Source organism: Rutilus rutilus (genome assembly GCF_951802725.1).
Source record: "Rutilus rutilus genome assembly, chromosome: 24".
Taxonomy (NCBI): Eukaryota; Metazoa; Chordata; class Actinopteri; order Cypriniformes; family Leuciscidae; genus Rutilus; species Rutilus rutilus.
In genome coordinates this window covers 27,440,102-27,584,280 of record NC_140228.1, presented here as the reverse complement: position 1 = coordinate 27,584,280, position 144,179 = coordinate 27,440,102, and the positions used below count along the sequence as shown (strand labels likewise).

At 39.1% G+C, this 144,179-nt stretch overlaps 4 protein-coding genes and 1 long non-coding RNA gene across 5 annotated transcripts in view; 2 read left to right on the top strand and 3 right to left on the bottom strand.

Moving 5' to 3' along the window:
- cUnh18orf63 (chromosome Un C18orf63 homolog) overlaps positions 1–22,511 on the top strand; it is a 34,802-nt gene extending 12,291 nt beyond the window's left edge. Inside the window, exons 7-15 of the mRNA XM_084398776.1 lie at positions 2,991–3,067; positions 5,472–5,578; positions 5,829–5,925; positions 8,496–8,581; positions 12,344–12,527; positions 18,419–18,988; positions 19,126–19,221; positions 20,870–20,953; positions 22,133–22,511. Coding sequence (XP_084254902.1) covers positions 2,991–3,067; positions 5,472–5,578; positions 5,829–5,925; positions 8,496–8,581; positions 12,344–12,527; positions 18,419–18,988; positions 19,126–19,221; positions 20,870–20,953; positions 22,133–22,255 — 1,424 coding nt within the window. The 3' untranslated portion in view covers positions 22,256–22,511. The remainder of the gene's footprint in view (positions 1–2,990; positions 3,068–5,471; positions 5,579–5,828; positions 5,926–8,495; positions 8,582–12,343; positions 12,528–18,418; positions 18,989–19,125; positions 19,222–20,869; positions 20,954–22,132) is intronic.
- Positions 22,512–22,823: 312 nt separating this feature from the next.
- On the top strand, positions 22,824–28,523 carry LOC311284298. Its single transcript, XR_014626184.1, has 3 exons — positions 22,824–25,803; positions 26,736–26,907; positions 27,103–28,523. It is a non-coding gene; the product is annotated as an uncharacterized lncRNA (long non-coding RNA).
- A 28,036-nt stretch (positions 28,524–56,559) lies between these two features.
- On the bottom strand, positions 56,560–75,893 carry dipk1c (divergent protein kinase domain 1C). Its single transcript, XM_084399352.1, has 4 exons — positions 75,301–75,893; positions 63,723–64,457; positions 60,415–60,579; positions 56,560–58,505 (listed from the first exon to the last, which is right to left on the bottom strand). Exons 1-4 carry the CDS (start codon positions 75,496–75,498, stop codon positions 58,260–58,262), a joined length of 1,344 nt encoding a protein of 447 aa, XP_084255478.1. The 5' UTR covers positions 75,499–75,893; the 3' UTR covers positions 56,560–58,259.
- A 5,019-nt stretch (positions 75,894–80,912) lies between these two features.
- Positions 80,913–103,821, bottom strand: LOC311283959 (uncharacterized protein). The gene is made up of 13 exons (XM_084398774.1): positions 103,624–103,821; positions 102,957–103,156; positions 100,165–100,302; positions 99,879–99,993; positions 97,628–97,826; positions 95,160–95,301; positions 91,242–91,397; positions 91,094–91,149; positions 85,943–86,118; positions 85,323–85,723; positions 81,946–82,042; positions 81,684–81,864; positions 80,913–81,598 (listed from the first exon to the last, which is right to left on the bottom strand). Exons 1-13 carry the CDS (start codon positions 103,744–103,746, stop codon positions 81,444–81,446), a joined length of 2,139 nt encoding a protein of 712 aa, XP_084254900.1. The 5' UTR covers positions 103,747–103,821; the 3' UTR covers positions 80,913–81,443.
- Positions 103,822–107,373: 3,552 nt separating this feature from the next.
- On the bottom strand, positions 107,374–121,375 carry LOC311284372 (uncharacterized protein; the record flags this gene model as incomplete). Its single annotated transcript, XM_084399368.1, has 14 exons — positions 107,374–107,858; positions 107,947–108,136; positions 108,225–108,321; positions 108,551–108,951; positions 109,042–109,223; positions 109,342–109,397; positions 109,670–109,813; positions 110,737–110,878; positions 112,870–113,062; positions 113,212–113,350; positions 113,813–113,953; positions 114,061–114,251; positions 114,786–114,880; positions 121,300–121,375. 14 exons carry the CDS (start codon positions 121,373–121,375, stop codon positions 107,713–107,715), a joined length of 2,193 nt encoding a protein of 730 aa, XP_084255494.1. The 3' UTR covers positions 107,374–107,712.
- Between the last annotated feature and the right edge of the window lie 22,804 nt (positions 121,376–144,179).

Here is a 144,179-nt window from a genome sequence, read left to right as displayed (position 1 = left end):
TGCCATTTGTGTTCACATTGTTAGACCGTGATTTCTCTTGATTGCTGGCAGGGAGTGACTGATATGATGGAGTACTTAGAACAACACATACATGTATTCCTGTTAGTGAAAACAACTTTTTGTGTTGTTTTGTTGACCCAGAGTCCAATAATGTGACTATTTACCAGAAAGGACTTAATCGCAGTAGGATGTTTACATGACACACAAGCAAACCTCTTACAATTTTTATTATTCTGATTATTCTCTAAGAATTGTGGTTATTTTTACCGCCATTATTCACATACCCCAATGCACAGCATACATGATGACCTCACACACTGTAGGCCTGTTACTGGTAGGGGTGTAAATCGAACAGTTCATCACGATACGATACGATATCGATTCTCTCCGCCAGCGATACGATATTTCCCGATACTTCAAAAAATTCCACGATACGATTCGATTCGATTCGATTCAGGGCTATATCGATCGATTAATCGATATTTAGATATTATGTTCACACAACCAGTTACGTTTTTATTAACTCACAAATGCAATCAAAAAATATAACATGAACGTTTAATTAAACTCTTTGAAAATTGCACACCCTCTACCAGGGGCGTAGTTTGTGGGGGGGTGGGGGGGAGATAACCCCCCCAATATTTAAATCTATGCATTACAACCCCCCCCCAATATTTATAACATGATCACAATATCAGGAGGCATACCCAAACTTCAACCCCCCCAATGTTCAAACCAAATCTACGCCCTTGCCCTCTACCAATTGGGACATTTATAACAGAAGTGGTCATTTGCAAGTACTCCGTTCTTGTTCATTTTCATAAATCATGTTTTTTATTATTATTGTGCATTCCAAGTAATATCAATCAAACTGCAGCTGGGTTGTTTTGATTATTATTAATAATAATAATAATAATAAAATACAGGTAAATTACAAAATTAAAGTTAATTGAAAGTATGCTTTAATATGTTAAAAGTTTTTTTTTTTTTTTTTTAGCAGAGCAGATACATTCACATTTCATCTTTCTGAGTCAAACAAAACCAAGTAATTGCTATGATAAATAATACAACACTTGGTTTATCTTTGTAACGTTAATCTCCTCAGCTGACATAGACGCCTGACAAACTTTGTTGTTGTGATTAACGTACACGCAATACAATGAGCTTTTCCCTCAACACTGTAACGTGCTGCTTTAGTAAGGTTCCGTGAAAATGTTTCAGCTTTTATTTTCCTTTTACGCCCTGAAGAAGATATCTCGAGTTCATTGAAATTATCCATCCTCGATTACTTTTAGTCAGCTTTGACGAAACTCCTCTTAGCCAGCGCGTCTTTTTAAAGTGACATCTGACCTGAATACTGCGCGCTGAGTCGCTAAAACGGATTTACCGTGTTGTGTTCACCAACAAGGGTGCGAGTGCTTGTCTGTTTCTGCTGTAAAACATGAACTCGCGATGCCTTGACAGCGGACAATACCGGCTTTTGTGAAAAAGAAACTTGTTTAGGGTTTAGTCAGTCTTGTCAGGCGTCTTTTTCAGATGAGGAGATTAACGTTACAAACCGGCAGGCGGTTGGTGAGTAAACGAAAATGTGCGCTTTGGCGGAAGGATGTTACGTGAGAATGTGGAGAGTGTCAAAATAAAGGTGTATATCGATATTTTAAGTGTGGAATCGATGCATCGTATCGTTAGACGTTATATCGATGTATCGATCCATATCGATGTATCGTTACACCCCTAGTTACTGGCCACTGTTTTAATCGACTTACTCAAATGCAAAACACATTAATATGGACATATAGGATGTTTTCGCCTCGCTTAAATGTCTTAATTTTCGACCATCAATATACTGCATTATATTCATGTCGTGCATCGATGTCAACATGAACACCCCAAAAATGGGATGTCGTCTTTTCTGCTATATGTTCACGAATCTGTGCATGACAACCATACGTGAACGTTACAAGCACATGCGCACTTTAGTCAGAGTGGAATAGATGAGTGTTTACATGCCTGATTATTATCACTCTGATTATGGTTACTATATTTGATCGAAGTATTGTGTTCACATGAGGTAAAGTTTAATCGCAATATTTCCTACATCTCAGAATTACATTTTGTGGGTGTATGTAAACGTAGTCACTAGCCGCGTTTCCATTACCCTTCAAATTGCACAAATTGAAATTGCGAATTGAAAATACGCCCAATGGAAACATGTACATTTCGCAAAAGCTCCCATTTATCGCAAAAAAGTTTTTCCGCTCGCATGAGGAGGTTTTTCAGGCAATTCGTAAAATAAATATTTCGCAAAACGGCAATGGAAACAGTTTTTGCGCATTTCCAGGTCACCTGACGTAGATGACGCGGTGTGTTTGGACAGAATACGAGACAGAGTTCTTTATTAAATTCATAAAAGACAAAAGAATTACAGGAATAATGGATTCTAAACCTCAAAGAAATGCCACAATCAAGACCTCGACGCAGATATGAGTGAGAAACACCCAGAAACATCAGCCGCTCCAAGTATAAGGGTCTTTCCTTACCATTAATGCTTGGATAACACACATACGTCTCCTTCGATTAATAGTAATGGCTAGTGCAGTGGCTGTGATTTGTGATTTCTGGAATGATTATCTCAACAGGAAAAAATTAGTCGAGAGTTTTAGTTGCATAACATCGGTTAATGGAAACGCCGTCATTTCGCAATCGTTTTTTGTCGACATTTAGAAAAAAATCTCAAAAGTTTTGTGCAAATCTGTAATAGCCAACTGTTGGCCTACTTCTGAATAATGTAGGCTACACCTTTCACTTTATCCCAGAATCATTAGCACTGTCTGAGTCATGTTTTAAGCTAGCTTTTATCCTGTTACACCCTACCCTAAATCCTAGATGCCTTTTACAGTTCACTCACTAACTGATGATGACACAGACACGTGTTTTCCCACTCTTGCTGACTCATGCTCATGTCTGCACTCTTGTATATTCATTCACAGTGCTTGAGCTGAGTATCACCGAGACCCAGCTGTGTGTCAGTGTGGAAGCCAACACGGTCAGACTGGCCCCAGCTGTGGTGAGAAGTCAAACCTCCCAGCCTGCGTTCACAATCCCCAGTCTGGCCTCGTATAACCTATGAACCGAGTTACTGCCATTGTCAAGCGCTATACCTTTGCCTCAGTTCATGTCTATGCCTTAGTCACTTATCTATCTTTCGTCATCCTGATTGTGCTGAGTAGACAGGAGAAGGAAAAGCTTTTCTCTTCATTGTTTGTTACTGTTGATTTGGATTAGTATATATATACACACTACTGGTCAAAAGTTTTAGATCGGTAATTTTTTTTATGTTTTTAAAAGAAGTCTCTTCTGCTCACCAAGGCTGCATTTATTTGATAAAAAAAACAACAAAAAAAACCCAGTAATATTATGACAATTTAAAATTACTGTTTTCTATTTTAATATATTTTAAAATGTAATTTATTCCTGTGATCAAAGCTGAATGTTCAACATCATTACTCCAGTCTTCAGTGTCACATGATCCTTCAGAAATCATTCTAATATGATGATTTTATGCTCAAAAAACATTCATTATTATTTTCAATGTTGAAAACAGTCGTGTACAATTTTTTTTCAAAATTCTTTGATGAATAGAAAGTTCAAAAGAACAGCATTTATTTAAAATAGAATATTTTCTAACATTATAAATGTCTTTACTGTAACTTTTGATCAGTATAACTCATCCTTGATGAATAAAAGTATTGATTTATTTTATTTCTTTCCCCCAAAAATGAAATTTAAATTCTTACTGACCCCAAACTTCTGAACGGTCGTGTTTAATGTTACAAAAGCTTTCCATTTCAGATAAATGCTGTTCTTTTGAACTTTCTATTCATCATAACATCATGAAATAAAAATGTAAAAAACTGTTTTCAATATTGATAATCACAGCATCAAATCATCATATTAGAATGATTTCTGAAGGATCATGTGACACTGAAGACTGGAGTAATGATGCTGAAAATTCAGCTTTGATCACAGGAATAAATTACACTTTACTATATATTCACATAGAAAGCAGCTGTTTTAAATTGTAATAATATTTCACAATATTACTGTTTTTGTTTGTATTTTTAATCAAATAAATGCAGCCTTGGTGAGCAGAGGAGACTTCTTTTAAAAACATTAAAAATAAATACCAGTAGTGTGTATATATATATAAACCAATTTGAGGAGTCATTATAATCCGAATTGATTTGGGATTTATACACAAATGTATTTCAGTACGTTTATGACAACTATAAGATTATATAAGTATTAATTTAAATGTAATATTATTTCATACATTTGCATATAAATGAGGTGTATAAATATATAATATAGAAATTAATCATATCTATCTGTCTGTAATTTTTTATATATATATATATATATTTACACACACACACACACACACACATAGGCATACAATCAATTTTAAGGATTTTTTTTTTTATAATTTATGATTTATACAATACACTAAAGTTAGTTCAAAATATAATTTAAATTAGTTAAGATCATTTGCACAGTAAATAAAATATAAATAAAACATCTACCCCCGGTTTCACAGACAAGGCTTAAGCTAGTCTTGAGCTAAAATGCATGTTTGAGCTGTTTAACTGAAAGCAACATATCTAAAAATATGTCACCGCCATTGTTTTGTCTCAAGATGCACATCAGTGATGTGTTTCTCTAAGGCACGTTTATAAAAGATACTTCAATGTCCTAAATGAACTAAGGCCTAATCCTGGCTCAATCTAAACCCTGTCTGTGAAACCAGGCCTTAGTATAATTCATATATGTCAAGCTTTTATGAAGATGTTTTATTCAAACGGATAATAACTTCAATAATGCACTATATATGTAACAAGTATATTCATAACAAATAAATAAATTTTTAAATATATGATAATACATATCTGCATAGACAACTATGATACACAGAGCATATATTTGCATACAATCCATGATTACGAAATCAGTTATTAAGAAATAGCAGTTTTATTTTGCAATAGAGTTTCAAAGCAGCTTTACAGTGATAACAGGAAAATAATGCAACAAAGTTTGTTTCGACTGTATATCAGATCTAGAAGAAAATAGTGTCAAAGTCCACTGATGGTTCATTTTTGTTGTAAAAAAAGTTATTAATTGAGTTCATTTATCTATACAGCCGCTCTGGAGAATGTCACCGTTCAACTCAGTTCATATAATGGTGTCAATACAGGCATATTAATAATATTGTTGAATATATTAAGTGTCCCCAACTAAGCAAGCCAAAAGCAACAGAGGCAAGGAACCATCAGTTGACAGAATGGAGAAAAAAAAAAAGACAAACATGAGACCGGTTATTCATAGCAAACCATAGAATAGCCAAAGCTTTTATTGATTGCAATATTGTTTTTGTGTGAGGTATTAATTATTAATTTTTTTCTGTCTTCTGCCAGATAAATGATTTTGACATTCCTGCTCCTGTGGTGAAAAGCTTCCTCCATACTGATAATGCTGTGCTGCATACGTTCATGCCAAACAACTGGTGCCACGTTCTGCCGAGGTGTGTGTTCGTGTGCGTGTTCTGTTAGACTGCTTTAAAACACGTTATACTTTTACAACAGTTACTTTCTAGAGCTGTACTGTTGCTCCACGGGCCTTCATGCAGGGAACAAATCATAATCTCTTTTGATGGCAGTGTTCGGTTTATAAATCAATGAATCAATACTTCTCCTGCATTGTTCTCTCTCTCTCTCTCTCTCTCTCTCTCTCTCTCTCTCTCTGTCTGTGTGTGTGTGTGTGTGTGAGAGCAGTCTGAAGAAAGGCCAAATCATTAGCATCAGTCGCAGGATTCCTCAGGAAAGCCCATTTCAATCGTACACGGAGCTACAAAAGCACTGGAACAACATGGTAAACCGTGGTGTTGAGACTTTGTTCCACAGTTTAATATTTTATGAGCAGTGGTAATTGTAATTGCTCTGGTGGTTAACCACCAAATGCATCATAATGCAATAATAAATTCAAAATAGTGTTACTGTGTTATTAAATTAGAGCAAACGATTTACAGATCATTGGTGTCTCAGTGTCTGACACAGTTTGTAAATGAACCGTCATCCTGTTGCTAGACTGCTAAGACTGGAAGTGTTGCATTGTCATGCCACAGTGTGTGTGTGTGCGTGTGTGTGTGAGTGTGTGTGTGCGTGTGTTTGTGTGTGTGTGTGTGTGTGCGTGTGTGTGTGTGTGTGTGTGTGTGTGTACTTGTACAACTATCTTTGTGAGGACCAGTTTGAGTTTTAGACCACTGGAGTGAGGACAAAGAGAGTAAAGTGAGGACATTTTGGCCGGTCCTCACTTTCTGAGAGCCCTTTAAAGGCCTGTTTGAGGGTCAAGACTTGGTTTTAGGGATAAGGTTATGATTAGGTTAAGGGTCGGTTTAGGGTCAGGGGTCGGGTTAGGCACTTACAGGCCTGATAGCGCTTCGGCGTACAGATGTAACGTTATTTGCGGAAAAAAATAAAAATCTGGTTCCCGTGATCTGACAATTCCCAAGATCTGAGAGGCGCTTTCACTAAACCACAGCCAATCGGTAATAGGGTAGGGGCTGGTCTTGGGTTTTGGCCAATCAGATTGATTCAGCAGTTACTCCACGTGCGAATTTGTTTCGTGTTTCCCATACACTACGAATGTGTTTCCCCACACTGCCAGCGCGAAACGTAGCCAAGCCAGGGGAAGACACCAAACTTGTCGATAAGGCATAAAGAATAAATGGTGCTGGTCTTGTATAGAGGAGGTGGGTAGAGACGAAAAGGTGATGAAAAACTCTACAAAGCGGAGCGCTAGAGCAGGGGTCTCCAACACGTCGCTAAGCGAGCTCCAGTAGCTCTAGGCCTGATTTGAGGTAGCTCGCCAACAGGCCGTTATATCGCATCTTTTGCGCGCTCAAGTTCGTTCAAATGTAGGCGCGCGGTAAGCGCGCTCGTTTTTTTCCAGGCGTTTTTCGGTTGTGGAAATCCATTAGCCACTAAAACTTTTTTGTCATTGTGAAGAGCGCAGTGCATGGTTGCATATCAATGACAGACGCCACGGGAAAATCGGACCTAATTTTACTATTAATAATAAAAGATAAGCTAAAGTGCATTGTAAATGTCAGTAATTTATCTCTTTTTGACTATGAACTTGTACATGTAACATGTTGCAAGACACTTTTAAAATCTGGCTATCATTTTTAATGGTATTATTTTAATGTTTATGTAAACAAAAAGTGCATATTGATGCTAATTTTATTTGTTATTTGCTGGTTTCCGACATAAAACTTGGCGAATTGATTTCATTGTGTAGTATTAGTACTTTTTGAACAGTATTCTGTGATAACCGTAATCATTTTTGTCACTTTCTATAAAAAAATGTATATCTGATTCTGTTCTTTTGTCTGACACGTTGTTGGATGTGGATGTGATTACTTTAAATGTAAATTAAATTAATGCTTTTTCAATTACTGAATTCATTGAAATAAAATTAATTCTTTGATTGAAATTTTTTTTTGGCAATGCGTCGTGTAGGTCTTAAATTTCAATCTTTATGGTCTTAAAATGTCTTAAAAAGGTCTTAAATTTGACTTACTGAAACCTGCTTCTGTAATATAGGCTTGTATTGGGTTTGTTCATCTCATGTCTGAATGATGTCCATTTATATCCTCAAAAGTCACCAGAATCTATCATTTAAGGGGGGACTATTTATCAAAATGTTCTCCTAGGGGAGCACACCCCTGGATCCCGCTTGACAATTATGTTGATCAGGGCATATATCTTAGCTTAGGGGCCCGCTTACCTCCCAGGGAAAAAAGTTCAGGCTCAGGATTTTTTTCTACTATCACCCCTGCACTTAGTTGTGATGAGTAAGGTTAGGGTGGCTAGAGATTGCATTGTGTCAATGGATGTCCTCATAAAGATAGATGTACAAGAAAGTGTGTGTGTGCGTGTGTGTGTGCGTGTGTGTGTGTGTGTGTGTGCGTGTGTGTGCGTGTGTGTGCGTGTGTGTGCGTGTGTGTGCGTGTGTGTGTGTGTGTGTGTGTGTGTGTGTGTGTGTGTGTGTGTGTGTGTGTGTTGAGCACTCTGATCCACTTCTGTTTGGATTAGAGGTCACAGTGTAACCTTTGATCACAAACAGTCTCGTAAGGCTTGGCTTTATCAAACAGCATTTGTACTGTATGCATGTGCAATTATGCACGATTGCTCATTTATATCGTGTATACACACCATCTGTTCAAAACCAGATCACATCCAAATATTTAGCTTGAAGCGCTCGCTTGCTTACAAATATACTCCTCTAACACAGAGTTTTAAGTGCAGATTTTATTGTTTGTCTATTACTTAATGTCACTAAACTGTACTAATGTTCCTGTCTTTGTGTAACTCTCTCTCTCCGACGTTGCTATTCACTTCTTTTTCTCTTTCTCTTTAACTGTGTCTCTCCTGGTTCAGTATGGATATCAGCTGCCCTCAGTGAGTGAAGAGGAGGTCATCTACTGCAGTGTGTACTTTAAACTAATCGGTGACAAGCCGTTCACGTATCCTTTAGTAAAGGCAGGTGCTCTGGTTTATGGTCCGTTTCCTGCTAATAAGGTATTAATTTCATCCATGTTTAGTGTAAAATGGCATAAACTTGCCCCAAAAACACCAATTTATAGTCATTTTATGCTTGTGCTCTGTTTACAGCATCACAAATTAATTAAAGGCATTGTTGCTAGAAACAAAGTGTTTTTCAGACACACACTGGTGGTCAAAAGTAATGTAATGTTTTTGAAAGAAGTCTCTTCTGCTCACCAAGTCTGCATGCATTTGATACAGTAAAAAACAGTAATATTGTGAAATATTATTACATTTATAATAACTGTTTTCTATTTGAATATATTGTAAAATCTAATTTATTCATGTGATCAAAGCTGAATTTTCAGCATCATTACTCCAGTCTTCAGTGTCACATGATCCGTGATCAGAAATCATTCCAAACCTTTGAGATGCCAGTGTAAATTGTACTGCTGGATTACAAATTGAATGTGAAAAGTAGTACAGAGGTCTGGCTTAGACTTAGACTGACATTCATGCAGCATGATAATGACACCTAGTGGACATGAGCCTGGCAGGTAGTCATGGTGAATTGGGTTGAACTCTTGAGAATTTAGCAGATTTGTTCAGACTGTTTTTTTTTTGTTCAGACTGCAGGACCTGCTTAATCACTCAACACTGAACACGGCCAACATGTGAAACAGTTTGCATCATGCAGCATTGCAAACATTAGGATGATACATTGTTGTCACGTGACCTCATTACATTGCATGTTTAATTTTGTGAGTGGCGTACAGTTATCTAATGGTTGCATGGTTATTTTGCATATTTAATCCTATTTTGTGTAAAAACTGATGCCAAAATCAAATGATGAATCAAGAAAGGGATGATCAAAACAGAAATGATTCCGACGAGTTGCTTCATAAATGGAAAGTCAAGTGTTTGATCTCTTATACCTCACCGAGGCTGCATTTACTTAAACCAAAATGCAGGCGATTAAAACGGTAATATTGTGAAATTTAAATATTACATTTAAAATAACAGTTTTCTGTTCATTATGAGCCTTCAGAAATAATTCTAATATGCTGATTTGCTGCTCAAAAAACAAACATTATTATCAATGTTGAAAACTAGGGATGCACCGATGTGAAAATTGTGGCCGATACCGATAACCGATATTAATATTGCTGTTATGGCCGATACCGATATTTACCGATGTCGATATCTCTGTATAGAAAACTAATTTTAATGATTATCAAATAAAGAGCTATTTTCCAAAACACATTTTTTTTACTTTAGAAATGACTGATATTGGGCACCTTTACCTGTGTGCAAAATATGTCACACATACACACATTGCATTGCATATAATGTGTGCTGGTCAACTTGTCTAAAATTAAGAAACCCTTAGAAAACAGTAAAAAAAACAAAAAAAACAGGAACATGTGTACAATTAAGATAGGCTACTTCATTTATTATTCCAATATCCAAATATTATTCTAAAAAATACCACAGGGAAAAGGGCTTCTTGTGACTGTCTTTGCGTTTGAACATTGCACATTTTAAACAGGACACGCAGCTGAATAAATGTTAGCCAATACAGACATATTTATAGAAAACAGTTGACAATGAATAGACAGGAGTCCAATAATAGCATAACGAATCACTTATTCTAAAAATAATAACAAGTAGGCTATAAGACGAATCCGACATATGGGCTGTGTTAACAGTAAAACGTCCGTCATTTAATGAATTTTAAAAACACGGATGGATAATACAAAATGCTTTCTGACATTTTGACAGAAAAAAACAAACAAGCAAGAACAAAATTTAAACTTAGCCCGTTTTCATTTTACAATTATCTTCTCTCTCTATGTGCGCGCGTCCGTGTTTGTGAGAGAGAGCTCGCGCAGCACCGGTAGCCTACTTTTTTAATCCATAAGTAACGAACGCGATAGTTTTCATACAAACTAAATATGTAACATAATTAGGTAGGCTACTTTAGTTATTATTAACACAATAACACATGAAAAATAGTGCTTTCTGCTTAGCCCGTTTTCATTTTACAATTATCTTCTCTCTCTATGTGCGCGCGTCCGTGTTTGTGAGAGAGAGCTCGCGCAGCACCGGTAGCCTACTTTTTTAATCCATAAGTAACGAACGCGATAGTTTTCATACAAACTAAATATGTAACATAATTAGGTAGGCTACTTTAGTTATTATTAACACAATAACACATGAAGGCTACGTTTCTCAACACTGAGAATGAATAAATAAACGCCTGTTTCTCCACTCGCGCTTATCAGAATCCACAAATCACACGCGCTGTCACTTTTGAGAAAAATCAAATTCGAATGGGTATCATATATCAAGCAATATATTCAAATATCTACGAGTCAAAAAACGATCAGTCAAAAATGTGTCATGAGGAGGAAAAAAACATAAGTCGCACTGGACTGCATTAACAATGTTACGGACGTGAGCGCTCTCGGCACTTAAAAACTGCTTTAAAACTTTCACAGAGACCTCAAGCAGAAAGCACAAAGCCTGTCTTTAAATTTAATTTCGTTTTGTATTAATTGTATCTTAATTTTGATCAATGTTTCATCAACGAATTGCATTGGATTTAATAAATAAAAAGTATATATACTAGAAAATATTTAATCAGGACAGAGGCGACGGCGCGTGAACCTGGAGCGCGTCTCATAAATGAACCGAAACCTAATTGTATCTTAATTTTGATCAATGTTTCATCAACGAATTGAATTGGATTTAATAAATAAAAAGTAAATATACTAGAAAATATTTAATCAGGACAGAGGCGACGGCGCGTGAACCTGGAGCGCGTCTCATAAATGAACCGAAACCTACCTGCCTCACAGACCTGAGACATATATAGAAAGCTTGAAACTTCTATTTTTAAACAGAACAATTCAAAATGAAAGAAAACAGACTGTTCTCTGCTTATGTCATCTGTATGAAATGTGTATTTCTCTCACATCAACCTCTTCAGCTTCACACATTAAATATCGGCCTGTTCACATCGGCCATATTTTGACATCGGAACGATACCGATGTGTAAAAAAATGACCATATCGGCCGATATTATATCGGCGGCCGATATATCGTGCACCACTATTGAAAACAGTTTTGCTGCTGCTTCATATTTTTGTGAAAATCGTGATACTTTTCACTTTTTCAGGATTCTTGAAAGGAAATGAACAAAACAACAGCGTTTATTAGATGTTTTTGTAACAATTTAAATATCTTAACTGTCATTTTACATTAATTTAATGCATTTTGCTGAATAAAAGTATTTATTTCATTAAAAAAAAAAATCTTAATGACCCCTAACCTTTAAAACGGTTGTGCACATAAAGAAAATCTTCATTCTGTACACAGTACACATACTCTAAACTGAAGAAATGGTAAGAGTAGCAGCCTTCATCTGTGTTTCATCCCAGTATCTGCAACGAGTCCACTCATTCCTGAACACGTATCTCAATATGAATATTACATAAGCCTCATTTTCACACTTGTGCTAGTTCTGTGCACATATGGAATCAGGTCTGTGTAACATCACACATTGCAGGGACAAATTAAAGACTAGGCACACGCATGCATTTTTTATACAGTGCCACGTTTGCATAGCAGCTTTACAATCTAATTTATAACTGCTTTGTTCTTTTGGAAAGCTGTGATTAATTTTTTTCTTCTTCTCTATCTTGGCAGTCAGAGATATGTATCCTTGACGTCCTGCTCAGATATCCGCTGTGCTGTATCCGCACTCAGCCAGTACAGTGCTTTCCCAGAGTGGACCTGCAGGGGGTGCTGGGAAGCTTCACATCAGATCTGGAGGCTGTACTGGAGAGTGTGTGTGGTTTCTCAGCTTGGATCACCTGCAAGCCTTGCTACTACAGCAATGAACTGAAGAGACCAGTCACGCAGGTATTACACACACACACACACGTGTCCATAAACACAAACATGCCATTACTCAGGGACTTCTGCTTACTCCTGCTGAGAAATATAAAGTAACAATCAATTGGATTTGACATCAAGTTCTGCACTCAGCTGGTTAGTATTATATCTGACATTGTCTAATTTGTTATGGCAATGCTCATCTGTAACACAGATGCAGCTCGACGTGTTCCTCTATGCCGTTGAGATGCATGTGTTATCCAGATATTATATTTGTGTATTCTTTATATAAGTGTATACTTTGACAAAGATTGTTTTAGTAACTCAGTAGCCTATGTATTTTTAATAATGTTTAAATGGTGTAATATTTGTAATATCCGCCCACACGCTGTTCTGATTGGCTGACTCCGCCCACACGCTGTTCTGATTGACTGACTCCGCCCACACACTGTTCTGATTGGCTGACTCCGCCCACACGCTGTTCTGATTGGCTATGGGTTTTAATAGATTTCGATGCATCTCGCAGTCGCGTCTAGTGTGGACAGACGAATTATTTGTCGCTGGAATCTTATCTTATCGCGTCTGGTTAGGACACGGTGTTATACTGACAGTAGAAATCCCATTTTAAACAGGGTTTGTAGACATTAAATACTTTTAGGAAGCTGCCATGTCTTGTGGTGTGGCATGCCGTTCTCCATCGAAAAATAAAATAAAATGATACAGCATTTTGCAAATTATCTTAATTAATATGCATGCAGCTTTTATGTCATGATGTTAATTGGAAAAATCTGTTAAAAAGTGATGAAATAGGGTGAATAATAAAAGGATTTGTATTTAAAATGAGCTTCAATAAATTACTTCGAGGCAACATAAAATTATTATATATATATTTTTTTTAAATAATATGATAAACCCTTTAATGTCATCAGATCATTAAAACCTGAATTTCCCCACTTTTGGAGTTCATTTAAAAATGAATGTAAAGCTAAAATTATTTTATACAGGATTTTGCACATTTTCCTAATTCTTATGCATGCAGCGTTTATGTTCTGATTTTAATTAATGTGTCACGCCGCAACCTAGAATCTAGTAAAAAGTTGATTAAATATGGTGAATAAATTAAAAGAAATATTGGCCAGTTACAGACCGATGATAAGCATGTTTCCTTTTACACCGATCTTACATCAATTTCAATCTGAAATGTTGTTGTCGACTGAAGTCCTTGAACACGTTTTACATCAACCGCCAATATAAGAGATCAAATGAGACAGCATCTCAAAACACTTCACTGCACATGCAATGCTTATAAATGATCGCAGCGTTCAACAAGACCAGAATCATCCACTCCAGTTACAAACAACAAAAATGTTGTCAAAGACGTGGCCTGGAGGGTGATGCACATATCTGTCAGTAACTCAGGTGTCTGGCTTGTGTCATTTCCTGATCACATTCTTCAGTTTCCGGGCTTTAGTCTCATTAACTATGAAACAAAAGTATAGTGTCAGCTATAGCTAAAATGTAATTGCATAGATTATTGTATAGAACATTTTCTATTTTGTTTTTCTGTTTCCCTAAGGTATTGGAAGCTTGTTTCCACCACAGAGTGAAAAATAAAAAAGGTAATTGCGACTTTTTAATCTCACAATTCTGACTTTTTTTCTCACAATTGCGAGTTTACATCTCACAATTCTGACTTTTTATCTCAGAATTACGTGATATAAAGTCGTAATTGCAGGTTATAAAGGCAGAACTGCGTGATATAAAGTCGCAATTGTGTGTTAAGTCAAAATTGCGTGATTTAAAGTCGCAATTGTGTGTTATAAAGTCAGAATTATGAGATATAAACTCGCAATTGCGAGAAATATACTTGAAATTCAGACTTTTTTTCTCAGAATTGCATGTTTATATCTCGCAATTCTTACTTTATAATATGCAATTGGGAGATATAAAGTCAGAATTGCATGATATAAAGTCGCAATTGCGTGTTATAAAGTCAGAATTGAGAGATATAAACTATTCTGAGAAAAAAAAAAAGTCTTTTAATGTCTCTGTCTTTTTTCCCCCTTAGAATTGGACTTTATATCTCGCAATTATGTGTTATAAACAGAATTCTGACTTTATAACACGCAATTGCGACTTTATTTCACGCAATTCTGACTTTATATCTCGCAATTCTGACTTTATAACACGCAATTGCGACTTTATTTCACGCAATTCTGACTTTATTTCCCGCAACTCTGACTTTACATCACACAATTCTGAGAAATAAAGTCAGAATTGTGAGATGTAAACTCGCAATTGTGAGATGAAAAGTCGCAATTATCTTTTAAAATGTTTTATTCTGTGGCGGAAACAAGCTTCCATAGGTATTATTATAAAAATTTAATTTCATAAACACTGTAAACACTCAAGATTAAAGACCCCTTGTTTAGTGGATGAATTATTAAATCTTACATTTTCTCAAAATATAATAGCTTGCCTAAACTCACAGTGACAGTGGAGCGAATTACCTCACACACATATGAGAAGTGTTTATATGGACAAATTGGTTGTGGTGAGGTCTGCCTACTAAAACAATCTCTCAGTTTGTAGGATAATTGACGCTTGTCATTTAATTCAAAGAATACAAGTAAGAGTTTCCAGTAAGAACAATATCTGATACTAACATTAGATCATTTCTTCCATGTAGTTGTTGTTGGCGCATGGAGGAGAGTCTAACAGTCAGCCAGATGGGCTAAGGTTTAATTTATACTGGCCAGAGCTGAGGGCTGATGTTATTAAACTTTGACAAATGCTGTAAAACGTGATTTGAAACGCTATGTGTGCCGTTCCCTGTGTTGGTACAGATGGAAATATGGCACAGAGGAAGCTTTCATTAATCTCATCGACTATGATGATTGATAATGGCAACATTAGGGAGCAATGATTAACTGACTGTTTAATTCATGTTGGATGCAGAAAAGCATACTAGCTCATTATCAACATACTTGTTCAACACAAACAATCATTTGACTAAGAGGAACCTTACAGATTTCGTTATCGAGAAAGTATTTTTCCTTGTCTGAGAGATCTGGAGGTAGAGTGAGTCTGCCATGATGCGTCATTCAAGTGTTGCAATCCATGTTGGAGCAATACCATATTTTATCATTTTTTATCAAAAATTAAATATGGAAAATTATTGAAATATTAATGGAATAGTTGTAGTGGAATGTTTATTTTAGGCAAAAAAAAAATAAATAATGATTTAAAAAATGATATGATAAAGCATTTAATGTCATCAGATCATTAAAAATTGCATTTACACAGACACTTTTAGAGTTTATAGAGTTTAGAGATGATATAGAGATTATATCAGTTAAAATAAATGTATTATTTTATAGTTAAATGTATATGTATAAGTTATATTAGATATTATAAAGTTAATGTTTTGGCTTAAGATACCACGGCTGCAGTGTCCCCCCAATAGACAATGGGTCTCATTCACTTATAATTGCGTGGATTATTCGTATTTATATGCACAGAGGAATTTCTCATGAAAAAAACTGGTACACATGGTTAGAGAATGAGACCCAATGTCTCTTGATAATCAAAAAGAGCTTTTGAACTCGAGTTTTACATATTGGCCTTTTTGAAAAAATTATTATTCTGATCATACTCGCAAAACGTAATTCATAAAAGAATAGTAGATTGGTAGATTTAACTTTAAGGGTAAATAATCCTTTAAAAGTTTATTTTTTAGACATTTGTGGTTTCTAATAGCATCAACCATAGACCTTAGTCAGTGGAGCGCCATGTATATAATTTTTGACAGGAATGAAAACGAGGCTGTGAGGAATAGAATACAGTGTGTTCAATAGATCGCACTGTTGTTTAACAACATAGAGATTTTTCAGCTGCCGAAATGTTTTTCAGTCGACAAAAACTCGGTGAAAACTCCCCGCCTGTGGTGAAAATCAAGCTTTTAATGTTGTTTACATGTGGTGTTTTTAATGTGCTTTAAAGGATCAGTTCACTTTCAAAAAATGTTTTGCTGATAATTTACTCACCCCGATGTCATCCAAGATATCCATGTCTTTCCTTCTTCAGTCGAAAAGAAATTAAGGTTTTTGAGGAAAACATTACAGGATTTTTGTACACAGAGTGGACTTAAATGGCAACCAACTATACCAATGTTCAAAGAAGGTTCAAATGTCCGTCTCAATGCAGCTTCAAAGTCTCTACTGTACACGATCCCAATCGAGAAATATGGGTCTTATCTCGTGAAACGATCGGTCATTTTCAAAAAAAAAAGATATATATATATATATATATATTTTTTTAACCACAAATGCTCGTCGTGTACCATCTCTGAGATGTGCCACGCATTGCATCATCACGTTGGAATGGTCACACGTCACGTCATCTATCAAGTTATTTGTCTGTGTACTCCGGTTCAAAAAGGTAGGGAAGGGAGAAAAATGTCATCTCATTTTCTCCTCCAACTTCAAAATCGTCTGACATCTTTGTTTTAATTTATTATTATTATTATTATTATTTTCGTGACCTTTCCAACGTGATGACGTAATACGTGGCACATCTCAGAGACGGTACAAGACGGGCATTTGTGGTTAAAAAGTATATATTTTATATATATATATATATATATATATATATATATATATATATATATATATATATAAATTTTTTTTTTGTTTGTTTGTTTGTTTTTTTCAAATGGCAGATCGTTTCTCTAGATAAGACCCTTATTTCTCGACTGGGATCGTGTAGAGACTTTGAAGCTGCATTGAGACAGACATTTGAACCTTCTTTGAACATTGGTATAGTTGGTTGCCATTTAAGTCCACTCTGTGTACAAAAATCCTGGAATGTTTTCCTCAAAAACCTTAATTTCTTTTCGACTGAAGAAGGAAAGACATGGATATCTTGGATGACATCGGGGTGAGTAAATTATCAGCAACATTTTTTTTGAAAGTGAACTAATCCTTTAAGACAAACCATGTGCAAATTCATTAGTCGACACCATTGCTGAGTATTTTCTCCTTAAAACTGCAGTGAACCAAAGACAGTCTCAAACACACGGTTTGAAATCACTGGTGTTTCTGACGTCACAAACTACCTTGTAACCAATCACGTTCATGCCGGCTGTCTTTAATTTTTTTCATTAACTATGACCGCCCTGAAGCAGTGAAGTCTCAAGAGAAGCCAGGTTATCTCGGTATATTTTTCTGTTGATATGAAAAATCGGGTAGATTTCGCAATATAGCGGGTGTATGATGTATATTACGATGTTATGATGACCTATATCATTTCTCCACTGACGTTCTGAGTTGTTAAAAGCATTTCTAAGGATACTGAGGCCGCGGTCAGACTCTGAGATGGTGAACGGGAACATAGTTTGAACACTATTAGCTGTTTGATAACATAGTCAAGTAAAAGGCTAATCATATTAATTACCGTTATGTGTCCGACGTTGTAAAGAAAACACCATTGTGCAGCGTTTACCTCAGTAAGTCGACCGAGTGAATCTCTGAGCTGGTGTGAGTGAGTGGAGACGGGGCTAATTAGCATATTTATATTTCCGCGTATACTAATTGAAGCAAGGGGATAGAATTGCATTCAAGCTATTTTAAGGCATGAATAAATTTTTTTCACAGGAAAAAAAATTTTCATATGTAATTTTGGTGATCAAAGATGAGTTTTAAGGGATACAATTATTGACTAAAGGTGGACTTTAAGAGTTGTGAGTTGTGAAAATGACATGATCTAGGAGCTTTATACTCTATCCGTCACGACCTCGTTTTCATATCTATTAAATTCAATATGGCGTCTAACCTGCTCTTCAATGTGCACATTTACACTGGAACTTTTCTCTGCAAGTATTTTCCCATTCACAGACTTTTCTTTCCTTACATTTCTAGTCCTCTGAGGCCCTGCCTATAAACGTGACAACAGAAAGCAGCAGCAGGGCTGTGCTGAACCAGCTTCCCAGCAGATGCCCACGGGACACCGCGAGAAACCACAATAGTCAGTGTGACTCAACTGGAAAACACACTGAAAAGAAAGAGAGACCCAGATCGCTTGACCAAAAAGACTGGACTTCCTCCAACTTGGCAACTCTGTCCTCTTCCTCTTCCACAATTATTCATTTTACTCACATCCAGTCACAGTCTACACTTCCAAGACCAAGGCTTGTACCAATCTTCAAAAACAAACCATACACCCACCGCATGAACGTGACTGAGATCCTTGTGAAAGAACAGAAGCTAAAAACATTCATCAAGCCTCTGTCATCGACTGGCCTGTCATCGTCTTTCACACCACCAGCTCGTTCTAACCAGTTCTACAGGCCTCCAGCCCCTGGGCGGATGTCTTTACCATTTTTTAAGAGTAAGGAAAAAACCAACAGCGGGGTCGATAGGATTCTCCCACCCCTGCCTTTAGTACAGACACAGACCCAAACCTTGCCTGAGATCCCCAGCAATAGAGGGGTAAGTAAGCAATGCAACCAGACAGCAGTTTGTTTTGTGCTGTAAATCAGAATAATACCTGTTCGATTCCTAAGCAGTTTGACTAAAAGAGAACCTATAATGCTTTTTTACATTGTCAACGTTGCTGTACGTTTAAGGAAAAAACCAACAGCGGAGTCGATAGGATTCTCCCACCCCTGCCTTTAGTACAGACACAGACCCAAACCTTGCCTGAGATCCCCAGCAATAGAGGGGTAAGTAACAGCAGTTTGTTCTGCACTGTTTGTGCTGTAAATCAGGATCAGAATGCTCTAGAAAGAGTAGAGCGTTGGCCCTTGCAACGCCATGGTCATGGGTTCGATTCCCAGGGAAAGCAAGAACTGATAAGAATGTAAATGTGTACCCTGAAATGCAATGTAAGTCGCTTTGGATAAAAGCATCTGCCAAATGCATAAAAATGTTTTTACATTGTCAATGTTGCTGTTTGAGCTTGAAAAAGCTCTGCAAAGTATCAAAGTCCCTCCAGCAGGAGTTAGTCTCTAAATCAGTGTCACTGTTTCTGAACTCCATGAAACACCTTCATTGTAGTCTTGAGTTTTGCATACGCAGAATAAAGGGGCGGGGCCTGGTTGAGTTAGTTAGTAGTGTGTTGAAACGGGCAGTTATGGTAAGGGGCGGGACATTTCCCAAACACACTCTCGAAGAGCTTGACCAATCACAACACACTGCTCCAGCCGACCAATCAGAGCACAGTGTTCTTTTCAGAAGGAGGGGCTTCATAGAGACAAGAACTATGGGGTGCGTTTCCCGAAAGCATCGTTAGCCAACTATGGTCGCAAGTTCGGTTTTTATCAGCATTTCAACGAGTCAATGTTTCCCGAAACCATCGTTCTAACAAACATTCGCAAACAGCATCGCAAAGTTGTGTGTTTGGAACGACAGCTCTCGACCTGTGGTTAGAAGCAGTTTCTTGTTTGCATGACATGTGGACTCAATACATCCTTATCTTGAGTAAAATAAGCAAGCTGACATTCAGTACAATCTGTATTTTTTATGTAGAATACATACAAATTTACATTTACATCTTTTAGTTTGTCAAGAGATTTAAAGCGTCGTTTTTGAAGAGTGTTCATGTGCGAACGTGCTCTAGTACGGAAGAACGAGCCTATGACTGAATCTGGAAATAAAGCAAAAATAACAGATAAATGAGAAATATTCCTCAGATTCCATGTACGTAATTTATAGCAAAACATCTAGCGTTAATTCGATCTCAAACAGATTCATTACAAGTAGTTATTACTCCACTACGTGCGTGACATCATTAACCAGCGTGGTTGAACGACCAATGTTCGACAATACGGTTTCGGGAAACAGTCGTGACTAGCTAGTTGATTTCTTCAATGATGCTTCGTACTATGGTAGTGAAGCAGCGAGTTACGTCACTGTACGGAGAACACACCCCAGAGTGTTACTGACAGACTGGAAAGAAATGTGCTGCAACAATGGAGAATATGAGGAAAATAATGTGTTTTTTGAACATTTCAAGCATGAAAAACTAATCTAATAGAGCCCAAAAACAAAATCAAGACTGTAAAAAGACATAATAATGGCCTCTTTAAAACAATTCCTTAGTAAATCCACGGTAAGTTTTGCACTGGCAAACACCACTCACATTTTCCTACTTAGAAAATGTACAAATTTAGTGTCTAAGTTGCTGTATTTCTCATTAGATATCTTACACATCTTACACAGTCCATTGAGGGCAAAGATTTAGCAAGACTAGGCAAATTAACTGGTGTAGTTTTCCCAAAAATAATTGATGAACCTACATGAATGATTAAATATGGGTTGTAAAGAAAGACGTGCAGTGCTTCTAATGGATCCTGTCTCACCATCTTTCAGGGAGACACGTTTCAGTCAAAACCGAAGAAGCCCAAACACAGTGTGCAGGATGTGTGTGTGGAAGTGTATGCGACGAACAATCAGGTACTTTGGCATATTACTGTACTTATAATATCTTCTTCGGTTTATTTTTAAATTGCACATATATAATGTTTAGTAAAGAAATATTAATCAAAATAACATCTCATTATCTTCAAACCTCAATCAATAAGCCGTTTAGTTTCAGTGTTGGTGTAGTTACTGTTTCATCTGAGCAAGGCAGAATAGTTTGCTAAATAACAGCAGAGTGACTGCTCATTGGCACCTGTAATATATATAAATGAGATCCATTACAAACCTGGCTTGTGTTCATGGTCTTGATTGAATGTCACTCTGAGAGAGGAGGAGCTCGTATATTTTCTTTATGATGGAGGCTACTAACAGGTGCAAGCCATATAAACCCATGCAGATCTTTCATCTGTATTATATGTATTGTTGCCATTTCTGACTGCCCTTGGACAGTATGAACAAAAATAAGTGTACAGCGCTTGGCAGAGGTTTGCATCAAGATGCACTTTGTTCAAAAGTTTGGAATAAATTATCACATTTAATCAGAGAATGCATTTCGTGTTAGAAAACATTATACAAAAGATTTATATTTCAATTAATGCTGTTCTTTTGAACTCTATTCATCAATGAATCCTGAAAAATGTATCAGGGTTTACACAAAAATGTAAGCAGCACAACTGTTTTTAACATTATTAATAATCAGAAATGTTTCTTGAGCAGCAAATCATCATATTAGAATGAATTCTGAAGGAGTAATGATGCTTAAAATTCCTCTTTGATCACAGGAATAAATTGCAGTTTACAATATACCATATACTAAAATAGAAAATTGATCACGATATTACCTTTTTTTACTCTATCGACTGTATTTTACAGTGTAGCCTTGATAAGCATAAGAAACATCTTTTTCAGAAATATAGATTCACACAAGATTTACTTGCCCAAAACTTTTGACTGTACATTCCCAAATAATCATTCATCAATTTAAATATTTAATGCTACCATAAAATGAAAGCACTTATTGCTCAGTTTAGCATATTTGTACCATATTTAAATCCATGTTTTAGAAGATAATTGCAGACGGGAAACAATTCTGCAGATTCTGTCTAGTTATTTATTGCAGTTTTAACATATAAATCAGTTCTAGAGCTGTATATGAAAGTTAAAGTGAATAAGCTGTAACCCAGTAACTTATTTATATTTTTCTGTTTTCAGCTCTCAAAGGTCAAAGTAGTGACTCTGCAGGCATGGTTGAAGAGTCGAGGGATCAGTGTGAGCGCAAGGGATAAGAAACATTTGCTAGTGTCAAAGGTTATGCAATGTCTGAGTGAAACTTAGGTGTGTTGGATTGGGTTACTCACCTAAAAAACACACACTATAGAGACCTTGCATAATGAGTTTTTGTTCCATTGATAAACTCTGTTGACATTGACAGTTCAATACGATTGCCATGATTTACTACATGTTCATAACACGTTTGACTACTGCCTTTTTTTTTCACGTAAGACTTTGTAAGCTAAAATCTGTTGTTTAATTGGATCTAGAGTTTAGAGAGAGAGAGAGAGATGCAGATAAAGAAAAAAATATGCAAGTCTTTCTTTGTAATAGTGGTCCTTTTTTGTTAGCATGATGGTCATGTGTCAACAATCAAACTTACCATTACGTTTAGTGCAATTATTTATTCTAACTCTGTGCTCTGACTTTAATCAGACCCAGAGGTCTTTGTCTCAGATATTTCTTCTAAAAGTCTTTACAAGTAAAATTGGACACAAATGAGATGATTATTGACATAGGCATCAGTATGAGTTCAGAGCTATATAATTCATGAAGAAAACAGCTCAGAGGAATTTAATGCTAGAATTAATCTTGAAATCTCTTCTTTTGATTGCAAACTTCATATTTCATTGGGAGTTTTCTATAATCTCATCTCATATGAGGCATATGTGAGATACTAGTTTTCTCAGTGATCTTGCCAAACTCCTAACAAACAGATTTTCAGTTGGCAATCATGAATGCCGTAACTGCATAAAACAGTGATGCAAGGTGACTTTCCTCAATAATGACCCCAAAGAAGAGTCAGAGTAGAGTCAGGGGCTCTTGACTGAGATGGAAGTCAGGCTTATAGCCACTTTGATGGCTAATGATAGGGTCCTGATTGCGCTGCTTTCTGTATCTTAAAAGAGCAAGATCACTCTTGTCTTTTCTGCTCTTTATACTAACAGTATAAAGCTTAACGACCCATACACATCTGACTTGAAAAGCTTTGCGGTAAGTAGGAGGTCAATGCAGGAGCGAGTATGCACTTCTGCAAGGCAAACATTGTTAAGCTTAAAAAAAAAGAGCCGTGCATTCTGCACATCAAAGATTTGAATGTGAAACAGACTTGCTATCAGTGCACTTTGACTACAGTATTCATTACTGTAATGGCTTCTAATATCAGCATGTTTAATTGACGTATGACTTGTTTATGGTAGACATCAGGGGTTAGTTGATTTATTGACTCTTAGTTAAAGTTCTCAACCTCATGTCACAGACAAAGATAAATGTTCCCTGAAAATGGTTCCCACGCTTTGCAGAATCAGGCTTTTTTTTTTGTCTGCATCAGCACATGCAACAAGTGATAGATGATATATATCACAATCTGTGATAGCAAGTAAATTAGTCTGACATATTTAATTTCAGAGACTTCAATACATATATTCATATGTAGTCCCTCTTCTGATATTTTTTGTTCATTTACTTACATCAATGCACACTTGAACACACTTTTGTTCAGGTGCCAGTCGCCACAAGGCACAGTCAAAATTCCTGTCTCCTGCGTGCTGGTTCATGCTCTCATCTCAAAGTATAGGCCTCAGGACTCTTCTGCTCTGATTTAGACTGTTTACTGAGTTTTGACCTCCCAGACTGTACTTACAACCAAGTTAATATACAGAGTCAAGGTGTCTGCTGCTATAATTTATAACCTTTCACAATTGGAGCATTGAAGTATCGTATTAAATGCTGAATTGATTAAAGCAACGATGGGTTGTTTACAGCATATATAGATCTAGATAACCCATATTACTTTCACAGAAGCTGGCCAGGACATTTTAGCCATAATTTTTATTTATTTTTGAGGTTGTATCAGTTAGTTCTGTACACTTTCAGAAAAAAATAGTATGAAGCTGACACTGGGAAAGTAGCTTTTCAAAAGGTTCTAATATGTACCATTTAGGTATTTAAAATCACCCTTTAAAGACCCCCTGAAATCAAAATGTAAGTTTTTTAGCTTTTAATATGAATATGTTACGATTAATGTTATGAATTAGCTGGTGTGTTCCAAACCAATGACAAAATTCGCATTTAGGAGATAAAAGCATTCAAAACTTACAGTCCCTCACTTCTGCTAAAATGGGTCACAGATTTTTATGACGTCACCGCAGACTTCAGCTTCTCATCACATCTGTCCAATCAAATGCTCTCTAGAATGTAAAGAGTCCCGCCCCCTATGCTATAAACACCACCTGGCCAAAGCGACCATCGTTGACACCTCACAGAGCAATATGGGTTTTTGCCGGGGGTCGATAATTGTCCCGACCACTTTTTGAAACAACTCGCGGCACGGATGTACATAATGCAAATAAATAAAATATCTCCAGTTAACTAGCAGGGCATTCATTTTGTTCGTTAGTCAAATAAGAGTCATTCTAGCACTGAAATGTGTCGTTTTTTTAAATCAAGCTGCTGAGCTTATTGCCGCTGCTATCAGTGGCGCTGATTCAGTGTTCTCTTGTGGCTCGCGCAGACTTCACTCGGAAGCGCGCTTCAATCCATCGCCGTTGCGTAGACTCTATTTGTTCCGGTGAAATCACAAAACAAAATGCACACAAACGTGTCCCTGCTCGATATACAACCACTGATAAACATTTTTCTCATTAGATTTTAGCGCGGTTCTTCGTTGCTAGGAAACTTTGTTTTGTTTACCCTGGTAAAGCGCGTGCCGGCGTGGCGTTTGTTTGTGTCATGACTTTTGAGTTTCGCTTGGCTAAGTAGAAGGGCGTGGCCTGCTGTATTCAATAATGAGGTATTAGGCGTGTATATAATTGGTTATTGCACCGCGGTCTTCGTGTGAAGACCGAAGAGTGTAAAGACCAACGACTCTACCTGTGCGACTACACCGAGCAAGGACACCGACAAGGCACTTGATTATTATTTTCTTGTTATTTATTTAATTTTCTTGTTTCCTTTCTCTTCTACACAACTTTTCATCTGATCTTTCTGTTTGTGAGCTCTCTTACACTGTGTTTTCAAATCCCTACTATTACTAACATGCGTAAATCCAATGGAATTGGAGCAGTCCAATGTTCCAATGGAACATGTCAGAGGCAGTCCAATCCTAACAACCTGCATACCTTTCCGGTCTCTTTTAGTACTTTATTCTCTTTTCCTATTGGTCTCTGGAATTGCCAGTCCGCTGTAAACAAAGCTGATTGGCCCTGACTGAGACCTGGATCAGACCATAGGACACTACCATACCTGCTGCCCTCTCCACTAACTTCACTTTCTCACACACCCCTCGCCTGACCGGAAGGGGTGGAGGTACTGGTCTGCTCATCTCAAACGATTGGAAATTTGATTCTTTACCACCTCTGTGGGACAACAGCTCATTTAAATCACATTTAATTACCATCACTAGTCCTAATAAAATCCATTTTGTAGTTGTATATCGTCCCCCAGTTTCTTTTAGGAGCTTGATATGCTACTCTCATCCTTCCCTGAGGATGGTACTCCTCTCATAGTTCTTGGAGACTTCAACATCCACCTAGAAAAACCTCAGGCTGCTGATACTCTACTTGCCTCATTCGACCTCAAACGAGTATCTACTGCGGCTACTCACAAATCAGGTAACCATTTGGACCTTATTTACACGTGCCACTGCTCCACTGACCATACACTGGTCACTCCACTGCACACCTCAGATCACTTCCTCCTCACTCTCACCCTCTCGCCTATCCTCTTTGGTCTCATCCACACTTCCTCCACCTGATCAGCTCTCAACACTAGATACTAACAGTGCAACTGATACTCTTTTCTCCACTTTAACCTCCTGCTTGGACAACTTCTGCCCCTTTTCCTCCAGGCCAGCCCGTGCCACACCCTCTGCCCTCTGGTTATTTGATGTTCTCCGTGAACATCGCTCTAAACTCAGGGGTGCAGAGAGAAAGTGGCATAAATTGATAATTCATACTGACTTTGGTCTTTATCAATCCCTCCTCTCTTCCTTCTATGCTAATATCTCTATTGCTAAAATGACTTACTATCACAACAAAATTAACAATTCTTCTGACTCTTGCATGCTTCCCTTCTCAACCCTCCTCCTCCTTCATCAACCCTAACAGCTGACAATTTTGACACATTCTTCATAATTAAAACAACCACCATAACCGGCCAATTTACCAATCCACAAACTGACACACACATTTTACCAGCTAACACACACATTCTACCCTCCTTCTCTCTACTTTCAGAGGCAGAAGTCTCCAAACTCCTCCTTTCCAATCGCCCTACCACCTGTCCGCTTGATCCTATTCCCACTAATCTACTTCAAGCCATTTCTTCCTCAGTTGTACCCGCACTCACGCACATCATAAACACCTCTCTTCACACTGGTACCTTTCCCACAGCATTTAAGCAGGCTCGGGTAACCCCACTGCTTAAGAAACCCACTCTAAATCCAGCACATCTGGAAAATTACAGACCAGTATCCCTTCTTCCATTCATCACGAAAACACTTGAACAAGTTGTTTTCAACCAGATCTCTTCCTTTCTTACACAGAACAACCTCTTGGAGAACAATCAGTCTGGTTTCAAAAGCACTCAACTGAGACTGAGACAGCTGGATCTGTCTGCTGCCTTTGACACAGTTAACCACCAGATCCTCCTGTCTATCCTAAAGATGAAGGGCATCTCGGGAACCACACTCCAATAGTTCAAGTCTTACTTCTCAGGTAGGTCCTTTAGGATGTCTTGGAAGGGGTGAGGTGTCTAAGACCCAACATCTAGCTAACTGGAGTGCCTCAGGGCTCAGTGCTTGGACCACTTCTCTTCTCCATCTACATGACATAACTAGGATCTGTGATTCAGAACATGGCTTTTCCTATCACTGCTACGCTGATGACACATATCTCTACCTCTCATTCCAGCCTGACGATCCGACGGTAGCTGCTCGTATCTCAGCTTGCCTGACAGACATTTCTGGCTGGATAAAGGACCACCAAGGCTGGATGAAGGACCACCAACTAAACCTTGCGAAGACAGAGCTACTTGTGGTCCCGGCCAACCCAACACTTCATCACAACTTCACCATTCAGCTAGGCTTGTCATCCATAACTCCATCAAGGTCAGCCAGGAACCTTGGAGTTGTAATTGATGATCAATTGATCTTCACAGACCACATTGCTAGAACTTGCCCGGTCATGTAGATTTGCCTTGCACAACATTAGGAGGATCAGGCCCTTCCTATCAGAGCATGCTACACAACTCCTTGTCCAAGCGCTTGTTCTATCCAGACTGGACTACTGTAATGCTCTCCTGGCTGGTCTTCCAGCTTGCACTGTCAAACCTGTGCAACTGATCCAGAATGCTGCAGCAAGAGTGGTCTTTAACGAGCCAAATAATTTTATTTGTGGAGGTCTTGAACAGTCTTAAATTTGATTTTAAAAACTCTGCAGATTCACTGATTATATAGCGTTTCTCCATCACTTGGTGGTGAATAACTGCTGCTATAATCACTAGAAAAGTCATATTTTTAAATAAGATTCTGTTTACCACCTGCATTAGTTGATAGGGATAGATACTAACAGTTAGAAAACTAACTGAAATTTAATGGATTATGTAACAAAAATCCTGACCTTGTCTGTTGGTCTTCGACGTGGGCATTCACGAGACTCTGTCAGCACCGCAATACACACCGTCTCGCCCAGAAAAAGCACACTAGTTGTGAGAAATGACAAATTACATGCGCCTAAATCCCCGAAAATAATCTGTGTACATTCTTCACTGAGTTAAATATCTCCGGACCTGAACTCTCTTTGTCTGATGTCAGTCAGAATGACAGTTGTGAACAGATGTGAACGCAATAACTTCATTACGACGAACAAAAAGGATATATTCACCTCAGAGAAGAAGGTATATGGATTGTATTTCATGTCACATTTTTGTTAATCTTGATTTCTTACAACTTGTGTGCTTTTTCTGGGCAAGACGGAGTGAACTGCGGTGCTGATAGTATCACAAATGCACACCTCGCGTAGCCATGTACAGAAGACCAATGGCCAAGGTCAGCATTTGCGTTAAATAATACATACAGTTTCTGTTTTCTTTTCACCAAACTCTATCATAAACCCCTAGAACACTTGGAATATATGGAGTGTGTTGCACAAGATCATTGGATGAGCGCGAATGGGACACTTTTTAAATTTTTTATTCTTGTTTTGTGGTTCAAAAAAGAACAATAGCAGGGTGAGTAAATGATGACTTAATTGTAATATTAGTGTGAACTGCCCCTTTAATGCCGCAAGCAAAACATGCTGACTTGTTGATAAACCACAATTATAATACAGTCACCAAATAGGTAAATCATAATTATTTATCTATATGTGAATGGCACAACATTATTAGCAGCACTTAAAGTACCTGGTTTAACTGGATTGAGGGTGGTTAACAAACAAGACAAAGTTTTTTTCTATTGAAATATTGTGCTAAAAAAACTCAAGCTGTTTAAGGAAATCATCCAGTGGTTATTTATACATATAAAATGTGCTGAAAACCCCACCTGTGCTGCTGACGTAGTTGACAAATGAATGTGGATACATTTTTATAAACAAGTTGAAATCAAGTCAAAACAAATTGTATAATACCACAAGTATGCCAGCCAATACACTAGAGGCGTGTTATGCTGTCACTCCATTGCTTAGGAACAATGCCTCCCAGCTGCTATTATGCTGATGGCAATTGCTTATTAAGCATCTAATATAATTGAGAGATTATTTGATCAAATAATATAGTATGAGTAGTTGAGCTTGTATTGAAGTTAATTATAATACATTATTTAATGTAGTTTTAGTAATGTCAATGCACAGTCCCACTTTTATATTAGGTGTCTTGTACTCGGATCAAAAAGAAAAATGTTGGATACAATGTACTTATTGTGCAAAACACTTGTGCTGCTATTAAGGTGGAGGTTAGGACAGGTTTAGTGGTATGGGTAGGTTTACGTGTGGGTTAAGGAGTAAGGGAAGGGTCAACACTTTAATTACAGCTGTAAATACATATGGGTATTTTTTAAATATGCTAATGTGTATTTACACAATACTTGCAGTGTATCAAATGATTAATTTAAATGTTAGTACACAGTAGTGAAAGACACTTAAAGTCCCCCTGTAGTCAATAATTTAATCTCTTAAAACTCTTCTTTGATCACCAAAAGGACATATTTAAATGTTTTTTCCTTGAAAAACAATTATTCATACCTTAAAATAGCTTGAATGTAACTCTTCACCCTTGCCTCATTTAGTATACGCGGTTCTATGTAGAGGGCTGCATTGGGATTGAGTCCCGCGGGACCCAACGCAAATCTCACGGGAGCGGGCGGTTTGAACTTTGCTGCGGACGGGAATGGGCGGCTAAAAAAAACACTGCGGGATCGGGAGGTAGCCTAGCGACATGATGGAGATGTCAATAATGGCGCTTTTCCACTACACAGTACCAGCTCGCCTCGGCTCGACTCGACTCGCCTTTGTTTGGTTTTCCACTGTGTAAAAGTTGTAACTGTATCTGCTTCCAGGTACTTTTTTTCGTACCACCTCCGGCGAGGTTCTGAGCGAGCTGAGGCGATACTAAAATGTGACGTGAAAACACGGCAGACTGCTGATTGGTCAGAGAGAATCATCACGCATCATTGCACGCGCCAGACGGAGTATCCTGAATAAAAAACAGCAAAAACAAAAACAAAACCATCCAAAAACAGCATACACTCGATTTCCTTCATTGTCCTGTGTGTATGTGTCCAGAATACATGCCGGCCAGGGAAACGAAACAAACAACCCCATGAATCTCTTTAATAATAGCAATACAAATACGTGTTTTTTCCTGCGGGACGGGAGAATACACAAAATCAATGCATCTCTATTATTGTGCGGGAATAAATTCTCAGAGTTTTGCGGGTGCGGGCGGGAGTGGACATACAGTGAGGAAAATAAGTATTTGAACACCCTGCTATTTTGCAAGTTCTCCCACTTGGAAATCATGGAGGGGTCTGAAACTGTCATCGTAGGTGCATGTCCACTGTGAGAGACATAATCTAAAAAAAAAAATCCAGAAATCACAATGTATGATTTTTTAACTATTTATTTGTATGATACAGCTGCAAATAAGTATTTGAACACCTGTCTATCAGCTAGAATTCTGACCCTCAAAGACCTGTTAGTCTGCCTTTAAAATGTCCACCTCCACTCCATTTATTATCCTAAATTAGATGCACCTGTTTGAGGTCGTTAGCTGCATAAAGACACCTGTCCACCCCATACAATCAGTAAGAATCCAACTACTAACATGGCCAAGACCAAAGAGCTGTCCAAAGACACTAGAGACAAAATTGTACACCTCCACAAGGCTGGAAAGGGCTACGGGGAAATTGCCAAGCAGCTTGGTGAAAAAAGGTCCACTGTTGGAGCAATCATTAGAAAATGGAAGAAGCTAAACATGACTGTCAATCTCCCTCGGACTGGGGCTCCAAGCAAGATCTCACCTTGTGGGGTCTCAATGATCCTAAGAAAGGTGAGAAATCAGCCCAGAACTACACGGGAGGAGCTGGTCAATGACCTGAAAAGAGCTGGGACCACCGTTTCCAAGGTTACTGTTGGTAATACACTAAGACGTCATGGTTTGAAATCATGCATGGCACGGAAGGTTCCCCTGCTTAAACCAGCACATGTCAAGGCCCGTCTTAAGTTTGCCAATGACCATTTGGATGATCCAGAGGAGTCATGGGAGAAAGTCATGTGGTCAGATGAGACCAAAATAGAACTTTTTGGTCATAATTCCACTAAACGTGTTTGGAGGAAGAAGAATGATGAGTACCATCCCAAGAACACCATCCCTACTGTGAAGCATGGGGGTGGTAGCATCATGCTTTGGGGGTGTTTTTCTGCACATGGGACAGGGCGACTGCACTGTATTAAGGAGAGGATGACCGGGGCCATGTATTGCGAGATTTTGGGGAACAACCTCCTTCCTTCAGTTAGAGCATTGAAGATGGGTCGAGGCTGGGTCTTCCAACATGACAATGACCCGAAGCACACAGCCAGGATAACCAAGGAGTGGCTCTGTAAGAAGCATATCAAGGTTCTGGCGTGGCCTAGCCAGTCTCCAGACCTAAACCCAATAGAGAGTCTTTGGAGGGAGCTCAAACTCCGTGTTTCTCAGCGACAGCCCAGAAACCTGACTGATCTAGAGAAGATCTGTGTGGAGGAGTGGGCCAAAATCCCTCCTGCAGTGTGTGCAAACCGGGTGAAAAACTACAGGAAACGTTTGACCTCTGTAATTGCAAACAAAGGCTACTGTACCAAATACTAACATTGATTTTCTCAGGTGTTCAAATACTTATTTGCAGCTGTATCATACAAATAAATAGTTTAAAAATCATACATTGTGATTTCTGGATTTTTTTTTTTTAGATTATGTCTCTCACAGTGGACATGCACCTACGATGACAATTTCAGACCCCTCCATGATTTCTAAATGGGAGAACTTGCAAAATAGCAGGGTGTTCAAATACTTATTTTCCTCACTGTACATATTGCGGGAGCGGGCGGTAGTGTAACACATACGTTGCGGGAGCGGGCGGTAATGGTCAGAAATTCGGCGGGAGCGGGATGAAGAAAACAGTCCCGCGCAGGGCTCTAGTTCTATGAATATGCAAATGAGCCCCGCCTCCACTCACTCACAGCAGCTCAGAGATCCGCACGTTGATCTGATTGGTTACAAAGTAGTTTGTGACGTCAGAAACACCAGCAATTTCAAACCATGTTTTTGAGACTGTCTTTGGTTCACTGCAGTTTTAAAGAGAAAATACTCAGCAATGGTGTCGACTTATTAATTTACACATGGTTTGTCTTAAAGCGTATTAAAAACACCACATAGACATATAAACAACATTAAAAACTTGATTTTCACCACAGGGGGAATTTAATATAATGTATGCTAGTATGCTAATATTTGTTATAACGATACATATTTTAATACTGTTTAATAATATTTAGTGCACTGTTATGTTTAAATGTAAAAGTTGGAGCCGTATTAAGGGTCGTGGGGTTAGACATACCACAAAGGTGAGAAACGCTGTGAAATCTCTTACAGCTGAACACCCACAAAGTCGGGATAATATTCAGCTTGGTCACGCTGAAGTTCTCTCCCACATCCTCAACACATGGCTATATTTTGCTGCCAAGCAGAGAACGATCTCCGTGCTTAATGTGCCCTAATGTATGAAATGCCAGAAGGGAGTCAGAGCTGAGCAGGTGGCAGCTGGTCGTCTTCACCCAGCTCGAACACATCTACTCTTAACCCTTCACAACTCCTGTGTAACACGATGCACAGCAGTGTTGTGCTTCAGTGAATATGCTTGTAAAATAATAACATGGCTTGAAAAGGAGGTTTATTAAAATGTTGGTCACATAGGTGTACAGCCTCTGGCACATTCCCATCTAAATAGTTTAACATGGTGCTCTGTGAATTTGAAATAATATGTACGTGTATGACACACAGAGTTTAAACACTTAGAATACCAGGAAATGTCAGAGAATTTGATCATTATAACAATATAACTTTAAACTTAACAAGAAAATGATTCTAAAAATATGCATATTTATTTAAATATAAAAAGTTATCCAAGTGCAAAACATTATTTAGTATGTTATTTTTGTGATGATTATCACAAAAACAATGTAACAAGAAAATTATACAAAAAATGTTAGATGTAACAATTTAAAGATTTTATTTTAAATGTATTAATTTAAAAAATATATATATCCAAGTGCATAATGTACGTTTTTTTCTTGTTTTAATTGCTAAAAATTTCCGGACAATTTACTCGTCCCCACGTCATCCATGATGTTCACGTCTTTCTTTCTTCAGTCGAAAAGAAATTAGTGTTTTTTGAGAAACACATTACAGGATTATAGTGGACTTCAGTGGGGTACAACAAGTCTGAAGGTTTTCAAACCTGTGCTTTTAAACCACAAATGCTCATCTTGCATGAAATTTTAATTCTGAACTAATCCTTTAAAATCTTGATCCATTATTAATGTACACCTGGAAAAGTCATGAAACGCTGTACACAAAAAGCTTGCGCATACATCAGTACACACCACACAGCATGAGTGGACTGAGGAGTTAGAGATCTTCAAGTAGCACCGAAGCATAAAAACTACAGGCCTACATGAAGGAATCGAGTGTATTGAAAAAGGTCCACGAAGCTCATTTCAAAACTGGCCATCTGGCATCGCGTTTGCGTACAAAACTGAAAACGCCTTTGCTTGCAAGAGAAATATGAAGCTTAAAGGCTCAGGAAGGCTTAGTTGCATTGTTTGAGTTTAGCTGCTGTGTTTCCACATTGTATTAGGAAGATATTGACCAGAAGAAATTTGTTGTTATGTTTTAAGTTGCATCCTGGTCAAACTAAGCATGTTACAATCTGTACCAAGTTTAATGGCTTTCACTGTTTGGTTTGTAAATCTGTCTCACAGATGGAAAAACTAGAGTAAATGCAATGCATGTTAGCTCGGTAATTCCTGGATTAATGGCTTTCATTTTTGTTCTGATTTCAAGGATTAATGTTCGTGAAAGTCAGTCATAAGCTAATTACAGAGTTTGTGGTTTGAGGGTTCTTGCGTTTTCCCTCGAGGCATCTGCAGACTATCCCGGTGTCTGGTTTCCATCTGCACACAAGAATGCTGACAGCCCTAGCCTGAATTTTTGGAGGTTTTGGAGAAAAGAAAAAAAAAGAAAAATCAGTGGAAGAAACTCTCATGCTTTCCATTATGTTCACTTTGCTCCTTCATATGAAATATCACAATGTCACTCTTTCAGTTTGACTCTCTCAGAGGAACTGGTTTATAGAGGTCAGTGTGTAAAAACGGTCCATTGTGTTTCTGAACTCGCTGAACTGTGCCACCGATGTAAGAATGGGTTCTGTTGAAGCAGACTGCCTCAAGAAAAAGAAATGTTTTCCGCAGGATTTCATGCCCATTAGTTTACAGCCACTGAGATTTATGGGTGTGTGTTAACATTTTACTCCAGGATGTGCGAGACAAATTGAAAGAAATACTCTCAAATGTGTCAATTTTCAGATGTCAAAGTATTTATTTCTGTCCGAGTTTAATATGCAGTGACGATTTTAAGCCATTTGTAGGTTGACTTCCTGAAGAGTGTAAAAACTTCAACCTATCGACTTCAGGTGTAACCAGTGGTGTTAGTTTGGGGCAGGACTACCTGTTTTGGCCGAGCAATGATTATTTGTCAGTTGTAGTCCAACACGTGTGATGCAGAATGAAGTGTAAAGTATTTTAAAAGATAGAAAACTACCCATTTAACAAAGACCACACCGAACCATGAACAGAAAGAACTAAGGGCTTAAATACAGATGCAGAGATGATTAACAGAATGAGAAACAGGTGCGCAAAATCAATTAGAAACTATGACCACTAGAAATGAGGAAACGGGAACAGGGAGCACAGGAAAACCGTGAAAACATAATCATGACATTATTATTAATAATAAAATTCAGTTGCATTAAAGACACATGAACAATGAACTGTAACCAAAGGAATTATTGGTTTTATTTATTTTTACATTTTCCTGGAGAAAAGTGATTGCATGGTCATGCCAAAGTTTCCCCATGAATCTAAAGTGTTTTGGTAGTGTTTTTTTTTTTTTTTTTACGGTGTCAGGTGCGGTCAAGTCACTCTCGTTGGAGCAAGATGGCGGTTAGTTCACCCAAAAATGAAATGAAATTACTCACCCTCATGTCGTTCCAAACCCGTAAGACCTTCGTTCATCTTGAACACACATTAAGATATTTTTGATGAAATCCGAGAGCTTTCTGAACCAGCCATAGGCAGCAACGTTATTACCACTTTCAAGGCTCAGAAAGGTAGTAACGACATCGTCAGAAGAGTCCATGTGACTACGGTGGTTCAACCTTAATGTTATGAAGCGGCGAGAATACTTTTTGTATTTTATTGAAGAATTTCTTCTCTTCTGTGTGAGTCTCCTATGCTGATCACGTAGTAAACAGTGAAATTGTTGAATAAAGTTGTTACTACCTTTCTGGGCCTTGAAAGTTGCAATGACGTGGCTGCCTATGGCTGGTTAGGAAACCTCTCGGATTTCATCAAAAATATCTTCATTTGTGTTTCCCGAAGATGAACGAAGTTCTAACGGGTTTGGAACGTCATGAGGTTGAGAAATTAATGACAGAAATTTCATTTTTGGGCGAACTAACCCTTTAACTACACTTAAACTACACCAAAATACAGGGACGTTTTTTTACTTCTACTTATAGACCTTATGCGCCAGAGAAACGAGGGCGCCGCCATCTTTAGAATATTGTCTTTGAACTTCCGTTTTTGCAGTCGCTCTGTATATTTCTATGGCATTGCTGTCCAGGAGTAATTAGCTTTTGAAGTGGATTTACTTAATGTAAAGTTAACAAAAGTTATCATGAGGATCGTAATGTTTAAAGCAGATGTCTTAACAAATGTCAGTAGACCGTGAAGATTTTAAAACGAGCCGTTCGTTCATAAATACGCAAGATCGCTGTGAAAATACAGACCGGAAGTCAAAAGACACCGAGCGCAGCGCTGAAAAGGGGCGGGGCTACATAAGGTCTATAGAAAACGAAGAACAAAGAATGTGCATCGCGTGTTTTGCTTTGTATGTTTTTAATTAATGTATGAAGCAACTGTAAACTTTATCGTTAAATACTATATTGTTATATTTCAATGCTATTATATTCTGTGCTGGCAATTAGCTTATTTTGTTGTAAATAAAAAAGCCTGACAATGTCACTGTTAAATACCTAAAGGTATTGTGGTATTCTGCCATGTTTCTCACCGACACACACTCAACTCATAAAGATCGGGCGTAAAGAAAATCCAGAGCTTTCCACTGTTATTTACGACTTTGTGATGGTGTTCATCTCATAATGTTTTTTTTTTTCACCCTTCTTTTTTCCTGGCAATAACACACTTCTCCTCTACGAGCCAAATAGCATATAGCAAAACAGCAAATGTATTCACACTTGTGCTCAGTTCTCTTCTACTTGATCTTAGAGATCACCTTAAACTGTAGGACTATTCAAAAGTCAAGTCACCTTTATTTAGATAGCACATTATTCATACCATCTTTACAGGGATAAAGCAGAAAAATAATTATTTAATTATGCAAACAGAATTAAATACTGCTGTAAAGTATTTTAATTCAGTTCCATTCAGTTACTGTAAAGATCATCAAAAATGAGTTCAATTCATCTACTCTGTAAGCCCATACAGGTTGATTTAACTTAAAAAATGTTTATAAAACGGAGAGTTCCAGTACTTGATTCTGATTGGTTGAGCCGCGTTCGAAACCGTTGTAAATTACTTAACAAACACACACACCTGTGACCGCATTACATTAGTGTTACTGCGCAACTGCCGTTTCTGCATGTGTTGCTTAGCAACCGCTTTGGAACTACATTGCTTGGCGGAGGAATAAATGTGTTATAACGTTATATTTTTTGTTGCTAGTGTTTATTTTATGAATAAAATAAATATAAAATGAATATTTTTATGGAGTAACCATTTAACTCCGCGTCGTGCCTAACAACGCCCCTTAGCTGTTCTAAATCCACTGTAAAACTTGTTGCCCTAAAAAAGTTGAAAAAACAATACATTTTAAGTTGAATGTACTTAAAATTTCAACAGCGTTTAATTAAAAACGTTTAGTTCATTGAACTAAGAGTTTTTAATGCAGCGCTATTGAAATCTTAGTTTCCATACATTTTTTAAGTTCAATCAACCTGTATGAGGACAGTGAAAGCAGCTGTATTGCTGAATATTAAGTGTCCCCAACTAAAGCAAGCCAAAAGGCGATAGTGGCAAGAAACCCAAACTCCATCAGTGACAGAAATGGAGAAAAGAAACCTTGTGAGAAACCTGGCTCAGTCAGGGGACCAGTCCTCGTCTCGCCAAACGAACCAACAAAGAATAAATAGCCTTCGGTCCATCATAACACACAGTTTCTCAATACAGATTTCTCCTTGAGACGCATTTACTGCCTTCACACTTCACATCCAGACATAAAACACACTGGGGAGGAGAGTGTGAAACGTATAATCTGTGTCATGGGGTGTGTGGATACTAGACATCTCTTGATGCAAACCAGACACTGAAGAGACTGTTTCTAGTGAAGTATGTTTGTATGACGGGTATAGTCACTTGGTTTGTTGTAGAATATCAGCTGTGTATACCCGAACATGCGGCTTCTGGGTTTCTTCTTCTATATGCATGAGACAATTTTGCAGCATATATATCATTATTTACATAAATGAAAAAAATTCTGTTAACATCACTTTATAATATGTGACCCTGGATCACAAAACCAGTCGCACGGCAATATATACATTGCAATAGCCAACCCATTGTATGGGTCAAAATTATCGATTTTTCTTTTATGGCAAAAATCATTAGGATATTAAGTAAAGATCATGTTCCATGAAGATATTTAGTAAATTTCCTACTGCAAATATATAAAACTTGTATTTCTGTGAGTGAATGCAGCACAATCGCCAACATAAATGGACAACCTTAAAGTCGATTTTCTCAATGTTTCGATATTTTTGCACCCTCAGATATCTTAATAAACCATACAGCAATGGAAAACTTTATTTATTCAGCTTTCATGTGATGTATAAATCTGAATTTCAAAAAATAGACCCATGTGACTGGTTTTGTGGTCCAGGGTCACATATTCATTTGTAGAGTCAAGCCTATACAGTCCATCCCCGCTCAGTCTTTAATGTTGCAAGTCTGCATTCAGGTTCACTAGATTTACTACTTTTTCACTACAGATGTCCGTCCAGAATCAAAATGAACTGAAAAGATCCTCACTGCTCTTTTCTCATTGTTTTTCTAGCCAGGCGTAGAGCTTTTCTCATAGGAAATCTGCCATCTCTTCACCAGCCAAGAAAACATTGCCCACCATCATTGTTTATTTATGTCTTTTCTGTGTGTTTGTTGTTTTGTTCTTGCTGGACGTGCCTGTCATATTTTTGTTTCCGAGCTACATCTCACCCGCTTGTGGTTTCGGAAGTGAAAGATTATATTTATGTATCTTTGTGTAGAGCAAAATGAATCTCTTTCCTCCAAGAAAATAAATTATATACTCCTACTCCGTTTGACCTGAACGCTCCCTGTGTAGAGCTCTTACAAAATGAGGAGAATTTGAAATCACAGCCGCTGGACGAGGGTCATAAGCACTGAGATGATTTCTATGCTTGTCCTTCAGACCTTCAGTACAAAGAGAAAAAAGTATTCATCCATATTTAACACACAGACAAGAGGAAACTGGCAGCTCTTTTATATTTTCTAAAGGGATTGTTCCCTCCAAACTGAAAATTAATTCATGTTCTACAGAAGAAAGAAAATCATAGGGTACAACGGGGCTAATGGCACACATTAAGAAAAATTAGCTTTTCATTTCTCCCATAGTGTATGATTGCAGAAAAAAAAAAATATATATATATATATATATATATATATATATATATATTGTGTGAAAATAAATAATAAAAGTGGTTTATTTTGTTTAAAAATCTTATAAATGTATGAGGTGGCAATGCGGCAATTATTTATACTAATACTTCAGGTAAAATATGTTTTGAATTATGTCTAAGTTAATGCTTGATCAAAACAATCCCTTTAGCAAAGTTTGTACTATAATCTATTTATTTTGATAATACAATTTATTTTCGTTCAATAAATATACTGTCTATTTAAAAAAAAAAAGAAACAATTTAAAAAAGTAAAGATCCCACGATGATTTAAAATATATTTACTGTAGTAACAATAAACATTTTATTAGATGATATGATTATTATCATATTTTTTAAATATGATGGTTTCATTATAAATATAGTGATTATCTCTTAAACGTACAGTATGTAATTTTTTTCGCCGCTAGGGGTCGCTAACCTCTTACAATAACAAAGGCGTAGTTTGAAGACGCAACATTTGCTAAGAATTATGGATCTTGTCGTCAACGTCAAGCCGACCGATCTAATAATGTTTATGGATGACTGAATACATCGATGCTTTTATCATGACTGTGATTTGAAGCAGGTCGGGATTGCTAAGAGACAGCTATCCGCTCCACACACGACGCGAGTCCCGCGGATATAAAAGGATTATGGACATTTCATTCTACCGAACTAACGTTACACGCAAGTGCAGAATTACAACTCACAGGTCAGTTTATTAGACAAATTAAACTTGTGAGGTAACGCAGCGCTGTTTCACTTGCTCTAACATTACACTATCACACTAAACTGCATTTGAATGTGTTGAAATGAATGTGTTAGTTTGTCTGTATGAGACTAGCAGTAAGCTAGATCAACATTAGAATAACATACAGATCATATTCTAACATTTTATCATTGTTGAACTATATAACATTGATTAGTTTTATGTAAATGTGCTCACCTGTTTAATAAAGTACATGTAGGAGCGGTCGAAGTCTCGGACGCGGAGCTCTCGGCATCTCGAAAACACCGCGCTGATATTGATTCTCGTTTTAGTTCTCCTTTTTTATCCAAAGTCTGCTTGCCATGGTCCATAATGTTTGAACGAAACAACAACAGCGTGCAAATAGACATTGGGAACTACACAGTGGTCCACGTCTGTCGCCTTGGTTACTATCAGAGGGCTCTGGTTCATAGCTCTGGTTGCTATGGCAGTACGAGCGGAAACCAGGGACAACGCGGGGCGACAAAACGGAAATAAAGAAACGGGACGTGTCTTCGAATTAAATTACAAATTTCTCCTGGTTTGAAAGTTGTTGGAAACAGTCGGGATAATGTAAGTACACAACAAAAAAAAAAAAATAACATAGATATAGTGATTTTTGCTATTTTTAAAGCAAAAAAGTTACATATTGTGCCTTTAAGATGGACATCAAGCTTAATATGATATTTACCAACTGAATCTAACCATGTCATGTCAACAAATGGAAAAGTCAGCTGTTTATGTTAATTATTGTACCTTTTGCCCCAAATACCATACTTTTACATATTCAATATTTCTACATATTGAAAAACTGTTGCTTTAATTATGCTGAACAAAACCAAAACCATCATTAAGACGACCTTTGTTTCAAAATATATTCAATAATTTTTGTGATTCTCGTTTGCTACTTAAAAACAAAAACAAAAAAAAACAAAAAACATATATATATAAATTAGATCAAATTAGCACAGAATCAACTTTGCACTGCTTTAGCCCCATTGTACCCAATAGGTGTGAAACCACATGAGGGTTTTGAAGCCTGACAGGCTGTTGTATTTTGTTAAATATTTCCTCATATGAGTTTAAAACTATATGAGGATGAGTAAATTATGACATTTTCAGCTCCGTGGGAAATATTCTTTTAATTACCATTATTTTTGCTGCAACAACCATCGCCACAAGCATTTTAGAAACAGTCCAAATACAGTCATTACTTTGATCAAAACACAAAGCATGCTTTGTTCTGGTGTGACCTAGAATACAGAGACATTTAATTACATAAAAATCCTTGTAATCCACTGGCTGAATCTGAAAGAAACGTCTGTGCCAGTTGAGAGTTCAAAGATTAGTTGAGATATGTTCAAAGGGAAAGGCTTGAGTCCTGGATATATGGAGATATGGAGATAGAGAGCAGGTGGAGGCAGGTATGACAGGTGAAATAATCCCTCATCTGAGCAATTTAGGGCAAGGCTCGACCTGCACCTGATTTTACAAGAGCTTGGATTCAAAGGTTTGGATTCAAGCTCCCGAATGAGATCAGAGCTCATTCCAAAATATAAACACTAACACAACCATTATTCTGTAACACAAACATTACCTTTAGATTGGTGGGTTGATGGATAGATAGATAGGGTTAGTGATATGGAACTGTAATGCGGTTAAGACCTGCCTGGAACTACTTTAGCCGCGCGTTTACTGGAAAATAAATGCACACCTTAGAATGTTCATCAACCAATTAGAATCAGCCCCGTAGTATAAAGGCCCTTTCACACTGGACGCGATTTTGACGCACGAATAATTCGCGCGATGGTTTCATTTTTTGATCAGCTGTTTGTGTAATGAGTGCTTCCACACCGAACGCAAATGTGCTGCGGCGACAAAACGACTTTTATTTTATTTTTCGCTTCGATGTCGATGTCGATTTTTTTTTTTTTTTTTTTGCTTTTGCGGCGACAGAAAAGGCTTCAGCCAATCACAAACTACAAGGACAACGATTTGAAAGACAATGTGTGGCGTAGCATTGCCAACTGACTCGGTTATCACAACTGTGAGTGTGTTGTGTGATAGTTTACACGGAAACGATCTGAAGAGAAAACGCAAAAGTGATCACTTTTTATTCTGCGTTTAGACGAGCGTTATGGGGGGGAAATCTGCGTGCATATGGTGACGCAAAAGTGTGTGAAATTCAATGTAGTATGCACTCCAGGCGGCTAGGTGGCAATGTGAAGCACTGATCGGTGCCTTCACTGTCTAGCAGACTTTTGCGTTTTTACCGTTTAGACGGAAACGCGACGGTGGAGCGTTTTTAAGATTTCCACTCTGGAGGGTGGTTTCACTTTTTTGCGTTTTTAAGCCCCAAAAACGCTGTTGCCGTCTAAACGAAAGGCACATCTGCTAAAATATTTTTATGTTTTCACCCGCGAGCGTTCTCGTGTAAACAGGGCCTTAGTTGTTGTGTATTCCTGTGCTGTGTAGGCTAGCAGGCTAAAGTACATTTGGGAGATAAAGCTAACACTATTATCGTCAAAGATCCGTGTTTACATTGAACATCGTAACAAAACGTAGTGAGACGCTGATGTGAACGGTTTTGACGCGAACTATTCGCTTTTTCATTTCGCTTTTCCGTTACGCGTCCGTTAAGGGCCTTAAGGAAGGCTTATACTACCGCTTCGCGTCGGGGTCCTGATCAGCCTGTCAGGGTTGTATTCGCTATAACAACCGCCTCGCTCTACATTATCCCGCTTATTACATGGCTACCTACCAAATAAATCAATAATTTGACACAAAATCCTGCGTCCATAGCAACGCTCTGTTTTTCATGGCAACGGTGTGTTATCCTTAGCAGCGGCTGTTATCAAGAAATAATATCAACCAAGCCATGTAATAAGCAGAACATAATCTGTTGGTCTGGCCGATAATATAGTTATCGTTATAGTTATAATTTTTTAGTGTGAACGGGCCTTAACTAAAGTTTTAATAACTGTTCTAATTCTATGAGAATAGGACATTTCAAACCACAACTGTGATGATAGCGACACACTCAGAGGAACAACATCGTTCGGTTTCAGAATGATTTTTTCCCGGCAGCCAATCAGAATCCACCTGACTTAACCCCTTCCCCATCACCCCCAATTTTGGCAAGTGCTGCATACATGAAATGCCCAAAATAAAAAGGTTACTGCTCATAAGTAATTCTGAATAGAAACATAACACACATACATTTAGAAAGCCAACACTTGAGAGTTTATAGTTCAAGACTCAAAATTAACCAGACTGTTATTAATATTGAGATAAGCTCAAACATATTTTGAACTAAAATAATCTGGGATCACCAGTGATCCCTGACAGGTAAGGGTAAACAGCCCAAGCATTTAAAGCAAAATATGACAAAGCTGCAGCACACACTTAGAATAACCAGAACGTCATCGTGCTTTGGTGTAGATGCTAATATAATTATGATTAAAGTTATCGTTCTTTGTGTGAACAGGCCTTAAAATAAGACAAAACAAACACTAAAATAAGCACAAGTACGGTGACCGGGAGGGGACATGTTCGGTTCACTTAGTTTTGTCGTGGACACAACATATAAACTCGTGGGAACGTGATAATATGTTGAGATATTAACGTCATATTAAGTCGTGGGAATGTGATAATAAATCGTGGCCACGAGATCATTTTGTTGAGGTAACGACATTATTATGTCGTGGCCTCGAGATCATATGTTATACTTTTCATACAATATATTTTTCACGTGGCCACGACTTCACATTTTGAGAGAACGACATCTATTTCTCGTGGCCACGAGTTATGTTGAGGGAACCACACCGGTCAATACTGTAACCATACAGCAGTCGGAGATGGAGATGACTGATTAAATAACATTTTACTTTGAATTAGGAATGTCATATGAAGATATAGTGCGGTCTCTGGCATTAAGACATTACGTAAGTGAAAGACACCTGAAGCGAATGGGCTTTTTCATTGGAAATTTGCTGGCTTGAATGAAATACTCGGGTCACGAATAAAGTCCCGTTTAAGGCAATAAACAAAAACAAATTATGAGAAACTTAAATTAACAAATAAAGTAAATTTATGACCGGGGTAAAAGGCCGTATCGCGTGTGAAGATTCGTTTCCCACATGTTATAAAACTGGTAGCCACGAGAAACGGATGTCGTTCCCTCAACATACGATCTCGTGCCCTCGAGATATTATCACGTTCCCACGAGTCAATATCGGCATATTTACACCGTACCCACGACGTTCCCACGAGTTAATATCACGTTCCCACGAGTTTATATGTTGTGGCCACGACAAAACTAAGTGAACCGAACATGTCCCCTCCAGGTCACCGTACAAAAGACAAATAAAAATCAAGATATTACTTACTTTAATTAAACTCAACTGTTTGTTTCTGTTGAAGTATCAGGATTCACACAGTCTTGGGCTGTGTTCAGGCTGCCAGCAAAAAAAAATCTAATCACATTTTTTTGCACATCCAGATTTTATCCAGATGGCGTTTTGAAAGTCTGGAGAGCAGAAGAACATATGAAATTTAATTATTATTTTATTTCATTTTTTCAACTGATTTAAACCACATTTGGAGGTGGTTTGAAATGCGATTGCAATCAGATTTCTGCAGATGCGTCTCAGTCTAGACACTCTGGCTGCTCAAATCATATTTCAAATGGTCTTTTGCGTCACTCTCAATGCAACACACATCATTAACGTCAAAACTATTGACGGAAATGGTGTAAGTATTTATACAGTGTTCAAACGGCATGTCCAAAGATTTCGGCTGTGACTACAGCACAGAACATCACAGTATATTCCCGTTTCCTCCGCACCACGACTCGACAGGGTGTTTATTTGGAGAGCGAGATGATGCACCTCCATTTAGTTTTGAAAGCCTCGTCACTTACGTGGGTACGCCTATCGTTACCAAAGCAACCCATGCAGATAGATTGGTTATGTGGACACAAAAAACGTATTTGATCGCTTGCAGTTAATAGAGCAGACAGTCTGAAAAAATCCGATTTGCCTGCAGTCTGAACAGCCTTGGAAAAGCTGGATGTATGATGACTTATTTTATTAAAAGTGTGATTTCTAGACCTGGGAAAAGTAATGTAAAAAAAAAAAAAAAAGGTTTTGAAAACTAAACCAGGGCTAGGGGGCTTTCGAATATTGTTATTGACAATGGGGGTCTTGGTGTGAATTTTTTTTTGAGAACCACTGATCTTGATCATACGGATATTCCATGAACAAAGAAAATGTACTCTACATACTGCAGAGAAAGGTAGTATGCTATTCTGAATTAAATCTCAAGTCAACTTTTCTTGATTCCTTCATTTTTTTATTCATCATTCTGACCTTAAATTAGACAAGTAGGTTTCTTAAAAACATTGCAAAGCTCAAATGTAGTGATCTGGAGAGATGCTTTTATCTAAACCCGGGCATTAGTCAGTCTTCACTGTCTTGCCTACAGCGAGTTCAGAATGTGGTTGTTAGGCTTTGTCTCGACAAACACCAGGGTTACGTTTCTGAACTCGCTGACTTCCAACATACCTCAGATGAGGCAAGCAAATAGATAATATCTATTGAGTTTGACATACGGTAACTATTTGCACTGCAGAGCAAATGAAGAGCTCAGACATTTAAAGAGGACACCAACAAAGTCCAGTGTGGGTCGAATCAATAACGACGCTCTGGAAAGAATTGCAGTCTTGTACCACTGCAGGTGCTCTCAAAATGCAGACGCTATTAGAAATCAACAGAGGAAAGCTCTGGAAATCAAGAATGGATGCATTCATTGGTAAAGACGCTCAAGCTCACAAACACGGAGCAAACAGGGAATGTACTGGAAAACCTACTGAAGTGGAACACAAGAAATGTCACCCAACATAAAGAAGAGTCTGAAAGACTAAAAGCATTGTGCTGTTGCCAGTCCCTTTTGTCCACTGACATTCTAGGTCATTCTTTTACTGTGGTTCAATTGCGCTTTTGTCAAATCAAACAAGGATGAGTCAATGCTCAACAAAACATATCAAGTCCATGAGTGAAATCATTTTAGTCTTGAAGCTTCCCCCCGATCGGGCCAGTGCTGCATCTCGAAAGTTTATCATTTGCTCGTGTTTTTAAGTCTTTTAATTTTAATGTTCAAGCACAAGAAGACGTGAAAGAGAACTCAATTCAATAGTGTGAGAAGTTGTGTGTGCGCACACCCGAAGCACGCGCTCAGAAAGCCGCTTCTCAAACCGCGTGTGAATGCTGAATTGAGCTCTCTTTCGCATGTTCTTGCGCTTGAACAGACATATTCACACAAAATTACGTCAAAAATCGCCGGTAGTGTGGACTGTAGTGTGGGCTGTAGTGTGGACTGTAGTGTGGGCTGTAGTGTGGACTGTAGTGTGGACTGTAGTGTGGACTGTAGTGTGGGCTGTAGTGTGGACTGTAGTGTGGGCTGTAGTGTGGGCTGTAGTGTGGACTGTAGTGTGGACTGTGATAGTGTGGACTGTGATCTGAATGGAACCCATTTAGGCTACCCATGAGCATTAATACATAGAGGCAGGAAGAAGTCCTTTAAACCAGCCTTTATTAATTTTTAAGAGATGGGGTTTGGGGCTGGGTCCGTGGGACTGTTTCTGGGGGACGAATATGAGGCAAGAACTGGAGACAATGGTAAGGAGAATGCAGAAGACAAAAGGTAAGTAAAATAAAAATCCCCAGAAACAGTCCACGGACCCAGCCCCAAACCCAATCTCTGCAATAATAATTAATAAAGGCTTGTTTCTAAAGTACTTCTTCCTGCCTCTATGTATTAATGCTCATGGGTAACCTAAATGGGTTCCATTCAGACCTTAATATTAAGTATTTTACTGTTATTTGTCAACAAGATTCAACAAGACATTTTCACCTGGCTATACCCAATGTTTAGACCTGTTGTGGTATTTATGCAAATTAGCACATCTGTAATTAGATTATGCACCGTTTGTCCATGTTAACAAACAATTTAAAAAAACTTATAATACATTTTTTGTTTGTCTTGATATAAGTAATCAACTCAGTAATTTTCATGGTGATATCTAAAGGTTAAATTTCTTACCCTATTCACGTGAGAAAAAGAATGAATAGGCGTATGCATAGGATATATTTGGGTCTTTTTCAGAACTTTCCCCTAATGGGATTATTCGGGGCTTTTTTTTTCCTTACTCAGGACATATTGAGGATACAAAATCAGTTGAGTTTGATTCTGTTGCAATTTGTTCACGGTTGACCCCCATTTTGGCTTAAAACGCCTGGACTAATATGAGACCGTACAGCTCAAAAGGTTAATCATGCGGCGCCCAAGTGCATTTGACCGGCATAAAATCGGCATATGTCAGACTGACCGGCCAGTCGCCGGTCATGGTCGATCACGTGAAAATCGGCCAATTCCGGTCACCAGCCAATCAATCGGTGCATCTCTAAAAGGAATATAAATAATAATAGAAGTTGGTAAATAAACAAGTATATACATATGTAAAAAGTATAAATATAGACTATAAAATATGAAGAAGAATTATAAAGGACTGTGGATATGCAGCCTACAAGATTTACAGTACTAGTAAATAAATAGAAGCAGAACTGCAGCAAACTATATTGCACACTGAATATTAAAACATAGAATATTGCACAGAATGTGAAGTATTGCACTACAGGGTCCAGTTTAATAACAAAGGGTCCATGTGTCAGACACTTTACTATCTTGAGGCCAAAAGATAATATCTTGAGGCCACGAGTTACTATCTTGAGGCCACAAGATACTATCTTGAGGCCACGAGTTACTATCTTGAGGCCACGAGATACTATCTTGAAGCCACTAGTTACTATCTTGAGGCCACGAGTTACAATCTTGAGGCCACGAGATACTATCTTGAGGCCACTAGTTACTATCTTGAGGCCACGAGATACTATCTTGAGGCCACTAGTTACTATCTTGAGGCCACTATTTACTATCTTGAGGCCACGAGTTACTATCTTGAGGCCCCGAGATACTATCTTGAGGCCACGAGATACTATCTTGAGGCCACTAGTTACTATCTTGAGGCCACGAGATACTATCTTGAGGCCACGAGTTACTATCTTGAGGCCACGAGATACTATCTTGAGGCCACTAGTTACTATCTTGAGGCCACGAGTTACAATCTTGAGGCCACGAGATACTATCTTGAGGCCACTAGTTACTATCTTGAGGCCACGAGTTACTATCTTGAGGCCACTAGTTACTATCTTGAGGCCACGAGTTACAATCTTGAGGCCCCGAGTTACTATCTTGAGGCCACGAGATACTATCTTGAGGCCACGAGATACTATCTTGAGGCCACGAGTTACTATCTTGAGGCCACAAGATACTATCTTGAGGCCACGAGTTACTATCTTGAGGCCACGAGTTACTATCTTGAGGCCACTAGTTACTATCTTGAGGCCACTAGTTACTATCTGGAGGCCCCGAGTTACTATCTTGAGGCCACGAGATACTATCTTGAGGCCACGAGTTACTATCTTGAGGCCACGAGTTACAATCTTGAGGCCACGAGTTACTATCTTGAGGCCACGAGATACTATCTTGAGGCCACGAGTTACTATCTTGAGGCCACGAGTTACAATCTTGAGGCCACTAGTTACTATCTTGAGGCCACGAGTTACTATCTTGAGGCCACGAGTTACTATCTTGAGGCCACGAGATAATATCTTGAGGCCACGAGTTACTATCTTGAGGCCACGAGTTACTATCTTGAGGCCACGAGATAATATCTTGAGGCCACGAGTTACTATCTTGAGGCCACGAGTTACAATCTTGAGGCCACGAGTTACTATCTTGAGGCCACGAGTTACTATCTTGAGGCCACGAGTTACTATCTTGAGGCCACGAGTTACTATCTTGAGGCCACGAGTTACTATCTTGAGGCCACGAAATAATATCTTGAGGCCACGAGTTACTATCTTGAGGCCACGAGTTACTATCTTGAGGCCACGAGTTACTATCTTGAGGCCACGAGTTACTATCTTGAGGCCACGAGATAGTATCTTGAGGCCACGAGTTACTATCTTGAGGCCATTAATGTAGACGTAGCCTTAATCAAACAACAAAGTACAAATAAATCACTCACTGCTCTTAACTGAAATACTTTTGTAACTTTAATAAGGATGAATCTATATTTAATTCTCTACAGAGAAGAATGTGCACTGTGCAGTGCTATTTTACATTTGATTATTCATTTTCTCTACCTGAAAACAGTGTTTATTTTATTTGTATGTTTGTTCTATTGTATTTGTGCTATTGCTCGTAATTTGATTATTTGGTCCTATTTTATTACTGACAGGTTACTTGTCTTTTACAATATTTGAAATTTATGAGTAACGCTAGTAGTTTTTGGTGTCACAACCTTATTTATAAAGTTTATGGGTCAAAAACAACAAAGAAAATAACTAGGCCTATTTTGAAAGATTTGCCAGGGCGATTAAAAATTGTAACCACTGGCCAGAAAAAAATCCCAAATAATGCAAAATAATTTTTTGTTTTGTTTGTTTCCTATAAGGTAATTAGACGAAAATAAGATGGAAATTACTTGAAACTGAAATAAGTATGTAATGCCATGTGACATTTAATGTGTATTGTTGCATTATGAGTACTGTTTCACTTACTGTTTTTTAGTATGTGAAGTATTTAATTACATATATATATTAAATTATCTTAATTTACCCATAATTCTCCCCAAGAGGACAAACAAAGTCTTTGCATGGAATACATTTCAGATAAAAATGGTTGCAAAAATACAAAACTCTATATTTTCATGCCAGCATTGGATGAACCCCAAAAAAGTTTTTTTGTTGGAGTTAGTTTATCTTGGCCTGAAGCAATATAAACCATTATGAGCTTAAAGAGAGCAGGTTTCCGATCACCTCGGGCATTCTCAGGATCAGCTCACACAAAAGCCTCACTAGACTCAGGTGTTGCTTCAGGGCTCAGTCTTTCTTCGCATAGTTTGGCCGATACAAGCTATGCACTGTCGTTCTTCAACATATCTGAATATTTTCCTCTGTTGCTTCAGGCAACTGTCAGATTGATTCGGCTGATTCTCTCCAGGCCAGAGACTCGATACATGTTGCAGGTCAAATAGCAGTAGTGAACGGAAACAGACGCAGTTCTTTCTTTCCTTCATTTAATGTCTTTTCCACAGCCTTTTTCCATTACCTAATATTCTTTTCACTTTCAGAGCTGAAGAGAAGCAACTCCCAGTAAGAGCTTTGATTCTGACCGTGGAGTAATAATGTGTTTCCTTTAGTATATCGTTTTTTTAACTACATCTTTAAAAGGATAGTTCACCTAAAAAATGAGAATTCTGTCATCATTTACTCACCCTCGTGTCGTTCCAAACCTGTGAGAATTTCAATATGTTCATAATTCAATATGGATTAGTTTTATGATCTCTTTATGAACTTTTTGAAGCACCAAAGTGGTAGTTGCGTAGCTGTCAATGGAGGGAGAGAAAGCGCTCAGATTCATCAAAAAGATCTTCATTTGTGAAAAGATGACCGAAAGTCTCACGGGTTTGGAACGACATGAGGGTGAGTAATTAATGACAGAAAGTTTCATTTTTGGGCAAACTAACACTGTGTAATCTTTTTAGTTGATTCTTAGCAAAAAACACTTAGTTCTTTCAAAAATATATGTGCTCATTAATGTATATTTACTTCTTTCAAGTAATAAAGTATTCTCGTAAGTTTATAATCTGCCATTGAAAGTACATACGGGTGAGGGGTTCGAATGCCGGTCGCCATGTTGCCCCTCCATCTTGAAACTACATTAGCCAAAGAGGGACATACCTGTAAATTCAAGCTTCGCCTTTCGCGCTTTACACTCAGTGACACCGTGACGAATGCGAAGGGGAGATTACTCGCGACTGCCGGCAGATTTGAAAGATTGCTGATGGAGGATCACGCCTATTCTCGAGGACACGTAGCAGAGTCGCCAAGGAAGCGAAAGAGAGAATTAAAACGTCAACGCGACAGGCAAATCAGCAAGACCAAAGTCAATACTGGAGTAACTTTTCCCAGATGGAAAGAGCTCATGAGGAGCAAAGATTTTAAAACGGACGCCGAAGTCGCCTGCTTTCTTCTCGACAGATAATTCAGCCTATTTGTGTAAATTCGAAGTTTTATAGTTGCTTGTCTTCCCATAGCATGGTTGTGCATAACGCCAGAACGACCTCTAGTATAACTTGCGTTACTTTTCCTCACGTCAATGGTGAAAAAGTATTGTTTACCTTGTAACATAAATCTGTGCTGCGACGGATCACAGGTGATAGTTTTAAAGGCGCAATTGGACGAAGTCGAACTGGAAGCCATGTTAATCTTGGAATAATACGGCCACCGTAGGAGTTAAAACGCCCTCGAAATTGAAAGGAACAGAAACTAATATTCACTGGGTAGTCATATACAATTTCACCGCTAGATGGGAGAAAATATCACACAGTGTAGCTTTAAAGCCGCGATGTAACGGAAGTAGCAACAGGTCTGAATAAAGATTGCAGATGCTTTGATGGGAATCCTTCAGGTCTGAATGTCACCAGAGCAACATTTTGGTGGTGCAGAATAAAAGATGCTACTGTGACATTTCCCACACAGTGATTCCTGCAGTTCCTTGGCTTGATAATGGCTTCAAGATATACTTAGTGAGGCTTTTGTTTTCCATGTCAGTCCTGGTAAATTGCATTGACCTTTGCGATAAACGCCCTACTAACAACGCCATTTGCTTTGTACAAGAGAATCTCTGTAATTTGATGAACATCCCACAAAAAACAGCTGCAGTGTATTTTTCTTGGCGTTTTCCCAGGCAGCGCTTGTAGAGCTAATGCTAATTTATCACCAGCCCCACCGGAGAAGACTGATGTAAGCTGTATTCACGATCTGCTCCAGAGTTTTCCCTTCGCATCACATTATTCTGCCGTGGCCTAATGTTGCTATAATAACTGGGCTGTTGACTGATAAGTGGTCCACATTGAATAACCAGATTTTAAGATGAAAGGAAAAGGTAAAGACATGTCATCCAATAAAAACAACACCTCAGTTTCCAAATTATTTTCATGAGGTCGAAAGATTTTATAATTAACAACTTGGGAGTAGTCTGTGGATGGCAGGTTAGCTGGTAAAGATTATAGGGCTCTAATTGGTTCATTTAATCTTGCAGAGGCTTGCAGATCATTCCAGGTTTACAGCGCCTTAACATCTTCCAAAGCTTCGTTATTTGATTCATGTTATTTGATATTTAGTCAAAGTCAATAGACTTCATCAAATACGCTTTTCCACTTTTTAGTGCCCTATGCAATGACTACCACACATTTGTTATACTATATATTCACCATTACTACTATAGATTTTAGAATTTCCTGAGTCAAGCACATTTATGTGACACAAACTCAACAACAAACTCATTAAAGAATGTTTCCATTATATCATTTATGAAAATATAATATACATTTTGTGGGACCATTAAGTAGAAAATGAGATAAGCAAGCAAACATAAATGTGCTTTATATATATATTACATATTATTCTGGCCACTGGCAAACATTAAAATCAGTAAACGTGAAAAATAAAAAATAAAATCTGTGGTACTTTGCTTTACCAAATCTCACTTTTTTCATCTATTTTTATGGTCAAACTTTTATACATAGTTTTCATTAATATTCAAAACCAATGTTAATTCCACAGACATTATTATTAGTATTATTAAGCATTGATATTGACTTTTGATTTGCAACTTAGTCGTTCAATTGTAATTTAGACACTAATGTTTATTAGCTAATCGTTACCCAAATTTAACCAAAGAAAGGACAATACTTTTGATCAAATGTTCTGGAGTGTTTAAAGTTCCCATGCACCTGGTTTAGTGTGAATTCCATTCATGTTGCGTCATTCGTTCACAGATGTTGTAACACAATCTCAGCAATTATTCAAACTTTTGACCCTTTAGTCCTGAAGGCGGTACAGTTACTCTCAGCACGTCATGAGGCCCGTGTGTCTGTTTGCTCAATGGCTCAGAGATGCTTGTCTACAAACAGCTAATTCCTTCCAGACCTCCATGTCTAAAAGGATCCTGATATTTGCTTTGCATAAATTAAAGGATATCTGTGTCTCGGTGTAATTCAGGGAGTACTGTTATTATACATTGGTACTCTTAACATGAAATATGCATCGTTCTACATTCCCTTTGACCTCTGCATCTGGGGTTTGATGACACGTAATGACTCTTGGTAGACCAAAAACCAAGAAAATATGGGACCAATTTTGCAAATGCACATAAGAGTGCTATTCAGACCACTTTGATTTTTCGGTTCAGGATAATTTTTGTGGAAAAATGCTGGGATATCAGATCTATTATTTTATCATGAAAGCAAGTTGAAGGAGCATGTTGCGTCGCAGAAAATGTTTATTTTTTCGCCCAGTCTCTCGGTGAAGCTTTTCTTCATTTTAAGAAGAGCCAAAAATAAGCCGGACAGAATGGACAAAATATAAACCGTTATAATTAAGCCCTGAAAGAAAAGACCTATTGCATAACAAGGGGGAACATTGCGCACAGAAGGTGATTTTAAGACTTACTCGTGCATTATTCAATCCCATTACAAAGCCGGGAAGAGCCAGGATATTACTTAAAGGTCCCGTTCTTCGTGATCCCATGTTTCAAACTTTAGTTAGTATGTAATGTTGTTGTTAGAGTATAAATAATATCTGTAAAATTATAAAGCTCAAAGTTCAATGCCAAGCGAGATATTTTATTTAACAGAAGTCGCCTACATCGAACGGCCCGTTTGGACTACATCCCTCTACTTCCTGCTTTAATGACGTCACTAGATCAGTTTTTTGACTAACCTCCGCCCACAGGAATACACAAAAAAAGGGGGCGTGGTCTTGTTGCGCTCCCACGGAGAAGAGGAAGAGTTGCGTTTGTAGAGTGTGTTTGTCGCCATGTCGTCGAGACGCTGTTATTTTTAATCCCGGAGTCCAATCACCTTTGTTTGGCCTTCCCTGAGCGCATGCATCTCCACGTTATGGTAAGAGGCGTGACCTTTCAGGGCAACGTGCGCTAAGCTGCTGTCGAATCACAACACAGGAACCGCTGGCACAATCAGAACTCGTTACGTATTTCTGAAGGAGGGACTTCACAGAACAAGGAAGTAATCAGCCCGTTCTTAGGACAGTGAAAACAGCGGTATACAGATAAGTAAATTGTGTTTTTTTCCACGCGAAACATGAACACATGTTATATTGCACACTGTAAACACAATCAAAGCTTCAAAAACACACGAAAAACGGGACCTTTAATATAACTCTGATTGTGTTCGGCTGAAAGAAGGAAGTCATGTACAGCTAGGATGGCTTGAGTGTGAGTAAATTATGGGGTAACTTGAATTTTTGGGTGAACTATTACTTTAAATAAGTGATCATGATTCTGCACTCACAAACTGGCTTTTGCACTTCAGAAAACACATCAGTCATTGGACATTGTTGTAAAGAGTTTATTAATTATACACATTATAATGCGTTCTGGAGCTTCGAGTATGTCTTCAACATTTCTCAAAGCTTGAAGACAGAATTCTTCAGCACAAGCTGATATAAACCACAGTGAAATGTGGCCAGTTGCAAAGCTTTGACTAATAAAACCTGCAGTTTGTTCCAGCCTTCTAAACACTGGAGCAGCGCTGTAAACAGTAGATAACTATGTGCACTGGGCTTCATTATTTCACAGCTAGAGTGCAATAATGAAAAATCCCATGAAAAATGCAGGATTGGCTGCCATTCCCAGGTCAAGGTAAACAACTACATGGACCTTAACAAAACCGCTCTTGATTAGGTTTCAATGATTTTTCTGCTCTGTTTTGGTTTGACACACTTTTAGAAGAAAATGTTCTATATAGAACCTTTAACCCCTTAACTGTCACGGTCCCGGTACCAGGACGCCTAAGTTTACTGCACTATATTACTGTTAAATCCTAATCTAATCATGACAAACTATGTATCATTGGAAAGGTCTAAGACTTCTAAATAGATATTTTGCCACTGTTTTTTGTTAAAAATTATGTAGGAACAAAAATAGATTAATTTAAGACAAGAGTGCACCTCAAAAAATCTACATGATAACAGGAGTTCTGGCCTTTTTTTGTCACGAAAAGTCGACACACACACTTTTAATAATTAAAACTTTGGTTTTCAATTATTTAGGGATAGTTCACCCAAAAATGAAAATTTTGTCATCATTTATTCACCCTCAAGTTGTTTCAAACCTGTTTGAGTTTCTTTCTTCTGCTGAACACAAAATAAATATTTTGAAGAATATCGGGATTCGGGAACCAAACAGTTGATGGACCCCATTGACTTCCATAGAATCTTTTTTCCATACTATGGAAGTCAGTGATGACAGACTTTTCATTTTTGGGTGAACCATCCCTTTAAGGGTTCTGTGGACGCTATACAGAACATTTTAGGGGTTCACATAATGGGATCATTTTAGGGATTTAGTTTTAATTCATTTAGTTTTAATTCATTTTTTATTTGAATTCAATGTTATGATTTAAACAGATCAACATATTTTATCACTAGAATAAATTTAAATAACCTGTTAAACATGAAAGTATTATACAATAAGTTAAAGGGTTAGTTCACCCAAAAATGACAATTCTGTCAGTAATTACTCTCCCTCATGTTGTTCCAACCCCGTAAGACCTTCGTTCATCTTCAGAACACAAATTAAGATATTTTTTGATTAAATCTGAGAGCTGGATCACTCCTCCATAGGCTTCTAAGACACTATAACTTGCTGGCCCAGAAAATGTATTAAAGACATCATTAATAGCGACGAGAATACTTTTTGTGCGCAAAACAAAACAAAAATAACGACTTTATTCCACTATTCATTTCCTTCTCTCTGGGCCTCGAGTCTTTTCACGTAGTATAACTGCGCAGCGCATCTGTGTTGTACGTCACACGTAGGCTCACTATTGGCCTACGCTAGTCATGTGTGTGATGCGTGTGACGTACAACACAGAAGCGCTGCGCAAAAACACTACGTTAACTCACTCGAGGCCCAGAGAGAAGGAAATGAATAGTGGAATAAAGTCGTTATTTTTGTGGTTTTTTGCGCACAAAAAGTATTCTCGTCGCTTTATAAACTTAAGATTGAGCCACTGTAGTCACTTGGACTATTATTAACGATGTCTTTAATACATTTGCTGGGCCAGCAAGTTATAATGTCTTAGAAGCCTATGGAGGAGTGATCCAGCTCTCAGATTTCATCAAAAATATCTTAATTTGTGTTTCGAAGATGAACGAAGGTCTTACTGGGTTGGAACAACATGAGGGAGAGAAATTCTGTCAGTAATTATCCTTTTTGGGTGAACTAACCCTTTAAGGAATTTCCCTTATATAGAACATTTTTGATATAAAAGCGTCCTTTAAAATTTAGTCAAGTACACTATTCTGTATTGGACCCCATTGAACTGTATGCGCTTTAGCAAGCACAGTATTCTGCCATCCTAACAGTTGAAATCATTGCTGTCTGTAAGTTACTTCTGAGCAAATCAAAAACAGACCCTGTCGTTGTCTTGGAGACGCATAATTTGATGACCGCTGCAAGCCAAGCTGGAAAACGTTTGCGGTCCAACCAAGACAGAGCAACATAAATCAGCGAGGTTCACCAGCAGGTGATTTTTTCCTTTAAGTCTTTCTCCCCCAACTCTGCGACGTCTCATCCTCCCCTTGTGTTTAGTCTTTCTTACCCCCCCCCCCCCCCCCCTCTCCTGGAGGCAGACTGAAACCTGATGCCCTGTGAAGACCACAACGATGAAGGTGGATCCAAACAAATCCACCGAGTGTTCCTCTTCCGTCAACAGGAACCAAATGTTGTTTTGATCTTTGTTCTTTCCATTAGATTATCTGCAAAGTGTTGATACAATGCAAATATAATGCGGCATGACGGCGTGCAGCTGTGGTTTAGTGTGGGTAAGAAAACAAACAAAGCGGAAGGATTGTGCCTGAGCCATGGTTTATTTAAAATGCCTATACAAAATCACAGGTAGACAATTTCTCTTCAGGAAATAAAATGGATGCATTAGCTGAGATGATCCAGAGTTTCTAGGCAAAAACCTTCCACTGTTAATAGTGTAGAGATGTAAACGCAACTTGAACGTGTTGACAAATCTTGCGAAATTCCCGATCATGTGACTGCATCTTTATTCTTACGTAACGGTGACCCAGCTAACAGGGAATGTTCTCAAAACTTTGGCTAACGTTCTGGCAAGGTTCTTTCAATGTTATGAATAAACGTTCTTCCTCTAATATTAGTAGAATGTTTGTTTAAAGTTATCTGGTCTTTAATTATGTTATCAAAACGTTAGCGCAAAAACATCAATACATCGTGTTAAGGGTTGCACAGACAAGTCGACTTTAATGCTCTGCCATGACACTTTGAGCTTGACGTCGACTGGTCGCTGATCATGGCCTGTAGAGGGCGCAACAGGATAAGAAATCATTGAAGGACACTTTTATGCTCCGTTTCCATCAGGTAAAATGTCATATAAATGCGGTCCAAAAGATATGTTTGATTATACCATCTTGATTGAGTGAATGCAAATTTTGAACAGCTTATTATACACGTAAGTTAATCGCCGTTCTGAACTAATGCGTTGCTGCATTGTAACACACACACATACAGACAGTAGCGCACACAGAAACATTCAGTAGCACAGAAATGTATCGTCAACACTGCTGATTTATCTATAAAAAAGCTTAAAACTGAGAAGTTCTAGCATATATTTCTTAGTAACTAAAACCAACAGCTTCACTATTAGTAGAGAGAGACGCTGAGACACAGAGAACATTCAGAAACAACATTTTCATTACATTACATTTACAAAATGTTCTTAGAACATACGTTTGTTAGCTGGGAAGAGGCAAAGCTTCACCCTTAAAGGGATAGTTCACCTAAAAAATACAATCTTTCATCCCAAACCTATACCTATATGCATTTCTTTCTTCTATTTAACAAAAAAAGTTTTTCTATGCAATGAAACTCAATGAAAACATGTTTTGGATGCATGTTGAAACATTTCTCAAAATATCTGTTGTGTGTCACAGAAGGTTTGGAAAGACATGAGAGTGAGAAAATGATGACAAAACTTTCATTTTTGAGTGAACTACTGTGTCCCTTTTTACAGACATTTTGGGTAAACAGACATGAATCTGGCTGTTGGAAAACAGCTGAACAAAGTAATCTCGACTGGCCAGATCTCACTGCACCGACAGACGCCGACCAACGGCAACAAACACGTCATCGGGTTTTGTCAGATCAGTGTGTTACGCCGTTGGTCTGTGCTTGTGTTCACCAAGTAAACATGTTCGACGTTTGTAGGGTCATGGAATGTCTGAGAAGTGACAACGCTATCTCACGACCAATACGAGTGAGTCAAAGGTGACTAATTCGTACGACCTCATTCGTACCAATTCGTTCGATTTGTCTAAACCCCAGTGATGGGCAGGCTTAGGGGCGTATTCAGGTCATTCGTACCAATTAGCCACCTCGTAAAATACGTACGAATTGCCGTGACATCGGGTTGGAAGTGACGTGTTGTAATCTGGTGATTGTGGTTGTTGGTCTTGTGATAGTCATCTGAGATGTTCTCCAGAATTGCACATGACTGAATTTGCTCTTTCGAGAGTTTATTATTAGAAATTAAGTGCCGTATGGACGCGTCCCATCTTGCGTTCCTGGCCTTCCCCCTGGTTTCCCGAGTCCTCCTGAACGAGCTCCACGAGTAGAGCCCGAAGCTGCTGTCTCACGGCCCGCCTGCCCTCGCCGATCTCTGCGCACTCCTGAACGGCTCTCTGCAGCGCCACCTGCAGGGGGAGACCCGCTTTAGCGCCCAGCAGCGTGGGAGAAAACCACGGCCTGAAGATCTTCTCACAGATCACCTGTGGAGAGACAGAAACAGAAGCATGACCTGCTATGGATGAGGAGAGCAGCCATTAGCGCCATCCTGGTCTCGTTTCATCATCTCCGGAGCAATCATCAGCCATATTCGCTATGCGTGCGATTTGAAAGGGACCGGAGAGCAAAATGCGATGGTCTCCTTGACCCAACAGCCTGAACGTTACAAAGCCCTCATTGTTCTGAATGGCAGGCCATACAATGGGAAGGTAGAGGTCACCAAGGGTTGCGTTAAGTGATCGGGAACGGAGAGATGGGCTCTGTCTCAGCTACCTGTGGCCAGCTCGTCTGTTAGCTTGTTCTCCTTAAGGGGAGTTGGCACTGACAGCAGGTGTTGACTACCAACCAACCCAAATGAACAGATGAAAGACGTTGCGTGACTGTGGCAAAGTCTCTTATGGAGAATTTAAACCTGCGATGGCGGCGGCATTCGGAAAAATGGCTACACCTGATTCCACTCTATTTATTGTCATCTGCCTGTCATAATATCATCACAAATATCAACCCAAGTATTTTTGTGACTTCCTTTGCTGTTGTAGGTTTTGTTCCCATGCCTTTTTGGTGAAATTGCAAAAAAAGAAAAGGAACAAGGAATCGTGTAAACGGGTTATCTCCCTGATCATAGACCAATGTCCTAAAAGACTCGAAAACAAAATCACTGAATTTTAGATGATCAATTTCCGATCTGAGTCACATATAATCTGTTAAAATATATATATATATATATATATATATATATATATATATTACATTATATTCTGTTTTGTTTTGTTATTTTTGCAATGTAATTTCAGTGTAAATAGTTGTGTTGGAAATAATGCACTTTTTATGTCGATTTAACGGAAACACTTCACAATAAGGTCTCATTAGTTAATGCATAAACTAACAATGAGCAATACATCTTTTACATGATTTACTAATCTTTGTTAATGATAATTAATAAAAAATGCAGTTGTTCATTGTTAGTTCATGTCAGCTCAGGTCCTTTAAATAATATTAACAGATACAACTTTTGATTTGAATAATATAGTAGTAAATGTAGAAATTAACATTAGTGTTTTTCATTGTTAGTTCATGTTAACTAATGTAGTTAACTAATGTTCACAAATGAAACCTTATTGTATTGTGCTCCCAATTTAACTAATGTTTCTAATAATTGGGGCCAGATTTACAGTGTCCTTGAATTTTATAATACCAAAAAAAAAAGAAATCTAAATGTTTAATTTTAAACTTAATTAATTTTTAATGCTTTTTTAAGCAGAAATGACTCTATGGTGAACATGGGTGTTTTACACATACGGGTCAGTTTAGTTGCATTTGAAACAATGTAAAAGTACTACTTTTAAAAAGTCATGCGAACAACCTCACAAAAAGCGATGAGAGATCGGAATTGTTGGCTTGCAGTGTTTATGGAGCCTTCTTTTTTTTTTAATGCAGATTTGATATCTGATTTTTTAAACGTGTGTGTAGTTTATCTGTAAACCTGCTTGCGTTTAGCCGTAGCTTGCAACTGATGTTACTCGCTTATAATCAAAGGTGCTTCCTTAGTCCGGCCAGCGCTGTTAAACCCCATTGTGTTTTGGAGCCGTAATGATGGCGCTATCTGATTCTCTTCAGCGTTATCATGAACTATTAACATTCCCAGCATTTTTCTTGGCAATGTTTACAGCTGAAGAATGCTTGTCTCCTCCGGGCCATTTTAGTTGTATTCCTGTGTGACAATTTTCAACAACAAAGTTGTTTTCTTTTCTCTTTCAGAACAAGTCAGCATCCTATCGCATATATAATTGCTAACCACATAACTGGAAAAGATTATTGAGTGTTGAAATAAAGTATAATTGATGCAAATTCTTAAATAATTGCAGTACACAATAGAATAGAAACCTCACCCACCTGAAGATTACTGTTTTGGCGTTTTGGCCCACATCTGTTTTTAGTTCTGTCACACTTGGAAATGCAGTCAAAGAAGTTGCAGTCGTTGTCACTGGTGCAGTTCTGCTCAAGTATGTCTCTCATTTTGGGCTCGAAAAAAGCCATGTCCACATCTATTGCCACCACCTGACCAGCAAAAAACAACAATAATAAATAGTATAGTATTTATATTTACAGTGGGGCCCACAATTTTAAAACCACAATAATCTGGTATTTAAAATCTAATTTAAACCTAAAAATCATATTCTGCACTATTTCTAGGACACTAATTTTGACATTTCTCTGACAAATTTGCGACATTAATCATCCAAACCCCTTTGTGCATTGTGTCAGATGGTCTTGCTTACATTGGAATTATCAAATATTAAAACTAATAATAATTCTTTATTATATAAAAATAATCAAGATTACGATTTAAACTGAACTTTAAATAGAAATTGTATTGAAATCATTTGCAATAAAAAAAAAGCTAAATAGAAGCTTTTTCAATAGTGGTCTCAGACTATTAAAATTATTTATACAGTATACAGTATTTTACAGTACGTGCACTTACAGTGTACTTATCTAAGAAAGTAGAGGGTAATAAAAGGTAACTACATGGGTTAAGGTTAGATTTAGGGGTAGTTCAGGGTAAGTACCTAGTTATTACCCAGTTATTGCAATTACTATAATAAGTACATGATGTACATGTGGAACAAGAATGTGAAATAAAGCTACCAGATTTTTATAGATAGATAGACTGACAGATACTGTAAATATATATATATATATATATATAAATAACCTCTGTGGTCAGCTCTTAGACTACTAGGATTCGGCAAGCTTTGACAAAGCTGTTTTTCTGTTGCCGCTTGCTGAACCCTGTTTTATCAGAATATTAATGAGAATTTGTGCATGAAATTAACATAGTCGTCTACATAAACAGAAAAGGACAGTAATTGATATGTCCAAAAAAAAATTCACTGGCAATGCAAATAGAATCTTAAACACATACTGACTTTTGTAATGCTGTGTGTTAGAAAAGTGGCATATCGCTGATCTGACTTTGATTGATGGCTGTCATATCTGCATGATGTCATCAGCTGCTGTTTACAGTACGGCAGAAAATCCCATTAAACCCTCAGAACGAGCAGCATTCATCTCAACCTCATCGGCTACGCTGGAACACAAATAATGTGTGCGTAATGCCCAGCATTTGCTATATAGTTCTACAGACGCTAATGATTTTTCATCTGTTTTTGAATCATTTCATCATGAGATCTGAATTAATATTTTAGTTCACAGTATTATCTTGCTTGTATTCTAACTGATATGCGAAAATAGATAGCTTGTGTTTGAGTAACTCATTGTTGATGTAATATTTGGGCTCAAACTATAATTATTAATATTTATAATCACAATTAGCTTAAATACTTGGAATATCTGGACCATAAAAGGCCTCAGGCAGTGCAAGTTTATAAGGAAATCTTTAAGAAATTTAATCAAGCAGTTAAACTCTATCCTTCCAGTAGTTTACATCACAGTTTTGCCAATGAGACAAGGATTATGTGCTCATGAATTTGATCTAATTATAATAACTCTTGCCTATAATATGCAGAATAATCTAATAACAGTAATCTAATTACTAGAAATATAATCTAATCTAATACAAAAAGGAAACATTGTAAAATATTTACTCTTCGTATAAATATTTTATTCAGATTTGAGTCCAAGTCCTGCCTTGGATGATTCAGTCGACCACTATCACATTTTTTTTTTTTTTTTTTCTGTTTAATCAGCTCATACTTCTCTAATTAAATTAAATTATTTGGAGGATCACTTGTAATGTTGGTTACCAGAAATGTGTCAATGCCACTTTATATTAAGTGTCTTTAACTACAATGTTCTAACCTTTAAATTAATAATTTGATACAATGCACTTACTGTGTACATACAGGTTTTTATACTTATACTTAAACAAACCTGCATGTAATTACAGCTGTAATTAATGTCTCTAAATACATCTATAATTACACTGTTAACCCACCCTTAAATCTACCCATACCACTAAAGCCCGGGACGCACCGAGCCTCCGATCTAGCGGTGACGAAAGCTGACGGTCTCGGACAAGCATGTCCGTTCTGCAGCTGCGAGTGAGTAAATCTGAGATATCTGAATCTGAGTGAGATATCTGTCTATATCTGTCTATATCAGCAGATATTAATAGTCTATATTTGTCATTCAAAAAGGGAAACCTAAACTAGGACTGCAGATATACAAACCATAAACAAGCTTGCTTACCATTCTGAATATCACTCACGCTGATCACTTTCTTCATATCAGTCGGCTCATGTTATGAAAATATTCAAGCACTGAATGCTCATGCAAAGACGGCGTACAATTATTACAGTCTTCTGTCTGTGCCGTCTTGACCTCTTTGCTCGCTTTCATCACTTTCGTGCACGGACTCATTCGCTGAGCTGAACAGCCAATCGGAGTTCTCGCTCTCACCGATAGCGATTCAACCGTATCCCGTAATTACCCGTATCCCACCTCGATGGCAGCGCAAGTGTTTAGCAATTCAACATCAACGCAATAAGTACCTGATGATTTTTAATGCAAGTACACAGTTGCTAAAGACACCTAAAGTGTGACCAATGTGTCCATCCACACTAAAACCCCAAATGTTGTGCGACATGCCCCAATAAGTGTCAATCAGTACATAGCCTACAGTCAAAACAAAATTTATTCAGACACCTTCAACATTTCTCACATTAATCACAGTTTATTCGGTTTAGTTTAGAAAATGGTAATAAAATATCAATATTATCAAATCAGTTGATATTTCCTTCTGTTAGACTGTCTCAAAAATGAATCAGATTGAATATCTGTCAGCTGTTAACTTTAACTACACAATTATATATTAGCAATTTAGCTCAACCAATTACAAAGCTTAATTTTGTTCAGTCTGTGGTGTAAAAAGTTTGCATTAGCAATTAAAGAAAAAACACTTCAGCAACACATGGTCAGGTCAAAGTGTGTGAATCATTTTTTATCCCAAATCTTGGTCTGGTCACTATATGAAGAATTTTTGGGTATAATATGTCACAGTTTACTTTATTTTGCTCTCCTCACTTACATAAATGAACTATAGAGTCCTACACCCAATAGTAAAAAAAATATCACATTTATATCTGGTGTCTGAATAATTTTTGGTTACTGTGAAATTTTGTGATTTCACTGATATGCTTCTGGCTTTATACGAATGAGCCTATTAAGTGTTCACTCACCGTCAGGTCCTTCCTGATGGCAAAGTTCTCCGGTTTGATATCACAAAGGTGTAAGCGGTGTGAAAAGTCATTCTCGAAATGCTCCACCATCTCCAGAAAGCTCAGAGCCACTCGGGGAACCATATCTCCGGCGGTGAACATCTTGTCCTGTGCGCTCCCGGGGCTTGGCGAGGGACTCAGTGACAGCTCCTCCAGAGAGAATATGTGTTGGTCCCATGCGTGTCCAGCGGCCAAGAACTCCACGGCATAGAAGTGTCCACAGGAGCCCAGGATCTTGGCCACGTGGTGGGTCAAATCCTGCAGGACCCTGAGGAAGATGTACTCCTCCTGCTGAAGGAGAGCCCAGAGCGAGGCCAGCTCAGCTCGCGAGTACGTGCGCTCGCTCTCCTTCAGCTTCTGGCCCCACAATCGAGGCAACGTCAAGTTAGTTCCCGTCTCCAGGCCGAGTGAGTTCTTGATCTCCAGGGTGGCGTAGAAGACGACATCCAGAGGCGAGAGCTCCTCCTCGCCGCCCGTTCCTCCTGCCCCGTCCTGGTACTCCAGCAGAGCTAAAGCCTCGTAGGAGGAGAAGTTCTCCAGCTTGGACTTGAGAACGACGGGCACCCCGCGCCAGCTGGCAGCCATGACCTTCTTGCCATTCTCGTAATAGAGGCAACGTTTGTATTCCACCCGACCGGCCACGCAGAGGTCATCACAGAGGTCACCGCTCAGAACGCCCTGCTGATACTCGTCACACTGAAACACACACACAGAACAGCACATCAGCTGCGTTACATTACAAGCTAAACGTGCACCATATTTCATTGCGTTTTCCTTTTTAAACAGCATTTTCAAAAGACCAAGCCATAAATTCAGGTTTGATCACAGGAATAAATGATAATGACAAGTTCGATTAAACCAAAATATGAGGGAAGAATAAAAACACTAAACTGAAGATATCTGACAAAATTATTTGGCAAAAAAGGCAAACTACAGCTACATGTTATATATTGCTATGCAAAAATAAAATGCATAGAAAAACAAAAAGCTAAAAAAAATAAAATTTGAAAAAAAAATTTGAGTACAACAATCAATTATTAATATTTTGTTGGTTCTCTCTTGATTTTGAATGTGTTGGTAATTTCTTTGAATGACAGCGTGGCCAAAATTATGTCAGAACAGTTTGTTTCAATGCATTGGTTCCTAACACATAAAAAAAAAATATATAATTAATAATATTGTAATAAAGGGTGAATATTTCAATGTTCCTTGGCTGGACATTTTGGCCACTACTATATCATTCTTCTAGCATGTCCTAGCATCCTACACAGTTTCATATAGTCTCATTCTTATGATGCGTCTCATCAAACTAATTTCCTTTGCGTTAAAGCAGTTTTTAATCAATGCAATCTTAATTACTTCTTATATCACACCTTTTGAATATGTGCCTGCCTATGTTGAGATACTGTACCAATGCCACTTGTCAGCATATTTTACTGCCATGCCTGAAATTCACATATTTAATCTTGCAAAACAGTCAAATAATAATTTTTATGCATGGTTTTAAAACAGATCTGCTTTTGCTCTTGCATTTTCCCTCTTTGACCCTCTCGTGAAAAATGAGCTAATTACTGGTTGTTGCTGCAGTTTGCACATATATATGTCGGTTCAGGGGCTTCGGGGCTTCGGATGATTTGTGTTCCACCGAGATTACACTGCAAATCGTCCTCTGTCACCTTCCAAAGTAAACAGCTGTTATCCGCTCACAGTCCGCCGCTAGTCCGGCTCCTATCGGCAGTGGCTTTAGCGATATGTTTTCCTTATCATTATCCATCAGAATGGTTTGTGGGATGCTCTCCCTTGCTTGTCTCCTTATATAAAATATGTCCTCTGTGTTCCAGAAAAGTCTGCAAGAGCATTTTACTCATTTGTCATAAAACTGAAGTTCACACATTTGTGTAGCTAAACCTGCTTGGCTAAAATTGGCAATGATAACACTACATTTTTACATTCTCTGAAGACAATCATTAGAGTAATGGAGATATGGTCAGAAAGTCTGAATTTTTGGCTCGAGACTGACATTTTATGAGTGTTTTATTGGAAATCGATCAAAGCATAGAAATGTAATAGCATTGTCTACGAGAGATGAGAAGCAGGCTTTAATGGGGGGGGGGGGGGGGGGGTGTCAAGATGACCTATCGTGGTGATTTCTGTGGTCGTGTCTCCTCAACGGTGGTCCTACGTCGCACAGTGAGAGAGGTTCAAAGACGGCTGTCGTCACGGTCTTCAGACCAATAGCCTGCGGTCATTTAGCTTGATCATCTCACAGGCCCTGTCCCAAATGACGCACTTCATGTGGACTTTCGGTCTCATGGACTTAAATTGCGCGTGCTCGCCGAGTCTACGAGTCCGTAGGCCGTCCCATTCAGCATTTTAACGCGCTGAAGTGTGCTCAGCAGCGCCCCCTTTGTACCCTTGAAGCGGTCTTCCGCGAACCCCGCATAGATGCAGGCTCCACACTTTAACTACCCAGGAATCCTTGCGAAAGGCCAATCAGACAACAGATGGGAGGAGATTTCGCTCGTGGACAATTGTTGACATGGCTGAGAAGAAAATATTAAGTTTTTTATGACATTTTACCAGTTATCACCTACAGCTTATACAAACATTATGGTCACCGACCAGTGGTTGATGTCTCAAACATAATAATAGTGCGTTGAATAACACAATCACATTTTGATTCATTAAATAAATAGAACCGAATGTCAGGGCTTTACTGAGTCATATGTAAACATAGTATGTATATTGAAACTTGTAAATTCATCTGAAACTCATGCACATTTTCATTATGTGTTAAAATTGTAATCTTAGTTCAAATGGAACATTATGTATTATTATGTACAACTGTATAAATCATTTAAATAAGCATGATGTATATCTAATGCCCAGGTGGCATGCTTAATATCAAAATATAGAACTGTAAAATCAGGCTGTGTAGTGGACATGGAGATGAGACGTCGGAGCGCAAACATGTGATTTCTCCTGTCCAACAACAACCAGACCGTTATTTCCAGCTTGACGATCGAGTCTGTCCCAAAAACACCTCTCAATGCGCCCTCGTGGACTCGCGCCAAGGGCCCTAAAGGTCTGCACTACATGACGTCACCAAAGTGTGGACTCTGTGGAAGTCCACAAGTCCGGAGTGTGCCATTTGGGACAGGGCCACAGTGTGTTTGCTACGACCTATGTCCACTGACTAGCCAATAAAAATGCAACATGAAATGGTGTACTGATCAATATGGAAGCTTGTTTCCACCACAAAATAAAACATTTTAAAAGATAATTGCGACTTTTCATCTCACAATTGCGAGTTTACATCTCGCAATTCTGACTTTATTTCTCAGAATTGCGAGATATAAAGTCAGAATTGCGTGAAATAAAGTCAGAATTGCATGTTATAAAGTCAGAATTGCGAGATATAAAGTCAGAATTGCGAGATATAAAGTCAGAATTGCGTGTTATAAAGTCAGAATTCTGACTTTTTTTCTCGCAATTGCGACTTTATATCACGCAATTCTGACTTTATAATACGCAATTGCAAGTTTATATTTCGCAATTCTGACATCTTTTCTCAGAATTGTGAGATATAAACTCACAATTGTGAGATATAAAGTCCAATTCTAAGGGAAAAGGAAACCAATTCCGAGGTTTTTTTTTACCTCGGAATAGTTTATATCTTACAATTCTGACTTTATAACACGCAATTGCGACTTTATATCGTGCAATTCTGACTTTATATCTCGCAATTGCGACTTTATTTCTCAGAATTGCGACTTTATATCTCGCAATTGCGACTTTATTTCCCAGAATTGCGACTTTATAACACGCAATTCTGACTTTATATCTCGCAATTGCGACTTTATTTCCCAGAATTGCGACTTTATAACACGCAATTCTGACTTTATATCTCGCAATTGCGACTTTATTTCCCAGAATTGCGACTTTATAACACGCAATTCTGACTTTATATCTCGCAATTGCGACTTTATTTCTCAGAATTGCGACTTTATTTCTCACAATTCTGACTTCATATCTCGCAATTGTGAGGAAAAAAGTCACAATTCTGACTTGATGTATCGCAATTGCAACTTTATTTCTCACAATTACGACTTTATTTCCCAGATAATAATAATAATTATTTATTTATTATTCATTGGCGGAAACAAGCTTCCATAGATCAACGTGACATGGCGCTAAAACTTAAAACTACTCACCTCAAGCTCCATTTTGCAGAATTGACATGCCATGACAGCGTCCATATTCTCCTCTTTTGCTTCCTCCTCTTTTCTATTCATCTTGCTCTATTTGTTCACCACTAGTCTATGATTCAATATGTGTCATCATTATACAGAACAATTACCTGAATTACTCCCAGTTGGTCACTTTGACAAGACACTTGAATAACGCACTGGGAATCTCAGATGTTTGTTATCAGCTCGACTAAGAATAAACATAAAGAGCTTCAACCCTGCAGACCCTCTCATGGGCCTCTCGTGGTGTTTATGTGGGCCAAAGATTCCTGTTGTGGTCTGTGGTCACTACCGGGCGTTTGGTCGAGGCTGATCTTTTATTCAGCACAGCCAAATTCTCCACATATGTTTTGATTCCCAGACTTTGCTTCAGATGGGACAACAGCTCCCGTTTGCATGTAAACGTTTCTACCGTGAGGCCTATACACGAGCGACTGCCCCAAATCCAATGTATGTTTGTGTGTTTAGTATAGAAAGTGAACTCACTTGGAGATTTGAAGAATGAAAGTGTGTAGGCAGGAAAAACTTTTGCTGATCTGCGGTTAGACTCTGAGAAAGTGACTCATATGTTGTAAATCATGGCTGTGTTTGTAATCTAGCGGTTGGGATGACAGAAACACACATTTCTTTCTTTCAGCACCGCCAAGAACGAAGATGAAGCCCTGGATTTGACAGCATGTTGATCTGGCACATTATCTCTTGACGCTTCTGATGCGAATAGATTAACTACAGGCACACACTCTAAATAGTATAACGTATTTGAATTTGTTGTTGTCATCATGGAAAAATCTACAACCAGGCAGGGTTATTATCGATACTAAAACTAATCCTACTATAAACAGTTCAGTTCATTGAAATAAAGCTGGAATAAAATAAAATATACACGTTAGATGAAAAGTCTAAGATAAAAATGAAATATGTTGCATTGGCAATAAACTGAAATAAGTTCAAGATGAAATTATTAACTGTAAATAAATAAAAACTAAAATGATCTGATACTAAAACGTAAATAAAAAATCAATTAAGCCTAAATAGCAATACATTTAATAAAAAAAAAAAAACGAACAATGACAAAAGCTCATAAAAAGTGACTAAAACTTGAAAATTAAAAATATAAAAATAATAGCTTTACAACCATAATGATACTAAAATAAAAACTAAAATAACACTATTTTTTTGGCATCTGAACATTATGGCACTTTTAGTCAGGACTCAACGTTCTCAGCGAAAATGTGCATTTATTTTGATCCAGTCAGGCTGTGGCTATATAGTTTGCATCAAGCATCACTAAAACTATTGCTTGTACTTAGAGTTGGTGATTTGAACAAACCTCTATGCTTGATCATTAAACATTAAACACCCATCCTGCACAGTTTGTGCTAGAGACTCGGCTTGTTGGGGAGAGGTGTGCTGTTACTAAGCAATTGCACTTATATTTTTGGCCTGGGGAAACAACAGAAAACACACACACACACACACACACACACACACACACACACACACACACACACACACACACACACACACACACACACACACACACACACACACACACACACACACACACACACTAAAGGAGGGGTCGTACTGAGAGATATCTAGGGAGTAGAAAACTCCAGTGTTGAGTGACGACATGAAATAATATGGAAACAATATTTTCTTTATGCTTCTGAGCATGTAAGGTAATGATTAAACATTAGACTCCAGAGAATAGCCATCTATTTCTGTTGCCCACAGGCTGTATTGCCATCTGGCCTGAGTGCTGGCCAGTCCCGGCATGCCAAGAATGTCTGCATAGGCTGCTCTGGGTCACTCCATCATTTTTACTTTACAAGAAATTCACTAAAACTCTAATTCAAAACAGGAAAAGGGCCTAATGTGCTCCAATATACTCTTGTATGCCAATATACACACATACTAGAGCTGCACCATTAAAGGCAGGGTAGGTAGAAATGGTCTAAAAATTTTATTTTTCAAATTTGTTTAAACTTTATGTACATATCAATACATAATTAAAATGTAAGTACTCTGAAAAAGAAAGTATCAAAATCGAGTGTCTGTAGACCTCTCACGACTGTTTTAAAGACATCTCATTATTTCCATTCACTCCACCCCCTCATTTCTGTGCTTCTTCCAAAGCCACGCCCCCAAAACACATGAACGCGCGACTCCGACCGCTGAGCTAGAGGACGCATTATTTACCTGAGACAAGCGGAGGGGAAGGGGCATTTTTTTGCCTGGTTTGCCTTCACTAACTGCATATGCCGGTACTGTAAATTTAGATTGCTCTTTCTCTGCCATTGTTTTGGTATTCCTAGGTTCAGTGCCTTCTTCTTCTTCTTCTTCGATAGATTTTATTGGCAGCTTGCAAACATAGTGCATTACCGCCATCTACTGGACGGAGGTGTGATCAGGTTCCGTGCCTCTCGCACTCCTCAAATCAAACGGTCGCGCGCAAGTGGGCAGGTGCTGTGTGGCAAAAGGGTGGTTGCCATGGTTGCGAGAGAGTGACAGTCGCCTAAGCCAATCCTTTGATTCGTCCCGAATCGAAATAATGAGCTGTGTTTAATACAGATTAAACGGTCTAGAGTCACTTGATTTTTATACTCTGTTTTTCAGAGTTCTTACATTTTAATTATGTATTGATATATATAGAAAGTTTTAACAAATTTGGATCTTTAATTTTTAATAAATCCTACCTACCCTGCCTTTAATCGTTAAAAGACAGCGATCTTGATTCAAACACCCATGATCTTATTTCTAAATGTCAATTTAAACCTTTGCCATGTCCATTCCCAGTGAACATTCAGATCTGCGTTGACGCTGCCGCTGAGCCAGAGAGAGCAGTTTACTGTATACTGTAGGTATGAAACAGGCTTCACAAACATTATCGCAGAAGTACTGGGATAAAAGTTTGTAGTTCGGATATAAACACAGATGTGCACAGTAGCGATCGAAATACAGAAAATCACCTTTAGAAAGTAACTTGGCGCTTCAAATAACGATTGTATCAGTTTCATCCTTACACCAGTAGGTGGCGACAAGTGACTGTTAAAAAGTGTATTTGTCTTTTAATCATTTATAATAGAGATTCGTTTAAAAACACTGATTCATCCAGTAATGAACATTTTTTTATGAGTTAGTCATTGAATCATTCATTCAACCTGATTTAAAAAAAATCATTCAAATGAATTAAAAGTTTTGTAAAACAGACTGCAGTCATTAACATTTTGTCAGAACCTCCAGTAAATTACATGTTATCTAGTTTAGCTGTCTAATCAAAATTGAGTGAAATCATTTTAAATGATTCCCAATTTATCCCGAATTGTGCATCTCTAACACATACAGTGGCCCCAAAGAGCCCCATATTTCAAAACATATGAATGCTATTGTATTATATAAAATATCAAATCAACTGGCATCTGCAAACACATGATACTCAATTAATCTCTCTTGTAAAACAAATTTTTCAGAAATATTTTTGTGAAGAATTTTGATATATTGGTGTACTAGTGATGTTTTTATTTAGCGGATATATAAAGTTTTACTTTTTTTTTTTTTTTTTTAAATTAATACTTTTATTAGGCAAGGGTGCATTAAATTGATCAAAAATGACAGTAAAGACATTTACAATTTTTTTTTATATTTTAAATAAATGCTGTTCTTTTGAACTTTAGATTTACTAAAGGAAAAAAAAAAAAGTATCACGGTTTCCACAAAAAATAGAATGATCTGAAGACCGGATCCGAAGGATCATGTGACACTGAAGACGAGAGTAATGATGCTGAAAATTCAGCTTTGATCATTGTATATTTGATTATTAATAGGATACAATAGTTTTTTTTTTTTTTTTATTCTCTAGTTTTTGTGCTGCTACCATCCTTTAAAATAAATGCTTGGGTTCATATTTTGTTATTTGGTGCAATGACATTCATACATTTTTAAGTGTGGCTTTTGTGGCCACTGAAATATTTGTTGTGCAGTATATTTATCTCTCCATCATCTAACATCCATTCAAACTGTAGTTCAAATGATACATTTGAAGCATTAAACCTACAACAAAAACAATGATCTTAACATGAAGGTCCATCAAGTCAGTGGACCGTGTCTACCCACCGCATGCAAGACCATCTGTGCTTAACCTTCACAAGAGTAGAAACAAAGCATGAAAGTGTATTGAGAGCCTGCAGCAGAGCACCACTAAAACAACAGTAAGGTACGTTTCATAAACTCATGCCAACAGTTCTATTATACACAGACCTGGTTGCACAGGTGACAGATGGTACCGCTGATTAAAAGGGTCTCGTGTAGTTCAAAGTCTAATTGCCCAAATATTCTCAACCACACGCTGCCAGAAACTATAAACAGTTTATTGTGTGGATGTGAACCACTCTGAGTTGTTTATTGCAATGTTGAACCCCTTAGAAAAGCTAACTGTTTGGCAGATCATCAGAATGTTTTTACAATTCATCAACTGAGAAATGGGCTTTAGTGTTTTGGAGATATACTGTCTAAAAAATAGGAAATGAATGGTAAGTTGCTTTATCACGAAAACCTCCAGGAATGGATTTGGTCTCCATTAATGCGACCTGAGATCTGAAATTAGGAATTTACACCTTTCAGTCCTTACACTCATTGTAAATTAACATCACTATTTTTTTTTATTTTTTTTTAATGCTTTTAAGACAAAGTGCGTGGTCATAATAAAGCGCTGTGACAGTTTATGGAAGGATTTGATTAGAAAGCATTTCCAAACAAACAACCAAATGGTTTATAAAAGAACGGTCACAAAGCTTTTGAACTGCATGCGCTGCAAGACAATTCAGTGGAAAATTAGACAGAGAGCAGGATAAACAAATCAAAATTCAAAGGCGTGTGTAATTCTCATTTTGAAGTCGCTTTGGGTAAAAGCATTGCTAAATTAATAAAAGTAAAAAAAAAAAAAAAATTGGCATCCTTCATCTGAGAGTTTCTTTTTTTTTTTTTTTTGACATGAATACAAAATTAATTTGAGAGCAGTTAAACTTCAAAGATCAGTAACACTTTATTTAGATTATCCACTTTAGACATTCTACTAATTTTAATTATCTTTCCAACTACATGCCAACTTTAGCAGTCTTTAGAGTTTTAGTCGACTGTCTGCTTAATATTTGCTAACACTTTATTTTGATGCTCCCCAGCAGACATTGTACTGACAAGCAACTACATGTCAACTCATTACCCGAACCCTATCCTAACAGCCTACTAATACTCTAGTGAAAGTTAGTTGACATGTAGTTGCAAAGTAACTTATAATTAAGAGTAATACAAAGCAGATCATGATATTATTTAAATGTCAATCATTTGTATGCACTTTTAAATTGTGACCGCATCTTGCACGCTTTTTGTAGCCAAAAGCTTCATTCACAGCAAAACTGCTCATGTACCTTTCGGCTGCGCACATACTGAAAGGCTGAAAATGCATTTGCAAAGAGCGGGTTAATAATATATTTAAAGAATACTAACACAAAACAAAATAATTTCATAATAAAATAGATGCTTTAGAATAATCCCATTGTCCAAAACTCCCAGTATAAAACCTTGCACTCTGGAACCTGAACCATTATATTCCTCACTAAACATCCTTGGGAATTTCAAATTGACTAAGACCCAACAACTACATCAACCAGTCTGTTATTTTCACTTTATCCTCATTGCCAAAATGACAGATGCCTCACAGTTTGTGTCTCCACCCAGTCATCATTTGCACAATATTGGCACACGGCAGCATTTCATTGGCTTGCAGCTGTTGAACTCAGTGTGATATTTACCGTAGCCTGCCCAAATATTAAGAATTAGATGACTTTTGTGTCATGCTTTTAGATATTGCAGGAGCAGAAATGTCATTCACTCAGTATATTTCACATTCGTGTTATAGCTCAGATGATGCGAATCAGTCAGTGTTACTTCAAAAAAAAAAAAAAAAAAAAAAAATTAATATGTAATAGTTATACATTTATTACCTTTGATATGTTTTTTTTTTTTTTTTACATACTTTACAGTTTGAAATTGAATTGCTAAATTAATGTTTATATTATATATTATATATTCTATTTCAGTTTTCAATATTTAATCTGCATTCTGATCATTCAAATGATTGCATGCATTTTCAAAATAAAAACTTCCTCTGAATCTGCTCATGCTAATGCATTTAGTTTTCAGTAATGATAGTTTGCGTGCAAAAACGTTCCTACTAGTTATTGCCGGTAATCATCTTCCAATCCCAGTTTGAAGGCTAACAGGATTTTGTGGTTCCCGATGTGGCAACAAACAAAATGTTCTTTCAGCACTCACTTGACATCACATAATCCAGTGGCTCTAAAAGAGCTTTAGGTTTCCCTTGGAGGAACAAAGCTTAAGCCTTTAATGGAGGTCCGTTACTGCTGGTACCCATGATTCAATGCTTGACTGAGTAATCCTATGAAACGCTTATGTGTATCATTTGGTGGAAAATTCATCAAAATCCCCAGAGGTATATCGCTACAACTGCAACACGACAACTAATTTTGCCGACAGACCTTTTCTTTTCGTTTAATAGTATTTTCCAAAACTAGCCGATTAATCTGTTGTAAAAGTACGGTAGTGCATTTTAGGTTTAAGGCAAAACCAAGATTTTTTTCTTGCACTTTGGGCTATTTTGCTTAATGTCATCTTCAGACTAGTGGAAATAAAGCATATTAAGTGTTTATTTTATTGCATATAAATTTCAATGGCAATACATATCTTTAAAGGCCACTCCAGCAGCACTGACATGCACCAAACTTTACAGTTTTATTTCTATCTATATTTTGAAGGTTTTTACAAAGGTTCATCATTTGCCTGATTTTATAAAACAATTTAATCCTAAAAACATGGTGATTTTTTTTTTTTTTTTGTGCTAAAAAGAGATATCCAAAATCCCAGCTGTAAAACTGTCAAATACCAAAAGTAAAACTTTTGAAACCAGCTTTATCCAATGTTCAGATGGAAATGTAAGCAAATTGGCGCATATTAAATTAGATAGTGTCTCATTTGCAATTTTAACATAACATTTCCGAAAACTCAACTTGATTAATCAACTGGGGAAGTATGGTGATATCCATTAGTTCAGAATTTTCACCTGTGGTGTTTAGTCTACAACGGTTTGCAAATCCTAATTATTATTTTATTTTTTTTGCTCTTTTTTCAAGTTTGGCTAGAGTTAGTGAGCAACAGCTTAAGAGCCTTTTTGATCAAATATGGAAATGAGCGATCACAAAAGTTTGGCTTACCACCCTCTGCAGGATCTCTTTGCTCTTGTCGTCAGTGCAGAAGTCTGAGAACATGTTCCTGTGCACGAACACCAGTCCGTTGAGGAAGAGCCAGGAGGCCAGCCACACGAGGACGAGCAACAGCGCGCTCCTGCGACACACCTTCACCCCCAGCCACCTGAGGGCCGAGCCCAGGGCCCTGCGCAGGGACCGCCGCATCTGTCGGGACCCCCTGTGCCAGGAGCCCTCTGGTTTCCACTCAAGGGTGTGTGAGTCTGTGGCATCTGTGAGGATCTCTGCCTCGCTGCTCTGTGTTTGCGGTTAACCGTCTTCTCGGGGGACTCGCATGCTCTGTTGCTGCACTGCCTCCTGTTATGCGGATCACTCTCTCTCTCTCTCTCTCTCTCTCTCTCTCTCTCTCTCTCTCTCTCCTCCAGCTTCCTCTACGCCTTCCTGCGTTTGTTTTGTGAATGAACGAGGCGAGCAGTGGTGTGTGAAGAACGCCTCAGACTTTCTCTGCCTCATTCACCACTTCATTCCCACCCCCCAGATGTCTCTCACTTTGACTCTTTCTCTTGAATCCAGTGTGTTTTCACTCTGCCTTCTGGCTCTCCATTCCCTCTCTCTCTCTCTCTCTCTCTCCATACAACACTCCACCTTTTTTCCCTCTGTCTCCCGCCCCCTTCTTGAGTGCTTTCCTCCTTTGGGTCGCCTTATTCTGTTTCCAAGGCAGCCAGGCCTTTTCCTGACGGCACACAGACCTTGGCGTGCCGGATCCGTCTCTTGTGCCAAGCACAGACCCTCAGATTACTCCTCTTGAAATCCTGCTTGCATTTAAAGCACCGCAAACAAAACAACACAGGCCGGCGTGTACCAGTATTACTGGTTATTTGATTAGAGACAGATTCTCCCACGGTGATAATGCCCACATATTTGATTTGCAGGAGCAGGTCGAGCGCTGAGCCTGCAGTTCTGCTGGGAACCTCAGCGGTCGTTTTTTCCTTCGATTGTGAGAGCCGCAGGTGAACAGAATCCCTAATCAGTCGGCTCATAAAAGAAAGTGCTTACTTGCCAAGAGCAAGAATCCTTCATCTGTTTTATGTGTGTTCCTTTAAACCTCGACACGTTAGAGACGAGTGTCTCAGGTTGCTTTAATTGCCAATTAGATAGCCTTGTGCAGTCAGTGAGGGATTCTGTCTTCAAACGTATTAATGCTATCAGCAAATCGCAGATACTCTTGAGATCGACTGTGCTTTCTCATAGCCCGTGAACTGATGAATAAGCACATTGTTTAAATGGACATGGAGTTGTGCTTGTTTTCTCCTTGAGGGTCTTGCTTAAGGGCTTATATGAGGTCATTTAGAAATACAATAATTAGCTTATTAAATGTCAATGAACATGATTACATATACACATATCTTTCAAAAGTTTGAGGTTGGTAAGATGGCGTATATATTATATTATATTTTATTTGTATATTATATTTTGCAATATATTGTAACGATATTTATTCCTGTGATCAAAGCTGGGTTTTCAGCATCATTACTCCAGTCTTCAGTCTCACATGATCCTTCAGAAATCATTCTAATATGATGATTTGCGGCTCAAGAAACATTTCTTATTATTGTCAATGTTGAAAACAATTGGTGCTGCTTCATATTCATATTACACGTCTTTACTGTCATGTTTGGTCAATTTAATGTACCCTTGCTGTATAAAAAGTATTAATTAAAAAATAAATCTTACTAACCCTGCACTTTTGAATGGTAGTTTGTAAAGCGATAATTATGGTTTGAGCAACATATAAAGAACACAATTTAAAAGGTCATTCAAATTCTGAATATCACAGATAAAGCACATTTCCACAAAGAAAGTGCAATCCTGCCATCTTGTGATCCTACAACACTGTTACAGGATAAAAGGATGTTATTTATTTATTTGAAAGAAAAACAAACTATCCCTAAGTATTAAATACAATATACTGATGTGCCGCAAAGGTTTAAGAGGGTCTGCTAAATGTAAATGTCATCTGTAGCTTCTTCCTGTCAGAGGTTTTATGGATCTCAGATGGGCTTTAAAAGCAGCTTTGGCTCTTTATGCCAAAGAGTAAAAATCTTGAGACAAAACAATGGCACTGAGATATTTTAAGATATGTCAGTGCAAGTTGCTTAAGACAGCTCAAACATGCATTTTAGTCTGAGACTACACTTAATGCCTCATCTGTGAAACTGGGGGATTGACCTTCACGACCCAACTCAGTTTGAACGCAGCTCAGTGGATGATATTTTCTCAGTCTTCGAGCGCCACCTGGTGGAAAACACAAGTAATCTGCCCAGACTATATTATTAATCACAATCTGTCATCACTTGCTGTTTTGAAAAGTAATGATATTCTAACGTCTACACAAAGATCATTTTAAAATGCTAAAAAAATGTCAGCTAATTTTATAACCTGACATTGGTACATTTTCTATATGTGTTGTCATCTTCTTTCCACCACTAAAGGACGATTAAGACAACTATACAGTAAAAAATAAGGTTACACTTTATTTCGATAGTCCACTATAAGTAACTTTGCAGCTACATGTCAACTAACTGTCATTAGAGTATTAGTAGACTGGAGTAGACTGTCAGTTAGGTTAGGGTTAGGTGTTAGGGTTCGGGTTAGAAGAATAAGTTGACTTGTAGTTGCCAAGTTACTTATAGTCAGTAGAATATCTGTATGGGGACCAACAAAATAAAGTGTTAGCAGATATTAAGAAGACAGTCTTCTAATAATCTAATGACAGTTAGTTGACATGTAGCTGCAAAGTTAGTTAGTAGAATGTCTAAAGTCGACTATCGAAATAAAGTGTTACCAAAGATAAATGTACTTTTTTCACCTTTCAAGAAGAAAGAAGGGCTAAAGATGCAGTTAGGTTCGGTTGACAAGGCAAGTCTCATTACAACACATGCCTTTATATATAGACTCACAATGAAGGGATCGGGGAATGTTTTGTGTTTGGGTCTTGTAGTTTTTGTACAGTAGTTGTCATTTCAGGTGATCTTTCTTGATTTTTGCCATCTGTTTCTAGTTTGTTAATTGGTGTCCAGTGAGTTTAAATGCCTCTTATTCTCCTATTTGTGTGTATGTTGGAGAGGAAAGGAGACTGCTAGGCTCTAGTTTTACTTGTACGCAGTATACACCCCTGGGTTTCGGTCAGGACACTTACAAGGAATGAGGTGAATGGTGCTTCTTTCCCAAGTGTATTGAATGTTAGTCTAAAAATAACAGAAAAATATTACGTTAATAGAAGTATAAATGTGCACATATTCACAGATGCATCAGTCACTTCTTAATTTAGAATACCAACATTCAGTATCACCTTTAAATAACAGTTAAAGCTCTAAATACACAGAGGATGGGCAATTGAAGACAATATAACTATTGGTCTGGTCACATAAAAATTACTTTGGCATTAATATACTATATTCATGAATCCAGAAAAATAAAATTTTCCAAAATAGCATCATCAAATGGAAATAATACTGGATAATCCTTCTGCAGAACAATTAGTATATTTAGACACACAACTGTCACTCTAGGCAAAACACAATTATGCTGCCCCCACCTCACACTCACAATTATACACAATCTTTTCTTAAATGTATTTGAAAGACTAAAGATTTTCTTAATTAATAAAATTGCAATGAAATAAAAACATGCAAAAGCAAATGGTGAATTATTTGTATGACTACATCACAAAGAGTCAAGTCTTGTAAAAGCATTAGATTGAAAATATTGAAATTTCATAAAGTGTGTAAATAATAGAAACGCAGTTCAAAATGGCCTTTCTTTAAATGCAAATGTTTTTTGAGTATTTCATTTGTGAAAGTAATGCATGTACTCACTATACTCCTAATTACAAGAAGAAGAAAAAACTGCTCTTAAACTGGGTGTGGGACAGGCTGGGGAATGGGTTTGGCAGAGGAACATTTTTCAAACGATTTGTTTTTGTTGCTTTAACTCCTATCAGCTGATAACGATCAGTGCCAGATCAATCACACTCTTACTTTAAGCATTCTTGCCTTTTTGGCCTGCCTTTCTTTTTCAGCTGTCATGAGCAGCTGAAATGAATGTCTTATGATTGTGTTGCTGTGCTATTCTAAACAATTTGCTAAATTATGACCTTTGTTGGCATATAATAATATATTCTTTGCACACACAATCTTAGGCATGAAAGATTATCTTTTTTTATTTATTTATGATGTAATAGTGCTATTCAAATGTCGTATAGTTTAACTATTCAGCTTGACAGGGTCAGTATGAGTAACCCTAATCGAAATAATTAAATACCAAATTTCAAAATAAAATGTTTTATTTATTTATTATTATTATTTTGCATTAAAGACTAAATCGAGTCAAAAAAATAAATAAAAATAAATAAAAAGAGGTTAGGTGAAGTGTCCTGTTAATTTAATCAGCAGTAAGTGACGAACACAGCACTGAAGCAGCATCATTTCATGAGAAAAATACATTTCTTATTGCAGTGCCTGGTGTGCCTTCATTAGGGATTTAGGTCTTATCAAGTACTGCTGGTGTTTCATGCAAACCTTAAAGAGAGAATGAAACCAATAAAGAGCCTTCATGCCTAATGAAAGCTGTTACGTAAGCTGTACGTTTTAAGAGTGTTGCTATAGGGGTATATGTGGGTAGTTTTGTTGTTGGGTGTGTGTGTGTGTGTGTGTGTGTGTTTCAGATGTTCATTGGATCGATCTACAGCCTGTCAGTCTTCCTGAAGGATGATGATGTCTCGGTTCACCAAACCAATCACATTACACCGCCTTCCTCAAATACCCGGATCTCTTCCATCTCCCCAGCTTTTGCTCACTTTGGCTTCTGACTTTGTTTGGCTTGTTGTCGCCGTCGCTGATTCTGTGTGTTTATCGTGTGATTTAACCAATTGTCATATTGTGGTTGTGAAGTGTTTTTGTTTTTTCATACTGTTCACCCTTGTTCAGTCATCACCGTGTGTGTGAGGCTGGGAAGGAGGGAGCAGGAAACTAAAGCAAGTCGGGCAACATACATTGCGCACCACATAGGACATCTTGATTGTATTAGACAGACTAGGTTTAGGAGAGTGCCACACCCTGTAATGTTTATGTTGTATAAGTGAAGAGAGACCAATCAAACAGTCAGCATTATTAGCAGGGAAGGATGGCATAAAAGCAAATATGTCTGTATATTAGGCATATTATTATCTGTGAGAACTGTGTGAATAAAACTAGCAGAATTAGAAAGATGTAAGATCACGTCGGGGTCACCAAAAATATTGGTGTCCGAACTTGTTTGAGCTTATTTAGACCAATAGCTGGGACACAACTGAGCCAAAGTATATAATTATTTGACTCCATGAAGTTGTTGTTAATATAATTATTTTTGTAACATTACTTTCTTTGAATCCAGAGGAAAATGCAAGTTTTATGTTAGCTATTTAATCAAATATCATGTTGAGAATAGTAAATCAGAAATTTTATAGAAAGAAAGCAACTGAATCAGAGGTTTGAAGTTATATGTAGTAAAATATTACAGACACAGTAGAAGTAAATGTCCTCAGAATTAACATGGATTATAAAATAGACAAAAGAAAAGGTACTTCTAACAAAAAAAAATTGTCAAATTGACTTTATTCTTCATATGCCTTAAAAACACTTTTTCTTTCTATACTTCTGATACAGTAAAATTTCCATCAAGGTAACAGCTGTTAACAGTCCTAAATTTACATATGTCCTTTTACACCTAATAGGCACTATGATTACTTATACATCAAGTTACTGGATGATCCCTAAACAATATTTAAAAGAAGAAGAAAATGGGTTAAAAAGAGTAAAGTACTAGGCAAAGGCAAGTATGCTGCTGATTTGCTATTTATTGTTTTAAACTAGACATTTACTTCTGTAAAGCACCTGTACAAGTCTTTACCTTTGGACAGAATCTGAAACACACAGTATCAAAATATGAATCATTTCTAACACACAAACCCTTTCATGTATGTGCACATTTTAGAGGCATGCAATGTCTGACAGAAAGTTTTGCAGATTTTACCACATTTAAATTATATTTTCAATTAACATAAACAGAGAGGATTCATAAACAGAAAATGGGAAATTAATTTATTATGTTCTTCAGAAGCTGGACATTAGATACATGCGGTCAGTTGCTCTTGTCTTTTTGCTGTTGTACACCCACAATCCCACCAGCACCACAATGGAGACTATAAAGAGTCCTGCGAAGACCGCGGTGCCTGCACTGATATGAAGAGAACCACCATTTTCTGATTCTAAAGAAAGTAAGAATCGATTATATTAAAGATCATGATGCAGAATAATTTGAACTCATTATTATTTAAGACTTTACCAATATACCTGCTGCAGCATGCGCAGTATGTCTCGCCACACGGAAGGGACCCTGCATTATGTGATGCCTATCGGTTTCTTTGCTCACATCTCGTCTGCGTTTGCGTGCGGGTTCTCTGAGGCAGCCTTGGGCGCATCTAGAGTTTGAACTTCCTTCCGCACACAGAATTACTGAGCAGGTAATGTACACCTGTCAACAGAATTTAAGTGCATTGTAGTTAATATTCATACTCAACAGCATTTACAACATAACTGTGTGATTCTATAATACCTCATTGTAGCCTCCTGTGAACTTGAAAGCTTGGATCCCAAAGTTATACGTTCTTGCATCACTATGATAAACCTCAACTGTGCCATCCAAAATACACCTGTAAGAACACAATGATCACATGACCTCTGAAGAATTATACAGAGCAGTTAGGGTAGCAAAACAATATATTAATTCTGAATATTTAATAAATCATACACAAAAATATTGCATGAATCATGAATATGTATTGTGTAATCTATGGAGAAATCTTGAAAGAAATTCTCAAATAGTAGATCTTCAACTTCCTGCAGATTAAGTGATCTGAGAAACTTGACTATCACGGAAACCCTACTATTGCAAAGTATTGGGCAAGGATAAGCAGAATAAGCGATTAGCTATAATTCTTTAATCATATGAAAAACAATTATCCAGGAATCACGGGAGTAAACAAAGGTATAAGTAAACACTTAAAGGTGCAATGTGTAATATTTCTGAGGATCTATTGCAGAAATGCAATATAAGATCCATAACTATGGTTTCAGTGGTGTATAAAGACCTTACTTAATGAACCGTTATGTTTTTATTACCTTAGAATGAGTCATTTATATCTACATAACCGCGTGCCCCTTCTATGAAGGTCGGCATATTGTGACGTCATGTTTCTACCGTAGCCGACAGCGAACAAACAGCGCTACAGAGCGCGTTTCGTCACTAACTTGAATGAGAAGCGGCAGAAAAAGACGCAGCAGAATTTCGGGAAAATGAATGACCACAGTTATTGTTTAGGACAAGAGCCGACGGAGGGTAAATCTGCTTCGAAGAAGAGAAAGTATGATGAAGCCAGAAAAATAAGGGAGAAACGTAGGCAAAAATCACAGGTCAACATCGGTGTGGCTTTTCACCTATGGAAGGGTCAAATGAGGGAAAAAGGCTTTCAAAACGATGCCGAAGTTGCCTGTTTTCTGCTGGACAGGTTAGGTATTCCAACTTTAACAATGCAAATGAAAACTGTTGTTTCATAATGTAAGCATTACCTAGAAGCTAGCCATAGACACCGTGAGAAGTGCTTTTCCCTTGTCAGTGGTGTAAAATATGTAGTTAGATTGTTTCATGTAACTTAGTTCTTCTCCCTCGCTGTGTTATGGCTTTGCTATGTGGGGATAAATGTGCTGGTTACGTTCGTGAGACAATCAGCTGATTAGTACTATTGACCATAAAACACTAACGTTAGCCTACAGCATAACAGCTCATATTAGCCAGCTAAACTTTTACTACCCTGTTAGAAAAAAAATGTAGTTGGATAGTTTCATGTGGTTCTTCTCCCTCGCTGTGTTGTGGGGAGAAATGTGCTGGTTACGTTCGTGAGACAATCAGCTGATTAGTACTATTGACCATAAAACACTAACGTTAGCCTACAGCATAACAGCTCATATTAGCCAGCTAAACTTTTACTACCCTGTTAGAAAAAAAATGTAGTTGGATAGTTTCATGTGGTTCTTCTCCCTCGCTGTGTTGTGGGGAGAAATGTGCTGGTTACGTTCGTGAGACAATCAGCTGATTAGTATTATTATATTACATATTAAGACCCTTGATCCTCACCTGACTATGGCTTTGTAAACTTTATCCATGATGTGGTTTATAATGGACTGTGGTACAGAAACAGTGACAAAGTTACACACTCTTGGCTTACGTTTTCCATGTTGTCTGTTGGTAATCATACTTGCACTAGATGTGATAGTTTTTGGGATGTTCAGTTTATTAGGCCAGATGAGCAAACCCTACCAAGATGTAACACATTGTGGATTACAGTAGAGTAATGTATTACAGTCGTATGCGACTGTGTCATGTAGCACTTCATTTATATATATATCCTACGTCGACCACCGTAGCTTCTCCTTCGAGTTTGCAAAGGGAGGGATAGGCCGTGAGTGACTGGCTGTTTGCAATACGCAAACCTCACCACTAGATGCCGCTAAAAATTACACACTGCACCTTTAAATACTACGGAGATAGCAATGAACTAAATAAGACAAAGCCAATAATTATAAGTAACCATAGAAACAAACAGGTAGATAATCAGAAACCAAGGAAACCATAACTAAACAGAGCAGGGATATAGGATCTAAGGGAAACAAAACAGAACATCAAAATAAGAGTCCATAACCGTGATGGTACGGAGGGAGTCAGGACAACCGGGAAGCCAGAAGGAAGGAGAAGCCTGGTGGAGCTGAAGAAGTAGAGGGTTGAGGTGCAGCCGGAGACTCGGAAGTCCATGGCAGAGCCAGATCAATGACTGACTGAGGCTGAGTCGGAGGAACGAGGGAGCCAGGAAGAATCCTAGGGCTGATGGACCACGGTGAAGTAATGGGCCTGGAGGTCCAAGGTGAATCCGGGGACTCAACCTCATGCCGAGCTAGTGATCGGGAAGCCTTGATCGGGAGACGGAGCCAAACAGCTGCACGAAGTTAGTGGTGGGGCAGAGCCGAAGATCAGGATGACACTGGTGAAGCCGACGGATCCAGGGGACTGGACGTAACCAGCAGAGGAGATGAGACCAGGCAGTTTGGTGGGAACATTGGAAAAGGAAGGTTTCCAGATCGAAACTGTAGCATCTAGACAGCTGGATACTACCGGCAGAGACGGTTCGAGGGTAGGGACTCAGGAGGGAACTGGATCCGTGGACCACAGGTCTATGAAGCAGTAGCTCCGGGATGGACTGGTCAATGCAATTAACTCCGGTACGATCCAGGTGGGAGGCTTGGGCTCATGATGTGTGGAATATGCAACGCTGGCAGGCTTCACATCTTGCAGAACTGCTGTGCTGTAGTACCCACCCCAAGTACTCCACCAACGTCCTCCACTCAATGAGAATGAGACGTAATGGTGGTGAGTCCATCACTTAACTATACTCGTTTTGAGGGTTTGGTATTTTGTAATGTACTCGGTAAGGATGAGCAGAAGAAGGGATTAGCTTAAATACTTAGATAACAATGAAATAAATAAGAAACAGCTGATAAATTATAGTTAAAATAACCATAGAAACAAACAGGGACATAATCAGAAACCACGGGAACCGAAACTACAAAAACAAATCAGCAGTCCCTAAACCAGGCATGATACAAACTTTCCATTAGTTTGTCTCTCCATTGCAACAATCACAGCCAATCATTACAAAGAATATTTGACAACTGATATATAACATAATGTTGATTTTGGATAAATTAGGTTTCACTGTGGGCGGAGCTAGACAGCGAAACACCAGAGATATGGAAAACCAAGACACTTTTCATGTCTGGTTAAGACAACATCTTTTTTTCCCCACAAAATATAATTGATGAGGAACAGATATAGAAGAGAGGTTTTACCACACTTTAGTGTAAGGATTTTAGCAGTCTCACCCTTCTTTGATGATGTCATAAGAGAGGGCACTGTATGGGTTGTCATCTGGAGTGGCCCTGCAAGACTCCACAAAGAGCTGGACCTCAGGGAGAGCAGAATGGGCTGCAATGCCCATGTAGAGCACATCTATCAAATTTATCTCCAGCGGATACAGACTGGGATCCACTGGACTGCTGAAGTTATTGTCAGTAAAAATGTCAAATGAGTAACTAAAAGTGCCAAATCTGGATTCAGTGAAGATGAAGTCTGACTTCTTGTTGATGTAGTGGTTTGAAACACTGGCTACTTTGGGGTACTGGCAGGAGAAGCCGATTTTAACTTGATTGCGTCTGGTGATTACTTCATTGGGGTTCTCAAAAGAATTGATCTCGTTTTTGAAGACCATGAAGTCTCCGGAGTCCTGATTGGTCATGAGGGAGCAGGTGTGTGAAAAGATCAGGCATAAATAAAAAAACAGAGATAAATATTATACAGCTGACAGTTAAAATGACTTTGAAGTTTTTTCAAAGGTTTTGTAAATGTTAGGACAAAATTAGCAATTTTTAAAACTGGACGTTTCGAATTTTAGCATAGCAAATATTCCCTTTAAATTGGAGAACGTAGACAGCAGCATTTCTACCTCCATCGTGGTACCACAGGTGTCGAGGGACACCATGCCCAGAATATGGGTGTCATTGGAAGTAAGAGAGCAGGTAGGGTCTCTCAGTTGGAGCCAGTTTTGATCAATCCCCTTCATGGAGGCTTTGCTTATTGCAATGCTGATACTGTTATCCTCACAGAAGACCTCTGCTTCACCTTGAGGGATATGATACATTTATTAATTGATCTATTCAAATGTTGAGCAAGCAATCTCATTGGTTGCAAGATCAGCAGAGGCCAATCAGCGTGTGCCATGTACTGTAGTAAATATGATTGCCAGCAAAAATAAAAACTCTCAACAGTTGTTCATTTTTACAGTTTACAGTTTGTTTTTGTATTGTGAAAAATCTAGTTCAGTCATGAAACTCTAGATCAGGGTTTCTCAAATTCGGTCCTGGAGGGCCACTGTCCTGCACAGTTTAGCTCCAACCCTGATCAAACACACCTGAGCAAGCTAATCAATGTCTTCAGGATCAGTAGAAACTCACTGCTAGGTGTGTTTGATCAGGGTTGGAGCTAAACTGTGCAGGGCTGAGTTTCCCGATAATGATGTATCTTAGCTCTTAAGAGCGCTCTCTACGTGCAAGGTTACGAACAGTCGCCGCAATTCCACGCGCGTTTCCCAAAAATGCACTTAACATGAACGCGCGAGAATGCGTTCTACGTACTACTTAAGAGTCGCTGTCCATTTGTCAAGGTCTGAAATGTCACCTTGTAGAATGGCTTGTAATTGTAGCACACGCTTGTATTTTGAAATGTTTAACCTAATTGTTTTCAACTGATGTGCATTTTCTATGAGGCCAATAATCTACAAAAGCACAAACCTACAAGTGTTTACCAGCAAACCTACACCAGCAAAATGGTTGAACCAAAAAAATCTAAGAAATACTTTTTTTTTTAAAGAGGAGATTAAAGTCATTTTAGAGCTATACAAACATTATTTTCAGAATCAGAATCAGAATCAGAATCAGAAAGAGCTTTATTGCCAAGTGTGCTTGCACCCACAAGGAATTTTTCTTGGTACTGAAGCTTCCAGTGCACATATACAAATACAAATACAACAAGAACATAGTAATACAAATTCTAAGAATAAAAATATATAAAAAATAAATAAAAATAGTATAAAAGTAAAAAAGTAGGGTCACAGTTGGGTTTAGTCTTAATAAACATTTACAGATTATGAACATATTTACAGTATTTTGAGTAGTATGAATAATATAAATATAAATATCACCTGAATTAGAGAATATTACACTAGACAGTGGGAGTCTAGCGCATGTTACAGATTATAAACATATTTACAGTATTTTGAGTAGTATGAATAATATAGATATAAATATCACCTGAGTTTATTGCACTAGACAGTGGGAGTATTGCACTTACAGGCATATGCTTTGGGGGGCATGTTAAGTGTTCAGAAGGGAAATGGCCTGTGGAAAGAAACTGTTCCTGTGCCTGGATGTTCTTGTGGCCAGTGATCTGTGTCGCCGTCCTGACGGTAACAGTTCAAACAGGGGGTGTCCAGGGTGAGTGGAGTCCGTGATGATTTTACCTGCTCTCTTCCTCACTCTGGAAGAGTACAGGTCCTGGAGGGTTGGCAGGGGGGCACCAATAATCCTCTCTGCAGTCCGGACTGTCCGTTGTAGTCTCCTGATGTCCGATTTGGTAGCTGAACCAAACCAGACAGTGATGGAAGTGCTTAGAACAGACTCAATGACGGCTGAGTAGAACTGGATCAGCAGCTCCTGTGGCAGATTGAACTTCTTCAGCTGGCGAAGGAAGTAGAGTCTCTGCTGGGCCTTTTTCACAATGGAGTCAATGTGATTTGCCCACTTCAGGTCCTGGGAGATGGTAGAGCCCAGGAACCTGAATGACTCCACTGCTTCCACAGTGCTGTTCATGATGGTGAGAGGGGGGAGTGCTGGGGTGTTTCTCCTGAAGTCCACGATCATCTCCACTGTTTTGAGCGTGTTCAGCTCAAGGTTGTTATAACTGCACCAGACAGCCAGCTGTTCAACCCCCAGTCTGTAAGCAGACTCGTCACCATTTTGGATGAGACCGATGACAGTGGTGTCGTCTGCAAATTTCAGGAGCTTGACAGAGGGGTCTTTAGAAGTGCAGTCATTAGTGTACAGGGAGAAGAGCAGTGGGGAGAGAACGCACCCTTGGGGGGCGCCAGTGCTGATGGTGAGGGTCCTGGATGTGAGTTTCCCCAGTCTCACTAGCTGCTGCCGGTCCGTCAGGAAGCTGGAGATCCACTGACAGATTGTGGATGGCATGGAGAGCTGAGTCAGTTTGGCTGTGAGAAGATCAGGGATGATGGTATTGAAGGCCGAACTGAAGTCCACAAATAAGATCCGTGCATAAGTCCCAGGTCTGTCAAGATGTTGCAGGATATAGTGCAGTCCCATGTTGACTGCATCATCCACAGACCTGTTTGCTCTGTAAGCAAACTGAAGGGGATCCATCAGGGGTCCGGTGATGTCCTTCAGATAGGCCAACACCAGTCTTTCAAACGACTTCATGACCACAGACGTGAGAGCGACAGGTCTGTAGTCATTAAGTCCAGTGATTTTAGTTTTTTTTGGGAACCGGAATGATAGTTGAGCGTTTGAAGCAGCAGGGAACTTCACACTGCTCCAATGATCTGTTGAAGATCTGCGTGAAGACTGGGGCCAGTTGGTCAGCACAGGCTTTTAGACAAGCAGATGAGATGCCGTCTGGGCCTGAAGCTTTCCTAGTCTTCCTCACAGAAACTGATATATGATGTTACAGTATCTGTGAGCTCATCCAGATCGGTGGCTGCATCTTCAAAAACAGTCCAATCAGTGCAATCGAAGCAGGCCTGTAGATCCTGCTCTGCTTCGTTGGTCCATCTTTTTACAGTCCTTAATACAGGTTTAGCTGATTTCAGTTTCTGCCTGTAGGTCGGTATAAGATGAACCAAACAGTGATCAGAGAGCCCCAAAGCTGCCCGTGGGACGGAGTGATACGCATTCTTTATCGTGGTGTAACAGTGGTCCAATATATTACTGTCTCTGGTAGGACATGTAACATGCTGTCTGTATTTTGGCAGTTCACGGGAGAGATTTGCTTTGTTAAAATCCCCAAGAATGATTAAAAGAGAGTCTGGGTACCTTTGTTCCATTTCAGCTATATGTTCAGCCAGCTGTTGTAGCGCCGCGCTCACACACGCGTCTGGAGGAATGTAAACATTCGCGAGAATGAATGAGGAAAACTCCCGCGGCGAGTAGAAAGGTTTACAGTTTATGAAATGCGCCTCTAAATTAGGAGAGCACATCTTCTTCAGTGTTGTTACATCTGAACACCAACTTTCGTTAATGTAGAAACACAATCCACCACCTCTCGTTTTCCCCGTTAGTTCCGCGATGCGATCCGCTCGGAACAGCTGGAAGCCCGGCAGATGTAGTGCGTTGTCCGGTATGGCTTCACTCAGCCAGGTTTCAGTGAAGCACAGAGCAGCGGAGTTAAAAAAATCCTTGTTAGTGCGGGTGAGGAGAAGAAGTTCGTCCATTTTGTTAGGAAGAGATCGGAGATTCGCAAGATGAATACTGGGTAGTGCAGTGCGGAGGCCGCGCTCGCGGAGTTTAACCAGCGCGCCGGCGCGCTTCCCGCGTTTGCGTCTGACCGCGCGTTTTAACAACACCGCTGCCCCTCCAACGAGAATGTCCAGTAAAACGTCTGAGTAATCAAAATCTGTAAAAAACTTGTCTGGTGTGTGTTTCCTAATGTCCAGAAGTTCGTCTTTGGTGAAACTGATAGGAAAAGAATGACTAAACGCAGAACAAACGAACAAAAACAACACAATGACTGGAGAGCTCCACACCGAGGCAGCCATCCGCGGCGCCATCTTGGATGTTTCATCTATTTTAGCAGAAGCAGGATGTTTTCATCTATTTTAGCAGAAGCAGGATGTTTCTGCTAAAATTTTCAGCAGGTTTAAGGGAAGTCATACAAATAAACAAAAACTGAAAATCTGGGATTTTGCTAGAAAACTCACTGCAACTAGTGGCATTAGAAGATCAGGGAAGGAGGTCAGGAAGAAGTGGCAGGACTTTGCCAGCCTTGCTAAAAGGAAAAGGGCACTGCAGAGAACAACATTTAATAAAACAGGTGGTGGGACCAATGAGTCCTCCCTTCTCACAGCAGAGGAAGAAAAGGCCTTGTCAATGCTTGGCACAAGTGTTTCAGATGGCATTTGTGGTGGTATTGACATCCATGGAGGAGTAGGGGTAACACAGCTTGAGCCTGAGTCAGGTCCTTCATCAGTTTCATCTGCCATCTCCCAGCACCTACCATCTCCTAGTCCTCCAAACAACCCTCCTATGCCTCAGCCTCCATCTTCTGTTGTCCAGAATGCAGCCACAACACCTCAGCAGTTTGGGAATGTTTGTAGTTGTTGTCAGGGCATATGAGAGTGTCCTTACTTAACAGGGAGGAATAAGATGAAGAGGTGGTGGAGGACTAGGAGGACAAAGATGGCATGGGACCACATGATGGCCAACCAAGAAATGCCCAATACATGGCTGGTTTTTTCCTATTTTTCCCAGTCTTTGAAGCATATCACATATTTAATTTATTTTTTTGTTCATTCGTTTAATTTTTTTCTAATTATTAGATTAAAGTATTTCTATTTTTTGTTTTGTTTTCTGACCTTTTTAATTATTTTATTTATACATTCATTTAACCAAAAAAATAATAATAATAAAGTAATAAAGTGTATAATAAAGTACAATCAAAACCTTATATTATAATCACATTGCATTTGAATAAAGTTAAAGGTGTAATCTGCCGGTTGTCCTGCAGGTGACCTCATAACTCTGTCTTCTTACGACGCACTTAGGGATTTACGATTACTCCAGAGCACTCGTAGATCTACGATGATTTTCAAGTGCTACTTAAGTTACGATGCTTTTGGGAAACGCAGCCCAGGACAGTGGCCCTCCAGGACCGAGTTTGAGAAACCCTGCTCTAGATGGTGCAGATTGCATTTAAAGGACATATTAGCCTGCACCATCTAGAGTTTCATGACTGAACTAGATATTTCACAATACAAAAACAACTGTTAACAGAATCGTTCATTAAGACATTTATGAAATCTTTTTTTTACCTGAGAGAACTCTTGATTTTGCCACAATGATCACAATGCACCTCATCTCTGACTGGCTAATTATGGAGAGAAAGACGAATGACAGATCAAGGAAAAAATCATATTAATCCTGAATTCTCAGTGAGCTTAAGAACAGACCTCATTTTACCTCTGAAGTGTCTCTGCAGTGAAACACACAGGTACATGATGATGCAGGTCAGATTCCTGTGGTGTCCATGTCAGCATTGCCTCTGTAACCCCTTGACTTGCATTCCTCAAGCTCTTTGACATATTCCATGGACCACTGACCTGGAAGTCGAAGATACTACACAAGAGTGATTGAAAGATTAGATAACATTTACTAAAATAACTGGTACATGCAAAAACTGCTGGTTGGTTTATCTAGAGATACTTAGCATTTCAACAACTTCATATACTGTACATCTGATCAGGCCCGGTTCCAGAATCAAATCACTGAGGGTGCTTCTGAAGTTATGGAGGGTGCTCTAGTAAAGCACAGATATAATGTGTAAGCAACGACTCCTAAGTAGTGGTCGACCGATATTGTTTTTTTGATGGCCGATGCCGATATCTTAGAGAGCAGGGTGGCCGATGGCCGATATAAAGCCGATATATTTTATATATATATATATTTAGACTTCATATTTATTTGAATCAATATTCAATATTCAATAATCAATATCAATACAAATCTTTAAAATAAACATGCTTATACTTTAGATGGCAACTTCTTGTATCTGCAATCCACAGTTTTTTTCACAAATAAAGTAATTGTTTAAAAATACATGAATATGTGAATACAAAGGAAGTAAGCACTCAGTAATCTGGTAATTTTGTGCGGACTGGCAATCATATTTTTTCAAATAAAGACAAGGTAACGCTAATTTTACATACAGCATACAGTGAAAACTATATGAATATGACAGTGGGAAACTGGAGCACAGCATATTTTAAAATGAAGGATTTAAGTTTTTCGATTGCGTCTCCTGTGAAGCTGATCTTCTGTTCGCATTCACTCACTTTGCACGGACCGACCGTCACTCGCAGTAACATTTATGCAGGCTACGAATGCACACTTCACAAGATATCACAGCTGGATTCGATTAAATCTGCAAGGTTTGTGGAATTACATTTTTATTAGATATTCAGAGATTTGTTTAAATGATGTAGATGCCACTTGCTGAATGTTGACGGTAAATGAGAAAGTATTTTAGCCTGATTGTTTGCCTTTTCTGTAACAAATAATATAAAAAGCAACGCTTTACTTTTTCGAATACCATTTACTTTCTTTGTTTACCAGTTCTGTCTAACAAAGTATTAGATATGACTGACAGAGATCGTAAACTAATGAAGACGGTGAATATGAGTGAGCGCTGTGTGATCAAGCGCTGCAGTTCTCTTCTCAGGCGCTGGTGTTCTCAGCGCCGCCTGTCAAAATAAAAGTCCTGCTTTCAACACATCGGCCAATCAAAAAAACGTATCGGCCGATGCCGATATTTAAAAATACCAAATATCGGCCTTGGCGATATATCGGTCGACCTCAACTCCTAAGCACCACCACAACACAAATAGTAATGCACTGTGAGAGATTTACAAGTCATTACTTTTACAAATAGTTGGAACAACATTTAAAAAATATTTTAAAGTTAGTTTTTTTGTAAAAAAATTTAATAATCTATTAGTCAGCACTTACATTACTTAATGCACATCTAGGCCTATGTATTTTTGGTAACAGTTAAGTTTAGGGTCCAATTCTCACTATGAACTAGTTGCTTATTTGCATTCATATCGCTAGGATATTGGCTGTTTATTAGTACTTATAAAGCACATATTAATGGCTTATTCTGCATGACCATATTTTACATCCCTTAATCCTACCCAATACCTAAACTTAACAACCTTACCAACTATTAATAAGCAGTCATTAGGAGTTTATTGAGGTAAAAGTCGTTGTTAATAGTTAGTTAATAGTGAGAATTGGACCCTAATCTAAGGTGTGGCTGTATTTTTGACATATCATAGCTTTGTCCCATCCATTGCTGTGGTTATCACTTCGTAAATAATTGCAATTTCGAGAGTAAACCTTTATTCAAATAGAAATAGAAAACTGTCACTCACTTCAGTTCTGCTGCAATCTTGCGAAAACTTCTGTCATAATCAAAGAAGCTGTCTACACTGCACAGTAAATATCTTATTTACATTGTGTCTACACTTTGTTATAATGATAGAATTTGCAAGTGTGCAAAACTCTAAACTGAACATAACCTCTGATTGGCCATTGCGTTTAAAGTGCCCCTATTGTGCTATTTTAAAGTTTCCTAATGTTGTTTTGGAGTCTCCTACAACAGGTTTACATGCATCAAAGGTCAAAAAGGTTTCATTTTCTCATAATATACATTTGCACATAACCTCATTTTCAGTGATTCTCAAACGATTTATCAGATGAATCAATCTCTCTAAATCCCTCCTTTCCGCAAACTACTCTGCTCTGATTGGCCAGACAGCTCAGTCTGTTGTGATTGGTCTACCGTGTACAGCGTGTCGAAAACAAAAACGCCCATTGCCATAACAATACCAGCTGTCCTGAGGCTTCCTACACTGTAAACTAAATACAGTAACGAACAATGACATCGATTTTACCATATCAATCCGAGTGCGAGTCCTATGATGAAACACTGGAAGAACTAGTTATTCAACCCGAACCTCCATCACAAGGACAACTCGAGCAGGACGTTTCTCAGTAATAAGCTACTCAGTTTGAAGTACATTATGAGATGTAGCAACTGTAATTCCTCACCATCAGCATTAGCAAGTGTATGTCCATCAACAAACTGATTATTTTACTTGTACTTATTTATTTACCGATATTTTTCTAATTTATTGCGGTGAACGTGGAAACTGTATCAATGTGTATCAGTGCATACATTAGCCGAGCTCTAGCGTGAATGACTGATGTAGCAAACGTTGGTAAAACAAATCTTGCTCCATGCTTAATCTTTCCTCAAAGTAGTGAGAACGACAGACAATCTGCATTAATAGACACAGTTATAGGTAATAGTGGCCCACAAACTGATTAGCAGAAGTATTTAAGTAAGACAGTGATAACATGAGTTAGCCAGTTAGCAGGAGACCTACACAATATAAAACTCAAAACTAAGTATGTTGAACACCATCTTTCAAGAGCAAGCGGTTTGCGAATCCTGCATTGAACTCCGAGATTTGAGAAGCAGTCGTCAGTAAAATAAAGGGAATACAGCAAAAGTTTAGGATTATACTGTTGTGGTATCATGGTAAAAATTTATTTTAACCACTGATTCTTCACATGCTCGTCCTTGGGCAGTGAAAAAAAAAAGGGCTTTACCTTCACATTGTAGAGCACAGCCAGCGTCTTCTCAACATGATGCTATCCAGTATCCACAGGAATCAGCTGCAAGTTTGAGGTTGAAGTTTTCCCTGGTGTCTGCGCGCAATAAGTGGGTGGGCAATATGCTAATGTTTCGTCTTGACGTCACAACGAAACGGCTTATGACTCATTTGAAAAACGATTCATTTCATTGACTCAGAGTCGACTCTTACTTTTGAAAGACAATAACTTTATATATGGTGCACCTTCAGATTTAAAACTTTGCAGGATGTTTTCATTCACTTAGAGCTATGTAACACACTACATGAAAGGTCATTTTCAAAAATCCATAATTGGGGCACTTTAAGAGCTCAACAGATATGTCTGTGATTGGCTACATTGCTCAGCGCTGCAAAAACATATTGTAAATAGAAACCTTCAATGCTCTCCAGAGCACAAGCAGAAATAAGCACTGGAGTGTTTGCCAAATCTGTTTCGCCAATATGAGATTACTTCAGTATCAACTGTGGCTGAAGGTGCTCTTGATTTTGTTTGAGGGTGTTTAGCACCCTATAGCACCCCCGTAGAACCGGGCCTGCATCTGATAGATCTTCTGAATTTATACAAAATTGCATTTGTTAGTAGAGTGAAATTTCGACCTGGTCAGGAAAGTTGTGTCAGAATTTTTTTTTGTTACATTTTTGGACAATGCATATTTCAGACCTGTTGCCCGAGCTCTGGGCACGGAGGGTGATAATGTGAACATGTCCCACAGCTGCATGTTGTACATCTCCATGTAAGGGAGTTGGTGTCAGTAAACTTGGCCTGTTCACCCCTGGTACACAACTGTGGACTGGTGTTAGGACTACAAAACAGTGGAAACAGGGTAGAATGATTTAAATGCACAGAACTACAGTGAGTTGTACCAACACAATATATGAAAACTACTGCTAAAGCCTTATTAATACAGGACTAGTCTTTGACAGCAAATTAAACTTGTTCTATTAGTTTGTATTTTATCACATATGTTTCTAATAGAATGCAGCAGTGCCCACTAAAAGAGTTTTGTTGGTTCCGAAAGTTTTTTTTTTTTTTTTTTCATTCAAATCTCCCATTGGGATTTAATTAAGTCATTATTAAAGCATTATCAGCCATGACCATGACCGTTACAAACTTTGATTTGAAGCCAAAAAAGTATTTGAAAATACAAAAGTGTAAGGATGTGTACTTTAGTGATAGTAAGAACTATCAATCCCATGATGCACTGCAAACAGCATAATCGACTTAAAAACAATGGAGAAATATAAAACTACTCATTTAAAATGTTAATATATTTATTTAAAAACTATATATTTTAAGTTTATTACAAAATATTTACATGTATACAAATATTTAAGTATTTTGAGATCATAGGGGGACTAACTTGATTATGCCATTCGCAGTGCTTCATGGGAGTGGGCGGGGCTAAAGAGCTCTTTTGGCGCTTTTTGCTTGTCGCGGTGCTCTGATTGGTGGAAGTTTCTATACAGCATCATGGGTAATGTAGTATTTCCACCATAAATTCTGCTGTTAAACAGTTTGTTAAAAAATCTATCTCCCGATGGAGAAAATTAATAGAGTTCTTACTTCTGGAACCCGATTTTTGCACTGAAATGCTGTTAATAGAGAAACATAATTTTATATCACTTCATGTAATTTTTTTAAATATATTCTTCAGCAGAACACAAAAGAAGATATTTTCAAGGATGTTCAGCTGTCCATACAGTGAAATTCAAAACAATATTTCTATCATTCTATGGACAAAAACAAACAAATTTTAGCCTAATTTTAAAAGTGTGATGGGAACACTATACTTGATGCCTTTATGTATAATGTATTATAAAAGTATTCATAATGTATGTTATAATGCATTATTACATGGCTTGGTTGAATTCTAATGTAGAATGCGGTCTGTTATTTCTTGATAACAGCCGCTGCTAAGTATAACATACCGTTGCCATGAAAAACAGAGCGTTGCTATGGATGCAGGATTCTAACCGTAGAGACGGAACAGACTTTTTTCTTTAGCGGAAGCAATACAATCGTTTTTAAATCAATAAACTCCTTTTTAATTCAATATTTTGTGTCAAATTATTTATTTATTTGGTAGGTAGCCATGTAATAAGCGGGATAATGTGGAGCGAGGTGGTTGTTATAGCGAATATAACCCCTTCAGGCTGATTCAAGAACCCTCCGCTTCGCGTCGGGGTCCTGATCAGCCTGTCGGGGTTGTATTCGCTATAACAACTGCCTTGCTCTACATTATCCCTTACATATCAATCCTCGGAATGTTTAAGTCAATTTGTGCCTTATGATAAGGGTCCGAAATACCACGACACGTAGGGAAATATATGTGACACAGATATTATAAAACTATGCAAAATAAAACACAAATTCTTTCTTTATGATATCAGTAGTTAACGATAAAAGACTTGAGTTGTCTTTCAAACATTCGCTCGGTATCTCACTATGGGAAACGCCTCTGGGCGTGACAGATCCTGGAAGCACCAATCACACCACGTCTGTCAGTTGACAAACCAATCAAGACAGTGATGCGGGAGTCCCGCCTCCCTAATATAAACCACTGCCGGTGGTCCCTACTTCATTCTCGATCCCTTCCCCGTGAAGATCAAATTGGAAGCTATCCTTCAGCAGGACCTGTCTTCAAAATAGTTGTTTAACTGTTCTGAGACGAGCCGTCAAGAAAAGTCACCGAACGCAGCTGTTTTGTTAGCGGGTCTTTTTTCACTGTAATAGTGATTTGATTTGATTGTGGTATACTAAGAGAATTAACGTGTTGAGGGAGTTTCAGCCTTGGACGGCGGCGCAGGGCTTGTGTCCAAAATACCACCTCAACCGCAAAGTGATAGTGGCATCACTCTGCATGTGACAATTTTGACAATTTTAACAAGCTATATAAAATATCTGTGGGGTATTTTGAGCTAAAACTTCACATACACACTTTGGGGACATCAAAGACTTATTTTACATCTTGTGAAAAGGGCATTATACCACCCCTTTAAAACTTCTGGTATCTTGATATGTAATTTACTAGGAGTGTGTCCCTTTCTGGCTTTCGAAATATGTTGTGGAAAATGGGGGATGGGATTAAAAAAGGTTGAGAACCACTGATCTACATTATTCTCACTCACTTTCAACTCCAAACTGCAGAGGCACTTGACTGAGTGGAGTTGAGTCAATGTTGGCGGTCTGATTATAAGGATTTCTGACAGAGGAGATCCCATTCTCTTTTGTCAAAGTGATGTTTGATACAGGATAATCCTCCATTGTGAACTCAAAAACATGCAGTCCCAAGTCCAATGTACCATTACTGCTCAGAGTGCATGAGTCCTAGACAAAAAAAAAAAAAAAAAATCACGGAAATGTAACATTTAAATTGTAAAACTGTAAAAAAAAAAAAAAAAGTGACGAACATGGAAAAATAAAATAAACTAAGACATTGGAAATATGATTTGTCTTGGGCAGCACGTTTGTTAAAGGGATACTCCACTTTTTTCGGAAATATGCTCATTTTACAACTCCCCCAGAGTTAAACAGATGAGTTTTACCGTTTTAGAATCCATTCAGCCGAACTCCAGGTCTGACGGTACCACTTTTAGCATAGCTTAGCATAGATCATTGATTCAGACGAGTCCAGTAGCATTTCTTTCAAAATGACCAAAGAGTTTCAATATTTTTCCTATTTAAAACTTGACTCTTCTGTAGTTAAACCGTGTACTAAGATCGACGGAAAATGAAAAGTTGCGATTTTCTAAGCCTATATGGCTAGGAACTACTCTCATTCCGGCGTAATAATCAAGGAACTGTGCGGCCGTACCATGGGTGCAGCAGGCGTAGTGATATGACGCAGCGCCTAAAAATAGTCCCCAGCTCGGTAACTTCTTCCAACGTGACCGGGACTAAGTTTGTCTAACCTATTAGACCTATTTTCAGGCGCTGCGTCATATCACTACGCCTGCTGCACCCATGGTACGGCCGCACAGTTCCTTGATTGGAATGAGAGTAGTTCCTAGCCATATAGGCTTAGAAAATCGCAACTTTTCATTTTCCGTCGATCTTAGTACACGGTTTAACTACAGAAGAGTCAAGTTTTAAATAGGAAAAATATTGAAACTCTTTGGTCATTTTGAAAGAAATGCTACTGGACTCGTCTGAATCAATGATCTATGCTAAGCTATGCTAAAAGTGGTACCGTCAGACCCGGAGTTCGGCTGAATGGATTCTAAAACGGTAAAACTCAACTGTTTAACTCTGGGGGAGATGTAAAATGAGCATATTTCCGAAAAAAGTGGAGTATCCCTTTAATGGTCAGTCACGGCTGATCACGCATCACACAAATACTGACCAGTATCAGTTTTATGTTATTTCCTGATGTGGGTAAATGTGAACGATTAAGATTATTCATAGACAACATGTTCTACATTCCTGTTAAGATGTTAAAGCATATTAACTGGTACACCAGATAAAAGATTATCAAAAATTTGGCATAGACTTTAGTCAGGTTAGACGCCATATTGAATTTAACACAGATAAATGAGGCTGTGAGGGATAAGATGTAATCTTTACAATGGCACGCACTGTTTAAAGTAAAGTACAACTGACGTACAAAAGACGTTTCATCAGCTGAACAATCGGTATGTTTTTAAACAACAGTATGAACCATTGAACACACTGGGCGGATTTTAAACTGCGTTTTTGCACTCTTGTGTGAGGGGACGCTATTTGTTAGGATGTTCCAAATGAAAGAATTCTGAATCTTTTAATAAAAGGCCCTTCCACAAGTCCGTTAGTGAAGGGTACATGAGTTTGAGTTAACTTTTAAGCAGAATAATTCAAGTTGTTTTGTTTTGTTTTGTTTGTGATATTTTACAGATATTTTTGTCTTACATTTCATATAAAAATGTCATAGGTAGAAATGTGTTTAATAATAGATGCATTAGGTAAATGTGACTAAATGCCGGGTCCAAAAAAGAGACGGCCAATTGTAAAGTTGAGAGCAGAGAGGGAACACACACACACACACACATACATATAACGCATATTTTACAAACTTCATTATAAAATGTACATTTATTTGCAACAATTATTAACAGCAATAATAAGAAGTTCATGTTGTAAGAACGGCTAATGGGCTGATGGACAAAAGTGAAATATGGTCTAGGGTCTATTAACATGTAGCATACAGAAATACTGGCAAAAATAGTTATTCATTAAATGGATGTTCGTAATCTAAACTTGTCAGCATTTAATGAAATTGTAATATTTTTATATTCAACATTTCTGTCATCCACAGTACTGAAATCAGCTTATTTAAATTGCCACAGTGCATTTGCCTGTTTAATCTGAATGTTTCATGGGGAGTGTATCATTCGAAACTATTACCTCATCAAGATTTATGTTTGGGTGTTGATGGCAAAATGGGCACTTGCATCTCACATTATCTCCATCTGGGTCATGGGCCAGCAGGTGAAGATGCTGAAAACAGTTCTGAGGAACCCTGAGGAAAGACCATTATCAAGATGCAACTATTTTCTTGATTGTTGAAGCGACAACAGTGAAATATATTGTACAGTTTGGCGGTCACAAACATATTTGATCTTCAGGTTAGCAGTAGACCAGAAAGCTGTAGAAAAAGTCTATGGATAAATTGTATCTTAAAAGCACAAACCTTATGTTTGGTATTGTTGCAGAAACAGGGGACCTGTTTGCAGTCTGAGTGTCTGAACGTTGTCTTGTGTCAACAAGACTATGAAGTGTCCATTCACGGACATCATGGACATTATTTGCCCAGCAGCAACCAGAGTCACTGAAAGAGAGTTTTAATAATAAAATGTTCCATTATATATATATATATATATATATATATATATATATATATATATATATATATATATAACTTGAGTGTGATTACTATACAGTAGATAAAGTTAGAGTAGCACATGTGCATTCATACTTTGCATAGGCATATATTAACATATTGATGGAAACTTTAGAGACATACAAATGTTTATGAATCCTTTGAGGGTGATACAATATTAATTCAATAAAATTAATGGTTGGAGTTTATTGTATGTATAATAAATGACATTCATTTTCTTTTACCCTTCTGTATCTCATTACAAATAATTAATTATAACAAAAATATAAAGAAATCTGCAGTTAAAGGGGTCTTTCTCGTGTAACAGGCCAGCTAGTAAAAGCTGTGCAGGTAAACCTCACTCCGCTGGCCTCAAGAGGCGTGCTAGCGACCGATATTAGCGGCTGTGGTCTTTAGCCTTCTTGTTAGTGTGCCCGCCTCCTATGCTGGAGACCCAGGTTCGAGGCCTGCACTGAGTGGGGCAAGTAGGACCTGAGGGGTTACATTGTTGCCGTGACCTGGATGGGAGTGAGGTTTCAGGGGGGTGAGTGTAACGGAGGCCAGCTAAGAGCTAAGAGTTTTCCCTCAGGGAAAATCACTTGGTCATGAGCCACCACTGCAATGGCCTCCCCACACAACAACATAGTGTCGGCCCAGATCCGTCCCACATCTGGTACACGTTGAATCCACATGTACCAGATGTGGCCAACACTATGTTGCTGTCTGGGTCATGTACAGAAGGCCAAAAGGAATCACGTTGGACGCATCTGCCATGAGACCCAACAGTTTCTGAAACTGTTTCACAGTGACGGCTTGGCCTAACTTGATGCTGCCGACGGCTAGAGGAATCGACTCAATTTGAGCAGGAGACAGTTGTGCCTACATCGTAATCGAGTCCCACACAAGTCCTAGAAAAGTTGGAGAAAGCATGTAGTCTTAACCTCAAGCACCTCATGTGCGCAAGGACAACATCTAGAAGCCGAACTGGCAACTCCTGTGACTGAGCTAAGATTAGCCCATGGTGGATAAAACTGAGTACACAAATGCTATGGAGTCGTAACGGAGCCAGAGCTGCATCCATGCACTTTGTGAATGAGCAAGGTAATGCCAGGTCAAAAGTTTCGCACCCGAAAGCAACCTAAGGAAACTTCCTGTGTTGAGGAAGTACAGTATGGATATATGTAAGTACGCATCCTTTAGATCTATCATGACAAACCAGTCCTCGGACCTGATTTGAGTCACGATAAGTTGTATCATTAATTGAATGAAATAAGAGCACATGATTTATCTGTCAATCAGTGGGCTCCCGGCACACTTTCGGTAGAACGACAAAAAGAGCATTTTATTTAACATGTTAACCCGTACCCCGTACTGCCACTTTTCTGTTCATACTGTTTTAATCCCTCATTTCTTTGATCAGACCTCTCACTTACCCTTACACTTACCCTTACTTTGCTTTTGCCCTTCTCAAAAAAACATTCAAATTATCTTACGTGGACTTACTTTTCAAAATTAGGAATAAAATAATTGCTCTGGCAACAGGGCTAGCTAGTATGTATGCTTAGTATAGCGTCAAACGCGTCAATTTATGAGATTAATATGATGTTTTACTCCAAAATCCAGTATTTGAAATAATTTCTGTGGCCCCATGTTGCTTCTTAACACAGAGTGAGAAAAATATTTTATTTTATAAAATGTATAGGCCTACTGTGATACAGTAGATGTCGATTAGCGCTGCATTATAGATATACGTACATCATTCTTATGAAAATACCTGAGATGGCTTGAAGAACACATATATTATCGCAACCGTGTTTATTGTCTTCATGTTTCATCAGTAAAAACATCTCTGTCTGCATGTTATATTATATCTGATATCCATATTAGGGATTTCCCGGAACGTCATAAGTTTAATACTTCTATGAATCTCACTTGTGGACTTTCTGCTCAAGGGCACTCTCCAGCTTTCAGTATGAAAGAAAGTGTTTAATGCTCCATATTGCTAACATTGCCTCATTTTGGGTAAAAATAGAAAATAATACTAAAGTAATTTGTAATGTAGTAAATTTAGTGGGTTTTCTTACTTGAGTCATATTATTTTCTGTACTTCTACTTAAGTAAAACATGTTTTAGTACTCTTTCCACCACTGGTTAATTGTTGATGAACGATACTTAACTGTAAGTTAATTTTAGATACCAAAAATGTTTAAGATTACCACACTGAAGTAGGCCAGAGAGCTGAAATGTCTGTGTTTTTCCTCTATGTGTAAAATAAAATAAAAATAATTTTGTTACATTTTAAGTGCGAAAAACCTCTCTTGTGTGCAGTCGTGTAGTGGACATAAGAAACATTATCAAAATTACATTCCTGAAAAGATCTTATATAATTAGGAAAATTCATGAAATGAAAAAAATGATGCATATGATTTTTCAGTACTTGAAGAGAGTCTGGGGTCACATAGGCCCTAAACTGAAAATTAGGGCTAATTGAAATGTCTGAAAACATTATATTCAGTAAGTATATTATTTTAAAGCATATTAAGTACTCTTAGTAAAAGTATGCAGAAGTCTACTCTTTTTTACTATTATTCTATTGATCTTACCTCAGAGTGAAGGGCTCGTCGCCAGTGACATTGGTGGTCATGTGACGCTCATACTGGCACCAGTGGATCTGACCCGAGTGGTCCTGCTCCGTCACCTCAGGTTCTGAGAATGTGAGAATGCCACAGTCGCCACTATCACAGGCCCATGTGACTTGAGGATCACAGGGCAGTTTACCAGACTCTCTGTAGTAAAAGTGCATCTGCCAGGAACACATACAACAGATATCTTTTTTAACAACTGCAAATAAGCCATGCAAGATATTTTAAAGAACGCTTTCAAAGACTGGACCCCATTGACTTAACAACTTCTTTTGTGCTTCACAGTAGAGAGAATCATACAAATTTGGAATTAAATGAGTGTGAGTTCTCAGTTATGTTTAATTTCAAGTAAAATAACAGAAATAAGAAAAAAAATGTCATTACTATAGCCTGTTAACTTTCAGTGTCCCAGAAGTGAAAACTGTGAAAACTTTTTTGCTTTTTAATTTTTCGCAAGCTGCTTTAACTTCTGCAATAGTCTGCTGGGTGTCTTCTTTTAAAAGAACCAACCTTAATATATGTTCTAAAGCATTCATGAATTACAACCCTTTAAGTTCAAATCTATGCTCAAAAAATGGTGTGACAGTTAACAGATTAAAGAGATATGCATGTATTAACCTGGACTTACCTCCACTTTTCCACCTGGATATCTGTTTCCAGGCATGAAGGTCATCGATCCCCCATAGAAACTGACGGCTTGACCCACAGAAATGGTCAAGCTGATCACCAGCAGTAGCCCAGCATTTGCCATAGTGTTTGATGAAATGACACTGTGAGTAATGCGCTAAACGCAGATGACTACATGGACTACAGTTTGACTGGTTCTGCCAGCTGAAACCAAGCACATGAAGAATGTGTCTAATCTTTCTGATCACACTTGTTAGTTTCCGTGAAATTCAAAATATACAGATATCAGCTTTCAGTAGTTGTTTCCTCGTGTGTATGTAAATGATACATGGACAACATGTTCTACATACCTGTCAAGAAATTGAAACTTAGTTAGTGATGATAGGTGAGTGCTTCTCAACCGATGGGTAATAAACCACCGTCAACCTGATGAAAGCGAAAGTAACACAAAAGGGAAAGAAAAAAACTAACTAACAATTAACAAGGGACGTAACTACCATTTAAGGGGAAAAAAAGTACAAATCAGTCACAATGAGGAAAAGCTCAAATCAATAAAGAGGTTAATTAAAATTAAAATTATAAAAAAGAAAATCTATTGTAAAAATTTTAGAAACAAATTGATCATAATTATTGCATAAATATTATTAGTACCACACGTCGGTTCCCTCAAAATAAAATAAAAAAAATATATTTTTTAAATTACTATTGAACAAAAGTAGGCTATATTAGATTGATTTTACTGGGGGAAAAAAGTTAAATTTGAAGTGGCCACTTATGACCTGGAAGAATATGAATGTATGAATGAGAGTCAGTAAATGTAAAGGGTGATATAATGTGTATTTTTGGGTGAACTATCCCTTTAAAGTTTAAACAGTGAGAGGTTTGATCTTAATGCCCAGTAGATGGCGGCAGATCCACTCAACAAAATAATGCCATTATTATCAAAGCCTCATCTTCATTATCCATTAACATCATGTAATATGATATTTGTGTTCAGGAAGAAAAGAGTAAGACTTTGTATGTCTTGCTAATGTGGCTTGTCTGCCTGTTTGATGTGTGTGATTAAATCTCAGGTCTTGTAAGTTGAAGGTTAAGATGCCACTTATAGACTTCACATCATGAACACAAAGAGAAGCCATTGAAGATAAGTTGAAGTACTGTATTTATAACAATGTTTCAAATAATCCTAGGATTTTGCAAGCAATGTCCTGTCTGAGAGTGTCCTTATGTGGATGCACGTAGGCTTTGTAAAATATGTTCTCAACAAAAGGGGGGCCTGGCAGAAAACGTTTGGGAACCACTGATACATACACTCACCTAAAGGATTATTAGGAACACCATACTAATACTGTGTTTGACCCCCTTTCGCCTTCAGAACTGCCTTAATTCTACGTGGCATTGATTCAACAAGGTGCTGAAAGCATTATTTCCCATATTGATAGGATAGCATCTTGCAGTTGATGGAGATTTGTGGGATGCACATCCAGGGCACGAAGCTCCCGTTCCACCACATCCCAAAGATGCTCTATTGGGTTGAGATCTGGTGACTGTGGGGGCCATTTTAGTACAGTGAACTCATTGTCATGTTCAAGAAACCAATTTGAAATTATTCGAGCTTTGTGACATGGTGCATTATCCTGCTGGAAGTAGCCATCAGAGGATGGATACATGGTGGTCATAAAGGGATGGACATGGCATTGTTTCAATGCTCAGGTAGGCCGTGGCATTTAAACGATGCCCAATTGGCACTAAGGGGCCTAAAGTGTGCCAAGAAAACATCCCCACACCATTACACCACCACCACCAGCCTGCACAGTGGTAACAAGATCCATGTTCTCATTCTGTTTACGCCAAATTCTGACTCTACCATCTGAATGTCTCAACAGAAATCGAGACTCATCAGACCAGGCAACATTTTTCCAGTCTTTATCTGTCCAATTTTGGTGAGCTTGTGCAAATTGTAGCCTCTTTTTCCTATTTGTAGTGGAGATGAGTGGTACCCGGTGGGGTCTTCTGCTGTTGTAGTCCATCCGCCTCAAGGTTGTGCGTGTTGTGGCTTCACAAATGCTTTGCTGCATACCTCGGTTGTAACGAGTGGTTATTTCAGTCAAAGTTGCTCTTCTATCAGCTTGAATCAGTCGGCCCATTCTCCTCTGACCTCTAGCATCAACAAGGCATTTTCGCCCACAGGACTGCCGCATACTGGATGTTTTTCCCTTTTCACACCATTCTTTGTAAACCCTAGAAATGGTTGTGCGTGAAAATCCCAGTAACTGAGCAGATTGTGAAATACTCAGACCGGCCCGTCTGGCACCAACAACCATGGCACGCTCAAAATGGCATAAATCACCTTTCTTTCCCATTCTGACATTCAGTTTGGCGTTCAGGAGATTGTCTTGACCAGGACCACACCCCTAAATGCATTGAAGCAACTGCCATGTGATTGGTTGATTAGATAATTGCATTAATGAGAAATTGAACAGGTGTTCCTAATAATCCTTTAGGTGAGTGTAGACTCATAATATTAAGGGATCTGAGGATGGTTTAAGTTTGTTTTTTGTCTTGCTTGTAGTTTTTCCGTTCATGGTGGCTTTTTATTTGGAAGGTCTTGTTTCAGGTCATTGTTATGTCATTATTTTCCTAGATCTTCCTTGATTGTTGCCAGCTGTTAGTTTGTCAAGTTACTTGTGTGTTTAAATGCCTCTTATTCTCCTATTTGTGTAGCTGTGTTCTATGTAACCAGACTTGTGAAAAAGCTGCATGAGACTGTGCATCGTGGGACCTGTGTGCATGACAACACAAAAATACAGTAACATGATTTTGTACTTTTTTTGTACATTTACAAATGGCCATAAATGTGCCACAGCAGTGCTGTCTACCGAAGCCCTGCTAACACTGTCATATCACAATTATGAGATCATACTGTGATGATTCCCTGACATTTCTAACAGACTGTTTATAGTCAGCACCAGTTCAGGCATTTCAGTGTGGGTCAACCTGGCATTTGGCCTTAAAGAGACAATGGACACTCGACTGCCAGGCAGACGTGCATCAATAGAAACCTGAATGCTGCTCATGTGCTTTTTGATCATACTTTAAGCATAATGAACAAAAACATCATCAGTCCATTAGTCTCAGCATGTTACATTATGCACAACCGTTGCCTGGACCAACACGTTAATGATGAAAAAAAAAAAATCAAATAAAAAAAAAAACTTAAATTATGCCATAACAGTTTATATATGAGTTTATTATGCTATTGAATATTAATATGCATTGAAAACTATTAGTGAAGTTTTGTATAAACTGATCATTGAAGAATCAGTCAGCAGTTGCATTTGATGCAGTACTGTGTGTGTGTGTGTGTGTGTGTGTGTGTGTGTGTGTGTGTGTGTGTGAATATATAATTGTGTACTTTTTTCTGATAAACCACATTTTTCTTTAAACTTTATTTTAATTAGCAGTAAGAGTACATTTTGAAGGGTTTTCAAGGTGCCACATTACTGTAATACCATGACTACTTGGCACTGCTTAAGTTCGTATCAGTAAAGGGAAAAAACCCAATATGAAAACTAACAATGCATGTGAAAGTTGAGTGACGTAGTGCTAACTTCAAATATTCAGAAAATGTTTAGCCCAAAGCTTTTTGCCATGTAAGCACTTATTAGTCATGTAGTTTAATTGTATGCGACACTTTTAAGAGACAGGTACACTAAGGCTTATGTTTTAAGTCATAATACTTAGGCTGTGTAATTGTTATGGAGATTTAATTGTGAAAAGTAGAATACATGTAAACGACATGAAACATTTGAACAAACTTGGAGCAAAAAGAGATACTTATTATACAGTGAAGTATTACAGTATAAAATCCATCCCTCGTCCACACTTTATATCTTAACAGTTACAGAAAGCTACAGAACACACACATGACTAGAAGTTACATTCATGCAGACAGAACAGATGTTTTTGTTATAATATTACCAAACCAAACATCTAAAAAAACATTTTGCAGAAACCACAGAAATACATGCCACCAAAATATGTTGATTAACTAGTTGCCAACTTTTGATCGTAGTTCGAACTGATCCGATCAAATCTCATCTGCTTTCAAAAGTTGGTAGTTGATCTTTGATCCCCTGGATTTGTAGAACATCATTCCACACACCATGGCAACTACTGCTACGACACATCCAGCGACGAAAACAAGGTTCAGGTTCAAGCTTGGACTGATGGCCTCTGGAAATGAATAAGGAACATTAGCATTTAACGCTTTTCCTTTTTATCCACAATCTGCATAATCTACCATGGTAAAGTTAGGACGTACCAGTGAGTGATGCGCTCCTCTTCAGCCGCAAGGGTCCCTGGGAGATGAAGTGACTTCCGGTCTGGGTGGCAGCTTCTCTTTTGTGAACGTGTGAGGATGGTGCAACGACCGTGCCGTTGGTGCAGCCCTGAGCACAGCGTGTGTAGGGATTGTTGGCTTGACATATGATAATGGAGCAGCTGATGAACACCTAGAGAGGAAATTAAAAAAACACATTCATTATTACAGTACAATAGAGCATGTCTGTCATTCTTCAGTGTTTTTTTGTTCATCCTTACCTGATCATATTGTCCAATAAACTTGAAGGCCTCCATACTGAACTTGACACTGGACTCGTGACTTGTGTAGATGTGAACAGTTTCATCAACCTCGCATCTGAAATACATTGACAAATTGGATTTGATTAATTTGTCGGAGAATGGCACTGCTGTCAAAGCATTTATTTTGGACACATATTTACATTACATTCTTAAAAATAATGGTTCTTTTTTTGCCATTTGGGATGCTCAACCATGTAGTATATTAATTTTATACGGTTATTTTGTCATTCAAAATCAGAGTCTATTACTATAATATCACCATTGGAGTGTTTTTAGATTCTTACCCATTTGTGATGATGGGATAAGAGATGGGATAATTGGGATTATCAGAGGGTGAAGCTACACAGGACTCAAGGAAGACCTCAGTGTTTTGCACTAAATTGACAGGTTCGATCTCCATGTAGATCGCCTGTCCCACGTTGTACTCCAGTGGGTAAGTGTTGGGAGCTCTCATGTTTCTGAAACTGCCAGTCTGATAAAACTCAAACTGATAGCTGAATGAGCCGAAGCCTCTCTCAGTGAAGTTGACAGCTTGCCTGTGAGCATCAAACCTCGTGCTGATGCTGCTCTTTTTCTGGTACTTGCACATGACTTCAATTCCAATCTCATTTTTCCTGGTAATGACATGTCTTGTATCATCGAAAGTAACAATTGTGTTCTTGAAGAGGAGATGTTCCTCAGTCTCCTTCAAATAAACAAGTATAAAAGTAGTTTAGATGTAGTGGAAAACTTTTTATTATTATTTATATCTATAGAAACTCATTGAACTCCTTACTTCGATTTGAGTACCGCATCCGGTAAGAGAGAAAGTTGTAAACACATGCGTGCTGTTTGAGGAAACTAAACACGAAGCATTGTTGTTCAGCCGCAAGTGATCTCCGTGGATCCCTGAAATAGTGGCTCTTTCTACTGACACCGACATTGTGTCTCTAGAGCAAGTCACTTGTGCTCTTGGACCTTAAACAAATAAAGAACAATCGTGATAATGTAGATAAACTTAATTTTGCTTCAAAGACACAAAGAATTCAAACATCAAATCAAATGTCAAGAAGAATTTCAATAAATGCGTAAATACCTTCAGCCTCGACCACGACAATAACACACCTCATCTCAGACTGATAGTTCCTAGACCTAAAATATTATGATTAATTAGCTTCATTTCATATGCCACATTTGGTAACACTTTACTTTACAGTGTCCTTGTTACACGCTACATGTAGTTACAGTACTATATTAATATTAACTAAACTGAACCCCAATCCTAACCCCAACCCTATATTAAGTACATGTTGTTAATTATTATTACACAGTACTTAAATGCATAATTACACTATAACACGGACACCCTAAAATAAAGTGGAATCGCACATTGTGATTTAAGTAATCTAACTGTGTAATCATACCCATCTTGGCCCTCTGCAATGAAGCAAATTGGAAAGTGCTGGCCAAAATTATCTGATGTTGGTGTCCAGTTGATCACATACTCTCCAGTGGTGGTGGTCTCCTTTGTGCTGTTCAGAGGTCCACTAAAGACCACATCAGTGATGCTGGACAATAAGGGAAGAAAAGAAAATCCAATTAGATGCACATGTATCAGTTTAAAAATGTTTAACTGAAATGACCCTGTTTTGGAAGTTACAGTGGTTCTAAACCTTTTTGACTCCATGGCCCTTTTCTGTCTACAACAATATTCGCATTTACGGAAATTAGTAGTGTCCATAGATTTAAGGGGTCCTATTATGCTTTTTTTTTTTCTTTTTGCTGTTTGAGCTTAACACTTAAATTCACAGCTCGGGTCTTTAGTGACACGGGACGTCATTCACTATCCTCCTCCTCATTATTTTTTTTTTTTAAAGTTAACATCAACTTTCTTCGTTTTCCTCAATCAATTAATTATAAACAATATATATAAAGAATAGCAGTTTTCCCATTAATTTGTTGTAAAAATTGTATAGGGTCCCTACGACTGGAGGTGTGTAACAGTGTAAGTACCTGTATATATATATTTTTTTTGCACAACAATAATTTAATCTTTGATGACTGAACAAGTTGCAATGTCTGATACACAATAATGATATAACATTTCACTCATAGTTACCGCAGGCAGAAAACAAAAGAGTAGGATGTATCATTAGCAAAACTTGAAATGGCTCAGTAATTTACTGCAGAGCACTGAACACAATTCAATATTAGTGTCACTGTCACTTGATGGTGGATTTGGTGAAGAAGCTGTCAGCGATCAAAATATTGATTTTGAAGATGTTGAAAAAGACGGTTTTGACAATATGTTTGAGATCGCAAAATATGAGCCAGATGCTGAATGTACTGAGAAATGAGCTCTGATGAGGACAGTGATAATGGTGTAAAACATCTGCTCAAACTGAATACTTCCAAACTCCAAAGGGTAACAAAATATGCATTATTTTATTATTCTGTACTTGAGAGTTTTATATTATCGTTTCCTTCATACCTTGAGTAAGTTGCTGTAGCTTTTACTCTGATCTCTAACTCTTGATTGACACGAGCCTGAAGGTGTTCTCCGTGAAGAGGTGTTGGGTGGATGAACCGAGGTAGATATTCACCCTCAGTGCAAGATGGTGCCGGAGCCTCCACTAAACACAAAACATAACATGAAGGTTGTGGCAGAGCATCACAATTAACCCTCTGTGGACCAAAAACGCGCCCGCGCGTTTTGCTCGTTTTTTTTTTTAGCAATGAAAAATAAACACAAAATGCTCAGTTAATTTTGATCTTTCATTTTCGTGTAATACATCAATCGATCCTGTTCAGTTTCTATTTTTTTCTGTATACTCACAATAAAAATAAAGTGTTTTGCTTTTTGACAAATAAAGAAAAACTAACATGATGCTATTTCTGCCTTCTCTCTGTCAGTAAACTCCCATTTGAAACGCGTTCGAAAATGATCTATAACTCCGCGAAAATTCAGTCAAACAGGGAAACAGACCCACGGGCATAAAGCTTGAGATCGCAGCTTTTAAATGAAGTAATTTATATAAAAAACAAATATTATCAGCTTCTGTAATCTGTATAAAAAGAGAGCGACTCCAGTCGAGCTCATTAGGAGCCATTCAAAAGTAATTTGACCACGCCCCGGAGAGCGCGTGCTATTCAAACGCAAATTCTGAGAACCATCTCAGTCTGTGAAACGCCCACACATCAGCTGTAAACAAAGAGGCATAATATAGCCTAAGTTACCTTATGGAGAAAAGTTTCCGTGCTGATATGAGGAGCAGATCCCGCTGAGGAGTGAGGTAGGCTAAGTTATCCTTTCTCAAGTGTTAATGTGGAATAACGTTATGGAATAACGTTAGTGTAGGCCTATGTAAACAAAAAGATGAATCGCGTTTCTATAATATGAATCGCGTTTCTGTGAGATGAATGAAGGGTACATATTTGTAAAGACTGTTTAGCCTAAATATGAATCGCGTTTCTGTGAGATGAATGAAGGGTACATATTTGTAAAGACTGTTTAGCCTAAATATGAATCGCGCGTCTGTGTGTGAAAGAATAAACTGCTTTGCTATAGCCTACTGAGATGAGTAAAAATCGACTGAAATATGTTGAAATAAAATGTATTTGTATAAGCAACGTATTAAACTGCAAATTAACATTTATAGGCCATGCCCTAATATTTCATAAAAACAACGTTACAGTCAGGCGAAGTATGAAAGACAACATTTTGTTGACTAGATTTGGGTACAGTTTTTACTGTAGAATATACTGTCACATCAAATAAGCTTTTCTGCTCATATATATAAAATACTATTTTGTCAAAAATAAAGTCATAGACTAAGATGTTCCAATGTTGGCTATATTCAAACTAATGAATACATATGATAAAATGTAGGCCTATAATCTTTTTTTTTTTTTAACAAAGAAAGAGTACTTTTTTGCAGAAATATTGCTGAAATTGTAATTATTGTTGTAATTGTAACCTTTTTAATAAAATAGCAAAACATATTTACAAGATAGATGTAAGCAAAATCTTAAATGGTCAATATAAGTCTTCTTCAAAATATATATTTGTCCTTGCATTGTGGCTCAGTCAGTGTCACACCTGAATGAATGGCTAATTATGCAGAGTCATTATGCAGAGTGGGTGGGACTGGGTAATCTAAGGTGTAAACTACTCCTCCCCCTCGCATATTGGCTTTCCAAGCAAAACCTGTTTTACACCATTTAAATCAATGTATTTTTTTTTTGTGAACGATAAAGCAAGACTATTTTCACATAATTTTGAAGCTAGAACTCGAAGAGAAAACATCCATTAGTCAAAAGTCTTGTGGGCACATATTTTGTATGAGTTTTGTGGTCTTATTTCAGCAACTTTCATTTTTATTTTTTTAAATAACCACGCATAAACATTATTCTCTTACAAATACAAACATCTACATACATGTTGCTCGCATATTATGGTAGGCCTGTTTGTGCTATATAGAGTGAATTTACACCTTTGCCATTAACATGTTTATAAATAACTGAAAAAAGCACAAATGTCAGAGCATGTCAGAACATCTCAAGGGCCCCAAAAACAGCTTGGTCCCCAGAGGGTTAAAAGCCTGGTTTCAACACTGAACGGTACCTTCTAAAGCGAACTGGAGAGGTATTTTGCTCAGTGGTGATTTGGAGGATCCATTGACAAACGGGCTTCTGACCGCTGCGGCCATGGCAGTGTAGTTTAGAGTGATGTTCTGGGTGGGATAGTCTTCCATCACCAACTCAAATGCATAAACGCCACGTACTGAAGAGTTGCCATATGACAGAGTACATGTGTTCTGGAAAGAAGAAATTTATGAACAGTTAATGATACATTAAGTAGCAACCAAGTCAGCCGAGAACATGTGGAAGAATGAAAGAAAACACTTCTTACTTTTGTATAATGATCAACATACATGATTGTACATTATTCCTTACATATTCTCACCTGGTTCAGAGTGAATCCGGCATGTTGGTTGCACATTCCACACTCATCTGCAGAGAAAACTCCATATCTACACCTGACCTGATCATGATCTGGATCACAGGACAACAGATTGTAGTTCCTCGGGCAGTTCTGGGGGACTCTAGAAACAATCCAAAAACAGTCATCTTGAAATGAGTTTGACATTTTTGTCATTTTGCAATTAATTTACAACTGTTCCTAAGGTGACTTTTAATGGATCATAATAAAAAAGGTTAGAGTATATCATAAAATCAAAAAAAAAAAAAAAAAAAAAAAAAAAGTATACATTACAATGACATCATTGTGATATGTTGGTTAGATTTTGAACACTGAACATTCTAATAGTGTAGGTCAGAGAGAGATCTTTTCAGATCAGATTTTTTTAATGATTCCTAAAAGCTAAAAGACTAAAATCGATAGCACACCTAAGCTTTAAATTATAAAAAAAAAAAAAAAAGTCTGAATGAAGGTTGTAGATTTCCTCAAGAAGAAGACTGAAAATGAGAAGTTTCAGCAGTACTGCATTGGGCATTGAAACGCTTGCAGATGGAAAACTCTTTTGATGAAGACAAATTGATTATACCTGACAATGGGAAGTGTGGTGGCGACTGGAGATCTGTTGGGCTGAGAGGTGTCAGATCTCACTCCAAGGTCAATGTGTGTGAGAAGTTGCCAGTTTCCACCAGTTGTGACTGTGTTATAGACCCAGCAGCAACTACTTTGGCTGTTGACACAAGCATAGACTTTCATTTGCAATAAATTTGTTTTATACTACCTTCAGCGCTATTAGATAATGGTGTATCAGTCTTATTCCTCTATATAAGTGCTTACTGCAGCTGAAACGGGCTGTTGTTGGGGACGGTTCTCTTCATGACTCCCTCAGTCTGACACCAGCTGCCACCATTGGAGCTGCTGTCTACACGACCGCTCACATAACTTCTACTGCCACAGTTTCCAGACTGGCAACTCCAGTAATCATATGGATCACAGCCATGAAAGGCCTCCTTGAAGCGGATGTCCACCTGAAAGAATACATTTTTAATAACTTCTCAACATCCTTAATTTTTCTAGAAAAATATTATAATAAACATTTTAGAATAAAATGGCAGATTACCTTGTCTTGTTTAGGCTAATTTCATAACTACTAACTTATGTATCCTAAATACACATAATACATAATATTTTCACACGTCTAGCTTAATTGGACAAAATTACAGCCTGATTTTAAATGGCACACAATTGAAATATTATGTGACATTTTCCAAAGCCACCATATAAAGTTATCATTAATATATTATCATAAAATGTAATATTATTTTAATGGTAATGCTTTTAAGATTTGAAGTCTAGGACAATGCTAAAATAATAAAATCTATACATAAAAGGCATTTGAAGAATTATTATTATTATTATTATTATGAAAGAATTTGAACGTGTAATATTTTTGTGACAGTTATATATTTATTTAAAAAAATGGAAATACAAAAATCCCCTTGCACATAAAAGTGCACCTAATTGGAAAAACACCTGTTTGCGGTTGTGAATAAAGGTCTCACCATGTAGGATCCATCAGGATTCTTTCTTGAGCTGAAGGTCATTGAGCCTCCGTAGAAGTGAGAGGCAGTGGCTGTGGATGCCAGCATCAGCAGAGCTGAGAGCAGAGAAGAGACACTCATGATGTTGATGATCCTTGCCGATCACTGCGCTGCCCTTATAAAGGACCTGGTGGAGGAAGTCATCCAAAAATAATTACAAAAATGTTTTCCAGTAAAGGAAAGAAAAACTAAATTCTACTCCTCCCCAAAAAATGGCATGCAATTGTTTTGTAGCTCCATTACATTTCTGTACAATAGACTGATCAAGAGGTTTGCGATTTTGAGATATTTTATAGTTTCATACATTTTTATTATAGTTTTTATTTATTTCCACTTAGTGCTTCAACTTAAACATTTCAGTTAGCTGCCAAGTCAACATTACTAATTTTTGTTTAGCTTAAGGTTTTCCGGTAACGCTTTAGATTACAGCCCGGAAAGTACTGCGTAATTAAAATGAAAGCACAGTGTAACTTTCGGTAATTACAGTGTACCTATAAAGTACGTACGTGTAAGTATAGGGGAATAATATGTAAAGTTTTGGGAATAAAGGGGTAACAACCAGGAAAATAACAAATTATTTAGGCAAATTATTTAGACTGTAAGTATTCCATGTAGTTACAGGGTAAGTACGACATTGCGGGCTGTAAATTAAAGTGGTGCTTTTTACACTCTTGTTTCATGTAGTTACAGGGTAAGTATGACATTACGGGCTGTAAATTAAAGTGGTGCTTCTTACCCTCTTGTTTCATGTAGTTACAGGGTAAGTACAATAAAAACACATACACACACAATCTGACATCACTTGGAAAACCATCACTTGGAAAAACTTATTTCAAACAGATTTACAACATATTACACTTCTTATTAGGGCCCAAGCCCTGAAAGGGCGAAGGCCCTATTGTTTCCGGAAGGATTTTTTTTTTTTTTTTTTTGCCTTTTTTTTGCCTTTTTGCCACTTTTGGGGCCCTTAACATGCTCAAAAACTCTTGAAATTTTGCACACACGTCAGAACCCGCAGCCATCAGGGCCGGACTGAAGCTGGTACCCGGGCGTGGCAGGGGGGCTCGACAGCGCCCCCTGGAATGGTGTCCGAAAACTTGGTCCATAAATCAAACACGCTTGCATTTAATAATATGAAACTCAGTACACATATAGATCTCATCGGGCCGAACAACTTTCGTGCTCTAAGTTTTACAAAAGCCCAACAGGAAGTCGGTTATTATACGTTGTTTGGAAAACGCATACAATGGAATGTGAAATACTCCTCCTAGGAAATTCATCCGATCGCCACCAAACTCGGTGTGAATGAAGTCGAGACATTGAGGATGAATTCTTGCGAACAGATTTTTGATATCTCGAACGGTTTGGCTGTGACGAGGAAACGAATTTATGGCGAATAATGGGACACAGGAAGTGTGTTATAACTTCTGCATACATTAACTGATCTTGATCAAACTTCCGCAGTGTGTTCGTTGTAAGAGGCCGATCACATGGATGTGACTATTGTGAGTCAAAGTTATAGCGCCACCAACTGGCAGCAGGAAGTGTGTCCCTTTCAAAATGCTTTGAAATCACCCTCTTATTTTTACCCGATTTGCTTCAAACTTTATGTGTATAATGTAAACACACGGCAGATGTAGACCTGTGAAAGGATTTTTGATATCTTTAATACTGTTGCCATGGCAACGCTTCAAACTTTAATATTCTTTTTTGATGCTTTTGAGACTCTTAACATACTTGAAATTGGATGAAACTCGACAGACACATCACATTTATTAGCCCGTAGACATGTGCAAAGTTTCAGAAACAGGCGTGGTGAGGGGCTCAGTAGCGCCACCTTTAGTCATAAGTGGGGGCTTAGTTTTACGTAGAGTCACAAAAATCGTTATGTATATTGTTCTCATCGAGCCGGACAACTTTCTAATTTAGAGTCATTAGCTCCGACCAACAGGAAGTCAGATATTTTGGTTTGAATGTGACTTTTTGGAGAATTCTCTCTCTCTCTCTCTGTATCTGTGTCTCTGTGTGTGTGTGTGGGGTGTGGGGGATTTGTCTGTTAGGAGAAATTTGCTTTTATAATTGTTTTCAAGGTTTCAGGGGCTTTTGGGGCCCTTAACGTGCTCGAAAACTCTTGAAACTTTGCACACAGGTCAGAACGTGCGGCCATTAGGGCCGGGCTGAAGCTGGTACCCGGGCGTGGCAGGGGGGCTCAACAGTGCCCCCTTGAATGGGGTCCGAAAACTTGGTCCATAGATCAAACTAGCTTGCATGAATAAATATGAAACTCAGCACACATATAGATCTCATCGGGCCAAACAACTTTCGCACTCTTAAGTTATACGCCAGCCCAACAGGAAGTCAGCTATTATGGGTTGTTTGGAGAACGCTTGCTGTGGAATTTGAAACACTCCTCCTAGAGAATTCATTAAATCACCACCAAACTCGGTGTGCATGAAGTCAAGACATTGAGGATGCTAAATTGCGGACGGATTTTTGATATCTCGAACGCTTTGGCCGTGGCGAGGACACGAATTTATGGCGAGAAAAGAGAAACACAAAGTGTTATAACTTCTGCACACATTAACTGATCTTGATGAAACTTCAGCAGTGTGTTCGTGGTAAGAGGCCGATCAGATGGTTGTAACTATTGTGAGTCAAAGTTATAGCGCCACCAACTGGTAGCAGGAAGTGTGTCAGTTTCAAAATGTTTTTGACAAAAGTGGGGGGGTTAGTTTTACCCACAATTACAAAAATCAGTACATATATTGGTCTTATCGAGCCGGACAACTTTCTAATATACAGTTATTAGCTCTGACCAACAGGAAGTCAGATATTTTGGTTTGAATGTGGATTTATTTGCAAATTCAGCCTCTGCTTTTTACCCACTCCTGCTAAGTGTTTTTTTTATTCACACCAAACTTTTCAACATGATGAAAATACATTAAAGATGCTAAATTGAGAACGGTTTTGACATGGCGAGGGATTCAAATAATGTCAAAAAAGGAATCAGAAAACATCTCATATCTTCTTAAAATTTAATTATACACCATTTATTTTTATATAAAATTATACAGATATCAGAACTAAACCGAAACAGAACTAGTTTTGGGTTTATTCAGTTTTTTCAATTCAAGAATTTTGTACAAGTTTAAAATCAGCCAGAATGCGCTATTTAGTAAAAAATAAATAAATCATACATAGGGCTATACTGCCCTCTTGTGTTCAAAATCAGGTAGGCCCATTGTATATTGTATTTATATATAAATATAATAGCGATGTGACTGAGAATTTTTTCCCACTGGTTAATCGATGTGTGACACCGCGGCGGGGGCTTTTAAATCGCTAACTTAAAGGGATACTCCACTTTAAATTGAAAATTCTGTCATCATATACTCACCCTCATGTTGTTTCAATCCTTTATTAATTTCTTTCTTCTGCTGAACAGAAAGGAAGATATTTAGAAGAATGTCAGTAACCAGACAGTTTCTGGTCTCATTGACTTCCATAGTATACATTTTTTTCCTACTATGGAAGTCAATGGGATCAGAAACTGTCTGGTTACTGACATTCTCCTAAATATCTTCCTTTCTGTTCAGCAGAAGAAAGAAATTCATAAAGGATAAAAACAACATGAGGGTGAGTATATGATGACAGAATTTTCAATTTAAAGTGGAGTATCCCTTTAAAAGCAAAAGTGAAATACGGACGTCCAGTAGGAATGAACTAAAAAACATTCACTCTGTTCTGCTCGTTCCTCGCTGTAGACGCGTTATTGCCCATGCAGCCGTGAGCATTTTAGTTTCATTTAAAAAACAGCGCCATTTCGGGGGTGGGATTGCTTGAATGTTTTTTTACAAAAGCACAATGTTGTGTTTTATTGCGAGTGTACATAAATATAAGTAAACACAGTGCAGTTTAAATGATGTCCTGTATGAACAAACCGACGGAGTAGCCTATGTTTTTATGTTTCCACTGTTCGATCGTGCCCACGCCTCACACACACACACACACACACACACACACACACACACACACACACACACACACACACACACACACACACACACTGTGCATTCCAGCATTGCAATCTTGACATCGCAGCCGGTTCATTACAGCCGTAATAAAATATAATAATAAATATAAATAGTCAACCTATTTGCAGCAAATGATAGTAGATTTTAGATCAATATATTTGTTTTCCTTACAATTTTAATTAACACTAACTTTATTCTCATCTGAATTATAAATAATTTATTTCTGTATAAAATAATACTACCATTAAAAAATACATTTGATTGTCTTTTTTAATCAATGGAGAATGTGTGACTTAAAAATAAACAGATTAGTGCTCGGTTTGAGGACAAGAAATGAAAACCAATGCAATATGATGAATGTCCAAAAACGTTCGCTCTTCTCTGCCCGTTCCTCGCCTCGCCATATATATATATATATATATATATATTTTTTTTTTGTTACATGTATATAATGTATATATATATATATATATATATATATATATATAGCTGCGAGCAGCGATGGAGGGCCCAAGCCGGTGACACCGCCACCCCGGTGGCTTTAGTGTAACTAAAGGCACCAGGGTGGCGGTGCCACCGGCTTGGGCCCGCAATCGCTGCTCGCAGCTATATTTTTTTATTATTTTTTTAAAATCAACTTTTCATTTCAAATACTAAAGTCCTGACAGAAAGTAGCATGTTTTGTCCTTTTTTGTCTCTCTTGCATGGCTTCCTCCTCCTCTTGGTCCTCCTCTTCTTTTTCTATTGTTCCACTGATTAGCCTAATCTTAAGAAGGAGTCTTTTTCTATTCTGTATTATGTATTAAAAGAAAATACAGTACACCCAGAAATGTTCTCATAATTTACTCATCTTTTCGCTACCGACCAACTGTCACCAGCAAGTGCATGAGAGTCGGCTTCATAGGGTCGGCTTGAATGGCTTCGCGTTTGGTGAAGCTTTAAGCGTTCATTGCATTCTCGCGGGAGTTTGATGTGAAACTTGCGCGAGAACTGGTGTCTCTGTTCTTCTGCATGGTTTGTTTTTCATTATTATTATCTGTTATTGTTTGTATTTTGTTGTGAGCAATAATAAAAACATAAAAAAATAATAATAATTCGACATTCGGTTTTTCGGTGCGCTTACGTCCCGCTTTAAATTGTCAAGCGTAAACTTACTCAACCCTCTCATGAACGCGCAGGTGACAGTTGGTTGGAAGCGATAGTCTAAAAATTTTTTATATTTGGTATTTTTCTTACAAACGCCTCCTCCAGAGCCCTCCTCTCAGGGGCCCCGATCCAGGAAGTCTGTGATGCAGCAGGATGGGCCACCCCTCACATTTTTATAAGATTCTACAGCTTGGACATTCCATCGACACCTGGCACCCATGTGCTCTCGTCCTAAGTGTGCCTGTGCGCAGCTTCACACTGGGACAGGCAGTGCTCGTTGTGGCATAGTGGGTACTCGTTCCCCCAAAGTCTCGGGTTACGACTGTAACCCTTGTTCCCTGAGAAAGGGAATGAGAACTGCATCCCTTCGCTACGCCTTCCCCTGCCTGGGAGCGCTTGCTTCATCACAGAAGCTAACTCTGTTGTGTGCCGGCGTCCTTTTGTAGCTTCCGCTTATGCCGTCACACGTTACGTCATGACGCAACACCAATCAAGATTGGCTTAGTTTCATTCATACTTCAGAGGCGCTACGCTGAGGGGCGTTCCCCCAAAGTGTCATTCGACGCAGTTCTCGTTCCCTTTCTCAGGGAACAAGGGTTACAGTCGTAACCCGAGACGATCTTCCAACAGGACAGTGATCCAAAAACAAACATCAAAATCAAAACAAAAATGGGTCACTGAGCACAAAACCAAGCATCTGCAATGGCCATCCCAGTCCCCAGTCCTGAACCCTATGAGTGGGGTGAACTGAAGAGAATGATCTGTGATCTCTTGTCAGGTATTCTCTAAACTCATCAGGCATTATAGGAGAAGACTCAGAGCTGTTATCTTGGAAAAAGGAGATTGCAAAAAGTATTTAATAAAAGTGGGCAAATAATTGTTCCCAACGTGTTTTGGACAAACACATTTATTTAATAATATGATTTCCCCCCCACTTTCAATTATTTTACTTCAGTGAAAGGTTTTTTTTTATTTTTTATAAAACATCAAAAGGATTAACGATGCAGATTTATTTTTTACAGCCATATTTGATCATATTTACCAAGGGGGCAAATAATTCTGACTAGTGCTGTATATTTTTTTAACAGTTTTATTGCTGTGGTGTTTTTTACAGCATGGGATAGTGCATTGTCCTGCATGAAAATCCTTTTATTTCAGAAGGCTCAATCCTTCTTTTTATATCATAGCATTAAATAGTCAGTCATGAACTCCACATGTCTTGCAGTCATGACACCCTCAGAGACCCTAAAGGGACCATACATCTCACTTCCCAAAATTCCAGCCCAAATCATCACCTATCAGCTCCTTGCTGAAGTCACAGTCTTGTTGAAACGGGGTGGCCATCCACCAACCATCCAGAAATCCACCCATCTAGACCATCCGTTGTAGTACAGCATTCTACTATGAGTCTATGAGTCTTCATGTATTTCTACACCTATTGTAAATGTTTCTCTTTGTGAGCCTTGGTTAGGAGTGGCTGAAATGTAACTTTACGTGCAACTGCCAGTCCGCATTTAGAGGTTCTTGAGACTCCAGAGACACCTGCAGCTTCAAATACCTGTTTGCTGCTCAACAACAGTGGCTTTTTTATTTTTATTTAAAGCAGCCCTTTTAATACCATTAATTTGTTGGACAGAAACTTTCCTTAATAAGCCTTTATCTGACCGGGTTTTTATGTGCTCTTAATAACTCAGTTCAACAGTTCAACAATCTCTTTTCAGTTTTTAAAAAATATTAGTTGATTTCATGCCTTTTGCAAGACATGGCACCATTTCATGCTTTTCATTTTCAGAAAGATATTTCTTCCTCCCCATATTTCATGAAAATTATGACTTGTTTAATAATGTGTAACAACCTCTTTAAGTAGGTAATAATTTGGAACACAGTGTTTAGGTTTATGCATTATTATAGCATCAAATGTCTTTAATCTAGTGAAGACCATGTAGAAGAGTTTTGAAACCTTGGCATGGATAAGAGATCATGTTTGTTCCTCTGTCATCACAGATGTTTAGCTTGTTTACTCATATAATATTACCTTGAGTTTGCCAGGTCTTACAAGGGTTGGGGAATGTAATGAGGATGTTAGAGTACTTTTGTAAGAGTATAATATTACTCTCTGTCATTTAGCTGATACTTTCATCCAAACTTAGTGTAATTGTTACATGTGAGAGTCAGACGAGATGGCGTGAAGTTTAAACCCTAATCTGGCACTTATTTTAACTCGAACAAGGGTGGAACACAAACACTGAAGATAAAATGTTAAATGACAACACAGATTTACCACAGACTTTCAAGCATAAACTCAGATAAGACAAGATACAACTTTGGTTAAGAGCCATCAAGATATGTAACCATATCAGTGCATCATTCCATCTTCTACTGTTACAGAAGTATAAAACCTCACAGAAGGATAAATGATAGTAGTATTGTGTTTCTCTATCAAAAGAAGAAACTCATATTGTAATTTAGAGCGGCAGCTCATGTTTCTCCCATTCCCTTTAAATGCCAGTTGCACTCACGCCATGGGCGCAAATGCATTTGCTATTTAAACAACGTGGCACAGGACGTGAAAATTATAACTGCGTCGGACTGAAACTAGCAAAAAACAGCTTGACGCTGCATTGCGCAGCATTGCGCCGGGTGTAAGATAGGGCCCTATAAATCAATTTATATGGTTCTTATCACGCTTTAGACATTTAAATGTATCCGTTCCATGTTTTACTATATGCTTATTCATTAGTCATTTTATGTAACACATTTATGCAAAAAAGATCAAATGAATTAGATGATATTTTAAATGATTATGACGTAATACTGAAGTTTTAAAATAAATAAATAAATAATAAAATAGAATTTTAGAACAGTTTGTATACAAAAAAAGTTTGTATACAAAAAAAACCTTCAAATTTAAATTCAGAGAGTTTTAGATAGAGGTCCTGGGTAAGATTTGTATGCACTTCATTTAGCGGAGAATATCTCAACTGTTATAGACTAATATGACCCTATTGAACAACGTGGGATGTGTGTCAAACTCTCTACCCGGGACGAAAGTCCTGAAAATGACCACAACCGGTGACACTATTATCACACTACAGGTGAATGGGATTTTTTTTTTTTTTTATAGATATCCTCATAAATTTCTACCAGTTTAATCTTCATATTAAGATGAATACTTTTTGTATTACACTTTGTCTTGAAAATAAAATAAAAATGCAAATTAGGCAATATCTCATTAAATATGCGTACCTATAAACCCTTGAAGCTACAGATTTTCTGAGGTGATCACAATGTTTACAATGACCATGTAGTGTAAGTGTAAGAATTCTGGTTTGATATTTTTAATTGCGTCTCTGTAGATGTTCAGTGTGGATGTCCTGTGTGTGTGTGCGTGGGGTGGGTGTCCTGTTTTGTGCTGTATTGAATGGAAAATTATAAATACAATTGTATACAAACAAGGGACTTTTTTAAAAGAAAGAAAACAAGCATTTGATTAATATACAGACATTTTATATCCAACCTTGCTATTATCATTGGAACGTTAACTTAAAGTGAGAAATACAAAACATATTGACAAAACATTCTTTCAGTTTTGATCCTACTTGATCTCAGTGCCGCTTTTGACACTGTTGATCACTCAATTTTAATTACTCGTCTTGAAACTGTTTTTGGGGTTTCAAATACTGTTCTTAATTGGTTTAAGTCCTACCTTTTTGATTGGAAGCAGTTCGTTGCCATGGGTGGATTTAGATCTGAAGTTAATGTTGTGCAGTCTGGCGTCCCCCAGGGGTCAATTTTGGGCCCTCTTCTTTTTAATATGTATGTTTATCCTCTTGGCCAGCTTTTGAGATCACTTGGTCTAAAATTTCACTTCTATGCAGATGATACCCAGATATACATTCATTTTAGACCTAATGAAATTGTGCCTGTTAATTTTCTCTCTGGGTGTATTTCTAAGATGAAGGAATGGATGACAGATAATGTTCTTTGTCTTAACAGTGAAAAGACTGAGATTATGCTTGTTGGTTCACCCCACCAACTACGCAAAGCAGAGCCGGTCACTCTAACTCTTGATGGCTCAAATGTGGAGTTTCAAACAAATCTAGATGCCAATCTAACGTTTGAGCCACATGTTCTGAATACTGTCAAAATTTCATTCTTCCATCTTAGAAATTTTGCCAGATTGCGTCCAATGCTGTCGTTTACAATTGCTGAGAGATTGATAAACACTTTTGTGTTTTCCCGTATCGATTACTGTAATGAGCTGGCGTGTCAAAAGCTACCTTAAACAGAATGCAGGTTTTGCAAAATTCGGCTGCCAGAATCCTTACTAGAACTAATATATGAGACCATATTACTCCCGTTTTGGAGTCTTTGCCCTGGCTTCCCATTAGGTTTAGGGTGGACTTCAAAATGTTGATGCTTACTTACAAGGCACTGCATGGTTTGGCACCTCAATACTTGACCAAGCTTTTAACTCCATATACTCCAAAACGTGATCTTCGTTCTTCGGAAACTGGTCTTTTAACTGTTCCCTCAACTCATTTAAGATTAATGGGAGACGGCTTTTTCTTCATTAGCTCCAAAACTCCCTGTGTTGCAAGGTAAAACTTTCACAACAGATTCCATGTATGGGGATGATGGTGAGAGCTCATTCTGTTATAGGATTTTTACAACTATTGCCTCCCTTGCATTTTCAGTACTTGCAACAACGGATACCAGCTACCCGACAGGGACACCCATTCTTGTGTGCACACTTGCCACACGAGCAGGGATCTGGCAAACCTTCAGGTTTTGAGATTACAATCTCAGGGACTAATAAACTGTCCTTTCTTACAAAACCATAAGCATCTGCATTTAAGATCGAGGTGGCGTCTGTAAATGGTGCTTGGACCCAAAGCTGCTGTTGATAATAGGCTCTTTGTATATGTTTTCTTGCATTAGTTGAGGTGCAAGCGGTCCTCTCAAAGTCCATCTTAAGGGCATTACTATCGAACGCAGCAATGCGCAGGTCGTCAAATAGTTTTTTAGCCATTTTCTTTGTATCAAATCAGTGCTTACACTCTTCTATGACCTTATAATCATGGTCATTGTGAACATTGTGATCACCTCAGAAAATCTGTAGCTTCAAGGGTTTATATGTACGCATATTTAATGAGATATTGCCTAATTTGCATATTTGGGGGCATTTACGGGAACATCACAGCAAAACATGTTCGCCTTCTTTTGTGAATTTAGAGCTGCAACTCATGTTTCTATTATAATAAAGTACTTTATAACTAAATTTATATGGTTCTTATCATGCTTTAGACCAGGGGGTCTCCAACACGTCGCTCGCGAGCTACCAGTAGCTTGTGGCCTGATTGAAGGTAGCTCGCCAAGACGTACTTTTCATCCAATCAGTCGTGAGGCATAGACATGTGTCCCAACCCTCCAGTGCAAATTATTTATTTGACATATTGGCTGAGGTTATTTTTATTTATTTATGAACATGCAGATGTAATTCATTATATAACAGAATCACAACCAACAATAGAAAAAAAAAAAAACATCTACGTATACAACGTCAATGTTTCCATCAAGCATGACATCACGCTTACAAGGCTACAAGACAAAAAAAAAGAAAAGAAAAAAAACATACTATTTTCATGAAGAATGGGAAAGTGAGTTTTTCTTTACGAATGTAGGTGAAAGATGTGTGTGCCTAATTTGCAGGTCTAGCGTTGCTGTGGGTAAAAAGTGTAACATTGAGCGCCATTTCATTCAAGTTCACGGGAACTTTGCATGAGACTTTCCTGCGGGTAGTGGGCTAAGGACTGAAAAGGTAAAACAGCTGAAAGCAACACTACAAAAACAGCAATCTTTATTAACCAAAACGATAAAGAGAGGAAATGCTATTACGGAGGAGTCATTTAAGTGGTGCACATCTTGACAAAACACAGAAGGTGCCATGGTGAAGGAAGAGATGACAGTGGCTAAAACTTTATTCAAGAAACACAAAAACACTATCGCTGGTGTCTAGCTCAATGCCAACACCGTGGCAAGGAGAGTTTCCTTGCTGGCTTCAAGTGCGATGGGACAATTAGAACGGGGCATGGAAAGGTGTACATGGTTTTCACTTCAGTGAGATGAATCAGTGGACTTGTTGGCTGCTTTCATTCGGATGGTTTTTGACGATTTTTCCACCAAAGAGTTTTTGACATTGTTTCCTCTGAAAACTACGACCAGAGGAGTCGACATCTACAACATTTTCAAGAAGTACTGCGTGCATGGAAAACCGATTGCCCCTTGAACACTCTGGATTTATTGCACATTGCAAGAACGACCCAGATTTACCTGAATTTCTGAACTATCATTGCATCATTCATCAGCAGGCAATCTGCAGTGAGGTTATGCACTTTGATCATGTCATTGCACTGGTTGTTCAGATTATCAACTCAATTTGCGCAACTCAACTTTCATCACACAGAAGTCAGATTGTTGAGTAGTAGACAACTACAGTATAATTTGCAAAGTACAGTTTTCCACAAACTGTATAATCTGATTCTGTTTTTCCCCCTCTGACGGATGGCGTGGATGGCGTGTGTATAAAAACTCTTTCAGGCGTATAACAGTTTGGATTGTTGTTAATTTGAGAGTTATGATGCATTATTTAATAGACTTAAAGCTGCAGTCCGTAGGTTTCCTCTTTGTCGCCATCTCTGTTCAAAATCTGCAATTGCAGTTATTCACGGAATTATAAACTTTACGGGCCCTATAACGATCTGAAATGCAAGTATCAAACGCAAAACGCAAGTAACTTTGTGGCCGTATCTCACAGAACAAACTATGTGATATAACTTGACGCAAATCTAAAATGAGTTGGTCTGAAGTAGCTACATAACTCATAGGTGTGGTTTGGGCGTAACGTGAAATAAACCAATCAGAGCATCATCTCACATTCCCTTTAAGAGCAGGCGCGTTTGTTCCATGGCGGATTGCTATTATAACGGCGGATTTGCCAGATGCACGCCAGGAGCAGTTCACAGCCGAGGAGACCGATGTTCTCGTCAGGGCCGTAAAACACAGAGAAGTGACATTGTATGGGGATGGGAGAAACCCACCCAAATTAGTCAAGTCAAGTCAAGTATAGTATAGCGCTTTTCACAATACAGATTGTATCAAAGCAGCTTCACAGTATTAAATTAAAATAATACAACAAGGTTTGTTTCTAGTGGAATTTATTGATTGATAAAATTAAATATCCCCAAAATATCCCCAACTGAGCAAGCCAAAGGCAACAGTGGCAAGGAACCGAAAAACTCCATCAGGTGACCTAATGGAGAAAAAACAATCTTGGGAGAACCCAGGCTCAGTCAGGGGTCAGTTCTCCTCTGGCATTTATGAACTAGAGACAGGATTTAACTGTAAGATTACAAATATTATATGAATGCCTGGCTGAAGAGATGCGTCTTTAATCTAGTTTTAAACTGGGAGAACGAGTCTGAGCAACAAACAGTATCAGGAAGGCTATTCCAGAGTTTTGGAGCTAAATGTGAAAATGCTCTCCCTCCTTTGGTGGATCTGGATATCCTAGGTATGACCAAAAGCCTTGAATTTAGTGATCTTAAAGAGCGCAATGGATTATAGGGAGATAGAAGATCCGTTAAATAGACTGGAGCTAGGCCATTTAGGGCTTTATAAGTCAGTAGCAATACCTTGTAATTAATACAGGACTTTATAGGTAACCAATGTAGTGATGTTAAAATCAGTGTAATATGATCATATTTTCTTGATCTAGTAAGAACTCTAGCGGCTGCATTTTGGACTAACTGTAGCTTGTTTATTGAGGATGCAGGACAACCAGCTAATAAAGCATTACAGTAATCTAGTCTCGAGGTCATGAATGCATGAACTAACTTTTCTGCATCAGAAACTGATAGCATGTTAGCTTAGCATGGTAGCTTAGCAATGTTTCTAAGGTGGAAAAAGGCTGTTTTTGTAACATATGAAATATGATTTTCAAAAGACAGGTTGCAATCGAGTATAACACCCAGGTCTTTTACTGTAGAGGATAAAGTAACAGGACATCCTACTATGTTAAAGTTGTATTGTGAGAGGTTTTGTGGGCAGTCTCTTTTTTTCTGTAGCCGCTCCGAAGTCTTTTGCATTTTACAACGGTGAATCTCCAGTTGTCACTGGTGATTGTCGTTTGAACCTTTCTGGACCCGCCATCAAATTGATAAGTTTAATGATATCAAGTGCTGTGAGAAAAGGCTATAAATCTCCACCTCCAACATTCTCACACGCAACATAGCCGACTAGCGGAGACACCTTCTTTATGTTTACAGATGTGATGTAATGATGCAAAGACTTCCCGCGGAAATCCACCAGTACCAGTGGAATTAAAAACATTATTACAAGCTTACAGTTTTGAATCGAGCTAAGGCAAGCAGATAGTTTTGAACACTGGCTGGTTATGTACTTGCTCAAATATTTATTTTGGATCATTTTTAACCCAAAAAATTACAGAATGCAGCTTTAAGTATTATATAATATGTAAATCTCAGCCACTTTCATTTTTAAAAAGCAGCTCTGAAATGAAATAAGGTTGGAGAGCCCTGCTTTAGACATTTAAACTGATCTGTTCCATGTTTCACTATATGCTTTTTCAGTAGTCGTTTTATTTATGCATAAAACCACAGTGGAAGTGGCTGGCAGGAGACTGTGGTCACGTCAGTGAAGCAGAGGGGCTGAGGAGGAGTTATGGCATGGGGACTGCACGAAACCAGTAGTGATGAGTCGTTCATGAACGATCCGTTCATTGCGTCCGTCATGTGATAAATGAACAAAAGACTCGGAAGGTAAAGTAATTATTTATGTTCCCTGTAAATTATTTTTTTTCTGCAATATAATGATTTCTTAATTCAGAATATGATCAAGATTGCGTAGGTGGATGTGTTCGGGGAATTTGCCAGTTATAAGTACAACATTTAAAGCCCCTTAAATGAACGAAATGACTCAAAAAAAGATTTGTTCATTTTGATGAACAAGATCGAACAAGAGAGTCAGCATATTGATCCGAACCTCCCATCACTAGAAACCAGTGGAGGAGAAAAAGTTGAGGTAACTGGACTGAACCAGGGAAGCATCAATGCTGGAAAGGGAGGTCAAGGGCCGCGGATGGAACCAGGGAATCTAGGCAGAAAGGTTTGGGACTGGCAGAGCAGGAAGAAGTCTGACCGTGGGCACAAGGGTGGGGACTGGCTTTGTGTCAATTACAAGATAATGAGGGGTAAAACAATTCACAGATGGGCCTGATCAATCAACTAATTAAAAACCATAGCAACCAAGGACATAGGGATTAAACACAGATAAAGAAACTAAATTCAAAGAACCTAAACACAGTAAATACACTTGCAATTACAGCAAGTTTACTATGGCTTTATTTAAAAAGACATTTCCTTTCACATTAGTGATGGGAAGTTCAGATCATTTTACTGACTCTCTTGTTCGATCTCGTTCATCAAAATGAACAAATCTTTTTTCGAGTCATTTCGTTCATTTAAGGGGCTTTAAATGTTATACTTTTAACTGGAAAATTCCCTTAATACATCCACCTACGCAATCTTGATCATATTCTGAATTAAGAAATCATTATAATGCAGTCAAAAATAATTTACAGGGAACATAAATAATGACTTTACCTTCCAAGTCTTTCGTTCATTTGTCACGTGACAAATGCAATGAATGGATTGTTCATGAACGACTCATCACTATTTCACATAGGGCTGCAAGTGTTTAACAGCATGAATGTTACCAATGAACTGATTGTTCTTGTGATTATTTTTTATTGTGCAATCAGCTTTTGAATGCATTTCACTTAACACCATGTAAAATTGTATATTTGCTTCTGAGAAAGAAGGAATTCCCTGTAACAGGTTTGGTGAGGTTTTAAAATTGCTCATGTGTTCTGGTACATGCATCTCATGCAAGTTTGAGGTTTAGTTTCCTTGTGTATGTCTTTGTTATTGTAGAAGTTAACCCGTACTGGTTGATCATTGTAATTAAATGCTCTAACTGCAAAAAACAACTTCACGATTAAGCCCAAAGTATACTTCAGTTTTGATGCAAACACACAGGGCCGTTTCTAGGCATAGGCAAACTAGGCGGTCGCCTAAGGCGCAAACAGCTGGGGGGCTGTTTCCGTTAAAGATTCGCGCAAAACTTTTGCGATTTTATTTTATTTTATTAGTTTTTATATCGATAAAAAACTATTGCGAAATGACGCCGTTTCCATTAACCGATATTATGCGACTAAAACGTCATTTTTTTCCTCTCGCAATAAGTCATTCCAAAAACTGACGTTGGTAGGTTTATATATAGGTGTGTTCAACATCGGCTGCGGCTGGATGTAAGCGATCGGCGAGAGTAGCCGTGTGCAGGCGGGGAGGAGCTGCAAACGGAGACGTGAAGTCGGACACTTTCTGGTTCCCGTAGTGACCGCTCACGTGGTGTTTGCATACTTTACCACATATGACTTTACCACAGCTGAAGTGAAATAAATGCAATATTTGCCTAATAATGCACAGATGTTTCAGAGACATTTTCATTCAATACTTTATGTACTGCTTCATACAGCGTCTGTTTGAACAAGAATAAAGTTCAACATAAGCTACTATCAATGAAGTGGAGTCTACGTTTTTTAATCAGTTTTAATTTGATAAACATGACACAATATACCATCGCAACTACATGAAAAGAGTGTTTACTGTTATAAAAAACTGATTTGTGAGCTTTAGAGGAACTAAAGGTGTTCGAATAAACACGAAACACACGTGATCGTTGTCATGCGGTGAATCCGGCCAATCGTAGAACAGCTGTGTCGTCATCAGCCCGTGCAGCCGCTCATGAGAAGCTGCACTGGCTGAGTTCTCCGGCTACTCTCAAATCGCTCTCGCGGTACTTTGATGGCACACGTCACAGTCACGTGGCGTCAGCTCTGCATCAAGTCGGACCAAATTTCTAACCGGCATGCACTGCTTCAAGTCAGCCGCCGATCGGTCTGCGCAGAGCTGCATGAAGTCGAACAAGCCTTATATCACAGCCACGTACCGCACTAGACATTATTATTATTAATGGAAGGAAACGTAGGCGTGTTATCCAAGCATTAATGGCATGGAAAGACCTTTATACTGTGTCTGTGAACGGCACATATGAGGTGTTTCTCTGTTTTTCTCACTCATCTCTGCTCCGAGGTTATTGTGGCATTTCTTTGAGGTTTAGAATCCAGTATTTCTGTCATTCTTTTGTCTTTTATGAATTCAATAAAGAATTTCGTCTCGTATTCTGTCCAAACACACCGCGCCTTCTAAGTCAGGTGACCTGTAAATGCGCAAAAACTGTTCTCTTACGAGAGGTTCTCTCGTATTGCGTAAGTAGCTTACGCTGCGGGAAAGTCTCCTTTCTCGAGATACTGAAGCCAAAAAATTATCCTTAATTTTTAATAATCTTGTCAACGCAGTGCGGCAGCCTGCAGACCTAGGGCAGGCGACTCGTGTGCCCATTGGCTGCCCTGCGGCAACTGCAGCAGCCTATCGCTGAGCCCTTGGCGTGACGTCACGACCAATGAGCGCGCTTGGCGCACTTAATGCGTCACAGCCCGTCATTAGGGGTGTGGCTTAGCGTATATAAGCAAGGCTCAGAGGCTGCTTCACTGATTTCTGTCTCTTCAGCGAAGCTCTTCGCATCGCTGTCTCTGAGGAAGCCGCCGTCGAAGCAAGCGACCAGCACGCCGAGGATCTCAGCCTGATCTCCGCTTTCGCCGCCTTCAGCCTTCCCTGCCTGCTGTGCTATCCGGCACTATATCCTTTTCCGCTCTGTGTTTGTGTGTTTGTGTGTTCGCCCCGCAACACACTTGCATCTAAAAGAGCGCGAGGCGTTGTTTCAAATGCCTCGCTCATCCTGTGGCTCGTGCAGAGCCGCGCTCAGCGACGGAGACCGCCACGTGGTGTGCGCTCTCTGCCTGGGCTTCGACCACGCAGCCCGCACTCTCACCGAGGGCGGCTGTGAACAGTGTGAGGAATTACCGATGTCGACCCTACGGGCTCGACTCGCTAAGTTCGAGGATCCTCCACCTTCTCCGGCCGCCTCTTCCGGGCCGCGTAAGAAGAAACGCCGCTCTCAAAGGCCGCCTGAACCGGACGCTACAGCTGAGTGCTCGCCGGAACCTCTCCCGCGAGCCTCGCTCTCTCCTTCTCCCCCGCCTTTCACCGACGCGCAGCGGCCGGCATCTGCCCGCACTGCCGTCGCCCTGGGAGATGACGCAGATGATGCCGCTGACAGCTGCTCTCTGCTTGCGTCTGACAGCGAGGAATGGTCGGGCTCTCACCGCTCCGCCTCCTCGACTTTAGAGTCTGGCAGATCCCGCGCCAGTGTCGACGCGGAGCTTCTCCGCCTCCTCACTCAATCGGTTGAGAGAATGGGACTGGATTGGTCCCCACCGAAGGAGCCTGCGCCCAATCGACTTGACGGGTGTTTTCTGCCTAGCCGCCGCCTAGCGCCTGCCTCTAGGTCAGCACCCTTCCTGCCTGAGCTCCACGCGGAGCTTTCTAAGTCTTGGAATGCGCCCTTCTCCGCCAGACTCCGCTCGCCAGTTTCCTCGGCTCTCTCCCAGGTGGACGGGGCAGCCGAGAAAGGCTACACTGGCATCCCCTCCGTTGAAGAGGCTGTGGCAACGCACCTTTGCCCGCCGTCTGCTAGATGGCGCTCAAAGTCTGCCCTGCCGTCAAAAGCCTGCAGGACCACCTCAGCTCTCGCCGGCCGCGTTTTCGCCGCCTCCGGCCAGGCTGCTTCCGCCCTGCACTCGATGGCTGTTCTTCAGATCCTACAAGCCGACCTTCTCCGTGAATTGGACGAGAAGGGCCCGGATCACTCAGCCTTAACGGATCTGCGCAGCGCTACGGACCTTGCGCTCCGTGCTACCAAGACCGCTGCACAAGCCAATCGGCAGATCTATGGCCGCGCTCACCGTCATCGACAGGCACCTTTGGTTAACGCTTGCGGATATGAGTGAGTCAGAGCGCTCCGTGTTCCTGAATGCCCCACTCTCGCCCACCGGCCTCTTCGGCCCTGCTGTCAGCGGGATTGTGGACTGCTTCTCTGAAGTGCAGAAGGCGTCGCAGGCTATGCACCTCTTCCTGCCCCGCCGCTCGAGCCCAGCCACAGGACGCTCTCAAACTCAGCCTCCTGTGCGCAGCTCCACACAGCGCTCGTCTCGGCCACCCAACACTTCGCAGCGACGACAGGGCGGCCGCCCTAGATCGCGCTCGACCAGCCGTCACAGACCGCCGCCCCCTCGGGGTCCGCGGCCCAAGATTACGTTGAAGTCTGAGCCCGCGAAGTCCTCCTAGCATCTACAAGGAGGAAGAGATGGTTGAGTCCCGCTACGGCCGGACCGCCATCAAAGCGCCCAGCTCTGTCAGTCCCCTCTATTCAGGCTACTGCAGCAGCTTACACCGCAGCCAACGAGCCAGTAACATCCTCCGGGACCGAGCTACTGAACGCTGTACAACCGGCCAATACTGTTTATCAGCCCCCGTGTTCGAGCACCGGCGGCGCGCGCGCCGCCCCATCCTCTCTGATACAGGTTCCCCATCCCGCGCAGCGCGGCGATCTGAACCCTGAACCCAGAGACCATTCGACCCCTAGCTATGCATGCAAAAGCATGGGAAGCTATTCAGGGCGCGTCAGAATGGGTGTTGAACACTATAAAACACGGCTATTCGCTTCAATTCGCTCGTCGCCCCCCCGCGCTTTCTAGCGCAGACGGAGACGAAAGTGAGTTTGGAAGCAGCGCACCTGCTTCAAGCAGAAATAGCAAAGCTGCTGCGCAAAGGGGCCATAGAACAGGTTCATCCTTCCCTGAGCGAGTCGGGCTTTTACAGCCGTTACTTCCTCGTTCCCAAGAAGGACGGAGCGTTAAGACCTATTTTAGATCTGAGACATCTGAACAAAGCCCTCATGAGACGGCCGTTCAAGATGATCACAACCAGACAGATCCTTGCGCAGATCCGCCCAGGAGACTGGTTTATCTCTCTCGATCTGAAAGACGCATATTTCCAGATCCAGATAACTCCCCGTCACAGGCCATTCTTGAGATTCGCCTTCGACGGTCGAGTATATCAATTCACAGTCCTGCCGTTCGGCCTGTCTTCAGCACCCCGTACATTTATGAAATGCATGGACACGGCTCTCGCTCCCCTGAGAAGACAGGGTATGCGAATACTGAACTATCTGGACGATTGGCTTGTTCTAGCGCAGTCAGAGACAGAACTTGTGTCTCACAGAACAGCGCTTCTCAGCCATCTGGAAGATCTGGGTCTCTCGGTCAATTGGACCAAGAGCTCGCTCTCGCCCCGTCAGTCAATTTCCTTTCTTGGAATAGAACTGGACTCGGTGGCTATGACGGCCAGATTGTCGGAGCAGCGCGCGCGCCGCGTCCGTCTCCTCGCCGCATCCTTCAAAATAGGCAGCCGGGTTCCGCTGAAAGCATTCCAGCGCATCCTGGGGCATATGGCCTCAGCTGCGGCAGTGCTTCAGCTGGGCTTACTGCGCATGCGCCCGCTTCAACGCTGGCTGAGAGCGCGCGTGCCCCTTCGATCCTGGGCGGCCGGCGGCTCGCTAATCAGAGTGACTCAGGGCTGCGTTTCAGCCCTACAGCCCTGGCTAGCAGCCGAATGGTATCACACAGGAGTGATTATGGGAGTGATCTCACACCGGAAAGTTGTCTCGACAGACGCTTCCAACCTAGGTTGGGGAGCGCTCTTCGAAGGCAGACCGATCTGTGGCCGCTGGTCAGACCAGGAGAATCTCCTACACATAAACTGTCTAGAGATGCTCGCGGTCGAGAAAGCGCTCAAACACTTCCTCCCATTCCTCCATGGTCACCATGTTCTAGTCCGCACGGACAATACATCGGTGGTGGCCTATGTGAATCGCCAGGGCGGTGTCAGATCAAAGACGCTCTGCGCCCTGGCGGAACGCCTCCTCGTGTGGGCTCAGCACTCTCTGCGCTCGCTGAGAGCAGCGCATGTGCCTGGCCACCTGAACGAGGGCCCCGACAGACTGTCCAGGGACAACGTTCCCCCTGGGGAGTGGTCTCTACACCCCCAAACAGTCCAGTCACTGTGGCGCCGTTTCGGCAAAGCGGAAGTCGACCTTTTTGCGTCAAAAGACAACGCTCACTGCCCAGAGTTCTTCTCAAAGAACGAGGACGCGCTGGCCCAGACCTGGCCCAGCGGCCCGCTATACGCTTTTCCCCCGGTCTCTCTGCTGCCTCAGGTCATCAAGAGAGTCAGGGAAGCGCGCCACACAGTGCTCCTCATAGCCCCGTACTGGGAGAACCAAGCTTGGTTCCCGGAACTGATACAATTGGCAGATTCAGTCCCTTGGCCGATTCCGGTGCGGAGAGACCTTCTCTCTCAAGCCCGCGGCTCAATCTGGCATCCCCATCCAGAGCGCTGGTCTCTGCATGCGTGGAGCCTCAACCATTACACACTGATCTGCCAGAAGGGGTCATGAACACGATCATACAATCCAGAGGCTCTACACGTCTAAATGGTCGGTGTTTAACAGATGGTGCACTGCCAAGGGGCTCGATCCACAGACATGTGGGGTATCGCAAGTATTGTGCTTCCTTCAAGAGCTGTTGGACGCGGGCAGGTCCCCCTCCACGCTCAAAGTTTATGTCGCGGCCATTTCAGCGTTCTCTGTCTCAGAGCTGGGCCGCGCATTAGGAAGGAACGAGTTCGTCATCCGCTTCCTTAGAGGAGCTAGGAGGATGAACCCCCCGCGACCCCCCTCGGTTCCTATGTGGGATCTTTCACTGGTCTTGGAAGCCCGGAAAGCGCATCCCTTTGAACCCGTGGAAACTGTGGATATGAAATACCTCACGCTCAAAACCGTTTTTCTGATAGCGCTGTCTTCAGTCAAATGAGTGGGAGACCTTCACGCGTTATCTGTTAACGCCGCGTGCCTCGAGTTCGGACCCAATGACTCTAAAGTCATTCTCAGACCGAGGCATGGATACGTTCACAAAATTTTGGGCACTCCCTTCAGAGCGCAGGTCATTTCTCTCTCAGCCCTGCCGAATTCTGGCAGCGAGGCAGATAGTAATCTCCTCTGCCCGGTCAGAGCGTTGAGAAACTATATTTCGCGCTCCGCCGCCTTCAGGCGCTCGGAGCAGCTGTTTGTTTCATTTGGTGGGCGCACCAAGGGTCTCGCCGCCTCGAAACACACCCTGTCCAGATGGATAGTGGACGCTATTGCTGCTGCTTATGCGTCTAAAGACCTGCAGTGCCCACTGGGCATTCGAGCGCACTCAACCAGAGGCATGGCCTCATCGTGGGCGTGGTCCAGCGGGATTCCCATTCATGACATTTGTGCAGCGGCAGGCTGGGCCTCCCCCTCCACATTTGTTAGGTTTTACAACCTGGAAGTTCCCGCTTTGCAGGCGAAAGTGTTATCAGTCTAGTCTCGCGTAGCCAGCCCACTGTCTGTGCGCGGGCTACGTTGTGTGATTTAGCTCTACTGGTTGAGCTGCACTACGTAGGGAGTGTCAGTTCGGACCGGCTGTGCCGCTCCGCGCCCCATAGTATGTGCTTGTGTTCTGCGCTAGCCCTCTGTTGGCCGCCCGGCTCCGCTATCACGTTCCCCGGGCTCTCCCTGGGACTCATTCAGTGGATGCTGGGCACGCGCACGGCGTTGACAAGGGAGTTCCCGCAGCGTAAGCTACTTACGCAATACGAGAGAACCTCTCGTAAGAGAACGTACTCGGTTACTAAACGTAACCTCTGTTCTCTCTAGAGAGGGAACGAGTATTGCGTAACCCGCCGTGCTTGCGCCACGAGCTCATTCGCTTCATGCGACAGAAACCAGTGAAGCAGCCTCTGAGCCTTGCTTATATACGCTAAGCCACACCCCTAATGACGGGCTGTGACGCATTAAGCGCGCCAAGCGCGCTCATTGGTCGTGACGTCACGCCAAGGGCTCAGCGATAGGCTGCTGCAGTTGCCGCAGGGCAGCCAATGGGCACGCGAGTCGCCTGCCCTAGGTCTGCAGGCTGCCGCACTGCGTTGACAAGATTATTAAAAATTAAGGATAATTTTTTGGCTTCAGTATCTCGAGAAAGGAGACTTTCCCGCAGCGTAAGCTACTTACGCAATACTCGTTCCCTCTCTAGAGAGAACAGAGGTTACGTTTAGTAACCGAGTACGTTTTCATTGCAGTTTTGCGAAATATTTCTTTTTCGAATTGCCTGAAAAACCACCTCATGCGAGCGTAAAAACTTTTTTGCGATAAATGGGAGTTTTTGCGAAATTGACGTGTTTCCATTGAGCGTATTTTCAATTCGCAATTTCAATTTGCGCAATTTGAAGGGTAATGGAAACGCGGCTAGAGAGCCCCCGCCCCACCAAGAGTTTTATTCTTTTTATATATTTTTTTATATATCTGAACAGTCGTTGGTGTACGTTAGAAACTCACATTGATTTTTTTTTAAACGAGGCGGTAAAGATGACACCGACATGGATATATATAGATGCCGTGACCTGAAAGTGTTTATTTATAGAATTTGTGGAAAAAGGTCAAGTGTCCGGAATACCGTGATGTCCGAAAATACAGTGAGTAGCCTACTCTAAAACTAGAAAACTGTGAAAAAAAAAAAAAAAAATCCCAAAAAAGCGTATTTTTGTCCCACCAAAAGCCTTATTTGATCGGTGAGTGATGTAGTACTGTCCTCACTAAAGTCCTTGGTTACCAGTTACTTCCTTTGAACATGGATGTGCATGGTTGTTTTACTGAAAAGTGGTAACTGTGTATTATTGTATAGCTAATATGTAGCTGATAACGTAACATTGTTGTGTTATAGTCATTTAGTTTTTTTGCATTTTATTTGCCTGTTTTTCTGGTGAAGTTTAAAGGTACAATATGCAAGAATTTTTGCCCGCTAGAGGGCGCTACATTCCAAACAACAACAACCGCGTAGCTTGATGACGATGTGAAGGAGCGTGGAATGATGGGAACTGTCGTTTTAAACTCCACCGTGGATGTAAATCAGTCAGACGGGAATCGAAAAATCATGTTCATGGATGAGGTTAAGTTTTATTTTTATAATGACATGCTTTTTGTGGCGAGGGGGGCGTGGTTCAGCGCGGTCTGTAATGGGAGAGAGAAGAGACGAGCAAGTAGGTCAAGTGCAAATGACGAACACCTGTGTCTTATTGCAGTGATCGGCGTGGAGAGACCGCTTATAAGCCGCGCGCTGGAACGAGAGAGAGACTGGAGAGAATATTGGACGCAGAGAAAGAAAACCGGTTGATCCGAGCTCTCATTTTTGAACTGTTTTGTGCCATCGCGGTTGCCACGGTGAATGCGCGTTGTGCGCGACTTTTGTTTGTTTTGTTTTATTTTAATAAAGTACGAGTCCCAGTCACGCCGATCCCTGTCTTCTTCCTTCCTGGCTCTTGAACCTCATCACAGGGTGATGAGGTTCAATTCATGAATTTAATGAATTCATTTTAATGAATTCATTTTCATTAAAATGAATTAACCGCAAGAAAAGTAAGGTTTAATACTAAATTGGTTATCATAGATGTTACTGTATGTCTAATTCATTGTTGTGATAACGCGGCGCAGTTTTACGTGTTCTAAACAATTGTTGTAAAAGTACATTCGAACATACCCACATAATTTGCCAAAATACTGATTAATCTTTATGTATAACACATGCTATATTTATTTACATGGCCATAAACACCAGACGTGATAAACAATGTCAATAAACTAAACACAAATCTAAAGCAATAATACTTCCCTTACATAAACATAACTATTACACGAATGCTACATTTGGAAAATATAAAATTAAGCATGCTTTGTCGACAGAACCAGCTGCAATCGGTAAAGAATAATTGTGTTCCATAACGACTGCACGAAACAAGCTAACGTTTGTCGCTTGATAGACGCTACAACTACAACTTCTGCATTTGTCCAGGGAGTTGATAGAAATCTCGCCTAGGGTGCCAAAAAGGCTAGAAACGGCCCTGCAAACACATATGTATAGCCAAACGCTTAGCCTTTCAAAGTATACTCCATTTAGGCATGTACTGGCCATCAGGAACACTGGGACTTTCCCGGTGGCCCAATCGAGTAGTGTGGGCCATTTGGTGAAACAACCAGCCGAAAGGTTGAACCTTTCTTCTGTTAAAATGTCTTTAGTTTTAATAAATTTTAATTGAAGTATGATGTTAATTCTAGAGCCTGATGAAATGTCAATATCAGTGTGTTAACCTTTTACAAATGTTATTGTTGTTAAAGGAGTAGTTCATCCAAAAACAAAAATTCTGTCATCATTTACTCATCCTCATGTCGTTCCAATCCTGGATTACTTCCTTTCTTCTGTGGAACATCAAAAAAGATAAATTGCCAAATTGTGCCCATACAAGTTAGTGGTGACCAAAATGGTTTGGTTACCAACATTCTTCGAAGTATCTTCTTTTGTGTTCTGCAAAAGAAAGAAAGTCATATATGCTTGGAACAACATGAGTGTTAATGGTGACATATAACCATTTAATAGCAGTAAATTTACTGCATCCTAGTTCAAAATCAGTGCTTTACAGTCAAATGTGCATTTCAAAGTGACAAAAAAATGCAATATTAATTTTAACAACATAGTAGTATATTCAATAATATCTATAATTTTTTTTTATTTTTGACCTATTATTTATTCATTTAATCTAATTTAAGACTCCAGCCCCAACAAAACATTCCCAGAAGAATTCATTGCCCAGATGGGCTAGTTTTGTCTAGGGCTGAATTTTAGCCCCAGTCCAGCTCTGACTTTATTTAATAGGTGCACAAACACAGACGACACATACACGCTAAAAGTTTGCCCTTTCTGTGCTGTTTTACTCCAGAAGTTATGAGCAATAAAACCCCTCTTAACCCCCTCACACAAGCACTCACCACGGTGTCCGCCTATTGTTGTTGCGTCTTCAGTAGTTTGTTATTTTATATTCTGTGTTTTTAAGGTATAGTATAACAGACCCATATCACCCCTGTGAAAAAGTAAATTAATATCTGTTTGAAAATGTAATTTTATACAACCCTTCCTTATCTCTGTGAAGGGATCTTGGCTCATTCCTGGCAGAACTGCTTTAACTCTGACAGGCTGGTTGGTCTGGTTGGTTGACCTGTTCTTCAAGTCATGCCACATTACTGGTTTTGACACCAAAGTGTCTGAGTTCACAAAAAGGGATCAATCCAAAAGTTGGTATGTAAATCCTTTTTGATCACTGACAAGAACTGTACTGTAAATGTAAACAGCAGTTTAGCAGCATCTTGGTTAGCCGTTCTGCTACCATGTCGCAATGTCAAAGCTCTTCATCTGATGAAGAAACAAACACCCCCAGGGATCCGCCTTCGCATTCCACCGGCCCCAGGACCATTCCTCCTACGCCGGACATCGCACCTGAGCCCCAGGCTTCTTCGAGCGGCCGCACACCTGCTCGATCAGCCCTGCACTCGTCAAGACGTCAAGGCCAGTCTTCGCCGCCCCCGGCAAGACTTCCATCTTCCTCCCCGGCCTCCTCCTACCGCTCGGCTGTCCCGACGATCCCACCTATCGGGAAGTGGACCGTAGCAGGATTGAGAAAAGCGCTGGGTAATTCGGACGTACAGGCTTCGCGAAAAATGAATAAAGCGGAGCTGTATGATCTGTACGTTACCTTGCAGTCAGCCAATCAATCTCCAAAGTCCACTCCAACTCCCAAGTCGGCTCACAGACAGAGCAAAGCCCGCAGGGCCCAAATGTCGCCTCCTCAGACACCACAGTCGTCCTCCCGCACAAGATCCGGCCGCGCCCCAGATTCCACCGATGCTGGTCCACTCCCACCTCTCGACGAGGCCCAGCCCTCCACCACGACTTCTGCGGCCGCAGCGCCGTATGCCGCCGGGCCCAGCGACCTCCCCACAGCCTCTCAGTTCTATACTCCCGCACTCGACCCAGATCTCCACAGCAGGGTGTTTTTAGGCTGCAAAAACATTTCTTGCGTGGTCTGCAGGTCAGTAGCGCACTCAACTGCCCGCAGGTTAACACTTCCTCTCTTCCCTACCCGGGGACAAGCACTGCTAAATCCACCAGCTACGTGCCTCATGCAGCAACCACCAGCACAAACCAGGACTCCTCTTTCGATGAAAGCAGACAGCCTTGTAACCATTTTAACTCGGGTAAATGTAACAGAGCGCGCTGCCGGTTTATGCACATCTGTAGCTTCTGTGGCGGCGCTCATGCCCGCATTGTATGTCCAGTGTACAAATCTGTGAATAAAAAATAAAAAAATTATTTGGCGACTCCTGTAAATATTTCGCGCATGCACTTCGAACTAGCTCATCACCCGGACGCTGAATTTACTCATTATCTGCTGACAGGCCTAAAAACCGGCTTGAAACCCGGCCTAGAATGCCCACTCTCCCAAAACATCATATGTAATAATCTTCAATCCGCCCTCATAGAACCTGAAGTTGTAGACAATCTGATCAAAAAAGAAGTCGAGTCAGGCTTCATGATTGGCCCGTTTGACAATCCTCCATTTAATTTGTTTCGCATTAGCCTACAAGAAAATTCTCGGGTAAAAAAACACCTAATAATTGACCTGTCAGCCCTGCACAATTCCCCGTTCTCAAGCATAAACAGCTTGACCCCTCTCGATGAATTTTCGCTTAAATACCACGACATAGATCAGGCAATCGACATGATCAAAATCGCAGGTCGGGGCGCTTGGCTTGCAAAAATTGACATTACATCTGCTTTCAAAGTAATGCCTATCCATCCAGATTCTTGGCACCTATTCGGAGTTCGCTGGCTCGGGAAATATTATTTCGCAGTGTGTATAACTTTCGGATGCAAAAGCAATGGGCCCTGCAACATCCATCGAGTTCCTAGGAATTAATCCCCCCGGACAGCACGCCAAATACGCATTAAACTTTACCCCGTCTAATTGTATGTAAGTGTGAACTCGTGAAATTATGTTTTATTAACAACGTTCGGGAGGAGCACGTTCAGATAATTAGCACAAGTGGAGAGCACTCAGCAATCAATGGTAAGAGGTATATATACTGTACATTCAGCAGTCTCACCTCAATCCATTGACAGTTTAGCAGCATCCCTCCACGACCCCTTCTCCACACTTCTAGTCCTAACCACTTAAATACGGGGGGAGTACTCTGGGTTCGGGCCGAACTCCGAGCTCGGAGCCCTCCTGCCGGACAGCACGCCAAATACACATTAAACTTTACTCCCTCTAATTGTATGTAAGTGTGAACTCGAGAATTACAAGAAGAAGAAAAAAACTGCTCTTAAAGGGATAGTTCACTTTGAAAATAAATTTTGGTATGTTTTAGCTTACCTCAAGGGCATCCAAGATGTAGGTGTCTTTGTTTCCGCAGTAGTTTCAATTTTGATATTTTTAGGTCAAACCGTTCTTGTCTGTCAGTCATTTCATGCAGGTCTATGGATACTGTCTCAAAGAGCATGCACAAAGTCCAAATTAAAACAATTCCCCATCGTCCAAATTAAACAATTCCCCATCGTAAGTACACATTGATGGCCTAAGACACGAAACGAGCGGTTTGTGTGAGAAAACGAACAGTATTTATATCGTTGTTATCTCTTGAACACAGCCGCGTCCAAATGATCTGAGGGCGCGGGCGGGTATAGATATATACACTAGACGTCGCCTTGGCTACTGCAGTTCATTGGAACGAAACCGTAGCCAAGCGACATCTAGTGTATATATCTATACCCGCTCGCGGGCGGGTATAGATATATACTCTAGATGTCGCCTTCGCTACTGCAGTTCATTGGAACGAAACCGTAGCCAAGGCAACGTCTAGTGTATATATCTATACCCGCCCGCGCCCTCAGATCATTTGGACGTGGTTGTGTTATAAGAGGTAAAAACGATATAAATACTGGTCGTTTTCTCACACAAACCGCTCGTTTCGTGTCTTAGGCCATCAATGTGTACTTACGATGGGGAATTGTTTAATTTGGACGATGGGGAATTGTTTTAATTTGGACTTTGTGCATGCTCTTTGAGACAGTATCCATAGACCTGCATGAAATGACTGACAGACAAGAACGGTTTGACCTAAAAATATCAAAATTGAAACTACTGCGGAAACAAAGACACCTACATCTTGGATGCCCTTGAGGTAAGCTAAAACATACCAAAATTTATTTTCAAAGTGAACTATCCCTTTAAACTGTGTGTGTGACAGGCTGAGGAATGGGTTTGGCCGAGGAAAATTTTTCATTAAAAATAAATTTTTTTTGCTTTAACTCCTATCAGCTGATAACGATCAGTGCCAGATCAATTGCACCCTTACTTTCAGCATTCTTGCCTTTTTGGCCTGACTTTCTTTTTCAGCTATCATGAGCAGCTGAAATTAATGTCTTATGATTGTGTTGCTGTGCTATTCTAAACAATTTGCTAAATTATGACCTCTTTGTCTGCATATAATAATAGATTCTTTGCACACACAATCTTAGGCATAAATTATATATTTTTTATTTATTTGTGATTTTAAAGTGCTATTCAAATGTCGTATAGCTTGACAGGGTCAGTATGTGTAACCCTAATCAAAATAATGAAATCAATAAAAATGAAATAAAAAGAGGTTAGGTGAAGTGTCCTGTTAATTTAATCAGCAGTAAGTGACGCACAGCACTGAAGCAGCATCATTTCATGAGAAAAATACATTTCTTATTGCAGTGCCTGGTGTGCCTTCATTAGGGATTTAGGTCTTATCAAGTACTGCTGGTGTTTCATGCAAACCTTAAAGAGAGAGTGAAACCAATAAAGAGCCTTCATGCCTAATGAAAGCTGTTATGTACGCTGAGTGTTGCAATAGGGGTATATGTGGGTAGTTTTGTTGTTGGGTGTGTGTGTGTGTGTGTGTGTGTGTGTGTGTGTGTGTGTGTGTGTGTGTGTGTGTGTGTGTGTGTGTGTGTTTCAGATGTTCATTGGATCGATCTACAGCCTGTCAGTCTTCTGAAGGATGATGATGTTCCAGTTCACCAAACCAATCACATTACACTGCTTTTCTCAAATACACGGATCTCTCCCACCTCCCCAGC

Bases quoted from the DNA above. Each gene is read 5' to 3' on its own strand.
- dipk1c (XM_084399352.1), bottom strand. From the start codon at position 75,498: ATGCGGCGGTCCCTGCGCAGGGCCCTGGGCTCGGCCCTCAGGTGGCTG. The intron at 60,580-63,722 runs GTGAGTGAACAC...TTTGCTGGTCAG, and splicing joins CCATCAGGAAGGACCTGACG to GTGGTGGCAATAGATGTGGA. The intron at 58,506-60,414 runs GTGGGTGAGGTT...GTCTCTCCACAG, and splicing joins GCCAAAACAGTAATCTTCAG to GTGATCTGTGAGAAGATCTT.
- LOC311283959 (XM_084398774.1), bottom strand. From the start codon at position 103,746: ATGGCAAATGCTGGGCTACTGCTGGTGATCAGCTTGACCATTTCTGTG. The intron at 103,157-103,623 runs GTAAGTCCAGGT...TGTTCCTGGCAG, and splicing joins ATCCAGGTGGAAAAGTGGAG to ATGCACTTTTACTACAGAGA. The intron at 99,994-100,164 runs GTTTGTGCTTTT...GTCTTTCCTCAG, and splicing joins GCAACAATACCAAACATAAG to GGTTCCTCAGAACTGTTTTC.